Source organism: Sciurus vulgaris (assembly GCF_902686455.1).
Source record: "Sciurus vulgaris genome assembly, chromosome: 1".
Taxonomy (NCBI): Eukaryota; Metazoa; Chordata; class Mammalia; order Rodentia; family Sciuridae; genus Sciurus; species Sciurus vulgaris.
This window is the reverse complement of record NC_136461.1, coordinates 77794305-77938483: the sequence shown is the minus strand read 5'-3', so window position 1 is coordinate 77938483 and position 144179 is coordinate 77794305. Positions and strand designations below refer to the sequence as shown.

At 38.2% G+C, this 144179-nt stretch overlaps 1 long non-coding RNA gene across 1 annotated transcript; it reads right to left on the bottom strand.

Moving 5' to 3' along the window:
• Positions 1 to 34853: 34853 nt before the first annotated feature.
• LOC306668280 lies at positions 34854 to 143888 on the bottom strand. Its single transcript, XR_013765812.1, has 5 exons — positions 142107 to 143888; positions 117163 to 117238; positions 87084 to 89509; positions 40277 to 40389; positions 34854 to 38970 (listed from the first exon to the last, which is right to left on the bottom strand). It is a non-coding gene; the product is annotated as an uncharacterized lncRNA (long non-coding RNA).
• Positions 143889 to 144179: the final 291 nt, after the last annotated feature.

The window sequence follows — 144179 nt, the reverse complement described above, 5'->3', positions numbered from 1 at the left end:
ATAAAGCATAGACAAAAAGACTTTAAAAATGAACAGAGCACAAATGATCTATCGGAGGATACCAAAAATAGAGTATACCAAGTAACAGGTAAGTGAAATATCAGAAGGTGGGTGATGGACAAAAAAAAAAAAAAAAAAAAAAAAAAATGAAGATATAATGGCTAAAGTTTTTCCAAATTCAATAACTCTGAACTCACAGTCCAAGAAATTCAACCAACATCACAATGAATAATCATAAAGAAAAGCACATGAAGTCACAACATAGTTATATTGTCCAACAACAGTGAGAAAGAAAAAAATCTTACAAGTATTCAGAGGAAAAATAGATACATTAAAAACATCAAAAGAAAATAATATTTGACTTCTTGTCGGAAATGCATTAAAGGCAGAAGACAATAGACGGACATCTTTAAAGTACTGAAAGAAAAATTGGCAACCAATAATTTTACATCCAGTGAAAATAACTAAGAAAATGAAGGCAAAGACTTTTTCAGACACATAAGACAGAAAATTCATTGTCAAAAGACCATCACTATAAGAAATATTAAATACCTTCAGGAAGAAGATAAATGATACCAAATGGAAATTTGAACATACACTAAAGAAAGAAGAGAACTAACTAGGGTAAATATGAACATGTAGGTAATTTTAAAAGACATTTTCCCACTTTTAAATCTTTAAAATATAAAAACTGTTCAAAGAAAGATAACAATATATTGTGTTTGTAACAGACGAGAAATCAAAATGTATAAAGATAGGGGAATAGACTGCTATGTTTCATCAGTTATATGTGAAGTGATGTATTATTTAAAGCACATTATTGTAAGTTTAAAATGTATGTTATAGGCTAGGTGTGGTGGTGCACTCTTGTAATCCCAGTGGCTTAGGAGGTAGGAGAATCAGCAATTTAGCAAGGCCCTGAGAAACTTAGTGAGACCCGGTCTCAAAAATAAATAAATGAAACGCACTGGGGATGTGACTTAGTGGTTAAGCACTCCTGGGTTCAATCTCTAGTACCCACCCCGCAAATGTATGTTACAAATATCAAAACTATAACTAAAAAAGTAAAGATGTATTGTTTGTAAGGAAATAATGGGGATAAAGTGGAACTTGTTTTTTTAAAAATGCACCATCCAAAAGAAGACAGGAAAAGAAAGGAAAAAAGAAAAATGAAGACAAGATAAATGGAAAACAGCAAGTTGGTAGGTTCACATCTAGCAATATCAATAATTCAATCCCAGCAATTTGGGAGGCTGAGGCAGGAGGATCCCAAGTTCAAGATCAGCCTGGGCAAGTTAATGAGACTCTATCTCAAAATAAAAAGTTGTGGGGATGTAGCTCAGTGCTAGAGCACCCCGGGTCAATACCCAGTACCCGCCCCCAAAATGTCTAAAACTTCAAGTCACAGAGTGTTAGAGTGGATTTAAAAATAGGACTCGGTGGCAATTAGCAAGAATACAAGTAGCAATAAATATTGGCAAGAATGTGGGGAAAAGGGTATACACATATGTTGTTAGTGGGATTGTAAATTGGTGCAACCACTCTGGAAAGCAGTATGGAGATTCCTCAGAAAACTCGGAATGAAACCACCATTTAATCCAGCTACCTCACTCCTCAGTTCATATCCAAAGGGTTTAAAATCAGCATTCTGCAGTGACTCAGTCACTTCAATGTTTAGAGCAGCTTAATTCACAATAGCTAAGTTATGAAACCAACCCAGGAGCCCTTCAACAGATGAATGAATAAAGAAAATGCAGTACATATACACAATGGAGTATTACTCAGCCAAAAAGAAGAATGACTTTATGTCATTTGCCAGTAAATGAATGGATTTGGAGACTATCATGCTAAGTGAAATAAGTCAATCCCCAAAAGCCAAAGGTTGAATGTTTTCTCTAATATGTGGAAGCTAACCCACAATAAGTGTGGGGTTGGGAAAGGATAGAAGTGCAATGGAATAGAATTGAAGGGGGAATGAGGGGAAGGATGGGGGATGGGAAAAGGAAAGAGTGAAATGAATCTGACATAACTTTCTTCTGTATATATAATGAATATCCCATCATGTACATCCACAAGAAATTAATATTTAAAAAATGACTATGGGTAAATGTCAGAAAGATCAACAGAGGGAAGGAAGAGGGGGTGGGGAGAAGAAAAGGGAAGGAGAGGTACTGGGATCTGAAATTAGAACAAGATACATTCCATGCTTGTACAATTATGTCAAAATGGAATGTACTGTCATATATAACTAAAAAGAAACAATAAAAAAGACTCAAATACATACTGTTAATAAGAAAACTTCTTTCCACATAAAGACACAAATAGGTTAAAAATAAAGATGCTAGGAAATGATATACCAGGTGAACATTAGGGAAAAAGAGGAGCAGAGGAGGGAAGGAGAGAAGGAAGCTGGAGTAAATATTTTAGTATCAGACATAGTAAAGAAATAACAGAGGATATTTCATGATAAAGAGACCAATTCATCACGACAACAAAATAATCCGCTATACAGATTCAATGCAATCCCAATTAAAATCCCAATGACGTACCTTACAGAAATAGAGCAAGCAATCATGAAATTCATCTGGAAGAATAAGAAACCCAGAATAGCTAAAGCAATCCTTCGCAGGAAAAATGAAGCAGGGGGTATCGCAATACCCGAACTTCAACTTTATTACAAAGCAATAGTAACAAAGACGGCATGGTACTGGTACCAAAATAGACAGGTAGATCAATGGTACAGAATAGAGGACACGGACACAAACCCAAATAAATACAACTTTCTAATACTAGACAAAGGTGCCAAAAATATGCAATGGAGAAAAGATAGTCTCTTCAACAAATGGTGCTGGGAGAATTGGAAATCCATATGCAACAGAATGAAACTAAACCCATATCTCTCACCCTGCACAAAACTCAACTCAAAATGGATTAAGGACCTTGGAATCAGACCAGAGACTCTGCAGATTATAGAAGAAAAAGTAGGTCCCGATCTTCAACATGTCGGCCTAGGACCAGACTTCCTCAACAGGACTCCCATAGCACAAGAAATAAAAGCAAGAATCAATAACTGGGATAGATTCAAACTAAAAAGCTTTCTCTCAGCAAAGGAAACTATCAGTAATGTGAAGAAAGAGCCTACAGAGTGGGAGAATATCTTTGCCAATCATACTTCAGATAGAGCACTAATCTCCAGAATCTATAAAGAACTCAAAAAACTCTACACCAAGAATACAAATAATCCAATCGACAAATGGGCTAAGGAAATGAACAGACACTTCACAGAAGATGTACAAGCAATCAATAAACATATGAAAAAAATGTTCAACATCTCTAGTAATAAGAGAAATGCAAATCAAAACCACCCTAAGATTCCATCTCACCCCAATTAGAATGGCGATTATCAAAAATACAAGCAACAGGTGTTGGTGAGGATGTGGGGAGAAAGGTACACTCATACATTGCTGGTGGGGCTGCAAATTAGTGCAGCCACTCTGGAAAGCAGTGTGGAGATTCCTTAGAAAACTTGGAATGGACCCTCCATTTGACCCAGCTATCCCACTCCTTGGCCTATACCCAAAGGACTTAAAAATCAGCATACTACAGAGATACAGCCACATCAATCCTCATAGCTGCTCAATTCACAATAGCCAGACTATGGAACCAACCTAGATGCCCTTCAATTGACGAGTGGATAAAGAAACTGTGGTATATATACACAATGGAATATTACTCAGCCATAAAGAATGACAAAATTATGGCATTTGCAGGCAAATGGATGAAATTGGAGAATATCATGCTAAGTGAGATAAGCCAATCTCAAAAAGACAAGGGACGAATGATATCGCTAATAAGTGGAGGATGACACATAATGGGGGGGAGGGAAGGGTTAGTGTTAGGGTTAGAGTTAGGGTTAGGGAGGGGGGCAAGTATGGAGGAAGAAAGTACTGTATAGAGGGTAAAGAGGGATGGGAGGGGTGGGGGGAAGGGGAAAAAATAACAGAATGAATCAAACAACATTATTGTATGTGGATTTATGATTACACAAATGGTATGCCTTTGCGCCATGTACAAAGAGAGAGGCAACATGTATCCCATTTGTTTACAATAAAATTAAAAAAAAAATAATAATCCTAACTATATGTGTACCTAACAACAGAATTTCAAAACGTATGTGGCAACAACTGAGAGAACTGAAAACAGAAATAGACCTATAATTATAGTTGGAGAATTCAACACTTCTATGTCAGTGACAGAAAAAGTAAACAAATTCATTAAGGTTACAGATTTTGCAGAGTTAAAAAAGAATCTTCATTTTTCTTGACTATGCTTTGATGGATTACTCCCCCGTCACTACATACGACACTGTGTCAACTTCTTTTCCAGTCTGTTCAGCCCGCAGTGCAATGTAGCTAGCCTATAACCTTATTCCTTCTATGATTCAGTGAGAAACTTCCAAACATTTGGCTGTAGAAACACACAGGTAGCAAAGTAAATGTGGAAAAGAGTGTCTTTCTGTTCACCCGTTGAGTAATTTGGGCAATCAGAAAGCTTCATGCCCAACGCGCACTAACTGAGCCAGCTTGTCCTGAGCAGACGTGCATAAACCTGCACGCAGTTACGCATGCGCATTGCCTGGCGGCGTCAGGAACTAAGAGCATCATCCTTGACTGTCAGAAAATCTGGCTGGCAGATCCCACATTCCTGTACACATGCTCTTTCCTTTCAAGCCACAACAGCTCCAATTCTTCCCCACACTATGATAAACAAGCCAAAATCAAGTGACAGCTTTTCCCTCCCTAGTGTGCTGATAGCGCTCTCAATGCGAGTTAGTCAAGTGACCATGGGGTCCTCCCCATAACCTCCCCTCCCCCCCTCTCTCCCTTGTTCTCAGTCTCACTGTGATCTCTGGCTCTCTCTTACTCTTCCTGTACTGTCAAATAAAATCCTAATCTTACCTAAGTGATTACCTTGAAGCTTTGAATCGCTTTTCATACAATGTTTCTACTCATTAATTATTCAATCATGTAACCATGAAAGTTAAGACCGTCGGTGATCCTCCCACCTGGTGGACTGACTTTGACAGGCCACAGCTCAGGTGCTTGCCAGCTGCTGACTTGGGCAAACCTCTAGAGGTTTCTAGCAGTCTCCCAGGCGCTGCTTATCCTACAGTGTACACTTCCCCCATTCAGGGGAATCTAAAACAATTTCGCATGGGCAGAAATCGAAGTAAAAGACAGGAAGTGGAGATGGAGAGCAAAAAAATTAGGGTTTTGTATATTTTTAAGTCTCTGGCATTCCATAAGATTTTTCATCACAATTTGGCATTAAGGAAAATTTTCTTGAAGAAAAAGAAATTGTTTCCAGAGACACTTATTCACATACTCCCTGTGTCTTTCATATCTTTAAATAAAATATTCCCTTCTTGTCCCTCAGCCAGTCTCTAAATATTGTATTGTATTCCCCATCTAAAATGCATCATCCTAGTAAAAGGAGATGCAAATAAATGTGCTTCCTTTGGATATTTCATAATTTGTCAACTGTTTTCAAGTACTTCATCTGAGTCTGTGTTAACAGACTCAAGTTTGAGTGTCTGCAGCATATGGGACAGGATCCAACCAACGGCACAATGGGGAAATCGTGGGACATCTGAATTCCTCTAAATACAACCACAATGAATTCCCATAGCACAGTAGAACCTCTGGGAGTCATTTTTCTCACAACTCTGAACCACATCTTAGAGGGTATGAGTCTGTCCAGTTGTAATGTGTCAATGACAATAAGTAAAACTTTAATATCTATTAATTACACTAATTATTTTGTATATAAAGTTACTTATTATAGAATTACTAGTATGTAAAGTTACTTATAGAATTTAGCATGTGGACTGTGGAAATACCAAACTGTTAAGCAAAACAAATGCACAGATAACTTTACAAGTTGCATCAAAAAGTCCTTTTCTCTTGAAATCATGTATACATCAACTTTGGTCAAGCAAAATAATTAAGGTGACAGTTATATCACGGAAGCATTAGATTTATCCCTATCTGTGGGACTAACGCTGCATTTGGTGGAATGAGGGAAGTGTCATTTTGGTATGCCAGGGGTAGCAATAACATGGAAGGATAAGAAACAACAGCACTTTATCCCATTCACAATAACTTTTCTGTTTCTTTCAACAGAACTCAATTTTGTGTCATTTAGAGAAATTAGGAAGGAGGTGATGTTATTGGGTCTAGGTCTAGCCACTTGCTGCTGGAAAGCCGGTACTCAGGAGGCAAATATTTGTGGGAAGGAAATTCATTTTATTCAAGAGCCAACACCCTGGAAGATGAAGGAGATGAGGGACAATTGTTCTCAAAGTTCCATCTTGGGTAAGTCAGATGCAGAGGGCTTTTATAAGGAAGGGAAAGGGGGAGCAGGGCAGGGAGGCTGCTTGCTGTACTCTTCCTCACGCAGCACAATACCTTTCCTTCTTTTCTAGCTGTAACACTATTGCAATGGACCTTGACCTCCTGTGGCTAGTTTTTGTAGTTCTTCAGATGGACATATTTTTTTCCATAAGTTAAATCTCACAGCAATTTACATGCTTTGTGTTCATTGATGCACAGAAATAAAGACTAAGGAAGAGTGTTACACACTCTAATGTTATCTGAAGGTCACCAGATGTTCTGGGTTCTGTGACTCTAAAGATAGATTATTTAGCAGTTAACATCTTAATCATTTAGGTGGGATGCTCTACAGAATTTAGAATGCTGGGCAAAAGGAGGGGACATACTCTTGCAAAAGGCAGACTAAAGGGAAGTAACCCTGTGAAGGGCAAATAGAGGGGATATAATGTTACAAAGGGCAGCTTGCAAAGGAGCAGCCAGAGTTTCATTGGGGGACCCAGGTTTGTGGAATTTGATGCAAGGTCCTGTGCAACCTGTTCTCTGGCCTTTGTTGTGCTAGTATGCATCACCTCTCTAGAATGTGTTTCTTCTGTTAAAATAAGACTAGGGAAGTAGTCTTGACCCAACCATAAATGTGAACCTTTATATTTAGACCTCTATAGAAGTAGATACGAGTAAGTGTACTTGGGGGTAGAATCTGTTTTAGAGGGTGTGTCACGAAGGAAGGGATGGACTCTATCACAAAAGTGGAGAGCTGTTGTAAAAGAAAGAATTTAAACTTTATAGTTAAAAATCCAAGTTCAAATTTTAGTTCTATTTCTTACTGGCTGTGAGATGTTAGACAAGCAATTTAAGCTCTGCAAACTTTAGTTCAGTCATCTCTCAATTGAGATAATAAGGTTGTAGGGAGGGTTAGTTATGACAGTGGAGGTAAGGTTCTTGGCATCTAAAGTACACGTGTGACATAGTAGCAGCTAAGAACTCCCATCCCGAAGGTTGAGGACACCAGAGGCCAATGTAAGACCATTACAAACATATTAACCAAACATATTAACAAGACTTATTTTGTTCATTAATTTATTCATCCAATTACTCAAAAAACAATAACAAAATTGACAGATGAAGCCCTTTCACTGAGTTAGATACCCCACAGAGTTTTCCAATCCCTGACCTTTACCAGTTCAGAGTTTTGTCCAGTGAGGAGACATCCTAATAAACAGAAGTCACAAAATGTTTTACAGGGGTTTTAATATAAGCAAATCTCTTCTACTCACATCCTTCATACCCTTTTTGTTACCAGAGACCACTATCATGTGAAAACTTGAAGTCTAGTCCCAGAATCTGGTTTCCTTAGCCCTGGTATATGCTCCCTGTCACTGTGTGTGTAAGTAATTGCATGTGGCTTAGTTAGGCGCCCTGGATTCTGGGAGTTAGGGAAATTATGCATAGATCTGCCATTAACACTAATGGGGGGTTACACGCACAAATCCTCCACACACTGAGAAGAGAATAGACTCTTCTCATTCATACATAATAGATCTGTAGAAAAATTAGCATGTACGCTTTTAGGAGCTGAACTTGAAGATGTACCTTTTATGGGAAATATGTAAATAAGGAGAGAGGATACACTGAAGGACAAGTGCTGTAATGTGCTCCTTTTCTGATGCCTGAGCACCTTGTCAATTTTGCTGCTGCATAAAGTAGAACTAGGCTGCCTCTGCAGAGACTCCCCAGTGCATTCATCTTCCTGGTTCATTACCAAATTTCCCAGGACAGAGCTTACTTTGCCAAATCTGCCAGTCCCCCTGGGGACAGGGGAAGCCAGGCAGCAAGATTCTTAAGTCAGCAAGCAAGTACTAATGTGAACATTTTCCACAGAAGCATTTTTTTTAGATGCTTTTGTTAAATTGCTTTATAATTTAAGCTGTTTTAGGAACGAGGAAATACGGTATTCATTGTAGAAGTATCAAACCTCTAAGTCAGGGAGTCACCCTGAAGGCCACAGTAATCTGAAAAAGGCGGGCAGACTGGTTTTGTCTGTGAAAGGAAGAGAATATCTTGCCTGCGCCTTCCATTTTTCTTCCTCTGTCTACAAAGAAAGGAAATTCCCTGTTCCCAGCTTCTGTATCAACCCCTTCTGAACTCCTCCCCACCAGCATAGTTGCTAACCAGAGAGTGTGAGGCCACACTTCACTCATGGGCAATGTCATAGAGAAAGGTGATTTACATCCAGAGGATAAGGGTACCCTACCAGAGCCAGGCCAGGCCAAAGCCACCCCTTTCACCCTGTCATCTAGCACCTCCCTGCTGCTCCCATCCAGAATTCTCTCCCTTGCTCCCTGTGCTCATGGGTATTGTTCTCAAGGCAGGTTCCTCTGCAGGTCCAGCCTTCCCCCTACCTATCTACTGTAGATCCCTGGCTATGTGGAATTAGAGTTGACTCTGTAAGCAGCTGGGGTGGGTAAGAGACTGCAATGGGAACCTTGGTTAATTGGAGAGTCCTGGGTACTTACCACGGATGCCCCTGCATTTTTTTTTTTTTTTTTTTTTTTTTTTTTTGGCACTAGGGATTAAACCTAACTGCACTTTATCTAAGCTACATTCCCAGCCCTTTTAATTTTTTTTTTATTTGAGACAACTAAGTTGCTGAGACTAGCCTCAAACTTGCCATCCTCTGTCTTAGCCTCTTGACTTGCTGGAATTATAGTCACGTGCCATAGCACCACACCAGCAGATGCCCTGCATTTAAAGGCTAACTATGCTGGGATGGTGATGCACATCTCTAATCTCAGTGGCTCTGGAGGCTGAGGCAGGAGAATTCCAGATTCAAAGTCAGGCTTGGTAATTTAGTTAGGCCCTAAGAAACTTAGTAAGACCCTATCTCAAAATAAAAAATAAAACGTGCTGAGGATGTGGCTGAGTAGTTAAGTGCTCCTGGATTCAACCCCTGGTAAGTAAATAAGTAAATAAAGAAATAAATACATACATAAATAAAAATGATGATGAGAGTTGTGGCAAGGACTTTCCTAGATTCCAATGGAAACCATTGAACTCCTTATCTTACATCTGTACCTTCCTGAGTATGCCCCAGATGGAAAGCTGTGAGGAACCACAACCGGCTCTCAATGCATAGTAGTCAAAAGCACTAATCATTAATATAGCCCCTCATTCATTCATTCATCCATCAATACAGACATGCCTTTCTAATTTCAGATACTGACTAAGCCTGGAAGCACTCCCAGAAAAATGCTCTGTACCTTTACTTTGGGAAATGTGCAATCTACTGGAGGAGAAAAGGAGATCTCTAGATAGAGTAGGAAATGTTATGATAGAGTAAGCCTGGGTGAAATGAGGGCATGAAAATAGAGGCATTAACCCAGACTTTGAGGCTGTTTTACCATCTTTCACTGAGTAAAACTCTTGAGACATATTGAAAGAGAAACAACAAAAACCAGGACCAATCATTGTTATAAAACATTCAAAGTGTGCTTGAATCAGGGAGATTTAACTTCTAGAATCTGTCCTAGAATTGAGAAATTCTTTGGTGGGGTGGGGGAAGAGTATTTATTTTAAAGTGTTGCATCAAACCCAGGACTTTTATTAATTAGTTTATTTCCTTCTTCTACAAATGTCCTTAAAGTTTTGGTTACTAATACAGTGATTTCCCAGGCAGCCCAGTCAATGAAGAGAGTAAATTGAGTCAACTGTCTGACCCACAGTCTGAATCTGAAGGTGTATAAAGGGTGGAACATTCATGTTAAATTCAGGAAACTGCATCAGTTAAGCACGGAATGATCTGGAGAGTCCTAGCCAAAAACTGGGAAGACATCAGGCACTTGAAACTGAGGCCCTGAAAAAAGGATGGTAGAAGAAATGTCTGAATGTGTTGCTTTATCTGACTCAGGGCCACTGTGACCTGAAAGCACTGTGACCTACACCACACCCTATTCCGTAGATCTCCCCAGAGCAGACATTGTAGCAAGGATAGGTCAAGAAACACCACAGACATGGGTAGATCTTCCCTATGGAGTTTAGGATTTATCATTACCAAGACCCTACAGAATTTCCCATGTTAACTCAAGCCCCTGCCATGCCACCCCCATGCTCTACCTGACAAAGGGAAAGCAGTCATAAGATTCCATAGAAATGCCCTCAGCCTGCAAAGTGAAGCAGCACATGTAGTTGCACAAAGCACCCTCTACACATGGAGTCCAGAGAGTCTCAGTCTTATACTGCCCTGGAAATCATAGCCCTGGAGGGATTTGGGGCACAGGTTTCTGATTCATTGTACTTCCAAATATGGAATGACCCAAATCCTTTTCAGAATCATTTTAGCTTTCCTGAAAATGGAATGGAATGGAGAGGAGTAAAAGAGACAAGAGGCAAACCTCAAAGCAACTACTGCAATTCGAATAAAACTAGAAATGTGATGCAAGCAAAAATCCATCCTTCCATTAAGCAAAGAAAAGAATTTAAGTGTTGTCATAATCAAAGTGTGGTCCTTTCAGGCATATAACATGGGGAATGTCACTTTTGTAAGGATATCATATCGAAGACTTGAATTATATCATTTTATGTAGCTTAATATCTCAAACTGTTTTTGTTACTATCAATTTTTATCCTGAATGACAGCATTTGGAAGGAGAGAGTTAAAGTTAAAAAAAAAAAAAAAAAAAAAAAAAAACTGAGAAAGATTGAACTGGCATTGCACATGCAAATGAATGCATTATGGTAGTGGGGCCTTTTTTCCACTGAATAAATTTACATTTACATCAGTTAGATCTGATGTAATTCTGCAACCAACGAAACTTAAATATATACATATTTTGTCATGAAAGCCCTCACAGCTGTAACCTTTTGATTAAGATCTATTGTAAAACTAAGAATAAATTTCAGTCAACCAATTTTGGATTTGACAACTTTTATTACTCATTTTGCCCAGAAGTATGCTTTTAACTGGTATTTTCCCAATAATCAGTAGAAGTCTCCTCCTGTTTTCTTATAAATTCCCCAGATTTTGAAACAATTCTCACCCTCTACGCATGGAGTCCAGAGAGTCTCATCATAAACAGATGGAAATTTATAAACTCCCACCATAAAGAATGAATAATATACATTGTCTGCTCTTGGTCAAGGACACGTGTGTGTGTGTGTGTGTGTGTGTGTGTGTGTGTGTGTGTGTTAGTTCCATGGTTACTATTTACATTTCTCACTGAACCAAAAATCAATCACAAAATTAAAGGAGTGGGGAAAAGGGCCAAGTAATAACTTCCTTTGGCTTCCGAAGCCATGCGGCTCCTATGTCTCTTGCTTATGTTAATATTGCAGCATCAGCAACCACAGCCCCAGATATTTGACTCGGTCACCTAAGGAGGCCTCACCAATTAATATGCACATAAAACAGTGCAGAAACAGGCAACCACAGCAGTCCCAACGCTCTAAGTGATCTTTCGATGTAAATACAATTTTTCTCATCGCAGTCATTTCACAGGGCAAATTAGTGAAGCTGAGATTAGGAAGCTTTGCATAGTGGAGCTGTGACAAGATTATGAAAGAGTACCCAGCCACCAAGTTATCAAACTTAAGGAAAAGATATAACTTAAAGAACTGGTAATAACAACCTTTTGTTGAGCAACTGCTTCAGATTCTTAGCTGAAATCAATGTCCCCAACAACCTTAGGAAGTAGGCATGAGAATCTTCATTTCACAGATGAGAAAACTAAAGGACAGAGAAGAAAATCTCATGTCTAAATCCCACAGTTTGTAAATGGCAGCTGCTTACGAATCCAAGAGCCTGACCCTACAGGCCGAGCCCGTCTCACAATGCAGCCATACCTACAGGAAATTAGAAAAGAGATGGATATTCTCTGCAAAAATCAAAGGACTATTTACTACTAAGAAAGAACAATGGCTGTGATGGAAAGAAGTCCCTAACAAGTCCACCAAAATCACCTTTAAAGATAACCAAAATCATAATGATTTTATTACCATAGATCTAATGATGTTTTGGTATTTACAAGAATTTTTGCCTTGGATAAGTAACATCTCATGATTTAATTACTAATTTTTATAAAGTAGCTAATGGTTACTACCTAATTTTGTATTGTATTTTCTGTCTAAAAAAAATGCTTCTCTACACATTGTTTCTTCTGGTGCATACAGGAGGATTAAGTACGAATCATGGCATGGAACTAACTGGATATTCCAAAAGAAGCTACACCAGTAGTTCTCAAACTTATTAATAAGTATTAGAATCAGCTTTCACTCATTAAAATACAGATTCAAAGGTCTCTGTCCTCCAAAAACTTAACCTATGGATTCAGAGTGAAGGGATCTAGGAATCTGTATTTATATAAGGCATCTAGTAATTCAGATAAATGGGAATAGGAAGGGATCTCAGTATCATACCCTGATATACATCAGAAGGATCAGAGTGAACCTGACCAGTATCCTGTACTGTGTGTGAGGAGGGGAGGGTCTTCTACTGCCACTCTAAAAATATGACCACTTTCCTTAGTTTAAAGCTATTTCCATCACAGGAGACTTCATGTAGTAAAGGAAGGGTGCATGGCTACCTTCATCCTCAAATTATATACGCCCACCTCTGCTCCTCCAGTTTTATTCCCAGTTCCCACTCAATCTTATTCTTACTTTCCTAATCTTCTTTCCCACTTTTCAGGCCTTCAGAGACCTCAGTGGAACCCCACACATTAAAAACAGCCTTGCCAACAATAAACATATTTTAAATACTCGGCACCACGTTGGAATCGATCTCCAGTGCTCAGGCATGTACCCGGTAGTTCAGCCAGTTTCTTAAAAATCACGACAGTGTGAAATTAGGAAATTTCACCTCTTTGTGTACCAGGGTCACATTAGGAACTCACCACAAGTCCAACATTGTTTAATCTATTTTCTAGTTTGGGATCCAGGATGAAAAATTTGCACCTCAAAATGCACATACTCAGCTCCAAGTTCCTCCAATCGGAAGGAAATCTCCTCACAGCAGATCTTGGGAATAGCCCTCAGCATAGTGGCTACTAGTTTCTGCTTTTTTATCTCCGTGTCTGTGGGCCCCATTTAAGCAAGAGTTCTTCGAGTGCAGGACTGTGCTGTATTTCCCAGACCTAGCTCACTGTCAGGCACATTACAGATGCTCAATGATATTTTTAAGTAAAATTAACATCAAATAAATTAACCACAAAATGAACTCAAAGTGGTTAAGACCCAGGATTTAGACAGGAAACTGCAACTCCTAGAACAAAACATAAGGTCAATACTCTAGCATATAGGTGCAGGCAATGGACTTTCTCTATAGGACCCCTAGAGCTCAGAAAATAATGCCAAGAATTAATAAATAGGATGGCATCAAATCAAAAAGCTTCTACCCAGAAAAGGAAACAAGTAAGAATGTAAAGAGAGAATTTACAGAATGGGAGAAAAATCTTTGCTACCTATGCTTCCAACAGAGGATTCATATACAAAATATGTAAACTCAAGAAACACCAAATAAAACCCAATTAATAAATAGAAAAATGAACTAAACATATACTTCTCAAAAAGAAAAATACAAATAACCAACAAATATATGAAAAAATGTTCAACATCATTAACAATTAGGGAAATGCAAATAAAAACTGAGTTTTTTTTTTTTTTTTTGAATGGCAGCCATCAAAAACACAAATAATAAGTGCTGAAGAGGATGTGGAGAAAAAGGAGCACTTTTACACTGGTGGTGAGATTGTAAATTAGTACAACCATGAGGAAAATCAATGTGGCGATTCCCCAAAAGACCAGGAATGAAACCACCATATAACTGAGCTATTCCATTTCTCTGTATTTATCCTAAAACATTAAAGTCAGCACACTCTAGGGTGTACCCATGTTTGCAGCAGCACAAGGCACAATAGCCAAACTATGGAAGCAGCCTAGGTGTCTATCAACAGATAAATGGATAAAGAAAATGTGGTACATATACACAATGGATTTTTGTTCGGCCATAAAGAAAAATGAAGTTAATGTTATTTGCTGGAAACTGGATGAAATTTGAGGCCATTATGTTAAGTGAAATAAGCCAAACTCAGAAGGTCAAAGGTCATATATTTTCTCTCATATGTGGAAACTACAGAGGAAAAAAGAAAAGAAAGGTGGGGAGGGGTGATCTCATAAAAATTGAAGAGAGATCAGTAGAGTAGAGGAAAGGGAATAGGGGGAGGGAAAAGGGGAATACTAGGGAATGATATTGGTCAAATTATACTGTTATGTTTTATGCATGTAGGAATATGTAACAACAAAAACCACCATTGTGTACAACTATAATGCCCCAACAAAAATATGGAAAAAGTTAAAAGGCTTGATAACTAACCAAAATAAAATAAAATGCAAAAAAAAAAAAAAAAAAATATATATATATATATATATATATATAAGAAATCAACCAAGTAACAAACTGTTGATGGAGGCAGCACATCATTGAGGACTGTCTTTGAGTTCCTGCTCTTGTCTCTCTCCCTTCCTTTACAGAACAGGAACCAGATGTACTTTTTCTCCTAAATACACTTATCTAATGAAATATATTGACCAGACAAGAAGTATTCTTGAACTTGAGTTAGGTTCTTTATACTAATGGCAGTTATGCTTCTATGTGTTGTTTGTGTACCCTTTGATTATTTTTAGAAGGAAATACCATCCTTCCAGTCTGTGGAAAGACTTCACCCCAACACACAAGAAAGAATGCAGGAGGAACATGAACTCCTTGCTCTGTCCGTGATGGGTATGATTTACTGTTGCTTTCCTTTAGCTCGTGAAGGCCTATGCAGGGGCAGCTGCAGGGGCATGATGTAGGGTCATTATTGCACTCTTGGGCAGCACTTGGTGTTTTCCAGGTGTTCTGCAATTATTTACCATCCCTGTGGCACCTCCAGAAGAGGAGGTCAGCATGATCATCCTGGCTTAGCAGGAGAGGGATTTAAAACCCAGAAGGGTAAGAGGCAGGCAGTGCTGAGTCCGTGCTAGCGACATCTCCCTCCAGGGTTGCAGAATCCATTTGTTTATGAAAGGCCAGGCTTTTTAAAGCCTCTACAGAATTCCAGGTAGGAAAGACTTGGGGACAAGCCAGAAGGAGGCAATTCAATCTAGTTATTTCTTGAGAAAAGGTGAATGGAAATTGAACCTCGGAATGTACCCTCTGGGGATCCACAAACTCTCCAGTGGGAAGAAACTAACAGCAATATTTAAGCCACATGGATAAGTCTTTCACAAAGTACTTACAAGGTTAATTACCAGAGCTGTTAGTGGCGTGTGGCACCCATGCCCACTGGAAAGGCAGGAAAGCAGTTTCTAAGATGCCAGCTCCTACAGGAACCAGCTCATTTTCAGTTGCCATGTTTTGTGTTCTGGAAGGTAACGGGCAGGGCACAAAATATGCTTACTTAGAGCAGTATCTTGAAACATGGAACAGTGAATTCTACTTTGCTAAGACCTCCCGCTCGTCAACACACACAATTACAAAATTTTAACCTACAGAATTCACAAGAGAAGTAGCCAGGATGAGTTTTGACTTTGCAAACTCAAAACCTAAGCGAATGTGTTAGCCTGTTTGGACTGCTGTAACAAAGCACTGTAGACAGAGTAGTTTACAAACAACCATTCTGGAGCCTGGAAATCTAAGATCAGGGTGCCACCGTGGTTGAGTTCTTTTGAGTTCTTCCAGGGTGACTAATGATCTCTCATTGTATCCTCATATAGCAGGATGAAGGCAAGAGAACTTTTTGGAGTCTCTTGCATAAAGGCACTAATCCCACTCATGAGGGTTCCACCCCATAAAGTAATTACCTCCCAAAGGCTCCCATCTCCCTACACCACTGCATTGGAGTTAAGATTTCACATAAGTGTGGGGGAATACAAGCATTCAGCCCATTGCATCAAGGTTGTCGTCTCCATCTCTGCTGTAAAAGTGACAGAGTAGAGGTAGAGAGATGAAGGTTAGAGAAAGCCTCATACGTAGTGGTTCAGACTGCAGGACTGACAGCAGCTCCAAGTGTTTTCCAAGGACTGGAAGAATCAGCAGCATCAAGAAATTTGTTAGAAATGCTACCCCAATGTACTGATGGGGCTGCAATCCAGGAAGCTGTGTTTTACTAATTGTACTAGGCAATCCTTAGGTGTGTGAAGAATGAGAAGCAATGGTCCTTGGGGTCAGATGGCCTGGATTTGCAATCCTGCTCTATCACTACTCTTGGGCTATGTGACCTCTGCAAGTCTCCATGTTTTTCTTTACTATCTGTGTCTGTTGATAGTGTCTACTTCATAGGGTTGATGAAAAGTGAGGATTACACAGGATAATGTGTGTAAAGCACTTAGGTCAGCATCTAGAAAGCAATAAGCCTATTATGGATTGGATCTTAAATGCTCCCAAAGTCCCATGTGGTATAGGCTTGCTCACCAGCCTACTCACCAGCACTACTGGGAGGTAGCGGAACCTTAGGAGGTGGAGCCTAGTGGAAGATAGGTCATTGGGGCATGTGCATTAAGGGAACATTGGGGGCTGGGGATTTAGAACAGCTGGTAGAGTGCTTGCCTCGCATGTGAAAGGCCCTGGGTTCAATCCCAGCACCACAAAAATAAAAAAATAAAAAAAAAAAAAAGAAAGGGGATATTGGGACCCTCAACAACTTTCTTTTTCTCTCTTTGCTTCCCAGTCACCAAGGTGAACAGACCACCTCTGCCATGTTCTTCTGCCATGATATACTATACTGCCACTTGTCCAAAACAACAGGGCCAAGTGATCATGGACTGAAACTGTGAGCCAAAATAAGCCTTTCCTTCTTTAAGTTGATTTTCTCAAGTATTTTGTCACAGAAATGGAAAGCTAACACAAAACCCTTACTAAAGGTACACAGAAAAATTATAGAATGTCTCTTCCCAAACCTCTAATCCCATCTTCTACCCAAAGTCTTCACTACCAACTACCTTCCAAGGTTAATTCTTGGTCCAAAGTCATCTCTCACAACGAAACTCTTGGATCCTGCCTAAGCCATTCATAACCCTTCATTTATGGGCCATGAGCAAACCACAGGCATTATTCTTGAGTCCTCCCTAGGACCTCTTCACTTCTCTATGACTCTGCAATCAGGTATGGATTCTGGTAGTCTTGGCATAAGGCGAGAGGAGGGAACTTGATGTGTTTTCCCAAGATGACAGAAACTTCCACAGAATCATTATGTAGTCTGAAGGTATTTGTGAAAAGAGTGGACTTGAACGCACTTCTCAGATTTGCTTCTTAATAAACGTTTGTTAAATAAATGCATAAATTCCATTCAACATTGCAAATACAGTAACAGGCTATGGTGGCAGGATGCTGGATTAGATTTTTTTTTTTTCCTTCAGTTTATTGCTGAGTTTTATGTATGACTCATTTAGCCATTTAGAGGTGTCAGGGCCGTTTGGCTTATTGTAGCTTCCTGCCAGTTTACATGGATGTTTAGCAGACTACTTTCCTCATTAAATTATCACAATTTTAATACAATTAAAAAAATACTTAGATTTATTCCTAAAACTTAGATTCATTCCTAAAAAAAGGCAATACACAAAGCTAAGCCACAATAAAGGTGCGAGGGGTTAGAAGAGAAATTCAGTAGATTAAATAAAGGGAAATGAAAAGAAGGAAGGGGGATATGAATAGGAAAGACAGCAGAATAAATCTAACATAATTTTCCTATGTACACATATGAAATTACCTAAGTGAACCCCACTATCATGCCCACCCATAAGAATAGGGTCCTAATTAGAATAGATATATCCTATGCTTGTATAATTTTATCAAAATGAATTCTACTATTATGTATAACTAAGAAGAACCAATAAAATAAAAAATTTTTAAAGAAGAAAAAACAATACACAAAACCAACATTAATATAGCCATGGATTCTTTAGCCGAAAAAAGAGTGAAAATCAAACCTTAAGACTAATGAGGAAAATCAAACCTTAAGACTAGTGATCATGTTTGTTGATGGTGAGCCTGTGGTGTGTGTGTGTGTGTGTGTGTGTGTTTACAAAATAAGGCCTCCAAGAAGGGGTGGAAACAAACTCGACTAGTACACGAAAAAAAGATACACACACAGATCTAGAAGTATAGGCATAGATATACAAGATAGAACCAGATCTCTTTCCCCTATCCCTGCAAAGTTCTGGGAGTACTTGACACTAGTGCTTCTCAAACTATCTGTGGTGAAAGACAAGTTTCTTTTCCTTTGGTTTTTGCTTTTTCATTTCCCATCTATCATGGCCCAATACTGTAAGTGCTTCAAAATGAATTATTTAAAAAGTAAAGTAACAATACACAAAAATACATGGCACTACCCTTTCAGACAGTTCTTCCCCAAGCTTGCCCTTGCACCAAAGGAGTGCATGAGACACTGAACCATATCTAAAATTCCAAGACTAGCAAGTGAGCAAAGGATATGATCTGTTCACCCAAAATAGTGAGTGGCAGTGATAACAGAAATATAATGGCTTTCTTCACCCCTCAGCACCTGCCAGGTGATCCCAGACTTGGGAATAACCCACTGAGGTCAAAGATGGAGACACATGGAGGACTACACAGGCAGGTGCTAAAAGCAAACCTCCTACTTCTTTCCAGTTTCCATATTTTCTGGGGGAAAGTGTAACATATATTCACATATACCTAGTAGGGATGGAAATTTAGCAAGGCTTCTTATGCATATTTGTTATTTATTTTGTCTTTCAATTATACTTATTTCTCTAAATTTGTACAGTGTGTTTCAGTCAGGCTTTTTGCTGCTGTGACTAAAAAATCTGATCAGAACAATTGTAGAGGAGGAAAAGTTTATATGGGGACTCACAGTTTTAGAGGTCTCAGTCCGCAGACAGCGGCTCCATTCCTTAGGGCTTGATGTGAGGCTGAAAATCATGGCAGAGGAGAGTGGTGGAGGGAAGTGGCTCACATGATGATCGGGAAGCAGAGAGAGACTCCACTTGCCAGATACAAAATATACACCCCAAAGGCAGCCACACCCTACCTGCCTTCAGTTCCCACTCAGTTAATCCCATCAGGGGATTAATACACTGATTGGGTTAAGGCTTTCATAACATAATCATTTCTCCTCTAAACCTTCTTGCATTGTCTCCCACATGAACTTTTGGGGGACACCTCACATCCAAACCGAAACACAGTGCTTTCATGAAGTGAGGCCTAAAGAAACTGCCTTGCTATAAAGTGTGAATTCCTGAGTGGCAAGGGCAAGGACATGGCTACAGAAGGTAGCAACAATCTCTAGGCCCTCTTGGTGGTAATAATAGGGGGGATTTGGAACCCATGGATGCCCTGACTTTTCTTCTTCCTGCCATTTGCTGTCCCACTCCTTTGCCTCAACCTATGCTTCCCTACCTCTTAATGGTCACATTTAATTCCTTAGGTGGACACTACTCACTGCCTACCATAATCCATTGTCTTTCCTGTGGGGGGTTATTGTCTCCATTTGTGGCCTGGGGCTTTTTGTGTGCTGACTCTCCTTTTTCCAAATATATCTATTAAAAACTATAACTTATCAGTAGGAAGTAAATAAATATGGCAGTTATGATAATAATGCCATTTGTTTTAGAAGTCTCCTTTGAGCCAGGATTAGTGACACACACCTGAAGTCCCAGCAACTTGGGAGGCTTCGCAAGACTGAGGCCAACCTCAGCAATTTAACAAGACCCTAAGCAACTTAGTGAGACCCTGTCTCAACATAAAAATTAAAAAGGGCTGGGGATGTAGCTCAGTGGTCGTTTTAGTCAGCTATTTCGCTGCTTTGACTAAAAGACTCAACAAGAACAATTGTAGAGGAGGAAAATTTTATCTGGGGACTCATGGATTCAGAGGTCTCAGTCCATGGACAGCAGGGCTTCATTTCTTGTGCCTCTAGGTGAGACAAAACATCATGGTAAAAGAGTGTGGCAGAGGGAAACAGCTCACATGGTGATCAGGAAGCAGAGAGAGAGGTCTCCACTTGCCAGATGCAAATATATACCCCGAAGCCACACCCACAATTCCCACCTCCTGTCACACTCTCGCTTTAGTTACCTCTGTTAATCCCTACCAGAGGATTAATCACTGACTGGGTTAAGACTCTCCTCTGAACCTTTTTGCATTGTCTCACATGTTAGCTTTTGGGGACACCTCTTATCCAAACCATAACAGTGGCAAAGCTCTCCTAGATTCAATCCCCAGGACCGAAAAAAAAAAAAAAAGAAGTCTGCTATGATTTGATATCTCAGATTCCACAGAGAAGCTCAGAGCCCACAGAGGTATAAATACATTTTGCAAAACTCTTCACATGCTCTAAATCATGAGCTTCAATCCTGAGCTTGACCTTTTACAGCTGTAACAACCTCGGCCATTCCCTTTGTCAGGACACATGATGTAGTCCCTTTGAGCTTTGGTCTTGACTTTCTTTGTGACTGAGTTGTTGGGCTCTCAGTGCATGAACAGGCATAGACTTCCAAGGCAGGCAGGACAATGTTCAAGTCTTGAGCAGGTGCATGACTTAGGGCAAGTTACTTAGAGTTATGGAGACCTAGTTTACTCATCTATGAGACAGAAATGATAGTGCCTGGCCCAAAAGGTTATTGTGAGGATTAAATTAGATGGTAATTGAAGTGCCTACATAGCAGACACTAAATAAAACTTAGCTATTGTAGTCTGGCCTTGTGGACAGGATCCAGGGCACGTCCTTAAAGGGGTAACAAGCAACATTTGAAGAAACTGAGTTTTAAATCAAGTATGAATGATCATTATAGTTGGTTCATAGAAGCCTGCTCATTCATTCAGGACATGTATATTCAGGACCTGCTTAGTGCTGCTGACTACATTAAGTTAATAAGGCAGAATACCCTAATGAGGAACTGATACATATTGGAAAAAGCAGACACATAAAATAAGAATAATTCTTGTATCATTTTTTTTTGCTAGGGTATGTACTGATGCTATGTGGAGTCTCTGGGAAACATGATTACTTGTAAAAATCTACCTGAGGTAATGGCCCCTGAGTACTGGCCTGCATTTGAAGCAGCTCCAAGGACAAGTGAAGGAGGGGAGAGGGGGGGAGCATGGCTTCCCTGGATCCTTGTCTAAAAGAGCACCCCAAACCCCAAAGACCCAGGGTCAGAGAATGGCTGCCAACAGTAGCTGCTATGGCAGACTCACCAACACACATCAGGAAGGTGACCAACCAGACACAAAAACAATCCTTCCATTAAGTTACCACATCTTCCTGCAGGGGTGTGTGGCTCCAGGTGGCAGCTCTGGCAGGGGCCCAGGCCACTGCATTTCCTTTTGCATTTGTTTATAAAACTGAAGGGGGAGAAACCAGCATCAATCTCAAATCAATCTCCTCCATCTGAAAGATTTGCACATCCGGTCCATCATTGCCAAGCAAAACCTTCTGCGTATTCTCTTGAACAAAGAGCACCTGTGCAGGGCCAAATAACATGTCACCAACACATGACAATGGAGACGGAGTAACAGGCTCCCTGGGAGCTGTTTTCTTTCTTTCTTTTCTCTTCTTTCTTTTCATTTTTTAAAAATACTTTTAAGAGGCAGCAGAAAAGGCTCTCCTTTAGAGAAGATTGCCTGGTTTGAGGGAGGGTTAAATAAACAAATGATAACAACACCAATCAACCCTCTTTGCTTACAGCCTGCAGAGTCAATCTGCCTCCTGGCTGTGGAGCTACCAACCAGCAAAGGCAAACTAATTAGACACAGACAAACACTTAGGCAATCACACCTTGTGAATGTAAGCGTCTTCCTGTCATTTGGCAAGTCTCTCAGCTGCCTCTGAGCGTGAGACAACAAATCCCCTGCAAACAAGTTCCTCGCTCTCCCTGTTAGTGAGACCTAACGGATCACAATGGCTAGAGGTGAAAGGTGGCAGTCTCGTCAGGTAATGACATCTCTCCAACAGCCCATATTAAAACAGCGGCACTTGTTTAGACTAGCCTATTTGCACCTACCTACAGAGGGCCTTTTTAATGTAATTATTAGCCTCTGCCGCCCTGCTTAGGATTTGAAAATATCGTTCATTTTCATCTTGCTTCAGCTACCGCTGCTATCTCCTATCCCGTCTCAGTCACCTCATCTTCCCACAACTAAGTGTAGAAACAAGCATGAGCTAGAAGAGCTGAATTAACAAGAACAAGTTGGCAGGTGAGCTATGTGACAAAAAAAAAAAAAAAAAACTAAGAGAGTTGACAATATATTCTAATCACTACCTGTCTGAGGAAATCTTGAAAAAAGTTAAATGACTTTTTTTAGACCAAAAAGCTATCGCAATAATTGACCAAACCTATAGATGCAAAGGAAGAAGGTTGAAATTGAATAACAGTATGTGGCCAGTAAAAAACTGTTGGTTGCTTTAAGAAAATAGAAGGCAGCTACAATCTATTGACGGGGTGGCTAGGAGTTCTGATAACTGCTCATCATAGTGCAGAATTTGACCTTTGACATGTTAAGTAGCTGGAAGGGATGGCTCCCCCCGACCTCTCTCTGTATTATACAAACAAATGCATCACCATGTAAAAGTTTGGCTGATACATTATAGACCTGTAGGTCAAAGACCAGAATTTCTAAGTCCCCCAAATGATTTCCATCTCTGTTTATAAGGATTCAGGTCATATTGGGGGCAGAGCAGTGAGGGTGTTTTATCCACCCACTATTAATTGTTAAATATCTGTGGTTGCTTGGAGCTGTGCTCACTTTAAAATGATGCAGTTGACTTTCTGTCGAGATGGTTTTCAGTTTTATTCCTCAAACCTTATTGGTGCTCTAGTTGCACTATAGTTATGGCCATCACTTATACATAGTTACAAACAGGGAGATTTTTTTAAAAGACATCAGCTTACATTGTCACTAAGGAAAGATTCTGTACAAACACAATGTATAAACTGGGCAAGGTGGTGCCCACCTGTAATCCCAGTGACTCAGGAGGCTGAGGCAGGAGGATTGCAAGTTTGAGGCCAGTCTTGGCAACTTGGTGAGACCGTGTCTCAAACTCAAAAAGCAAAAGGGATGGGTATGTAGCACAGTGGTAAAGCTCCCCTGGGTTCAATCCCACGGGGGAAAAAAAGGGCAAGTACATCTTCCTAATTTATTTATTTTCCCTTTGTCTCTTCTCTATTATCTTCTTTCTCTCCTCTTCCCCTACCCCTCCTACCAGTGGAAGAGGGATGCTATAGAAGTCAGTTTCTGAGACAGCTTTGAGAAGAGTAATCAGGACCACAGAGACCCTAGGAATACAAAGTAGTATGGAAGAAATCTCCAGGGGAGGGGTAAAAGACTACCAATGAAGACAGTAACTAGAAAGATTTTCTATTCTACATTTATTGACCTATGACTTTATGCCAATGTATGCTAGAATGGAGCCAGAAGAAAAATGTGAAATGGTCCCTGCTTCAATCTACTCAAGAAAAGGGAACTAATGGCAATTGTGAGAGGATTCCACCCTTAACCTTCTGATTCCACATCAGCTGCTGAGCAGTGCCGTGGCCACGTGTTAACACAAATTCAGCATTACCACGAGATTACTGCTCACAACTGAAAATGAGGACACAAATTCACATTCAAAACAGCAAATGAGAGGAGGTCAGAGGGAAATGACTGTTATTTCTGGTAAATGACACAATTTTAACAAAAGCCTTTAGAGAGGAAAATAGAAGAGATAAAATCGGAGTTTTGCTCTATTCTCACTAGCTCTCTTCCCTAAGCAGAAGACAGAGAACTTCAGTACCACATGGTGGCACAGAGCAGCACCTGTGACAGTCACTACCCCCAACTTTTGATAAAAGTCATCGAGAAGACTCACAAAAAGGACAAAAATTGACAACAGCCCTGGAACCCAAACATGACAGGTAATCTTAAGCCATAATCTAGGGGAAGTTTCCACTACCTGCAAGTGTAAGTGGGAATAGGTTGAAAACCCACTTTGAGATACACACACGCCATTCTCAGAATTCAAACTATATTGAGGACCTTGAAAATGATAAAGAACTTTGATTCAGTCTGCTCCCAACCCAACCCCAGAATTCACTAAGAAAGGTGCAGTAACCAGTGGAACTGTCTGTAGTTTCCAGAATATTGCTGATCCAGCAGCTCCTGCCTTGGCACCTCTTTTACAATAAGGGACCTGAGCAAATAAGTGACAGTACTTGGGGATATAGAGTCTCCTGCAGAAGGATATTTTAAGCAAGGGAGGATTCAGAAAGAGTTTGGAGGCAATGCATGCAAAAGGGTAGTTCCTGTTAGAATCCACCAGGTCACACTTTGGCCTCCTTCTCACTCTCCGGCTCAGTCTGCAACCCCAGTGCTCCATACAGAGTATCAGGGGTGAGCACATCGGACTCCCTGGCTCTCTGTCCAGTTAGTCCTAATAGTCAGAGGTTACCTGCACTTGAGGGAAGGGACCACATCATGATCCCCCTATCATGCAGCAAATGTCTCACCTGGATAGGTCCCCCTATACCTAGAAAATGATGAAAGGAAAAACTCTGGTGGCTATGAGAAATCCTAGACCTAAAGAGTTATGTTTCAAAAAATTCAGATCATACCTCCAAAATTTTTCGACAGGAAAATAAAGAAAATATGTGCTTGTCTTTCATGAAACAAAGGATAGAATACTATACTTCATAGTATAGAATACAATGGGTCAAAAGCAGGGCTGAAAGGGGAAATAGAGAAAGAATGTACTTCTAAAATATGCAAGACCCAAAATGTAATAGTTAAACATAAAGTCTACGTAAAAGTCAGAAATTGAACATTTTTCCACTATTCTTTTCCTCTGTATTCTGGAGAGTTTTCTCAACTGACTTCTCCAAATTACTGTTTAGGAATAAAATGGCAAAAATGGCAAAGACAACAGATATAGAATACCAGCTTAGATATATCCCAAAATTTCTTTAAAATTTTACGGATCAGTAGGTAGGTGAGAAGAACCCTGCAGAGAGAGAGAGATGTAGTGGCCATGACTCCCATTATAATATTAATAGAGATTTTTGCAGTCAATATAATCTACTTCTACTATTATTAAAGGTTTCTCATGTGCCTGTTTTAGAGTAGATTCTAATCATGCCATGACTTTTAAAGCGTTAAGAAGAACAACTTCAAAGAAGCAAATAAAGGCATGCTGTTCATCTACAACTACAAATTTTTTTTATTTAAAAAAAAAAAAAAAAAAGAAGAACAACTTATAGGACTGGGGCTGAGGCTCAGTGGTAGAGCACTTGCCTAGCACATGTGAGGCACTGTGTTCAATCAGCACCACATAAAAATAAATAAATAAAATAAAATAAAGGTTTTTTAAAAAGATGCTTAAAAAGAGGACAACTTATAAAACAATTAAATATAAAAAAATTACACACATGTTAATATGGAACATAAATTTCTTCATTAAACACATATTGAATAGATTTTCAACCTGTGTTTGCTAATGTTACATGTCAACCTAGATAGACTATAGCAATCAGTCATGTGGTAAAAAGCAGTCTAGATGTTGCTGCAGAGGTATGTTTTAGATGTAATTAGTATTTACATCAGTAGTCTTTTGTGGATTATTCACCACAGTGTGGGTAGGCTTTATTCAAATGGTTGAAGGCCTGAAGAGAAAGAATTGAGGCCTCCTAGAGAAGTAGGAAGTCTCACTTAAGACTCTAAGTGAAACTTTCCTGACTGTAAGAAGCCCTGCCTGGGTTCCCAGCCTATGGTCCTGTGGAATTCAGAATCAAGACACCAACCTGATCTCCTGAGTTTCCAGCCTGCGAGCCTGCCCTGCTTATCCTATATAACCAGTGTATATTCTATTGAGTCTATTTCTCTGGAGAACCCCCTGATTATGTCCTACTATGTAGAAGGCCCTATTTTTATATGCTACCACATGAGGTACACAAATAATAATACCTACATCCCCACTTTCACGAATATATGCCTCTTTCAATACAAATTCTCTCAATCCTCCATGAGCCCAGCACTATGCTATAAAACAATTAATGCAAATATAAATAAAATATAAAATAAAATATATATATAAAATACACTGCAAATATAAATAAAAACATCATGGTCTTTAAGAAATTCACAACCTAGTTGAGAATCTGACATGCACACACTACAAATCTATATGGCATTGTGGAGAAAGTGTTAGCAAAGGGGCAAAGAGTTTCAAGGGGTGTCCACAGAAAGGCAAAAGCTTCTGCCAGAAGGAATTGGGGAAGGTGCTCACACCATCAAATTGTGCCAGTCACTTGAACTATTGGAAAGTTCCATTATAGGGGTCAGAGACCACAAGTCACTCACAAAGGCCCAGAAAGCCACATACTGGAGGAAGAGATGCTGAGTTTTGTGAGGCTATGTATAGCCTCCAGGCAGAAGTTCCCCCAACATTCCTAAAATGGGCAGCCAAGACCAGGGTTATGAGAGTAACAGAGATAATATCCCAGGGTACACAAGCTTCAGTCCCTGATTTACTCTTTAATTATGATGAGCAGCCACCCCACTCTATCCAGGAGGTCCTGCTCTAGCATCTCTTGGTCTTTGTAAGCATCAGACAACCAAGGAAAAGGGCAGGGTGACTTCAGGAACATTTTCAGAGCAAGTTCCTAGGGCTTATGGGGTCAGTTTCAATCAGCTCTTTGGCCATACTACCTAACTCTGAATTTATGGTTATGACTAAGAATATGATAAGGGCAGAAAAGAAAATTATGTCCATTGCATATTGCTTCAAGGAATCAGAGAAGCACAATACCTCTTAGAAGTGTTTCCATCAAAAAAGCCACTCAAAAGTGCCAGTACCTAGGTGGGGGTTACAAATTCAGATGGCTTTGAAGCCCAGTTGAATCAGCTGTGTAAATCAGGAGGGGTCACAGTCATACAGAGTGACAGGGGTTGGTGAAAATTCTCAGGTGCATCTGCAACCAGATCTGGCTCTTTTTCCTATCAATATCTGCCCATGGCTTTAAAGGGTTAAGCTTGACTATCTCTAAGATGCAGGTATATAGAACAATACATTTCTAAAAGACTCTAAAATACTAAAATCTGATAAATCTCTAACTATGAAAGAGGAACTAGATGCCAGCGTATCCCTCATATTTTTAACTTTCCTCTTCTGAGTAGAGCAGCAGGAACTATCAGTGGCAACTGCTTGACCCAATTGATACTATGATTTCTGCAGGAAAAGGTGGTCCAAACTAGGAAGATGGATACATGTGGGATCCAGGGCTCCATATGGCCCCTCAGTCAGGGGTACCATTAGAGTACATCAAATGCATTCCCTTCTCTCAAAGAGCTGGCTGGGGGCCTTCTCGTTCCATCTGACCACCTGTCCCCTCTTCCTTCTCTGTCACAAAGACTCCTTCCTCCCCTCATACCAGACCAGTGCCTGCACTCTCAGCTTTTGTCAGTAATTATGGAGGTGGAGGAGTCCAGAGACACCAGGAGCTGCCAGCTTGATCAAGGCTTGGCACCCTTCAGCTCTCTTTAAGACTGGAGAGAAGTCAGCTGTCTCTCTGAGACAGGGTTTTAAGAGAGTTACTGGTTCTGAATACAAAGGTCATTAAGGAGTTTCAGTCTTCAAAGAGACATGAGGCTGCACCAAGATGGAAGAAGCCAGGCCCATAACTGTGTGAGCAGGGTTTCTGGATTCTCCAGGCTCATTGGAACCGTTTGCCATGCAAGGCAGGGCGCCCTGTGTTTGGCTCGTGTTCAGATGGAAATATTTTGCATTCATTTGTAGACTCATGTGTTTATGGGAAAAAATCTTTTTATAAAAAGAAAGTAACTCAGGAATGGGGAGCTGAGTGTAGACAGAAAAGACCAAAAAAAAAAAAAAAAAACAAAAAACACCACCTTCCTTCTGGCTTTACTAGAATCATCACGGCGTTTGAAACAGCTTTCTTCAGCATTAACCTGAGTGTCCAAACTGAAGACTGTCACATTCTGCTTTTCTATCATGACTCCTCTCTTATTTCCATTCATTATCTCTTCCCAGTAGAGTGCTCTGAATAAACCTGTCACCCTTCAAGCCAGCCTTTCCCCATAGCACAGTGGCGATGGCAGCCTCCATATTCACAAGGAGTCAGGGCAGAACCTGTGTGACACAGAGGGAGACCCGTTTCTGTCTGGGTTGAAAAGTGCAATCCACTACCTTTGTTTCTGAGATAGTTCAGCATAAGAAGAAGACAAACTTAACCATAAGACATAATCATCTTTAGACTTCTAAAAACATCTACTTGCTTACAAATATACTCAGCACAGGTCTATCCAGACTCACAGAGTAAGTGCTCAGCAAATACTATTGGTTAATTAATTGATCAAGTCTCCTCCTTAGCCCCATGTCCAGAAGGGCTCCCTGTGGTTCTCCTTAAAGGCTTTACAGCCGCCTGAGAATACCCTGCTGCAGAAACCCTGCTTGGAGGTGAAATCACGCAGAGAAGAAGAAACACCCACACAGCAAGGTGCCTAAGGAAGGCAGGACTCCAAAATGTCTGGAGGCACTTGAAAGCCCAATTTCACTTTTATTCAGTAACTTCACTTTTTTTTTTTAAAAGATGAATCATTGAAGCAAAAAGAGAACTTCAACTTAACCTGAACTGACCAAAAGCCCCTCCTAGGCTGTGGAATATAAGAGACCTCGCTGAAGACCTAGGAGTTTGGCTTTCACATTTTATGGTTTCCAACTTGCATTACCAGCTTTACATTGTCACCAATCTAGGGTTGTGTTCAGTGACACTTTCAGTTCACCCTTCAGTTTTCCAGAGAATCATGGTCACTTTGGGATTGAGTTATTTGTCTGTGTTATATGGTGGCAACAGGGAAAAATGAAAAGAAGTAACTGCTAATGAAATATGATTAGGGCTAAAAACTTCTACTTTTAGAGATTGACATTTTCTTTCAACTAGAATCTTGGCCCTTCCCTATCTGCCAGATGAATCTCAAATTGCTGACAACTTAACTGCCAAGACCCTTCTCAAATGCAGAGTCCTCCGTAGTCTTTCTTGATTCCACCAGATATGACTTCTCTTCAACTCTGCGTCAGATCTAATCCTGGCCCTGTACACTCTCAGCAGTCAATTTAAACTCCATGTGAACCAATTTGCCCATCTGTAAAAAGAAGAGAATTACACAATCTACCTCAAAGGGCATGAGAATTAAAAAAAAAAAAAATCAATCTATGAAAAGTACAGACGTGTGTAAACAATTGAAGCTAAATGCAATTATTGGCTGTTAAACTATGAACTCTAATAGAGTTTTATTTCTCAAAAAACTCTGCCTTACTTTCTTAATCATATGTGATCTAACCTCTTCTCACTTTTCCTCCAGGTTTAGAGAATTCATTCATTTCTTCCAGCCAGGAGAGATTCAGATGAGTTCAGGCTAAGTTGAATCTCTCCACATTAGAACAAGATGCTTGGGAGCAGGACAATGCCTCTTCTCTTTGTGACTGGGTCATATACACTCCTGGTAAATAAGAAATTAGACACACAAGATTTACCTAGTACCTTGTATGTGCTAAGCTCTGAGAATACACTTGTTGATTTTTTTGTTGACAATATTTTATACAAAGAGAAAAATCCAAGTGTCTATATCAAACTGTATCTCTCTATCAGTATGTAAAGTATGTATCTTTGAAAGCATCCACACACAACAGAGAAACAAGACATAACACGAAGTCAAATTTTGCCTTCCAGTAACCTGCCAAGACTAAAAAAGTCTGACAGCACACAGAAACTTTTCCCCAACATGCACAGCTGTCATTGGCACTTCTCCACCTTCCCAGCAACACAGAAATGCTGCAGTGGATGCCAGAAACATCGACGACCAGAGCAAGGACAGTGCCCTGCCTGTAGTTAGCAGTTACTATATTTATTCTCACTCTGACCTGCTGTCAGCCTCATTCCTTTCAGACCCATGGCTATATTGTGAGATGTGATTGCAAGTCTTCATCATTTGGCTCACGATATCCATTTTCGAAATGTTCTCTTGTGAATGCAAGGTAATTCTAACAGTTTTTTTTAATGTTCCCAGATACTCTCTGGAGTCAGCAGAAACCTCTCCTCCCTCCCTTTCTGCTTTTATCTTTTAAACTATTTCCCCTAACAACCCCTTTGATCAGTCTCTTCTTCCCAATTTCCTACCCTGGTACTCGGTCATTTTAAGCTGCTCTTATTGGTCTCTAAAGAAACAAATCTGAACTTCTCTGGGTGAACATCCAGGGAGAAATTAGGATTGTGATTGGTGTAACAGAGAGGTTCTAGCAGGTACAGAATATTCAACGAGATGGGACTCAGAAGCAATGGGATGAGGAAGAAGGATAGAGAGGAAGGACTGTTTAGAGAGCTGGATCAGAGGATCCACCAAGAGCCATAGAAGTGTCTTGGACTAGCAACAGTGAAGAACCAGTAAGAAAACAATGTTGCTGGAGATTGGTGAGAGCTGGAGCCATCTGGCCAGCTGGAACCATAGTCAGAGAGGATGCAGCCTCTACCAGGTGGGGAGGAAGTGGGTATTGCAGACAAGGGGTCAGCTGCCTGGAGCCCACTGAAGGGAAAGAAAGGGCAGCCAATGAACCTCACAGGGGAGGTGGGGAAGAACAAGCACAATGTATATATGTGAAAGGGCATGCCTCCAAACCCAGAAATGAAATTACGACCCATCACGCTGTACTCAGCCAAACTTCATCAACACAACCTCCCAGAGCAGTCTCAGGAACTTACTATCTGTTGGATTCCAACTCATCTTTATTAGTGTTTCTGGAAAAGAGGTCATTTTAATTTCTAAAGATGGAAAGTAGCATAACCTTATTTGTAAATGTGATTCAGATGTTCCCAAGATTCATGCTACATCACTCTCATGGTTATAGAATATATTAAGGAGAAATTTTTTTCTTTTCCAATTAATAATAGTTGGAATAAAAACAGCAATTAATGTGGTATCTATAGATCATGCTTCCCTTTTTTTAAGTGGGTGATTTTCTGCGTTCCAATTTCTAGATGTAAAACAGTGGTCTCAACCCTGGCCACTTGTCGGCATCAACTTCAGAACTTGTATCCAGTACAGAATCCCACGACCTGCCCCAGAGAGTCTCAATTGAGAATCATTAATTTAAAAATATGGACATATGATTAGGAAGCTGTACATAGAGATTTTTATCCAGGCCTCTTTGATCTATCAATAAAGTTTAACATCATTCTGTGTTATGTTTTTAAAAGATCTCCCATGTTAGTCTCAAGATAATTTATTAGTTGGAGGTATGTACCCAAGGGAAATAGAAATTAACTTTCACATAATTTCATGGTCTTAAAAAGAAATGGATTTATTTCAAATTGAGGCTTTTCACAGACAGAATTAAAATTAGTTTGTGGCTAAGGGCTAGGGCTGTGGCATTTCTGAAAATTAAAATGATCAATCTAAAACTTACCTCTGTAGCCTTCCAAGTGCAGCTCAAATCCCTCCAGAAAATGACCAACATGAAGCATAAGGAAAGGCGGAAAGCTTCATCCCTCAGTTTCTCCACCAAGAAGCAACCCTGTGCCCACTGAATGAGCAAAATATTTTGTTCATACACCCTATTTTGTTTTTCTTTGAGTATTTGCTTGCTTATTAACTTAAATTTTCACCTTTTTATTTTTCAAACTTTGTGTGCATGCCATGTATGAACACTTTGAGCTTAAGAATTGTTTATTTTTGCATCATTACCCATTGTGCTAATCTATTGTAGTTATTTATTCAATGTTGAACTAATACCTAATTTTTTTAAAAAAATTACTTCCTTCAAATGAGCTGAGTAAAAAAGAATGCAACTATATAGATGAAGTCATTTATTGACTTACACCTTTCCTCATCATTCCAACCCATCCACTCTCAATTCTAGGACCAAACCAGAAATGAAAATCTAGATCCTAGATCTAACAATTTCATGCTCAATTTAAATTTAAAGGTGTCATGCATTTAAGATCCAGGATTTCTGAGAATGTTCTTTTTCAGGCAAATGTTCAGATCTATTTAGTGGGATTTCCATTACTTTGTATGATGTTTTGATTTTCTACTATTATTGAACCTCCCTGCAGGTCCTTCTGATGAATTACAAACATCCCCCACTTTTTTTTTATTCTATATTATTTTTAATGAAAGTTTAAAGCCACCAGCCACCTACAAGATGGAGAAGATGGAGGATATTGTTTGAAAAAAAAAAAAAAAAAAAACTGCAGACTTTACTTGATAGCCAGGAATGTCAATAAAAGATGTGTCTGGAAACATCACCCTTGCAATCATGCACATGACGAAAAAGGACCGGAACTGATGAATTTTAAAACAACTAGGCAAAAACCCAAGGCCTGTCACACCAGCTGGTCATCCTTGCCTCAGCCATTAAAAGTAGCCTTTTTTATGTGGCTAACAACAGAAATGTCGGTCAATCAGACACAGCTGTAGGTCTGGGCTTGGAGCCCACACTCAACCTTGCCTCCTCCCTTTTTACCCCCAGGCTAGGACAGAATGAAAGGGTCAGGATTGGCAGTGGGCACAGAGAAAGGGAAAACCAAGATGCTTAAATTCAGATGAAAGATTGATTGCTGCAGCATCTCAGGCCTTAGCCCATTAGGTAAAGTTTAACCCCTGCAAAGCAGGTCACTTGGCAAAAATGGATGGAAAATACAAACTTCAGGTTGAAAGACGGTGCAGAGGCAAGGGGAGATGCTCTGCTGCATATGGTGTTCCATTAATAGGTATCACACTCCATAATGGGAACATTTTTATACAAATGTGTTCTTTGGAATTCAGCCAAGAGCAGGGCACCCTAGTGAAATCACAATGCACAGCTAATGAGCTATTTTTGGTGAATTTGGCACTAGAGACTAATAGAACCAATTTATCCCCAAAATGTTAAATCATTTAGCGCTTCTTTGGAGGTGCTAAGTGCATCTAGAACTTTTCGGGGCTGTCAATAAAAATTAGATACTACTCAAAGGCCTTCAGTCTTGGCTTGCAATCCTTTATCCTCAGATTAGCGAGCTGCTGGGCACCTGAGGAGATTCTGAGCAAAGCCTGCTAGCTCGGGGAGTGAGTGGATGGACTGAGACGCAAATGCACTCCCCTGACTAACTGCAGAGTGAGTGTTCTCTGTCAGCATGCTGTCAACTCAAAGCTCCTCTGCCATCGCTGGCATCATCTCACTCCTCCACCGACACACTGGCATCCAGTAAACCCCCTTCTGGCACCACTATTTGCCCAGGATCATAAGGGATAAATATTGACTCCTGCCTTTCATTGATCATTTTCCTGCATATTTCACTAGCCTTCAGGCCTGCACTCCTGGATTTTTTAAATTGTGAGTCAAAACTCCCTTTTACCAGCCTCCCTCACCACCAACCATCCTGCATATTGGTGCAAGATGAATCTTCATTAACTAACACTCTCAAAAAGTTACCCTCTTACTTGGAAACTTTCAATGGCTCCCTGATACCTGCCACATCAAGTCTGAGCTCAGCCATCTGACTGTCAAAGCCCTTTATAAGATGACCCCATTCAACCAAGATAGCCTTATTTTCCACGAGTTGTCTTATCCTGCTTGACTCAGGAGAATCATTAACCATCACTGAATAAATAAATCCCTGCTACTGCTCACCCTGGAGCCCACTACAAAGAGTGAGTAAGTTACACTGAGCTACCAATGTGAGAAACAATAAAATCCAGAAGTAAAGCTTGCACTTTAAAGCATCTGCCCTTGTGAATTACAATTTAGAGCTCAGGTTAACAAATGCTATTTGTTTTCTTGGTCGATGGCCCGCCCACCCCAGCCCCACAGAAAGCCTCCCTCCTCATAAATCCAAAACTGGTGCAAATCCACCAAACTATTGTTTATGCTGCAGTAACAAATAAATCAATATCATTGAAATGGTTGATTGCCCCACACATGTCCTTCACCATCCTCAGACTGTTCTGCTGTTCTAGGAACATCTGCATTCCCTCTGCCTCTGTGCTGTTGCATCTGAATTGCTCCTTTTCTTGGCATGCTCCCTCCCCTCTACTCCATCCATTCAAATCCCATTCTGTAAGGCCAGTTCTTGCCCCACCTTCTCAGGTACACCTGCACTAAATGGCCTCACCTCCAGGACATTATTCTCCATACAGTGTGTACAGTACTACTCATTACTGAAGTTCATATACTATCCAGTACTAACAGCAGATCATCTCACGGGGGTTTCTTTTGCTTCCTCAAGGAAAAGGGTCATAATTTAGACTTAACATTCTACACAATGCAAATACCTTTTGACTGGTCAATCAATTCATGCCTTAATACTGTTCCTATAGTGCCTAAAATGGTGCTGAGCATATGGCAAGGCCTTAAAAGGCTATTTAATCAATAATCAGACACACTGTTAAGCAGGGTTTTTGTTTTTATTTTATTTTGAATTGCTTTGTTTGTAGTGCTGGGAATTGAACCCAGGACCTCACACATGCTAGACAAGTGCTCTATGATGGAGTTACATCCCAAGCTGTCTTCATTTTTATTTTATTTTTAATTTTGAAACATGATCCAGGTTGCTGAGGTTGGCCTCAAACTTGCAATCCTCCTGCCTCAGCCTCCAGATTAGCTGGGAGAGGTGTGTGCCAGCATGCCCAGCTGTGAAGCAGTTTTTAATGTACTCCAGGTGTTAGATTGGAATATTCTCTATCATTCTAACTACTGTACTAGAGAAGACTAACCATCCTTCGTAAATGTGTGCTCCCTGTTATATTATATAGACTTGTCCCTGAGAAGCAATTTTCTTGCAACTAAGTGAAGCAACCAATGGAATGTGAACCAAGTTCTCTTCTGAGTGAAGGCAACTGAAAAGCAGTGTAGCTTCTCCACCTTTCTTCTCCTTGCTGAAAAGATGCCACCAGGATGCAGATCTCTTGATGCTTTAGAGGATGGTGGAGCCAAAAGCTGGAAGGAACCGGTACCCTGAATCGCCCTGTGGAGGAGCCTTCCTGCCAGTCAGCATCCCCTGCTTTGCACTTTACATATGTGTTACTGTGGTTAGCTACCGAAAATCTGAGGTGATCACTTACCTACCTCTGAAAGAGTAAAATTGCCACTGAGAGGAAGAGCAGTTCAAGATAAGAAGCAATTAAACTCTCATGCATTAATACATGATGAATTATCAAACTGAAGCCTAATTGGCTTCCAGTGTGAGCCTCTGTACATTTAATGAGGAATTCAAGCATGTTCCAACAGTCCTAAGAAAATGATTTTATTGTAAATTCTCACATATCCAAGCCCACTGCTACAAGGATTTTGTGAAGTGGTCTTAATTTTCTATCTCCAGCCCAACTACTTCCTAAACTAGAGAGCTATATAAATAATTGCCAGTAGGTATTTCCAGCCAGCTGTTCCCCAGGTCCTTCAAATGCAAGACCCCTTGGTGCCAATCTCATCTTCCTCTTCCACTCATTCCCACCATGTTATTCCTCCTGAAAGTCCTCAGTTAGGGCACTAACACTATCGGAAAATGAGTCTTGACTGCCACAAACTTGGCGCTCTCTCCTCCTCTGCTCCTTCTGCAGTTTGCCTGCTTCTTCCCGTAGCAACTGTGTGCTCTAAGAATTTGTCTATGCATCTACTTTTCACTAGATCATAAACTTCTTAAGGCATGTACCAAATCTTTTTATCTGTGTAGTCACAACACTGAAAATATTTGCTCGAAGAAAGAATAAATGATTGTAAACCTAAATATGAGAGCTCAACAATGCTATACAACTTTTCAAGGAACACATAGAAAATCTTCATAACATCAGATTTGGTAAAGATTTCTTAAATATGGTACCAAAAGCATGATCCAGAAAAGAAGAAATTGATAAACTATATAAATATTAAAAACTTTGGACTTTAAAAAGACACTATCAATAAAATAAAAAGATAAGACAGAGTAGGAGACAATATTTGCAAATTGAGTTTCTGATAGAAACTGTATGCAAGATATATTTTTTAAACTCCTACATCTCAATAATAAAAGGACAATGTAAAAATTGGCAAAAGATTTAAATAGACATTTAATCAAAGAAGATATGAAAATAACCAGTAAGCACATGAAAATATGTTCAACATTATTAGTCATGAGAGAAATGAAAATAAGAACCTCAACGAAATACCACTTCACTCTCACTAGAAAACCTGTTAAAAAAAAGACAAACAATAAAAAGCATTGGCATGAATATGGGAAAACTGAATTCCTCAAAATATTATTGGTGGGAATGTCAAAAAATGCAGCTACTTTGGATCACAGTTCAGCAATTTCCAAAAGTTAAGCCTAAATTTATTATCTGACCCAACAATTGTACTCCTAAGTGTCTGAGGAAAATAAAAACATAATCTACACAGAAAGGGTGAAAATGTGTGTCTACACAGAGACTTCTCTGACAATGTTCATAGTAGCATTATCCATACCTAAAAAGTATGAATAATCAATCCAAGTGAGCATCAACTGATGAATGGATAAACAATACTGGATTGTGGTGATGGTTGTGTAACCTGTCAATTTGCAAGGCATCATTGAATTGTACATTTTACATGGGTAAAATTGATGATATGCAAATTATAGCTGAATGAAGTTTTTAAATAAAAATAGCTTTATATCTGTACATATGTAGCAAATACCACCATAATTACAACATGTATTTATGCACCAACCATGTACCAAGCATCTTACACATATATACATGTAATCCTCACAGTAATGCTGTTAGGCAGGTATACCTATTTTCCTATTTTGCACATAAAACTGAGGCACATAGAGGTCAGGTAACTTGTCTAGAACCTCATTATCTGCAAAATGGTAGCTCTGCAGATACTGGGAAGGAATGAAATTTTCAAATCACTGTAATTGCTAGATCAAAAAGATGTTTCATTTTATTCATATACTTATGGAAAAAAAACAATGGTTGGACAATTTATTCATTTTCCTTCTAGAAACAAATTAATAAAATATTTAATCTGAAATGATATAAAATGCTCATAAATATCATTCAATTATTCTTTCTAGTCATTTCCACTGTGGCATTTCTGTTAACATACTACGATGTAAAGGTAAGATTTTATGTAAGTACATTGTGTACTAACAAATGCAAGCCTGCTAAGACTCAGTCTCCTTCAGTGTATGCATACAAGTCCTTTTGAACATAGGAGGTAGAAGATGCCAATGCTTCCAAGTTAGCCAAAGTAAAACTCCCCACTTCCCTTCAACAATAACCAGCCTTGCATACCTGTATCTGCATCAGCAGTCATCTCTCCAGAGTCCTCTGTATTGTCCTTTTGCTCTTAAACATTCCTATACATGCCTTAGCATAGGCTGTGTATGATGGTACAGAAAGTATCCATGGATGCCCAAGTTTATGCTTCATGTAAGTAGGAAAAAAATTCATAAAGGTCAAAAAAAATCTGTTGGCAATGTTTAGGCCCAACTGTACTATAAGTAATAATTTTTCTGTCCATTTTGCAAATGCACAAGAAAAAAATTTGAAAGCCTGAGAAAACCCTATGTTTTAATCTGGATAGCAGTAAGATAAGTGTTGTCTCTTACTGAATAGCACACTATCAAATCACTGAAGTCAACCAAAGTTAATTCACATGAGTAATGTAAATTTGAGTGGGAAAATAGGTCTATGTATTTGCCTTTCAAAAAATGAGATACCCTTTCACTTCAGCTACAGCTGATTGAAATGTTTAAATTCTGACATAACTGATGGTAATCTGACTTTTGCAAGCATCCCCTACAAAAATAAATTTCTTTCCCTCTTCCACCCTCTTTTTTCCCATTTTATTCTCCAGATTAAGAGTATTAGCTCCTTTTTACTGAGACTGAATCAATAATCTCATTTCTTCATTACAAATCTGAAGACAATTGCAGCAAATGAAAAATGGAGTTTGACCTGCTGATGCTTAATTATTGATGTGGTCTTTTAAAAACATATTTGGTTCTCTGAAATGGTTTCTTAGAACTGTGCACCATTCCTCATTGGTTCCCTATTCTGTTTGTTCTTGGCCTCTGCGTTCCTTTTCGATTTTCTGCAGGTTAGCAAGTGCTGCATCGTCTGCTTTTGAAATGTGTCTTTAGGCATGCTTTTGTTTGACAAGGAATGCCAAGACTGAGCTGACAAAGTCTGTTTGAAAATCTTTTTCCAGGTATACAAGATCAGTGAGCCTGTTCAATGTATACTGTGATTAGAATTTTCCTTCAGATATTTATATCAACATCTCAGTTTTAGGGAGAGATGTTTTCTGAGCCTACCTGTCAGAAAGAAACTTATAAAAGGTAAGGAACTCTATCATTTATATATTCAAATGTAGAAATACGTTTGTGGTAAAGAGTTGACATCCTCCCTTGAATGACTTGAAAGAAAGGAGACAGGTTCCAAGTACAAAGTTACTACTCCTCCCAGGGGTGGGGACATCCATCTTCCTAGGAGTTCTGGTCCTCAGATGAGGGATTTCAGGTTTAACTCGGAAAGATTTATGAAGTTTTAATCGTAAAAGTTCATCTCCTGCATGTTTTCTTTCTGAGGGTAGAAGAAATGGAGTAACGGTGAGAAAATAGAGCTACTAAAGGAAAATGTGTCTCTATAAACCTATATATTAAAAATAGAACATACAACCTGCCAGTAAGAGCTTATACGTATGCAGACTTTTTTCAAATAAGAGCTTCAGAGTTCAATTCAGTTCACCAAATATTCATCAAATCTCCAGATGTATTTAAAAGTGCAATACATTTTACCTAAGACCTTACAAAAAGAGAATATATTCTTTCAAAATAAAAAATCTATTTTAAAATGCTGCTCCCTTGTGGGAAGTGAAGCTTAGCGTATTACTAGAAAAGGGTGCCACCCTGGCCACCAGTCAGTGACTGGATACCAGAAGTCAGACTTGTACTAACTTGCTATAAGAAGAGTTTGCAAAGGATAAAAAATACATTAGAGTTGAGGGTCATATCAGCTTTTGAGATAAAATCGTTCTTAAGTATTTTGGTGTATGCCCATGAAGAAAATTTACTTTCCAACTTGGTTTATCACATAACTCAATCTATTGATTAAAGCAAGACCCACAACTTGTATACCTGAAAGCACTTCGTTAGCCTTCCCAATTGGCCAGAATATACAAACAGAAATTCTGGTTTTGCTTACATATTTCCATAATTTAGAGTTTAGGTTAACTAATTCAGACTAACCTTATCCCCAGTTATAGAAGTTAACATTATATAGGACTGCCTTGATCTCCTGTTAAAGATTGTATTTTATTAGTTACTTCACTAGTAAAAAATTTACTGATAACTGCAAATAACACAATCCTGAACTCAAGAAGTTACAGTTCGATGAAAGAGAAGAAGAATCAGAGATGTTCTTAACAAGTCTAAAGATGACAAAAGCATGTAAAGGTCCCAATGTGTAAATAATAATATCAGCTAATTTAAATGCTTTAAAGAATAAGACTAAGTGAATAAACAGAGTTAAATAAAGTTTGAGATTTACATATAGCTTTCTTTTTAGAAAGCATTTTAGACAATAATATTTTCATGTTATGTAATCCTTTTTTTTTCCCCCTGGGGCAACACTGACATAACCATGTTCTTTTTTCAATATATTCTTCTATCAAAAATAGGAAGTTCTTACACTGCCCAATTCCACCACTAAAATGTATAAATGTGAGCTGCTTTTTCATTGAAAAGCACTGAGTATCTGTCAACCTTTCTTGTTCTTGTTTGCAAGTGCTAAATATTGATGATAATATACATCAATCTCACTTTCTACATCCAGCACAGGAGAGCAAGTGGACAGTGAATGGAAGGATGTACACAGAGCCATTCCTTACAAAGCATCATGCTTCACTGAAGTCCGAAGGATGGGGCCCCACTCCAATGTCTGTCCCAGAATGTACTGATTCTCTGTGCTGATTTCATCTTAACCTGGGTGCTTTCTCCATACCTAAAAAAGAAAGAGAGAGGAAAGATGTGCCTATTACATGGCTAAGTAGCTCATTTTCAAGTAAATAATGAGTACCAAACCACTGAATAGCCAGTCCTGAAAACCCCCCACAGCCACTGAAGACCAAACACAGAAAAAAGAGTGTGTTTTTCTGTCTCTTCATCATTTGGCTTCCTTGGTGCCTATGCTTCAATCTCTTGTATACAAAAGAACTAAAGTCACTCCAGATACTTGGACTGTCATTTTTTAAAAAGGTGCAAGATCATCCCTGTTACGTGGGCCAGAGAAAGTGTCAGAACCTGTACTCGTGAAGGAGAAAGAAAAAACGAAATGTCATTTTAAGATGGAGGAGATCTACAGCCCATTCATTTCATTTCGTTTCTGCTAGCTTTAACTGGATGCATTATACAGAATCTCTTGTTTTTCTGTAGAAATTCCAGAGTTGTCTATGAATCCCCAAGATAAGAATATCTGATATACTTGGGGAGGTGTTACTATACTCACAAATTCAAATGATAAAAACAAATAGGGTTTTGCAAAACATGTATAAAGCCAGCATACATGTTAATGCTTATGGTCTACCAGCTTAGGAGAGAGGGCCCCGGAGAGAACACTTCAGAATTCCATAACACACCTACTTCAGGGCTCGTTTCAGGAATGAAGAGTAGATAATCATTTGTTTTGGATGCACAGGAGGTGAGCAGGGAATTTGAAAGGTGAGGGAGGGAATGTTCTTATTGGGGATAAAATGGAAATTATTTACTCTAGCAATCCTCATTATCCTGTTGATTTCCATCCTACTGACACTAAGAGGTCCTCTTATCTCCCACACACTCCCCCTCTGCTCTTACAATTCTCTATTCCCTTTGATTTCATGACAAAAATTTGCAAGTCTGAAACTTATATTTCACCTGAAATGTTAATATTCAAACTCTATGTATTAAAAAGGAGGAATGGGGAAGGCCCCCACTTTCAAATCCACAGCCAGCCCTTTAGGATGAGAGAAGTTTGACAAGCAAGATTGCATGTCCGCTTGCCAATGCATCATCAGCACCTACCTACTGTTGCTTTCATTGGCTTTTTTTCTAGGGGAGACATTTCATGCAAAATTCTAAATTCACGTCAAGACAGATTGAAAAAGAACATTTTTTTAGAAGAGTGCCTGATGTGCAAAAAATAATGAAGCCTAATTGCTTTCTTTCTCTATTTTTTTTTTCTTCGTAAGCTAGAAATACATTTGCTTGTGGTCTTTTGTTGTGGTGAATAGAACTTCCTGAAAAGGAAGACCAGAAATATTCTCAGGGCATGGGGAGGAAAATCCATTAAAGAGTTTAATTCTGCTAAAATAAGATCCCTAGCTGCCCAGTGCCTGAGGCAACTTACATGAAGGGTGCAATTTGAAAACTTGACTAAGTAAATAGGCTCCATGGCTGTCCTCAGTATGGTAGTGCCCTGCCCAGTGGCCATAACTGTCTAAAACCCTACCTCTAATGCAGCTTCCAAATCATCAATACCACACTTCAGAGCAAACTTGAAAGAGTTAGACCCATTAGAATCCCAGTTCAGCAAATGTATTACTCATGACATTTGGTTTCTTTATTGGTGAAATGAATTTTAAATACTGATTTAAAATTTTATCTTACACAGTTGTCCTTCAAAAAAAAAAAAAAAAAAAAACTCTATAAAGTACTCAGTGCAATGCCGAACATACAATAATCACTCAATAATTATTATTTTCCTTTTCCCAAAAATGTATCCCTGCCTAGAATTTATTCTCCCTTAAACATAGTAGAGGAAAAAACACTAAGTAAGAGAAAATCCTGCAAGTAAGCAACTTGTTATGAGCCTACAATCCCTGAACAAAAACAAAATATAAACACCTTTTTTTTTCAAATATGTATGCTGTACTAATTACATTCAAAGTACTTGCCTTCAATAATTTATCCCAAAGGGGGATTATACTTGTTGATACAGGCCCTGGGTCTAAATCAACATGTCAACATGACTTTGATTAGTTTCTAATTTGTGTAGTTTGGGAAAGAATCTAAAGAAGTCCCCAAGAAAATCCTTGAGGGAAATTATAGGGGCCTTTTACTCTGTCACAGGGTACTCTTGCTCAGATGTCTCATGGACCACTGCAAAGGAGACTATGTAACTAGGGTCTGATGGTCCCCAGCTGCCTTGGTTTGGGTAATCATAACAAACAAGGTATGTATGACCACAGGATAAGCTCCTTAGGAAATAGAGCTTGTCCCCAGTCACAGAAGCTGACCATGTTCTTTCCCATCCTAGAGATGAAGTGAAAACCAAATTGTTCAGGATATTAGTAAGATTCCACAGAGCCTCCACAACTGCCTCCACTGTCCTCCAGAACTCAGGACTTTCTCCAGGGTCAGACCACACTGACCACAGACCATGAAAACAAACCAAAGCACAAGATCTCCCTAAAACAAAGGTAACTTTACTCTGCCATATAGAACACCCAAAATCCCACTGAAAGACACTCACCCTCAACCCAATCAGTCCTATAAATGGACCATGGTTTATGCTGAAGCCCTGAAACCTACTCTGAAGTTCATGGCCTACCAAAAGATAATATAAAAGAAAAAAAAATCACATAACACATTTATGTAACTTGAGTTGTTCTATCAAAATGGAAAACTAAAATGCTTTGTATCAATTTCTAGTAACAGATAAGACAAAAATAATTTTGGTAGTTCTCACTCTTCCAGCAAAACAGAGTAAAAACCCTGGTCTGATTTCAATCTCATTATCAAAGGACCATTCACCTAATATAAAAAAACAGCTCTTCATCAATTTATCATTAATAAAAACATTACTACCTAATGTAAGAAAACTGCTTTACCCCAGGGATTCTATTAATGGGAAGCTGAAGCCAGATAACAAGCAGGTGGGCTGCAGGAGGGAACTCAATAGTCATGCTCAGTATTCCCTGGCAAAGGACATTGTACAATGGCCTTCAATGACTGATGACTTCCTGGCATCCTCAACAAGGACAGAGGCTGAGGTACAAAAGTTTAACTTTCCCAAGAGCACCATCTTGGTTTTTATTATTATTTTTAGGAATCCATGCTTGTTTTTAATACACATTCCCCAGTGGCTCTTGGTTCCTACCCAGCCTTCTCACCCCCTTTTTATGAATATTCAGATTTGCAGTTTGGGAATGATACTTCCTGGAATAATAAAGCAATGTAAATGAACACATTTTTCAAAGGCTATGATGCTGCTATTAGCTCCTTATTAGGTCACCCAGCAACAATACCTAACACAAAATACTTTTCTAAACTCTCTATTGCTATTAACTAATTTAATCCCCTCAATAATTCTGATAAGCATGCTTATTATTTTTCCCATTTTACAGAAGTGAAAAGGGAGGCACAAACAGGTCTGATAATTTGCTCTAGATAACAGAGTTAACACATACATGGTAGAGCCAGGATCTGAAATCAGGAATTCTAGTCTTGGAGTCCATGGTCTTAAGCAGTAGACCATAATGCCAGTCAATCCACTAATAATAAAATAAGAGTGGGCAAATTCATACATGAATTGAAACTCAGAGATAACCAATACATAACCAAGCAATTGGGCTGGGAAATATGGGTGCTGCAACTACACTGTGAACACTGGAGTCAGGTTCATCCTAGGCAGGCTTTATCGCATATTAGTGTGATAAACTGAATGCTTACACCACTCCTCTCCCCAAATTCACAGGTTGAAATCCAAACCCTGGAGGTGACAGCCTTGGTTGCTGTGATAATTACCATTATCAACATTATTATATTGTTATTCATTATACATGCAGCTTTCCATTGTGGGTGAACATTTGCAGGTAACCATCCTTCTTCCATCTCTCCAGGCACCCGACTGCTTTCAAAAGCCCACACATATGAAATGACTAATGGGGATTAGGGGTATCACTGCAGCTAAGGATCACAGCAAAGCTAAGGAGCTCACAGGGACCAAACCCCTCAACCTTGGCTTCATTATCAAGCTTCTCTAGCTGAACTAACTCAGCCCACGCCAGTCAGGCATTCCCTTGCAAATACAAATCATTACCCAATAACCCACAGACACAGAAGACTGTCCACAGCAGAGGCAGCTGTGGGTCAGAGCAGCCAAGCCCTGAGGCCTGGAAGAAAGGGAGAAAATGCAACAGCATTAATTATATAAACAGTTACTTGGAAAAAGCTTTAAGCAAGTGTTTTAGATTCTTCTTTAATTAGGATAAATAATTACTTCACTTTCATCTTTCTGTGAGCTCCCAAACTCTCCCATGTCTGTCTTCAAATACCAACTAGAAACACACAAAGGTCAGGGGAATAAACTAACTGTGTACACTTTTAAAGCCACTTTATCTTTCTGGATCCTGGCTTCACCATCTGTACAATGAGGGGATAGGACAAGGTAAGTCTCAAAGGTCACTTCCAGCAGATTTTCCACAACTCTGTGAGTGTATTGGGGCTGACATTGGCTACATCACATCACTCTTCTCACATGTTTCACTAGGGAGCAGCATAACATTCAAAAATACTAACTGAATTTGTTTATTGAAATTTAAAAACTGTTTTATAAATAAAAAACAACAAGACATCCAACAATTCTCTAAATATGCCTGTCTTCTACTATGAAAGAAAAAAACCCAAAAAAAGAGGAGCTTAAGTGAAGATAATCTTGGAAGTGACCAAGTTACCTCTTTTCATTAGACTTTCTGTGTAGCTCCAGAACTAGAATCAATGAATTGATATTTCCAGGAGAGAAACACTGAAATTTCTCCAAATGGTTTTGTTAGGAAGTCTTCCTATTTCTTTCAGTGATGCTTATAATCATATGAGATGTTTATTTCCATTTTTGAATGATCACCTTAGATGAAAAATTATTAAAAGTTTAAAAATTATTAAAGTTAGTTAAGAAATAATTTTTCATCTAAGGTACACATAGATTTTCAATAAATATTGGTTAAATAATAAAAAAGAAAGTTAATGATCAAGGAGTTTAAAACTGTCTTTCCCAGAGAAGCTTGCAATCTAGTTGAAGAGTCAAAATTAACATCACTGAAATAAATGTTATATAATCATATATAAAACTTTGCACCGGGCTGGGGTTGTAGCTCAGTGGTAGAGCGCTTGCCTAGCATGCATGGGGCCCTGGGTTCCACCCCAGCACCACATAAAAATAAAATAAAGGTATTGTGTTCACCTATAACTGAAAAACAAAGTATTAAAAAAAAAAAAAAAAAAAAACCTTGCATGTAGTTAGTATTATGTTGGGGAACACATTCCACTTGACGGCAATTAAGCCTAAAGTGGTGGTTTAGAACACCAAAACCTATCCCCAATCTACCTGATTACAGCCTTTCTCCAAAATACCAACAGATTTCTTAAAGTCTCCAAAATTCACTCTCATCTTTGCCCTTTGGCTCAAGATTTTTTTACTACCTGGACCATCCTTCCTGCTTCTTCAGAGCATCAAGATCCTCACGTCACCAGAAACCCTGTATCACTCACTTCTCACTGAGTAGTACATCTACTCATTGCATTCCATTCATTAAGCAAACAGCCTCAATATGTATAGGCTGAGCTAAACTTTGAGGATGCAAAAAAAAGAGACATATTTCCTGTCCTCAAGAGGTTTAAAGTTCACTGGAAACCAAACATTGTTTACTAACATGATTACTTTTTTTTAACATCCAACTATTTTTTTATTGGTTCATAATTGTTAACATGATCACTTTTAATGCAGAATGTTATGGAGGAACCTCTGACATTGGAAGCTAACAGTCTGCAGACAAAGGAGGGTGGTAGTTAATACTCTTAGGGAGGGAGAGCTTCCTGGGGGTGTCACCACAGCAGTCTTGAGGAGATGAGGAAAATGAGCCAGGTAAAAGAGGAAAGACCTTTTTAAGTGAAGTAGCATAACCTCAGGTTACAGGAGGAGAAAGTAGCAGGCAACTAAGAAGAGGTGAGAGCTGAGCATGAGCCAAATAAAGGAAGAAAATGCTGTGTGGAAAGGCCATATCTCATCTTCACACTAATGGAATCTTTTGAAAGATAGTAAGCAGGGGAATGACCTGATCATATTTTTCTTTAATAATGTTAATTGAAGCAAGGGTGGACTGAAAGGGAGGCCAGACCCTAGGCAGAGGTATGTTAGGAAGCAATTTTAGTGAACTAGGTGTGGAGTGCACAAGGCAGTCTCACTGGGGAAGAAGGGAAGGGACAGGAGGTGGAGCTATAGGATTTGTAAGACTGTTAGGGGGTCAGAGTGGTTAGGGAGTCCAGGATGCCTCCTAGGAGTCTAAATGGAATAACTAAGTGGCATTGCCTGAGATAGAAACACAGTAGCAGGAGCAGGGACAAACAGTTACATCAGGGACTATGAAGAAGAGAAACTGAGAAAGGCACCACTACCCATCCCCATCTGCTTCCAAAAAACAGAAGAAACCAAAATGTTCTCTATCCTGAGGCAGAGAGACTGGAGTCACCCACTTGTCCCCAGTCACCTTCCTCCCGGAGAGGGGAACAAAGATTTTTGTGAATCCTAGTGTGTCAGGAGTTTGTCTGCTGGTGAATATTTCCAAATTTGAATGCTACCCTTTTTTTCTATCTAATTGAAGATACTTTGAAAGGTGACCTTTTCTATAAATCTGCTGACCATCACCAACACTGATTTTGACTATACCTTTGCTCCTTCTAATGTGGTCTCTACTTTGTCCAAGGGAGATGGAGCAGCTGGTTTACCAGGAAGGAATTTGTTTTTTTAATGGATAAAGTTTCCACTTTTCTTTTCCCTGAAGTTTGCTTCAACCAAACCACTTTACTCTGCTATTTAAATTTTGAAATAAAGGGAAATTTTAACTGGAACAAAAGAAAGAAAAGGAATGTTCCCTGGACTGGAAAGTGCTTGAAGTCTTGAGGAAGCACTGCAAGAAATATTCACTTTTCAATGCACCTGTTTTGTTCACTCTAAAACAACTGTAAGCCCCCTGAAGGCAAAGAGTCAGACTGTGAGTGTATCCTGGTCCCACACAGCAACTGGCTGAGTGCCTCACATAGAGAACCTGCACAATAACTTTTTAGGGGAATAAGGACTCATAAATTGTTCATTTATATGTACGCTTTGGTAGCTCTTGGAGTCTGTTCCATACAATTTAGTACAATTAATTACTGTCCTACTCTTTGGTTATTTCGTGGGTGCTGTCCTCAGAATTGCAAGTAGGCAGTGAGCTTCCTAAAGACAGGAAAGCAGACTCAGACCTGGCCCTGTGTTGTGGGCTGGCCAAATGCTGTGCTCAATAAAGCTTGTCATTCACATGTGTTGTTCTGGCTAAAAATGAATCTATTCTGTTATGTTACATGTTTTTAAATTTTTTAAAATGTGTTCTAATTAGTTATACATGACAGTAGAATGCATTTTGACACACTGTACACAAATGGAGCACAACTTCTTATTCCTCTGGCTATACATGGTGCAGAGTCACACCAGTAGCATAATCATACATATATAAGGTAATAATGTCTGTCTCATTCTACAGTCCTTCCACCCTCAGACCCACTTCCCTCCCCTCGCTCTCCTCTGCCCAATCCAAAGTTCCTCCATTCTTCCGTACCCACCCACCCCCTTTATGGATCAGCATCTGCTTATCAGAGAAAACATTTGGTACATGGTATTTTGGGGATTGACTTATTTCACTGAGCATGATATTCTCCAATTCTATCCATTTATTGGCAAATGTCATAATTTTATTCTTCTTTAAGGCTAAGTAATATTCCATTGTGTGTATATACCACAATTTCTTTATCCATTCATCTCTTGAAGGGCATCTAGGTTGGTTCCATAGTTTAGCTATTGTGAATTGAGCTGCTATAAACATTGATGTGGCTGTATCACTGTAGGATGCTGATTTGAAGTCCTTTGGGTACCAAGGAGTGGGATAACTGGGTCAAATGGTGGGTCCATTCCAAGTGTTCTGAGGAATCTCCCTACTGCTTTCCAGAGTGTTTATACTAATTTGCAGTTCCACCAGCAATGTATGAGTGTGCCTTTTCCCCCACACCCTTGCCAACATTTATTGTTGCTCATATTCTTGATAATTGCCATTCTGACTGGAGAGAGATGAAATCTTAGAATAGTTTTGATTTGCATTTCTCTAATTGTTAGAGATGTTGGACATTTTTTCATATATTTGTTGATTGATTGTATTTCTTGTGTGAAGTGTCTATTCAGTTCCTTAGCCCATTTATTGATTGGGTTATTTGGTTTTTTTGGTGTTAAGTTTTTTGAGGTCTTAATATATTTTGGAGATTAGTGTTCTATCTGAGGTGCATTGGTAAAGATTTTTACCAATTTTGTAGGCTCTTTCTTCACATTATTGATTGCTTCCTTTGCTGAGAAGAAGTTTTTTAGTTTAAATCTATCCCATTTATTGATTCTTGATCATACGTCTTGTACTTTAGGAGTCTTGTTAGGAAATCAGGTTCTAAGCCAACATGATAAAGATTTGGGCCTACTTTTTCTTCCGTTAGGCACAGGGTTTCTGTTCTAGTGCCTAAGTCTTTGATCCACTTTGAGTTGCATTTTAGGCGGGATGAGAGATAGAAGTTTAATTTCATTTTGCTACAAATAGATTTCCAGTTTCTGTGCTAAGCAACATCATTCCAAATGGAGAAAAAATTAAAGCATTCCCTCTGAAACCATAATAAGACAGGGATACCCTCTTTCACCACTTATATTCAACATAGTCCTTGAGACTTTAGCCAGTTCAATTAGACAGATGAAAGAAATTAAAGGGATACAAATAGGAAAAGAAGAACTCAAACTATCACTATTTGCTATGACATGAATCTATATTTAAGAGATCAAAAAATTCCACCACTAGAACTAATAAAAGAATTCAGCAATGTAGCAGGATATAAAATCAATACTCATAAATCAAATGCATCTCTATACATCAGTGATGAATCCTCTGAAAGAGAAATTAGAAAACTACCCCATGTACAACAGCCTCAAAAAAATAAAATACTTGGGAATCAATCTAACAAAAGAGGTGAAAGACCTCTACAATGAGAACTACAGAACACTAAAGAAAGAATTTGAAGAAGACCTTAGAAGATAGAAAGATCTTCCATGCTCTTGGATAGGCAGAAATAATATTATCAAAATGGACACACTTCCAAAAGCATTATACAGATTTAATGTAATTCCTATTAAAATCCCGGTGACATTCTTCATAGAACTTAAAAAAGCAGAGATGAAATTCATTTGGAAAAATAAGAGACCCAGAATAACCAAAGCAATCCTTAGCAAGAAGAGTGAGCAAGAGACGGCATCACAATACCAAACCTTAAACTATACTACAGAGCCATGTAACAAAAACAGCATGATATTGGCACCAAATAGACAGGTAGACCAATGGAGGAGAATAGAAGACACAGAAACAAACCCACATAAATACAGTTATCTCAAACTAGACAAAGGAGTCAAAAACATACACTGGAGAAAAGATAGCCTCTTAACAAATGTTATACCCTCTGAAAGCAAAATTACCATCTCAGATTAAGCAGGATTAAAATAAGTAGTCCAAAGCATACCCTGAACAATGCAAGTTCCTGTATGTAAACTATTTTGAATAATTTATTGCAGAGTTTTCGCTGAATTGATTTCAGCAAGCTGCACTTGGGGCTTCACTGTGAACTTCAGTTGGTCAAGTTCACATGCAGACTTAAAAGCAGCATCAGTGATATGGTTTGTTTCTTGTGAATTAAATCATCAAAGGCTTTCAATGTAATGTGGAGAGTTGCACTCACCGAACAGGAGAGATGAAAAGAGAGAAAAAGGCAGAAAAGAATGAGAATGTATTCGAGGAGGAAGAGTAGTGGCTATGCTATTACAAGAAATCTACACCAATGAGCTCAAGCTCAAACAGAGCAGAAGGGCACCGCACAGCTTCTATATGGTTTCACAAAGATCCTTCCATTCTAAAAGAATTGCAGCAAATCTTCCTAGAAAAGTATCACAATAGAATAACTAGGTTTCTTTAAATAATCCCACATTGACTCAAGACTGCAGAATGATCCTAATCTCCATCCTTGCTGAAAGCAAGGGTTGTCATGCTGCATTGTCAAACACAGATAGCTGTAAGTGTTCCCCTTCTAAGAGTCCACAGATGTCACCCTGAAACCAGGTGTCAATCAAGAAATCATAGCCCAGAGAGGTAAGCAAGAAGTCTCCAAAAAAATAAAAATAAAAATAAAAATTTTTTATTCTGTTTTATTTTTTTAATTCATTTTTATTGTAAACAAATGGGATACATTTTGTTTCTCTGTTTGTACATGAAGTAGAGGCATACCATTTGTGTAATCATACATTTACCTAGAGTAATAGTTTTTGATTCATTTTGTTATTTTTTTCCTCCCCCCCACTCCTCCCACCCCTCTTATCCCTCTATAGAGTCCCTCCTCCTCCTTTCTTGCCCCCTTCTCACCCCCTATATGTGTCATCATCTACTTATCAGTGAGATCATTTGTTGGAATGGATAATTTATTTTTTAATTTAAAATGAGCAGAGATGCTCAGGAAGCAAGGGTCAATATCTAGAGAAGCCTGAGAGAAGTTTTAGCACAGACAGCCTCATGCACACTCAGAGTGATCCTGGTCTGGGCCCTCGAAAACCACATTATTAAATACATATGAGTGAAGAAGAAAAAAAGTCTTAATTCCTCCTGTCTTCCTAGAGATGCAGGCATACTGATAAGCTACTTTCCCCTGCACGAGTGCAGAATGCCAATCCAACAACTGGACATTAGAAAATCTGGCTCATCAGAAGAGCATGGAGTAAGCTCATGGGGAGTCCTCACCAGTAAAGTGGCCCTTAAATGTTGGTATCATTCTACACCATTGATAAATAACTGCTGCCCCAAGCCCTCAAGGATCCCAGGCTATCATGGTCTTTCTTCCCAGGACAAGACAGACTTCTCCACTAAAGGGTTAGTAGGTCTCAAGTCTGTGCTACAAGGACCTCCCATCAAGACAATCCAGCATCTATGGTACCTTGTCACCCTAGAAGAGAACAAGTCAAAGGATAAGAAGGTTGTCAAGTGAGCATGGAATCAATTGAGCACCAGCCTGACTAGAAATGGGCCAAGATGGCCTTATCTATGGAGGCACAGGTTGGACTGGTTTCTGGCTTCCTTTAAATATTTTTTATCTTTGGCTAATTATATCATAAACCTATAATGCATGTGAGTGTGTTCTCTTTCCTCCAAACTGTAAGGCCCTATATTCATCCTTCAGACTGCCATGGCTCACGGAGCTCTAAGCTAGATAAATTAAAACAAATTCACACCGAGACACAATTGCAGCACAACTGTGTAATATCAAAGCTAAGGAGAAAAATCTTAAAATGTATCAAAGAAGAAAAGACAGAACACTTACAAGGAAATGACAATTGGTTCTTCAGAAGGCTTGAGTAACAGTAGATGCCAGAAGACATAAATATTTTCAGAATGCTAAGGGAAAATTATTCCTAACACACAATGCTATCAGACTAGCTGAAATAGTTTTAAGAGTAGTTTACTATTTATAGCCCCTCTTTGAAATATACATCACCATGCAGAAGAAACAGCATTGAGTAAAGACGCTGATACATTTTCAGTATACTTCAATAAGAATTGACCATAAATAAAAATGATGATGACTAAAATTTGGGGGATTAAATTCATGGTGAAACTAAAATTTTAAACAATAATATGGAAAAAAACAAAAGGGAATTTCACATTAAAATCATTGTAAGGTCAGTTTATTCATATGGGCTTTGGGAGGGGCATTTTGCTACATTAAGCATACATACTAACCATTCAAAGAATAACCAGTGAAAAACAGAACTGGAATGTATATCCACACTACAGAATGGAAAAGAGGAGAAAAATAAAGGTAATAGGTTCAATGAAAAAGAAGATAGGAAAAGGAGGAGGAGGAAGCATAATAATTTTTAAAACATGAAATAAAATAGTAAAAAATAGTCTAATATATCAGTAATCACCAAAAAAGTAAATGGATTACAATTACCTATATGATAACCTATATATTAAAGTTGGAAATTTTCAAATGGAACATTAAAAGCAAAAGAAAATAAATTTCAATCACTATATGATATTTACAAGAGACAAAGTAAAATATAATGATGCAAAAAAGTTGAAAATTGTGACTGGGGGTTTAGCCCAGTGGTAGAATGCCTGCCTAGCATGCATGAGGCATTGTGTTAAATCCCCAGCACCAAAAAGAAAAAAAAAAAAAATCAAAGTAAAAGAAAATATACTCAGCAAATATTAGCTAAAATAAATCCATTGTGGAAATATTAATAAGTCACAAAGCAAATTCAAGGAATACTACAGTGATAGGAAAACTATAAAAGCCACTGGAGGGGCAGAGTGTGAGGAACAGTGTTCAGGTCATCTGAGAGCATAGGGTAGGTTCAGGGTCCAGACCAGGTATTGGCAGTCGAGACCAACCAGTCAGGACCAATTGAACAATTAATAAATTGTTCCAATAAGACCTACAGAGAAACCCAAAACCAACAAGTAGAATCTATGTGATTTTTTTTAAGCATGCAGAACATTATGAAAACTGACTTATCTTCACACCCTATGAATCAAGTACTATTATATTCTCAGTTTACACATGGAAAACCTGGAGCACAGGGGCTAAGTAACTTGTTCATGGTCATGCAAATCAGATGGGTGCAGAGCTGGGACAGGGATGGAGACATTCTGATCCCAGAGTCCAACTTTTAACCATAAGCTTGACTAATAGGGGTCAGAACAAAACAATGAATAAAATAGGAAACTGAGAAATAAAAAATGTTCAACAAATCCAAAGTTTTTCTTCTGAGTGGACAAAATTACACATTGTTGGTGAGACCAATCCAAAAATTAAGAATAAAGAAGTCATACATTAATCATGATAGAAATGTAACTACAGAATGGAGATTCTAAAATAAATAAGAAAACACTATCAACAACGTGTGCCACTATGTTTAAAACTTAGATGAAATGTAAAATTTTCTGAAAAGATTTAACTTCCCAAAACTGACATTAAAAGTTCAAAACTAAGCCAGTAGCAATTAAAGAGATTGACTTGGGAAACTCTACTACTTCTCCCCTAAAAGACCCTAGGTCTGTTAATTTTACAGATAACTCTTAAGAAACCATCATCCACTATTATTTCTTTTTTTTTTTTTTAGTTAAATTTTTAACTGACACATAAAAATTGCATATATTAATGGAGCAGTATGATATTTTGATAATGTGTACATTATATAATGTTTTAATCAGGTTACACATCTCTCTCTGCACACCTTTGTCATTTCTATATGGTGAAAACATTCACATTCCTTTCTTCTAGCTTTTTGAAATGTAAAGTACATTATCTATATTCCATTATCTAAATCTTATGCTAGTCTTTCATAGAATGGGAAAAGAAGATGAACTTTATTAATAAGATCCAAATAAACTTAAACACACATAGTGGGATGGATGCAATATTACCCTTTATATTGTTCTGTACTATGTAAATATTTCATATTAAAAAGAAGGTATGGGCAATATATGGTTGTTATGGTTTGGATGTAAAATGTCCCCCAAAAGCTCATGTATGAAACAATGCAAGAAGGTTCAGAGGAGAAATGATTGGGTTACAAGAGTCCTAACCCAGTCAGTGAATTAATCCCCTGATAGGGATTAACTGAGTGGTAACTGAAGTGGTAGGGTGTGGCTGGAGGAAGTGGTTCATTAGGGGTGTGGCTTTGGGTATGTATTTGAATCTGGCAGTGGAGTCTCTCTCTCTGCTTCCTGATCATGATGCAAGCTGCTTCCCTTCACCACACTCCTGCCATGATGTTCAGGCCACATTGAGCCCCGGGTAATGGAGCCTGCTGCCTATGGATTCAGACCTCTGAAACCATAAGCCCCTAAATTAACCTTTCCTGTACTACAGTTGTTCTGGCAGGTCCTTTAGCAGCAGTCGTGAAAAAGCTGACTAAAACAATGGACCTCACTCTTCATACCTTTGATTTCAAATTTTATATTCTTTGATTCAAGATTGAGTCAGTCATTTCAGAATCAATAACCTTTAATTATGTTTTCCTTTTAGTCTTAAGTACATGCTTTTTAGGGATATCTCCAACACACCAGGCCAACCTCTCTCAACAATTTTGTCAGTGTAGAGGTGACCTTCTTCCACAGATCCCCTTCTTTTAAAGAGTGAATTGCTATTCTCTTCTGGATGGTTTCTGAGCCTGTGACAATTTGAACATGCTGCCATTTCAAGTTTCTGGTTGAAATTCATGAATTCCTACATAAGAGCATTTTCGAGGACCATGACATCAGTCTTGCTTCCATAGGGGAATTATACTTAGGAACAGGTCACCCTTATTCTTTCCCCATACAAGCATTCATGTTCAAATTTCTGGACCGAGAGACATCATCTTAGGGAAGAATTAACCAGTACAACATTCTGTAGAATGTGGGACTGAGAGGGCCTGGGCTTGGAAAGACCACACACAGGTCGAGAAGTTTCAGCAGAAGTTATAATAGAAACACCACCTTCCCAGGAAGAACTTCACTACCTTCTGTTCTATGAGGCTCCTAGAAGAAACTGGGGAAGTCATAGCACAAATTTCTAACCTTTTCATTAATTTGGAGAGAATAAATTATATCTCAAGAAATACATGAGAAGGTTAACAAAAGTAAAGTTGAACTGCAGTGAATAATAGTAGAAAGACATCTAATTGGAGTCTGGTAATGAGGAATAAGAATTCAACATAAAACTCGGCATAAAAAGATCTTAATTTATATATTATAGTATAATGGCTTACACACTATCTTTGAGTCAGCTGAGGCTAGATACTCTTGGAGGCAAACTATGAATCTGTAGATGAGTATTTTTAATTGTCACTCAGATTCTCACTCCTAATCTTGATAATGAATGATTTTATACTATCCTTCAGCAGTATCCTCCAAATCAAATGATACTGAAGAATAATAACTTTCAGTTTTTTTCTACTGAGGACCCACAAAGGGCAAGGAGAATTATATTTTAAATTTATCCAAATTTTCATTTTAGATTCTCTATTTAAAGGAAATATGATATGAATACTTTGGGGAAGGGAACTTCTTTTGCAGAAAGAAGTTTATAGTTCATCTGTTTTTTATATAGAAAGACATGATTGCTTCATAATTATCCTTTTCTGTTCAAATTAGTATAATAGATGATGCCAACTATATTGATTTTATGCCATAGTTCATGTCACACTGATCTGTAGTATGTCATATATTATAAAATAAATTACACTGTAATATTACCATTATCCTCCAGGACAGCAGTAGGTGTCCACTTTTCCATGTTAATTGTGTTTGTTTGGTTTTTTTCCCTATATTTTCCACAAGATGAATTGTTTTTGTGATCACTGATTATTTTTCCAAACTGAATTGTCTGCCTTCTTCTTTATAGTGTGCTACTTTACTTTCTTCTCCACTGTTAATGTCTTAACATTGTACCAGAACTGCCTTGATGATCATCCATTGATTTTGGTGTTGTTTTGCTAGAGTATTACGACTTCTTTCAGTGTTTACATGTAAAATATGCTTATCCCACATCAAAACACTGGATATTTTCTATTTGTTCATTTTATCCTTCAACAGCTATTTGTTTTATGTTCACTGTGCACTAGGTTCTGGAAATGCAAACCCTAAGTAAAATTTACTTGAGGCATTCATTCTCTTGCTCATCCAACAATTCCTTCACCTGGCTAATTCTTACTCAGCCTTCAAGTTTAATGCTACTCAGATGGAGAAGGTCGATGACAGGAAACAAAAAAACTGGATTTGGCACCAGGGAGATCACTAGGGACTTTAACAAGATCATATTCAGTGAAGTAGGAAAAGGGGTTCAGAACCCAGACCACAAGTGGAGTGAAGAAGCAGAGTCAATGGGGACAGCCTATTCCAGAATAAAAGAAAAGAGAAGGAAGCAGATATGGCAGCAAATGGAGGGGAAAAGATCATCAGATAGAAAGTTTGTTTTTAGTTTGGGGAAAGTTGAATAAGCTTATAAACTTAAAGACAAAAAGCTAAAAAGGAGAAACTGGGGATACAGGAAAGAATGAAGATAATCTATAAAGGTAAGTTCAGAGAGACGTGCTGAGTTGTGGGCATAGCTGGAAGATTCTGTGTGGGCAGGAGGAACTTCTCTTTGCCTGAGTGTTATGCAAAGTAGCAATATGAGAGCAATTAAAATCTGGAAGTGGAGTGTAAAGAAGGAAGGATAAAAGAAATGCATCTTACTTTCATTGAGAAAAAAAAAATGGAATGGAATCATTTCCTAAGAGAAGTTAAAGTGGAGGTAAGGAGTTTGAGAAGAATGGTAACTATTCAGAACCACTGCCAGGGTGCAGGTATGCAAGATGTGCAGAGTGCTTTCCTTTTGTCCTTCCAGTTCCTTCTCCATACTTTTCCACTTCATTCTATGACCCAAGAGGCCAAGAGTTACAGATTGAACCAACCAATTTCCTAACTCTTTGACTTTGGGTTGATTTAAATCACCAAAAGAGAGAAGAGTTTGGGACTTGTATTCCCTTGGGCATCTTTCTGCCTTGCTGTGAATGGCCAGTAGCATACGTCCTCTTCTGAGGGCCATAGTTCCCATTAGAGACTTCCCCTTGAAGCCACTTGTCCTAGTGAATTACCCATCTTCTGCAGGCTTGGAGGGAGGAGCGACTTGCCCTTTACAGCTGGCACTAGTTTCCCTTAATTCTACCCATGCCTCGGGCAAAAGAAGTCCTTTCATTAAAACTCTCCTCACCTCACATTGAAGTGTGCCATTTATGTCCTGCCTAGGATACCATGGATAAAGAATGCAAGAGGAAGCTAAGTGTAAGCAAATAAGAAGATTGTTTTGGGCACAGATGAGATTAGGAACTAAAAGTCTGTCTAAGTTGTTTGATCTGGTTAATCTTACTGCCCATAAGCAGAAGCAGATGAAGAAGATGGTGAGATTCATTAAAGTTTTTGACAAAAGAACACATGTGCCAAAGACAAACGAGGGGAATCAAGTACGCTAGTTAATAGGACATAAGAATGACTGTCATTGCTAGGGATGATTTACATTTTTTCATATATTCGTTAATTGTATTTCTTCTTCAGTGAAATGTCTATTCAGTTCCTTAGCCCATTTATTAATTTTTTTTTGGTATTAAGTTTTTTGAGTTCTTTATATGTCCTGTAGATTAATGCTCACAGGTGTGTGTGTTAAAGATTTTCTCCCACTCTGTAGGCTCTCTCTTCACATTATTGTTTTCTTCGCTGTGAAGTCTTTTTAGTTTGAATTCATCCCATTTATTGATACTTGATCTTTACTTCTTGTGCTTTAGAACTCTTGTTAAGGAAGTCAGTTTCTAAACCGACATGGTAGATCAAATCAAAACAACTCTAAGATTTCATCTCACTCCAGTCAGAATGGCAATTATCAAAAACACGAGCAACAGTAAGTGTTGGCAAGGGTGTAGGGGAAAAGGCACACTCATACATTGCTGGTGGGACTAAAAACTGGTGCAACCACTATAGAAAACAGTATGGAGATTCCTCAGAAAACTTGGAATGGACCCACCATTTGACCCAGTTATCCTACGTATCAGTTTATACCCAAAGGACTTCAAATCAGTACACTACAGTGACATAGCCACATCAGTGTTTATAGCAGCTCAATTTACAATAGCTAAACTATGGAACCAGCTAGATGCCCTTCAAGAGATGAACGGATAAACAAATTGTGGTATATACACACAATGAAATATTACCCAGCCTTAAAAAAGAATGAAATTATGACATTTGCCAGTAAATGGATGGAACTAGAGAATATTATGCTAAGTGAAATAAGCCAATCCCCCAAAACCAAAAGCCAAATGTTTTCTCTGATATGAGGATGCTAATTCTCAATAAGGGACAGGGAGAATAGAGGTACTTTGGACTAGACAGAGGAGAGAGAAGGTAGGGGATAGGATATGGGGGTAGGGATGATAGTAGAATAAATCAGATATTTTTGCCCTATGTGCATATATGATCACATGACCTGTGTAACTGTACATCATGTACAATCAGAAGAATGAGAAGTTACATTCCATTTATGTATGATGTGTCAGAATGTATTCTACTGTCATGTATAACTAATCAGAACAAATAAAAAATGTCTTAGATTTAGGACTTATGCTTTCCATGTGCAGTCAGTTTAAGAAAAATACCCTTTTTTGCTGGTTTCTCAAGTCTTCAGAGCTGAATCTTAGTCTCTCTTGAATTTACCTATATATTTCAATGAATTTTCAGAAAATAAGAATATATACTGTTATTGTTTGGAGATGAAGTGTCCCCCAAAACTCCTGTGTTAATGTAAGAATGTTGAGAGGCCAAATGCTTAGATTATGAAAACTGTAACTTAATCATCTCATCCTACTTGGAATGGACTGAATGGTTACTATAGGCAGGTGGAGGATGCGGGTCAGTGGGGACATGCCTTGAGGATTATATATTTTGTCCCTAACTTCTTTCTTCTCTCCCTACCCCTTCTTCCTGGCTACCACAAAGTGAGTACCTTTCCTCTGCCCACACTTCTGTCATGATATTCCACCTCAACTCTAGCCCAGAGTAATGGAGCCAAGCAACGATGGACTAAAACCTCTGAAACCATGAACCAAAATAAACTTTTTCTCCTTCAAGTTTTCTTGTCAGATATTTTGGTCACAGCAAGGAAAAAAATGACTAACATACGTAACATAAACACTTCATGTCATTCCAGATCTGAGAATGCATTGGACCATCTAAACCTTCTACTACTGTAGAGAGGTAGCCACATTATCTTTTAGGGCATGCAATTATGCATAATAGTTGATTTCATCCACTTGTCCAGCCCTCTATCCTCCTGTGCTATTATTTATACTTCAAGGTCTGTTTCTAATTTCCCTTCCCTGGGCAGCCTTCCCTGACCAGGAAAGCTGTATCTTCCCTGAAGAAACCCATTCCTTAGAGATGCTGTCTGGCTGGTCTTGGATTATCACTTGACTTTACCATTATCTTCCCTGAGGCCAAAATCTTATAATTTTGTGAACTCACCCCAGTTCCTCACAGCACCTATACATAGCAAAAGACAAGTAAATGTTGGATTGACTGATTATTTACTCAGGATATGGGAATTGATAAAAGATTTTATTAGAAGAAAATTATTTAATTTCATTTGTTCCTATACTTTAGACACATTCAGAGACCATGAGAACACAGGGCAGGAAGACCATAATAGTGTCCTATTTAATAGCATGGATATAGCTTCTGAACCTTCTCTATAACCCCTCAGTCTATTCCCTGTGCTGGAAGCCCTGGGAATGCTGAGGGGCTCATCAGACCCGTTCTTAAGTCACCTAAGAACAATGATCAGTTCATTCAGTGTTCCCAAGACAGAGTGGCCCAGAAATTCCTGGAAAATCAGATCAAGCAAATAATTAAGTCTGTAATTCTGTCAGTTTAGAGACCTAAGACAATGAGCTCCCAGCAGGGTATGTTCTGGTCTGAAAGTATGTCTGAATTAGTAGTTTTTGTACCTTGAAAGTAACAGCAGCTTCTCCAAAGTGAACTTACATCATTTAACAGGCTTTCCATGACAAACACTATTAAAACAATTCTCTTTGAACCTTGCATTTCATTTTTAAAAGACTGGTAGAAGTCTTGAAAACTCTATCACCTTGAAAATAAGCTCATCACTCATTAATCGATTTCCAAACCCAGTTAGGGACTCGGGTTAAGCACGGTGTTACAGTGAAACTGTGGCTAGATTGAGGGAGAGCCCCCTTCTTTACCATAATCGGAAGAGTCTCTGCTAGGGAAGATGAGCACCTGGTTCTAACTGTAATCTGTCTTCCTCACATGAATGCTTCGTTCAGTCCCTACAGGACCAGGCCATCACAACCTTCTGTGATAGTCTCTACATGCAGATCACTGCTGAAGGCTTGTCAAACAAACAGTCCCTTTCCCTGCCTGCAGCAGGAAGTTTTGGCTTCTTTGCATGTGAGAGCTCTTGTTCAAAGTCAGGATGATGACTACTGAATGTTAAATTAGGCTATTGTGAATTTGGTGTTAGTAATTCCAATTTGTCTTATTTAACTAAAGTCTGACTTGCCTCAATATTTACCCTTTAAAGGAATAAAATCCCCTTCCTGCTAATAGAGGACAACAGTAGATGAACACTTTGAAAATGCATATATCTGACCGTTTTATAGACCTGAACATATCATAAAATGGAAAGATGCTCAGAGTGGTGAAAAAAGGAAGGAATGAGAGAGAGAAAGATGGGGGAAGGAAGGAGGGAGGAAGGGGAAAGAAAGAAATCTGACGTTACTCCTCTGCTTGAAAACTTCCCATGTTCCCATGGCTCTTAGGACCACATCCAAAGTCTTTCGTCGTGCCTAAGAATCCTGGAAACTCTGACTTCTGCCATTCCTCCAGCCTAATTCTGCTACCCTACCCTCTCTGTTTACTGTACTCAAGCCACACTGGCTTTGGGGCCTTTGAACCAGGTGAGGGGCTTCCCGTAGGCTCTTCCCTGTTGCCAGCTGCCTCCCCACCTCCAGGCTCCACCTGAGTCACTCGTGCTCTTTCCCTAGGTCTCAGTCGCAAGGTTGCTCTCACAGGTGGGTCTCTCCTGACCTCAGACAAAGTTCATGGTACCCTCTCACCCCATTGTGTTCCCTCTTAATATACCTGTCATAAACCGCATTGTCTTTGTAGATCTCAACCTTAATCATAATTTCATATTTCTAGACTAGACTGTAGGCTCCAAAAGTACGGAGACCCCATTTCACTTCTTCATTCTGTATTCCCAGCACTCAGCCTTAGTACTTGATGCATAATAGGGTTGGCATGACGGAAGGAAAGAAGAGACGTGTGAATAGGGCTCTGCATAGTTGTGGCTACCCAGAAGCCCAGCTCTCGGTTGTTGGTTTCTTTGATGAGATTTTCTCCAAAGTGGGAGGACTGATAATCTCACTGGAAGGAATAAACTGCAGTGAAGTTGAGGGTTTCTCCATCAACTCCCCGCTTCTAGGTTTTAAAGTCTCAAAAGTGGATCACTTAGTTTCAGTTTTTGGACCATATTTTGTCACAGTTGATCTACAGATCTAAACTTTAAAACATCTTGAATAAAGAAAAGGCCAGCACTGACAAAGCTGTGTCTACCACGAGACATAAAAGGGGAATTGAAATAGTAAGGAAGCCAACATGACTGAAGACCATTAAGACGGAAGACAGGTGGCAGGCAGGACAGAAGTGAGGGTATCCCTGGAACTGGAGTGATTTGAATGGGGACTGATTGCTGGGGAATGAGAGGCGGCTGTGTGAGGCACGGGTAGGGCAGAATATCAATGAGGAAGCACTTAAGCATAGGTGATTAATGAGATTTGGGGGGTGGCTTAGCGTGACAGAGGAAAACAGTGGTGAAATAAAGAACATTAGTGGGTTCTACTGAGGTAGTAAAATAGCAGTTTGTTAGTTTGAAGTTAAAAAAAATAAAGAATAAAAGAAAAACTGGAAACAAATGAAGTGCACCCCTCACCCACCCCACATCATTCATCTGTGTGGAGTAAAACAAGCTGTCTTCCCTCCTCCTTCAAGGAGGCATCTGACGAGATTGGGCACGTTCAGGGTGTATGGATAATGAATGAATAAAGAAACTGTGATATATATACACAATGGAATACTACTCAGCAATAAAGAAGAATAAAATTATGGCATTGGTTGGTAAATGGATGGAGTTGGAGAATATCATGCTAAGTAAAATAAGTCAATCCCAAAAAATCAAAGGCCAAATGTTTTCTCTGGTAAGTGGATGATGATACATAAACAGGGGACTGTAAGAGAAGAATGGAGGAACTTTGGTTTATAGGGAAATGGGGTGGGAGGGGTAGAGGGAAGGAAAGATAGTGAACTGAGACACACATTATTACCCTATGTACATGTATGATTACACAAATGATGTGAATTAAAAAAAAAATATATATATATATATATATAAATTTTGAGACAGGGATCTTGTTAAGTTGCTCAGGGCTTCACTAAGTTGCTGAAGTTGGCTTCAAACTTGTGATCCTCCTCCCTCAATGTCCCGAGCTGCTGGGATTACAAACATGCACCACCACATCGGGCATTATTATTGTTTTTTTTTTGAGGCTATTGTGAATAGGATTCTTTTCCTAATTTATTTCTCAGCAGGTTCATTATTGGTGTATAGTAAAACTATTGATTTTTGTATGTTGATTTTGTAACCCACTACTTTGCTGAATTTGTTTATTAGCTCTAGCAGTCTTCTTGTGGAACTTTTTGAATCTTTTAGGTATATGATCATATCTACAAACAGTGATAACTTGATTTCTTCCTTTCCTATTTTATCCCTTTTATTTCCTTCTCTTGCATAAATGTTTTGGCTAGAATTCTTAGTACTCTATTGAATAGGAGTGGTGAGAGTGAACATCCTTATCATGGTCCAGATATTAAAGGAAATGCTTTCAGTATCATAGTAATTCACTATTATTGTCAACATGAATTTAAATGGACATTTGTTTTTCAACCACATACAAAAGTAAAATAGCCACATATAGATTGTACATGTGTATAATGACCTATATAACCACATATAAACACAATCCTGATGTACATGATAATCCTCGTTTCTTTGTAGTGTTACCATATATAAATGTATCCCTTAAATATTGCTTAGTTTTGCCAACTTCTGAAGTTTGTTTAAATTGAATTATATTACATGCATACTTTGTTGACTTCTTCCTTTCATCTAAAAGGATATTTAAGAGTTTCAAAATAAAGGAGGCATCTGTCAGTAAATGCCACCCTCCTAACCTCATCTACCAAGGGTTGGGGTGGGGGCTAATGAAAATGGAGGAGCAGTGAGTCAGTCACTCCCACATCCTCCAGGCTCCAAAGAGGAGGGATGAGCCCAGTGGCAGCCAGATGTCTGCAAGAGCCACACCCTGGGCCCCACTGGGGTCTCCTTGCAAGCCTCAGGTCGAGGCTTGACAATCCTTGACCTAGTATTACATGTTTTGAAACTTCCACCTGTACCCTATAAATAGGTACAATTATGATGTCCCAATTAAAAAACAACATTTAAAACAAAAAGCCCTAAATGATATGTTTCAGCTCATCGTGTGGTAAAGAATTAGAGGACATGATGCAGTTTCATCTTAGGTTAACTTCTAATGTTAACTCCTAAGACTAACTTTGTCCTTGAAAGTTCCTTAAAACTGCCCCATAAAATTACAATGATTTTGTTTTATGTGTACAACCTGGTTACAAAAATTTTATTTACACCTAAATCTGAAAATTGTAAGGGAAATTTACACACAAATGATTATTAATTAATAATCTTTCTAACAGTCTTTCTAGCAAGATTACTTTGGTTTAAGGCCCAGTTTCATCACTTCCTGGCCTTAGGCAAGAGAAGTTAAGCTTCTCTATGCTTCAGGTTTTTTCATCTACACAATGTTGACCGTATTATCTATGTCATTGGTTTGTAGTTGTAATCAGTTAATATATGTAAAGCCCCTCAGTCAGGAACAATGTAAAGATTGCATTAATGTCAATAGTCAATATATATGAGAGACCTGCATTGCAATCACAGCTTTCTTTGGTGAATATCTGTTAAGCACCTACTATATAACCAGGCACTATTCTTGGTTTTGGCATAAAGATTTTATTTCTTAATGCTTACATTCTAGTGGCTTCATCAAATACTATATGATCTTGGACAAAGTTCCTCATATGTTGTCACGTATTCATAAGTGTATAGCATAATAATTGACACATACTTAAGTGTAGCTATGTCTAGTGGCTATAATTACAAAAACTAAGCTATTATTAGAAAACACAAACACTAAGTTTGTGTTTTTTCTGAATTCAATAAGGAGGTACCCATCCATTAGGTAGAGCCATTTTTCACTCTGCCCTGGGACACATTTTCCTAATTCCAGGCTCCACATTAACCAAATAACTTATTCTCCATATCCATCAGTTTGGTCTCCCAAAACAAGACAAGGACAACTCCTCCCCTGAGTTAGTTTGATTGGAGAAGGAATTTGAAGCAATTTCTCTCCCCTCCCCCCTCTCTTTTCTCTCTCCTCACCTCTCCTCTCTTTTCTTTTCTTTTCTTTTTTCTTCTCTTCTCTTCTCTTCTCTTCTCTATTCTTCTCTTCTCTCTCCCTCTCTCTCTCTCTAAGCATATGGTCCTTTATAGAGAGAATACAGATTCTCAAGATATGAGCAAAATTAATGGATGCATAAACACTGCTTCCCATTCTCCATTGAAAGAGAAGAAAAGAGAGGATCCTTAATCAAAGCAAAGAATAAAAGGTTTTCCATTATCCTAAGTAGAGGAACTTAAGAAAGGATGTTGGAGTTATTCTATCCAGAACTGACATGTACAGGCATATAGTTTGTGAATGAACAAAGGATTCTCGCTAAAGAGGTAAGTGAGATTACATCTAGCTTTAGTAGTATTACAACTATTTGGTTAAAGATGTGTCTCTGTAGTTACTCAAAGGTACCTTATGCTTATCACTTCATGTTCCTATCAGCTACGTTGACCCAGAACTTTGCCTAATTTTCAGAAAAAGTATGACACGCACACTGGTAGCCGTGGCTTCAACAAGTTGAGTGGTCCAAGAAACCAGAGTCTATCCATAGAAGAGGTGGGAGGAAGAAATGTCCTTCCATGGGCTTCAGGAAGAGCAACAGTAGCCATGTGGATAGCATCTATGTATATGGCCTCAGGCTGCCCAGAGCAACAACTGACCCCTCCATTTATCACCTGTATTGAATGTGATCTTCATTCATTTAGAGAAGTCTATGCATTCAGGCCCATAAGTGATCCACCAATCCTTTCAAGATCATGTCTAGAACTTAAACAAAATAATCCACTTGCTTTATCCAGTCCTACATTAAGACCAGCACATATGAACCAATTAGATAATCTGGTAACCCAAAGAAATCAAGTCTTATCATCATGTAGCACTCAGATGGAGAGTCCAGATATCAAAAAGGGACTGCTCCGAGTACACAGCACATCTCCCCCCTCCTCACCTCTCTGAGGTGGCTCTAAGTTCCTGTTCTCACCACCAGCTGATTGCCCTTCCATGGTGATTCTTTAAACTCAACCCCTTTCTCCTGTTCAAAGATCATTGCATTTTATTTGGGTCTCCACAATAACAAGGCATCATGTTTTACCTCAAACTTGTTAGGATACTTCTATAATTTATGCCGCTTTAATTTATCTTCCTTGGGTCTAAGTTTTCTCTTCCATCAAAGAGACTTAATATGCCCCATCCCACTTTCCCAGAGGAATGAAATTAGATCATCAATAAGACAAAGCCTCATCACTGGAAGATGAAGAAGAAACTTTTGTTTCCTTTCAGGGAGTATCTTCTTTTATACAACTGTGTTCCTTAGAAGTTTTTTATGAACAAGATCCAGATTTAAAAGTCCTAGGGATGCTCACCACTTAAACAAGTATCATGGTAGGAAACTGTTAAAGGAAGGCAAATCTAACAAATGATCACCCTAACTCATCTGAGCTTTCACACTGGGCTAACTTAGATGGTGACCATAACGATGACAATAAGCATCGTGATGCAACTGTAATTTATTCAACAGTTTATGGGTTTTCAAGTCACTTTCACACACCTCTTATCTGAGGCTCTTAGTGGTCAGGTATTATTATGCCCAATTATAGATGAAGAAGCTGAGGGACAGTGAGGTTAATGATTTGTCCAAGGTTACGCAGATAATGGACCTGTGCTGAAGGCTCAGACAGTCTCAAAGCTCTTACCCTTGACCTCTACAAAACAGCTCAAGGACCAAAAAAACTAGGAATCATCTGTGGCCTGCAGAAATGCAAATAATTTTCTCTAAGGCATTCGTGGCCTCAAAACCTTGAAATTCTAAAGCCAAAGTGTCCAACTCATAAAAATTCTAATGAATAGAAGAGATTGCTGACATCTTCAGAGCAGAAAAAGAAGTAAGTGCAGTATCACCATGATAAAAACGTGATTAAATATTAGTTGTACCAACGAGACACCATCATCAAATTTTGCATTAACAGTTACAATTTAGTAGTAGACTTATTATCTACATTATGCTTACTACATCCTACCAGAATCTTTGTAGTTTTGCACTAAACATAAAAAAGACCTTAATTCAGCTTTAAGAGGATGGAAAGCAGAAGAATAAATGGTATCACCTGTATACCTGGTGGGGAAAAGGCCTTCTGTGACCTCAGTTCTCAAACTTCAGTTTTTGAGCACATTTTAGGCAAGGGTAAATTTCCTAATAATGAGATTCTAGATAAAACTCCTATGTAAGTTTGAGTCCTCACACCCCACCCCGCCATAAAACACACCAAAAAAATTATGTGTGAAGGCAGGCAGTGCAGGCAGTCCACTGCCAGGAAGAAAATATCCTAGTGAGAGTTGATTCAAGAGCCCCTAGAATCTGAAAGATGCCTAGAACATTTATTTATTGATTGGATAGGGCCACCTTCCAGTTCATACAAAATCAGCCTTAAATGGTTGCTCCCTTCTTCCTTTGATTCCTCCTCCTTTTCCCTTTTCTGATCTTCTATCTTTCCCTAGTGTTCTAGTGCAATCTTGGTTCTGCATCCCTTAGTCTGGGTCTTTCCTACCTGGAATAATGAAAAGTGGTAGAAAGAAGGAGTACAGAGGACAAGATAAAAACCTTCTGAATATACCTAAAGGCAGTATACTCTTCCAAAGCCATCTTTTAAATATATTTTCATCACCTGGTTAATATTTTTTATTCCTTCTCTCCTCCCATAATGGTCTCTCTCCCAGAGGAAACAAATATTTAAAAGTAGATATACCTTATTGTGTCCTTGACTAAGAATAAACATAACTGGTCATTTTTAATTTGATGACTGTTACTTGTAAAGTCCTCATCAATATCCATTTTATGTTTATTTGCTAGATTTGATAGCTGACATAAGAGCCAGATGTGGTGAAGTCTGTAGTTTGAATTGGTTTGTAATTGCTCTGTTCTGAACTTTCTATGCAATGAAAACTCATAGAAGAACCAGAGGCCTTTCAAACTATGACTCTGTAGAGTTACATAACATATAACAAACTTGCATTTTTAATCCTTTGATATTAATTTGGCCAATTACATTTCAAAGGATTCTGCAACATCCCCAAATATGGTACATATCTTCAAAAATCTGAAATGAAAAGGGAGCATAATATGTGTATGGTGCACAGTCATGGGTTCTGAGTTCACACATTGTTGGCAAGAATGGATTCATTTTTCATCCATTCATCCAAACAATGTTTTTTGTACATATTGGATATTGAACAGCATGCAAAGTCTGGGGATATGTCAGTGACGGGGACAAGACAGACCAAGTTCTTGCTCTTGAAATTCTCCTGCTTTAGAGTTAGGGTTAGGGAGGGGGGCAAGTATGGAGGAAGGAACTACTGTATAGAGGGTAAAGAGGGGTGGGAGGGGTGGGGGAAGTGAAAAAAATAACAGAATGAATCAAACAACATTACTCTATGTAAATTTATGATTACACAAATGGAATGCCTCTACGCCATGTACAGAGAAACAACATGTATCCCATTTGTTTACAATAAAAATAAATAAATAAATGAAATGTTAAAAAAAAAAAAAGAAATTCTCCTGCTTTAGTGGGAAGAGAGAAAGGAAATAAATGAACAAACTAAAATAATTAAAAATATTTTTAAGGTGTAGGAAAGAAAGCAATGGATGGCCGAGCAGAGAATTCAAGGGGTAGGATATAATCACTTTAGAGAGGAGAACTTCTCTAGATAGTGCAAAGTAAGTTGAACCCTGAAAAGTGACACGTTCTCATTCATGCAGAACTGGGGAAAGGATATTTCAGAAAAGGGAGAGTGCTGAGGAGGAGGAGTGCCACTGAGGAGTGGCAGTGTGGTATGTGCATAGCATCAAAAGGAAACCAGTGTACTGGAGTGTTCTCAGAGAAAGGAACTGCGGGCTGGATTATGCAGGCAGTGAAGGTCATAGTAAGGAACATTTATCTTATTCTGAGGGGAACCAGAAGCTGCTAGAGGTTTAAATAGAGAATGACATGATACAGAGAAGAGGTAGGGAGGATTCAAGGAAAATTCCCCGTCTCTGGCTTGGCGAATAGTGATACCATATGCACTGGGAAAATGAAAATCGCTTCGTTTATTCCCTCTAGTGAAGACCCATGTATAATGATGTTCTTGTACCTATGAGGCCCTACAAGATTATTCCTTTTCTTTCTAATAAACTAGCTGTAAAGAGGGGTTTTGTGCCCATTGGCATTTTAGAGGGCCAAGAATATATTTGAGTTGATCCCATAGTCCCAAAGGAAGGCAGAGAACTGTCTCATCAGCTCACACTTGGTTCTCCCATCCCAGCTAGCATGTTAAATGCAGCGACCAACACCACTGAAGTTTAATGGTTGAAGAGAATTTTAAAACTGCACAACATTAAATCACATTTTTCCAGGTTGGTAGACCTTAGGCACCAAACCTTGGGCATGAGTTGTATTATTTGGTGGATTAAGCTGAATACATGTGCTGTCCTCTAGCATCAAGTTCTTCAAAGAAAACCCAAAGTAGGGACACCTATCCAGTGGGGAGAGGAAACTGACTGGGAAAGGGCACAAAGAGCTGAACATAACGTCTGCCCCCTGACAAACTGGCTTCTCCACTAAAACGTACTGTCAAAGACTCCTCCAGTCAGTTAAGCTCAAAGTCATTAACTTAAGGACAATGGTTCAGAGACAGACTCACCTCTGCAGAGCAGAGTGCCACCTGAAGGTTGTCAGTTTATGGGAGACTGTGAGGTTGCCATTTAAAGGGTTAAAATAGCTCAGGGGCAGATGCCATTTGTACATTTCCACAGGATGCAGTCTCCTCTCTTTTTCTCCATGTAGCTCTAGTGAAAACTCAAACAAGTTTGAGTCATTGACCATATGTTCTTCTCCAACTTACATCCCCAATATGCTCATGCCAGGGAAATTCTGGTTATGAAAACTTTTAGGGAAAGCCTGAGAGGATAAAGACATTGCAAAAGAATAATTCCATACCTAAAAGAGAACTGAAAAGGAATGAAATAATTGATTAACCTCCAGCATTGATGAAAATGCTAGCTCCCTCTTACTGGTTAATAAAATACCATGGAGGCATAACTTCTGGGCAAATGCAAAACACTTTAGTAAGAGACACATAAAAGGGGGTCCAGGGCTTTGCACTCCTTTATGGAAGAAATGTATTTTAGGGTATTAAATGTAAGACAGTTACAAATAAGAGTAAAAACAGCAGAAATGTTAAAATTAAAAACTAAAACTTAGACTTAGGAGGATGAATTTATTTTCTAATTAAATGCTATGATGTATAGTATGAATCATGTATTTCCTAAAGATTAACAGTCAACATTATCACAATCAAATATTGATTCTGAATATGCTTAAGTATTTAATGTTGATCAGAAGTTGCAAAAAATGATTCAACTTATGGATTAGCATCTTCCCACTTCTATAACGATTGACATATATAAGAGTATTAGGAAGGAATGTCAAGTACTTCACTAATAATTTTTCAAAGTCTTAGAGAAGTAGCATTTTTTTGTGAGAAGTATCATTTTGACTGACCCCCCAGGAGGATTAAAATATCATAAAAATAGATTCAAAATCTATAATTAATTCTTTCCCCGCCCCTGGCAGATGCCTTTGTTAGGACTGGGGATGTACCTCAGTTTGATTACTTGCCTAGCAATGAGGAGACCCTCAGTTCAATCCCCAGCATACCAAAAAAAATCCGTTGTTTAAAAAAAAAGCAGTTTTTCTTAATTCTTTTTTTCCTTAGACTAGGGATTGTCCCAGTTCCTTCCCTTTTCTCTGCCTTTGCTTCCTCTCATATTCCACTGGCCATGAAGGAATTGTGGAAAAACTACATTTCCAGCCATCAAGTCATCTTCAATAAAAGGAAACTCACAAATTAGGTCAGTTGAACTTGTCTGCACTCCTGATGTTGTTCTTGGAGGTAGGAATTTTCCCTTTCTGCCATTCTTTTTCTACCTGCATGCCCACAGGATTCTATCTTTATTGATGAGACTCAACAAGTCTGCAGAATATGTCTGTGAGCATGGCTTGATTGTGATGGACTTTTTCTGGAATACAGTGTGGTCTTGCTGTCTTCCTGGTCAAGAATTTATTTCAGAAAAGTTTCCACATTATCTATAAATCTTTCATGATTTCATTGGTAGTATTCTATCCTCCATAAACATTAATTGCATATATATATGTTCCTGTCTGTCATTCTTCTGTCACCTTTTTTTTTCAATTTTTTTTTTGTGGCAAAATACACCTATCATTAATTTACCATCTTAACCATTTATTTCAGTGGTATTAAATACTTCATAAAGTTGACAATATCACCACCATTCATTTCCGTAATTCTTTTCATCTTATACTAAAACAATTCTATACCCACTTTAATCAGTAATTCCCCACTTTCCCCCAGTTTTCCCTATTGCTTTCTAGCACTTGAAAATCACCCCTCTAGATTCTGTGTCCTATAATTTTAAACCACTCTATATCATATAAGTACAATTATAGAATACCTATCCTTTTTTGGTCTGACTTCTTTAACTTATAATATTCTACAGATTTGTCAAGTCTCACTGATAGAGGCTATAAGATACAATCCTATAGAGATATAGGTAGAAAAAGAACTTTCCCTTCCTGTCTCCAAGAACAACGTAGGGAGTGCAGACAAGTTCAACTGAGCTAATTTGTGACTTTCTGTTTCTTCAAAATGCCTTGATGGTTAAATCTAGATTTTCACTCCTCCTTACATCCTAAAGGTTCATCCAGGTTGCTGCATGTGTTAGAATTTTCTTTCTCTTTTTATCTCTGAATAATATTTCATTATATGTACATGCCACATTGATAGATATTTGGATTGCTTCTATTTAGCTACTGTGAATAAAGCTGATATGAATAAATACACAAATATCTCTTCAAGACACTGCTCTTAATTCTTTAGTTTCATATCCAGAATTGGAATTGCTGGATCACATGATATTCTATTTTTAGTTTTTTTAGGAACTGCCATATTGTTTTCCCACAGCAGCTGTATCTTTTACATTCCCACTAATAGTCTACACATGTACTAATTTTTCTACATCCTCAACAACCCTTATTTTCAAAGTTTTTTTTAAATATATAATTGCTATCCTAATGGGTATGAGGTGGTAACTCACTGTGGTATTGATTTGTACTTCCCTAATGATTAGTGATGTTAGACATCTTTTCATGTGCTTATTGGCCATTTGTATATTTCTTTGGAGAAATGTCTATTCAAGTCCTTTGCCCATTTTCTTAATTGAGTTGTTAAATTTTTTGTTTTTGAGTTTTAGAGTTCTCTGTATATTAAGAGAAAAATAAAAGTTTTATCAGACATACGATGTGAAAATATTTCCCCATTTTTTTACTCTATTGATAGTGCCTTTTGATGTGTAAAAATTTTAAACTTTTATGATGTCTGTTTATTTATTTTTCTTTCCTTCTGTTACCTGTGCCCTCGGTGTCTTATTCAAGAAGTCATTGCCAATCTAATGTTGTGAAGTTTTTACCCTGTGTTTCTGAGAGTTTTTTTCAGGAACAATGCAAGTACAACTACTTTCACCACTACTATTCAACATAGTACTAGAAGTTCTAGCCAGAGCAATTAGGCAAGAAAAGAAAAGAGAAATGAAAAAGGGGGAGGGGAGTGGGGGCAGAAGAAAAGACATCCAAATTGGAACACAGGAAGTAAAATTATCTGTTTGTAGATAATAATATATGATGAAAAAATTCTAAGGATTCCACAAGTTTCCATGAACAATTCTCCCAGAATTTTTCCTTTCTTTCAATTCTCTCTCTGGTCAATTCCATGCATTCTCAAGTCTTAAACTATGCACTGCATGCTGTATCCTCAAATGCTTCTCCTATATTCTGATCCTCCCTTCTGAAATTTATACTCCATTTCCAGTCTGTTTGATACCTCCACCTGCATAAACCAGAGGCATCTCACTTTATATGCTTCTTCCTAGCTTCTGATGGTTGCCAATAAAACTTGGTATTCCTGGGTTTGTAGCTGCAGTCACTCTAATCTCTGTCTCTGTCATAACATAACCTTCTCTCAGTATTAATCTCCCTCTTCCTTCTCTTATAAATAGACTTTCCATTGGATATAGTGCTACCCTAGTCCAGCATGACTTCATCTCAATTTGATTATATCTACAAATAAGGTCGCATTCACAGGTAAGAGGCTTTAAAATTTGAATGCATCTTTTAGGAGAACACAACTAATCAACTACACTGTGACAAAATACATTTTGGGACTGTTGGTTAAAGCCAAACCAGATAAGTTTTATTACTATAGAACTTCTCAGAGTCTTTAACAAAATAGTTTGAATAATACTTTGAATCTCCCTTAGGAGTTGTTGTTTGGAGTTTTTCTCAAGCTTATGTGACCACAAAACACTATCTTCATGGAGCCCTTCAAAAGATTTCCAAGAGCAGCCTTTGTATGTGCTGTACCCATGCTTCTGATTTTCACGTGCATGTGAATCATCTGGGGCTGATATAAAAATTAGAATTCTCATTCAGCAAGTCTGGGATGGAATTCTAAGATTCTTCATTTTTTATTTAAATTAATATTAATTTTAAAAGTTACATGTAAATTAACTTTTTATAGGTGCATAAAAACCGTGCCTATTTATGAAGTACCATGTTTCAAGAAAGTCTGCATTTTTCACAAGCTTCCTGGAGCTGCTGACACTAGTGGTCTCAAATGTACTCAGAAATAATCCCCTAAGACAAAAATCTTTATTTCTACTAATTATGGTTCTTTTCCTAAATGTTCTCTCTTGGTTAATGACATCATCATTATCTACCCAGTAACTCATCCAGAAACTTTGGCCTCAAATTCCTTTTTCCCTCACTCTTCCTCCTCCTCCCTCTAATACAACTCATGGCTGAGTCCTATTTGTCTGTTGAAGCCAGGACAGCATCTCCATTCCCATTATCTTAGCTAAGGAGTTCAGTGTCTTTCTGTGAGCTGTCAGGAGCCTCCTAACTCATCTTATTTCCTTGCAATTGTGTTCCTCTCAACTGTGGCCAGATGCAGACTTAAAACTCAGGTCAGTATTTCATGTTAAAATTTACATTGGCATACCACTACCCACAGAATAAGATCTTGACTTCTCAGCATTGAGAACAGTTCAACTTCAGTATATTTTCTAGCCTTGCACCCACTACCAATCCATGATATAACATATGCTGTGGTCACATTAGGCTGCCCACTCCACCCTGAAAACACTATGCATTGTTCTCATCTCTGAGTTTGTCAAAGTTCCACTCTGACCTCAATATTTTTCCTCTACCTTCCCCGCATGGTTGAAATTGTTCCCCAGTAAGAACTGATTTTACTTCTTCGTGTTCCCACAGCATTTTGTTGATAACTTTGTTTACATACCTTTAATACATCCTACACTGTTTATATACCTATACTAATACTGTCCTATTTATACACCTCTTTCTTATGTATCCTCCTTAAGAGTGGCAATTATTCACAATACATAATACGTATTTAAAAACTCCAACACATTTTTTATGAGTGCGTAGGCAATGAATATATTAGTCATAAGAGAGGCAAATGTCTTTGAATTCTTTCAAAGTATAGAGAACAGAAAACATGAATAAAAATATGGATTACTAGAAGACAATCTCAGGCAAAGCAAATCAGAATTTTGAGGACAAGGGACCCCAGAATCTAATTTTCAGCAAAAAAGAAATTCAGGTAATATTTAGCAGGCTAAGTATCAGAACCACTGTCTAAAAATTTAAAAGTAGATAGCTCATTGGTACCGTACTTGTGTTACTGGTGGGTTTTAAATATTTGAGATGGAATTCTCCTGGTCAAAGTTGATGTGTTAACTCTTCATTTCTGTGACCAAAAGACCTACTAAGAAAAACTTAGAAGAGAAAATTTTATTTTGGTCTCACAGTTTCAAAGGCCATGTTTGACCAACTTCACTGTTATGGGCCTGAGGTGAGACAGAATATCATGGCATAAGTTGTAGCAGAAGAAAACCACTCAGCTCATGGCAACTGGGAAAAAAAGAGAAAAAAAAGAGGAGCCAGGGACAAGATATAGTCCCCAAGGGCATGCCCCCAGTGACTTATTTCCTTCAGGCATACCCCCACCTGCCTATGGTTACCACTCAGTAGTTCATTCAAATTATCATCCATCAAATGGATTAGTCCACTGACGAACTTACAGATCTCATAATCCAATGTTATACCTGTGAACATTGCTACATTGCCTAACACAGGAGCTCTTCAGTAGACATTTTAGATCTAAACTGTAACAGTTGAAAGCCCTAAAAGCAATGAAAAAAAAATTAAGAAAGCATATTTGGCATCCATAAAAAACAAAAATAATATAAAAAAGGTTTGGTAAGTCTTCTGAGCAAAAACACTTGCTATTTAGCCTATGATGATTCTTTTTTAACATTTTCTGGCCAATGACAGTTTAAAGTATGCACATGCTAATTATTTCAGTAAAGCTAGGCTAGTCCAGTTGTCACATTTATCTGAGGTAGAATTTTTTTTGGCATTCTATTTTTTTCTATGCAGTCCTTAAAACCAACTGACTCCTAAATCACAGTTGAAATCACCAGCTCTTTGATATTGAGATCCATGCAAAACTGCAGGCTATCCTGATGAATATAAGAGCTAAATGAAAGTTAAATTTGTCACATTCTTCACCATGCTGCACACTTTCAGAGTTTCATAAAATTAAAAAAAAAATCCACATAATTAGTTTAGCTTTACGAGAAAAAAAAATTGAATGACAAGGTCAGGCTCCTGACCTTTCAGTAAATTAGAGAAGATTGCCATAAATTGCACAATATAATGAAACACCAATTTGCATATTTGCTGCTATATTAAAAGGGATCAGTTTTAGCTCGCAAAGCAGAACAAACAAAAACATGCATTTTAATAACTCAAATTACTCCCGGAAGTGACCCTCAGCAGAAAGCCTGATTATCACTACTTAATTAGAAGCCTTGGAAATCTAAATCCTCCCTTTAAATCCTATTCTGGGTACAGTGAAAGATGAAGCCATGAGTTTTGTCTAAGATTCAATATTTACTCTTTACTAATATGTTTGCTGGAGAGACTTCCCAAGCATTATAAAGACATGCGAGAAAAAATTTAATATTCAAAGAAAGAGTGCACAAAACCTGTGTTGGCTTGCAGGTGCAAAGCAATTAACAAGCTGGCATTTACAGTACTTTTAATTAATTAATTAAAAATGCAAAGCTGACTTTCATTTCTTTAAATGTTTGAACATTTTATCCATCAATAATAAAGCACTACATGCTGCTGGGTGACAACATCTGGTAAATGAAAGAAGTTAGTCCAGTGTGGAAGTTAGTGAAGAGGGATTTGGAATGTGTGATTGCATCACCTCCTCTTGTCCCCTCCTCCCCCACTGGTATATTACTAAACTTAGTGTCAAATGAGAGGGGAAATGGTCTGTTGCCTACTCTGGATCATAAACTCCAAGTGACAATATTTGATGTGACATGTTAACCTTGAATGGGAATGAAAACAACAAGGCTTATTACAATTATGCTCACCATTAAGGACTTGCTGTTCTGTTTCCTTAGGGAGCAGAGTTGTTTGGAATTGAAGCTATGTACCTCCATCTTGCTTATAAAGGTTAAAAACATAATTAGCAGAGGGAATTTCAATAATTTGCAAAAGAAGTGGGTGATGGCTTCTAATGTAATGCTGCTGTGACTAATTTTACAGCTGGACGCTGCTCAAACAATGACTTCACTATTCCCTGCAAACACATTTTTGGTCAGTACATATTTTAAAAACAACACCATTAATGTACTTAATTAAAACATAAATACTACAGTGCTACCTCGGTAGGCATTCACTCAGCTGGAACTAACTGTATTTGCTTAATCTACAATTTTAAATGTATTAGCAAAAATAAATGTTGGTGAATGTAAGAGCCTGATTACATATCTTGGGTAAATTGGTGATAATGAGTCAAGAGACTTTGTGTTCATTCACATATATTAGAATAAGAATCATTATGAAATTAAAGCTAAGATTAATCCTGCTAATGACACCACAGAGCATCTGGGAATAAGATAACCCAGATGTCAGATTCACTGTGCTACTGTGCTGCTATTTGATAGAGTAACCCTTGAAGTGTTCTTCTAAGGCAGATAGCAGCTACCCCCCCCCAACCAGTCCCAGCACTTGAAATGCAAATGAGTGACAAGATAGTCTAATAATGAGAGCAGATTCTAGCAGTAAAGAAAATGAATAAATTAAAAAAAAAAAAAAAACCACTCTGCACCACTGATAAGAACAAGCAGCAGGCACCCTGATGTCCTCAATTAGGGTGGATGACATCTGCTGAGCATTTCTCTCTAATAAAGCCCTCACTCGGTATTCCAAAGCACACGATTCTAACACTGTTAACATTTTAATGTCCTGGGCGTGCGTGGTAACATTAATTACAAGATGATTTGGATGACTTCTGAATCTCTTTTATGTCTTAGGCAGAAGAGAACACAGCATTGCAGCTTTGATATCATAAATAAAATGGGGACGCCTGCCAAGCATGAAAGGTATCCTGAAGTCACTCGCATCTGTTAGGTTATCCTGAACCTCTGTAGCCAGGCAGAGAGAATCCTCTGGGCATTTACAGAGGGTCAGCAGCTATGCATTTTAGGGGGAAGCTATGTGGCTCTCAAGGAGCTTTTTCCCTTATGCTAAAGGTGAAAATTTTTGTTGCTGTTTTTAATTCCTAATGAGCTTAAAGTCCAATTAATATTTTTCTAAGCACAGTTTGCCTTCCTAATAGTTATTTTCATGAGCTTTGGCAAATGTCACCAGGGCTTTCTTGTTTGTTGGCTGGGAGACAAGGACAGTTTCTCCCCTTAGTCAACAGAACTGACACACAGTCTTGGCACTATGGGGGACTCTACATGGAGAGTGGGGTGGGGGTGACATAAGACAAAAGAAATTTGTTGGGTCTCCTAGCACATATCCGACAATCTATAACCATCATCCACAAAAAAAAAAAAAAAATGATATTATGAAACTGGGGCACAGAGAATTGTATAACATGCTGGTGAGTTATTAAGCCTCTAGTAAGACAAGGCAGGATTTGAACCCCTGTCTCACTGAGCTCAAAAATCCATGACCCCACTCTTCTTCTCTGTAACACCTGTGGCAGTCACGGGAGCTGCTCACAAGTGATCTGGGGCTCATCTTTTGGGGCATATGATAAGATTTTTGTTTCTTTGCCCTCCCTTAAGTGAGCCCAGTCATGTAAACTTGTTTGACCAATAAAATGCAAACTGAAGCTTTAAAAGAAACTGTGGTTCCCTGGTCCCCTATGTGGAATAATGGGTGTCATTCTCAGTCTGGACCTGAGGATGACTTTGAGCACAGCCCACAGTCCTAATAATGGATCTGGAGAGTGAGAAAGAAATAAACCTTTGTTATTTACACCTCCAAGATTCTGAGGAGGTTGGTTAGTGCCGCACAACCTGGCCCATCCTGACGAGTACAACGCTATATAATGCCAACAACCAAGTACAAACACGTAAAACCCCCAACTGGCCCCAGGTATGGATGAAGCATGGGAGAAATAAAAGCCAGGGAAGATGTGACTCAAAAGGTGGTCCAAGAACTCTTAGACTCAGAAAATTGCAACTTAATTAACCCTGGTGGGCACCACTGACATCATAACATGTGTGAATGGCTCCCCCTAGAGTCTTGCAGTGCCACTGCAGGATCATATGCAGTGGCCTTGTCATTTCTAGCCCTACCGGTCTGAAAATCTGGTTCCCTGCTTATTTTACAGATTAGGCTAGATTTGCAGAGTGTGCTGGTTATAGAATTCATAGCAGCAGTCAATGAGTATACACACAACTAGCCCACAAAAAGCTCAAAATATCAGGAACATTTCGTCAGCAAATTTATTAGGGTACTTGGCCATGCATCAGAATTACTTCCAGATATGACAGATCATTGTTGCTCTATCCATGTGAAATGATGTTCTATAGTCATTAAAAAGATGTCTTAAACAAACGTGAAAAGAACAAGACGAAATGCCCTTTTGGCTTTTCATAATTAACTGACTGGTACTGATTTGTAAAAGGAAACTTAAGAAGAAAAGAAAAAATGAGACATAGCAATGAGAAAATATACAGTAACCTTTAGAATCCATTCCCCTTTCTCTCTTGCATCTCTTTCCTAGCTCTGTTTGAACTCAGTGAAAAACTGTAATTCTCTAATGCCAACTCTCCCTATTCAAAGAAACATAGTTTGATAGAATCACAGCTGAGCTGCAGGATCAAAGTCCCCCGCACAATCAAAAGTCCCCCAGGATATCCCCCAAGTATGCAGAGCCAGTGATCTGGACAAGCACCTACAGAATGAAAACAGTTAACAAAACTTCCTTGGACAGGTCCAGAAGGGCTCTCAAGCAGACTGACTACACATAGCTATAGCGTCCCTACCTCTCTACCCCTGTGACATTTCCCAATGACTGGGATTGCCCAGGGAGCATTAGAGAGGATGCTCAGTGAGCAAATCAGCCCACTATTTGGCAACCCATTTCTGCCCACAGGAATGCTGATTCATACATAAGAGTGGGAACATCTAAGAAAGTTCAAACATTGATAAGGAGAGGGCAAACCCTCCAAAAGCAGGGGTGAAAAGAAGCTTAGTTGCTTCCAATTAAATCCATGATCACTTCCAACCCAGGAATTCCCCAGTGAGGACCAAATCACAAAGTTTATGCTCTGGAAAATGTGATAGCTGATGCAAACAATCTTGAGGTTTTATTCCACTGTAACTTTGCATGGTCATCCTCCAAGACACAACTCAAGAGTGTGCAAGAAGCCCTCTTGGACCCACTCACCCAGAGGTGGGCTGCCCTCTTTTACTCTGCTTCTCTCAAATTACTGAATTCACTCTAGTGTTGTGACTTCACACATCTGCCTCCTCTGCTGGACACACAGGCCCTGGGGATAGAGATGGTACTGGCCTCCCCAGCCCCTGGTAGGGTGGTAAGCACAAGGGAAGCTTTATATCCTTCCTTACTGAAAGTGACTTGAATATCGATAGTGGGAGGTAGAGCCCAGAGGCTGTGCCATCTTGGAAGATAAATATTACCCTGTGTTTTCCTTCCAGGTGCTTAAGAACTGGTTCAACTCTCTCTTCTGACAAACATATAATATTTTATCTCTCCCTTTCCTGAGGCTTTGGCATCACCTTTATACCTTCCCAGATTCTTTTTTAGTTTCTTAATAAGGTGTCCTTAGATAAGCCTCATCCAATTAGCATTATTTTGTGCCCAGCTGTGACAAGATAACTGAAAAATCAATGAAAACAAAGACTGAATGGCCTGAGTTCTCATGACTGAGTGGGCTCCTAGGTGTCTTTTACACAGAGTAATTTATGGAAACATCCGTTAAATACAGACATTTCCATCTGTTTCACCTTCACTCTTGAGGGAAAATGGAATAGAAAGATGTTCAGTCGGTTTTCCGTCTAATGTTTTTAACCTCTTCCTCTCAATATTTGGAACACTGAGTCCCACATCTTTGAAAAATATCTCAGGGGCAGGAGATGAAAACAACAACTAATATATTGTTTGTCAACCTGATGCTGGATTCTGTGCTCAGGATTTCAAAGGCTTAGTGAACTTAGTCTGTTGAGGAAGAAGACATAAAAGTTATTTAAGAAATAAGTGCTAAGTAGAGATACAATCACCACTGGGGCAGAAGGATGTGGGGGACCAATTGAGGGGTACTTGCACTTGGTTGTAAGGGAAGGTGGGAGAAGGAAGACCAGGAAGACAATGAACAAAAACCAAAGGCAAGAGAGTAAAGGGGTATTTTGAGAGCTCTGACAAAGGAACAGCGAGAGCAGAGATAAGGTGGGAAACAAACGTGAAAGGGTACAAGGGAGCCAGGTCCTATGGATACTGGGCAACAGGCTGAAAAGTTTGACTTTACTGACAATGGGGAGCCCATGATGTTTGGAAAAATGGGTGACATAATTCCACCCAGGTTCTGAAAGAATATTTTCAAAGATATTGAGGAGAGAGGGACTAATAGAGGGATCATTTGGAATGTTTTGCAGAAGGTCTAAATCAATAAATTTGTGAAGTTTTATTTATTTTTTCTAATCAGAAGGAGAACAAGTGAATTTTTAGGTAATAATTTCTCTCAAAATGAAAGTGCTATGTTGGATCAAATATAGTTGGAAAATTTGGAATTTGAAAGAGAATTTCAGCCCTTTAGCTTTAAAAATATTATAAACACTGGGCTTCTTTTTAAGAACATGCTCAGTGCTGACAGATGATGGGGCCCCACAGTCAAGCATGGGAGAGAGGAGAGAGGTAAAAAAAAAAAATTATATATATATAATAAAAAATTTATAATTTTATAAAAAATCATAAATTATGTTATATATAATATATATAATTATATATATAAAATCTGTATTATATATATGTGTGTGTGCCATCACTGAGGTTTGTACATAAAATGTATTTGAGAAAAGGAAGGATGAATAGGGAGACTCAGATAGTTTCACAAAGGCAAACTGAGATGGGAGATGGGTTGTGAAGTATAAATAGAAGTTCATCAGCCAAAGTGGAAAAGAAAACCATTCTTGATTAAAAAAAAAAAAAAAAAAAAAAAACTGTGGCAATGAAGGTCTAGTTCAGAAAGATAAGGACTATCTTCTCAGCATCATCCTGAGGTTTAAGAATAATTTCCACAACATCAATATTTCCTTTAATTAGCATTCACGAACCTGATATTCATGAATTTATCTTTCACCTGTTTAAGAAGTTATCTCTTATTTTCACTTCCTGGAATTGAAAATTCACTGTTTTACCTTCTCATTCAACTGAAATTTATTTTATTTCTATTTCATGGAATGGGCCAACTAGTCCTATTTTTTCAGGATGTGTTCATGAAAAAACATGAGTTTGTGTCAGTCCTACTCCTTTGAATTGTAGAATGCTAATCTTTTTGTCTATACTAATTTCCTCGCCCCAGCTTCAGGGTCATCCGGACCAATTTAGGCTTACTCCACCCACCCTAGCCATCTAGAAACTTATTTAATGAAATATGAACATCTCTCCACACCAAGCATAGCACCCACAACTCTGCTACTCCAGGTAAGTTTCTAGATATTGCTTGTTATAAGTCTAATGGTGTATCAGGATATTTTAATCTGTATGTTAGCTTGTGTTCCAGAAATGACATATCATGTAGAGAATTCAATCCAAGAGTTCTAGAGAAAAGTGGCCCCAAAGGACCATATTAAATGTGGCATCACAAACCTGAGCGGTTAATTATTTGACCTGCTCCCCTTGTGCCCAGTGTTATTTCCTGATATTTCTCTAACTCTTCTTGGCAAACAGCTGTGCAGTAACTCTTATTTAACCACAGTTCTTTACTGTCTCTCTTCTTTCCTTCTTTGGGTAAGAGAGTTCCTTTAATGAAAGTGAACGCCTCAGAGGGAACCTCAATCCTTCTGCCTCCCTCCACTGCTGCACTTAATGCTGTGTGTTTAACACCACCTTGGGGATTACACTTAAATCCTGGGAAATCTTTATGTAGCAACACACTGGCAACAGGAAACTCTCCCTCCCCTGAGATCTCAGGGACAGGAGAAGAGCCAGAGCGCTGGGCTGCCTGAGAGAGGTGGACATCAGGCTGAGGAACTAGCACAGAGTGATGTGGAGATGGCCCACACCCAAAGCCCCACGCCCAGCACCCAACTTACAGACCAGCACTGCTGCCCCTCCAACGACCAGATTTCTACTAAGAAATGAATAGACATGATCTCAGAGAGGTACAGGTGATCTTCTCAGCCATTTATTTTCATCCCTGCCTGCAGTCAAGATCTGATTGATACAATCCAGAGAAGGAATTTTGACAATTTTTTCAGATCCTTTCTGTACCTGAGATTCATCACCACCACCAGTCACTCAGTCCAGGATTTAATAAATTTTACTGGGGACTTCTTCATTGTCTCTAACCAGATTTTGTGTTGCTAAAGCAAAACCCTAGTCCAGTTTTGCTCTTCCCTCATGGCAAAGGCAAGCAGGTGAAGTTTAGATAGAGTTAAGGAAAGAATTTCACAGGCACTGTTTTCTTTGTATAAAATGTGTATGTCTTTAAGAAAGCATTAATCCCAGAAGCAACCCTGGAAAACATTGTTTAATGTTAATTACCACTTCGATCAAACCTCAAAGAATGAAAGTACATTCTTTATTCTACAAAAATTTGCTTGGCATTGACTCCGCACCCAAACAATTCTGGACCTGACGTTATCATCGTTGCATGCTAGATGACCAAGTTCTTGATAAGGTTTTTTTTAAAATACAGTATTAAATTTTATTACAAATGGATCACTGACTATTGGCAAGGATACTTCGGAGTACAAAACAAATATTTTAAAAAATAAAAATAGAAGTCTTGTTTTATAGTTACACTTTTAATAAAAAGTAGTGAACACTGGCTGCAGGGATTAATCATGCCAAATAAGGAGAATTTTTATAATGCAGTGAAACAAAAGATTTGTTTGCTATACTCTTCCGAGCTAGAAATCCAGCCGATGGTTTGTATGTACTCCGACTCTGCTTTTGTAAGAAAGTTCAAGGACATAAACAAGTGATAAACCAAATAAATATTTTTCCTTCAAAAATCCATTTCACATTTTACCACCTGAAATACCAGGCTTAATAAAAGGCAGTTTTGATCTGAAAGAACAAAAACAAAGCAATGCTGGAATATACGTGATGGATTCAGTCCACTTGAGTATGGTGGGGATGGCAAATATGATGTTCCACAGTAACATCATTTTATTGCCCCAGGTGCAGAGTGAAAGCAGTACTTCACACCACTTCATGACAGAGAGGTTACAATCTCCCAGACTTCCTGTTCCGTGTCAGAGTCTGAGGGGTCCTTCCAACTTCCCTTTTGAAGTTGGGTCTATATTGGTCTCCATTTCTTGCCAAATGCATGAAAGAACTCTTCATGTATGAGCAAATTACTTGGTTTACTTAGAAGTATAATAAAAAAGGAAAGTTGTCCTTAGGACAACTCAGAAATACATACAACTTAAGGAAAGTTGAAAAATCCATGAACATTACATTTTCACATTAAAGAAGCTGATATAAAGGAATTAAACGTTGCAAATTTTTTGCATTGGTTTTGGACAATTCAGTATTTTCTCTCACTTGGGAAAGCCATGAGCGTGGGAATGCCGCCAGCCTTACTGCATAACAACTGTGGCTAACCTAAGATATCATGTCCTATTTTGATACCACAACCTTGGTAGAATTTGATACAGAGCTAATCTAAGGCAAATTGATTGCATTAGCTTTTTATTATAAATGAGAATTTGAATTTTTAGACTAACTTGCTTATTTCTCATCACAGTGGTAATAGAGTCCACCCTACCCATAGATCAGTGATTTCCTCCCTGGTGCTGACCATAAAGCTGTGGCTGGTGCAGTAACTCTTATTTAACCACAGTTGGTTCTTTACTGTCTCTCTTCTTTCCTTCTTTGGTAAGAGAGCTTCCTTAATACAAGTGAGCATCTCAGAGGAAACCTCAATCCCTCTGCCTCCCTCTGCTGCTGTGCTTAATGCTATACATTTAACATCATTTGGGGAGTACAAGAGCATGTCCTCATTTCCACCATCCATTCTCCTAAAGTTTATAGAACATCAGCTCTATGTCAATATTGTGGTGGACATAAAGATAAATAATAAGCATTTGTCCTCAAGCCAAAGTTTAATATTAAACCCCAAGAAGATGAGGTGACTTCCAAGGTTATAAATGCACAGCCACAACGGGGGTGCTGAGCACTGATTCAGTATCCTCAAAAGGAACACCACCTTTCCATCTTCTTAATCCTGTGTGTCAGGTGACTTACACAGTGAGGGTTTCCAGTGCAGGCCTGTTAATCACTGTCACGCAGCTATTCTTAAACCCCAGAAAACCAAAGGCAGCAGAAAGATACAACAAGGAGGCTGGGTAGGTTTTGCTGACCTCAGGAATTTCAGTGGATGATGGTCCATCTCAGCATGGTCAGTGAGGTTTATTTTTCTCAAGCATGGTCATTCGCCACCCATCCCTCTCCAGGATTACCATTCCAGATCATGTGGTTTTTAAGACCAAAATCTACTCAAAACCAAATGTAGACACTCTGGAGAATAATAAGGTTATTATCTATCTGAGGCCATTAGTTGGTTCTGATCTTGACTTTTTTCAAAAGACTAATTTTAGGGTCAGAGCTGCCCCTCAGTGGCAGAGCATTTGCCTGGCATGCTCAAGACCTTGGGTTTGATCCCCAGTACAGAAAAAAAAAATCTGTTACCATGATAGCATAACATCAGTCCACTTTCCAATTCTTTGAAAACCATTGGAAACAGTGTTCTTTTATAATAGTTGCTTTTCGGATGGGAAAAAACAATATGGGACACTTAAACCAAGGAATGGAGACTTGCCCTGCTGCCACCAGCATCTCTGCCTGCTGGTATTTAGAGCAACAAAAGACAAGCAATTTTTTTTTAACTTAGATGTTGTCTCAGATAATTGGTCCTGGGTTGTCAGAAAGGGTATTCTAAACCTACAGCTATTACATTTTGTAGTACAGACCCAGCTCTTAACTGATTCATAAATAATAATCGCAGGCACCAAGCAGCTACATTCATTTACCTTGGTTCACATTTCATCACAGTTCACCTTGGAGGTTATGATACACCAGGACTCAGGATTGCTAAAGCTGAGCATGCCTCAGCTGTTTGAGGTTTTGGTTTTTGTTTCACAATAAAGTCAGGAATCTAGCTAAATCTATTTTACAATTTTTCCAGATTAGCATTATAATATGGAGTACAACTTTGGACCCTTGATCACACATTTGTTTTGACATTAAAACAGAATAAAAAAAAAAACTCTTTTCTGAGTTGAAATCTTGACCTACCTACAAATACTCTCTTGGCTGCTCATCTAAAGCAGAGCTAGTCCTTCTCTCCAGGCAGCCTTGCTTGTTCCACTTCCACAGGGAATCTCAACCTTAGCCCTTGCTTAATTGTCTGTTAAAAGAGACATAACTATTTACGTGGCACCATATACCAGCTGTGCTGCAGATACTTTTCAGGGAGGACATCTTAGCGAATCCTCAGCTGAAAGGAATGACATTTGGAAGCCTTTCCTGGAGGAAAGAGTTGATCCACCTCTCCAGGATCTCTAAATTCTACTACTGGGTTAAGCCGGGTCACAGAGAACTGGGTACTTGGGCAGCATTTGTTTCTTTTGACTGCAGCAAAATGTTTTTACTGTAATTGCATTTTGGCAAGAAGTAACTGGGGTCTATTTTCAGGGAGTGAATTTAGGCAGTATGGATGTCTTTGAAAACAAAGAATCGGGAAACATTTAGGTAATAAAATCTTTTGGCATTTGATTGAAGAGAGACTATGAAGAAAAAGAGAATAAAGACCAGATTTCTGATATTGATGATCTGATAAATGATGTCACATTTAAAGTTAATGGATGGGCACCATCTGGGGAGGTACAGAATTTGAGGTGCATGTAAAATATCCAAGTATTAATATCCATATGCATTTGAATAAATGGGTTAGAAGTCAGAAAAGAAATCAGTTCCAGAGTAGTGGGCTAAGAGAAAATCTGAGCAACATCAATGGTTCAAGAAGAGGATTCAAGGAGACTACTTACACAAGAAAATTGAATGATACATCAACCACATTAATATTTGTAAATAAGGAACCATTTACCCTGAATGGCATGAAATTGATAATGTAATCATTAGAACTGGACATAAGAGAGCTCAGCAATTTCATTAGCATTAGGAATAAATAAATGATTTAAGTCTGGCAGTATTAACATCAAATATATGTATTTTATTGACTTATACCTCAACAAGAATATTTCAAAGAAGAGGGAAAAAACTAGATTGTTTCATCAAAAGAAAACTGATTTCAAATTGGGCACCTACTATTCAAGGAAAAATATTTGCATGAATATACAACAAATTATTAATAGTAAGTATCTTTCAGGCCCATGGGTTAGAAGACACATCCTTTTTCTTGTAGATTTTTATAGTATTTGAGGTTTTTTGGATGATTAAGCATTTTTAAACAGAAAAAAAAATTGACTAAAAGAAAACAAACTGTATACCTACATACATTTCTAATAATTGTTTGCCCTTTCTCTGCTGCTTTCCTCAATCTTCAGCTCCAGTTTAAGGGCAGCTTTTTTCTCTTTACCTATCTGTGTCTGTTTGACCCGTAAATGAGAAGAATCTCGGGTTTAGGGGAAACACTGTGACACCCCCGCCCCCCAGTGTAAGAAACTAGAGCACAGCCTGTCCTTTGGCGGACTTCTGCTTCTCTACAGGGGATTACTCACCAGAAATGGGAAGCAGCCTCCTGCTGAATGCGCTCGCTGTCACCCACAAGCAGCCGGGGCCCTCAGTGCCCTCTAGCCAAGTAGAAATGGAGCTTTTTGTCGATTTCAGCAGCCTCCTCCTCTCCTGCTCAGTCTCTCCTGAGGCCATTCCTTCCTGCAGAGCTCTAAACTTGCAGTTCTGCAGAGACTGTACCTGGGACTGAAAGGTCAGCCACCTAGATCAAGAGGGCTTCTGCCCCTTGTCCTACAGGGCTGTTAGTTTCACATTTGCAGATAGAAACTTGCCCCCTGTTGCTCACACTGATGTACCTAATGGTTTCCTGGCATGCCAAGGTTCACAGCCATCTGCTCTACTGGCAACATGCCCACATTGAAGGTGGTGTGCCATGATCAAATGGGGGGGTGGGGGGCATGGATAGCAACCAAGGAGAGGTTTCAAGAGTAAGCCCAGCGAATGCTAGGATGCTTATTTGCAAGAAGACCTCCTGGTAGCTAACAAAGCCAAATGAGGAACACATGGCTGCATTACAAGGCAGCACATCTACGGGCAATTATTGGCACAGTATCTTTAAGCCCAGTTTTAATTCTGAATCCCCTCTTCTAATTGGTCACCAGATGTGGTGTTTTGAATGTAGAGAAGGTAAATCCTTGTTGACAGAACTTCTTCTGGGTGACCACGCATAGGAGAAGATAGCACCATTTATGGGGGAGCCCTCTCTGAAATGTGTAGGTAGCAGTTTATTAAGCTGTCACCAGGGCTGTCCAAGCCCCATAGCTGAGAAATGTGCCTTTCCATGGGCTTCCTAGGTGTGCTTGCATATATGTAATTACATGAGACATACTTATACCGAAAATTATGTGTTGCTTACCTGAAATTCTAATTTAGCTGATATCTTGTGTTTTTCTTTGCTAAATCTGGTAATGCTACTCTTAGATCAAGCTGAAAATAAGGCACAAGGAAGTAAATTGAAGAGATTTGGAATGAGTGTAGGACAGTCAACAGAATCAGAGGCTTGAAAAAATCACCCCTCATCTGAAAACACCCTCTTACCTGCACCTAAAGTGCCTTGGATTGTTGGAGGGCATTAATAGTTGATACTTGCTTTAAATGCCAGTAGTGTCTCTCAAGTTCTTCCTTCTATCATCCATTTACACACACACACCTCCAGCCAAACCGTTATCCATACTGGAAGCCGCAATTCCACATGCAGCTTACTCCCCACAGCTACCTAAAATGGTCTCCTTCCTCATTTGTACTCATTTATGTGAGACAAGGATGGCAAGGGAAAAGAGCAGTCATCTCGCTTTTAGAGGCAGTTCAACCTCTACTTACTAATTGCAAGTCCTTGGGCAAGTCTTTCCACCATATCTTAGATGGCAATTCCAAGTTTTTCTTTTCTCATCTTCAAAGCCTGAGTCATGATCCTGCTGCACAGAGTTATTGTAAGACTCAAAATGATAATATAGTAAAGTGAATTACCTGGCACATGGTAATTACTCAAAACTAATAAGTTATTGTTACTACTATTGTTGATGTCATCATTATTGTCATTCAAGGCCAGCTCACAAGCAAAGAGATGCAGGAGTTGACTGCCCAGTTTTGAATCTTAGGTCATTCTCTCTCTCGTGTAAGGTGTATAACCTTAGGCAAGTTATTCTGTATAACTATGCCTCAATGATCTCAGATATAAAATAGGCATGCATGCCCCATCTGGCAAATAGGAAGTGCCACATAAGGGTTAACAATTATTATTGTCTTCTATGAAGTGTCCCCAGCCTACTCCATACCAGGATGGTGCAATTGCTCTCTGACTTTCTGTAGCATATTACCAGCTCCATACACAGTACATCTTGTTTTCCCTACTCTGCCCAGAACCTTGTAGGAGCTCACTGAGCAATGATGAAGTTCATGAGGAGAAAGTAAGCAGTTTACCTCTATTTACCCCACCCACTGCACACCAGCACTGTGGCAGCTGCAACACATATGCTCTTTCATTTAGTGTCCTAGCAGCCTGAGAAATAACTTTGTTTTCTGCTTTACAGATAAGGAAACTCAAGCTTCAAGAGGTTCTGTTGCCCCCCCCCCCCCCCCCAGTTTATGCAGACTGTAAGATATTTCATGATTCATCTTTGGACAACATGATTCTGCAACCAGCACCCAAGGCTACCATGCTGTTGGTTGTGGACAACAACTTAAATCAGCTAAGCCTTGGCTTCTTCAGCTGGGAAGCAGAGATGACAACAGCACCTCTTAGAATTGCAGTGAGGATTAACCAGGGGGAGTGGTGTGCAGGGCCTTGCCCAATACCTGGTATGCATTCACTCCATACTTGGCCAGTGTTGGGTGTTAATAATAGTATTGATATCACAGACTCACTCCAAAGTCCACATTCTTTCCAGCTCTGCAATGCCAGCCAAGCATAAACCTGAAGAACACAAAGAAAACAAAAGCCTCTAACACCAGGACTGGCTCAATAGGAAGGAACATTTTAGGTTTTCCATGTGGTTTCCTAAAGGAGGCTTCACCCTTCAACTACAGCTTCGGTAGCACATTTCTGTCTAAAGAGTTTGTGAGCCCACACGCAAGGGCCCAGGTCTCTTGAGGTGAGGACGCCACAGGACCATGAGGAGTGAGAACCAATTCAGAATCCTGGCATCTTCTTCCCCCAGGTGTGGGCTCCAGCTCTCCAAGGAGTCTGGCCAAATCCTGAGCTGCCTTCTGTGGCGCCACGTGTCTCCCATGTGGACCAGAGCATTGCGTTTGACATAACAGTTACCTGTTTCTTTCCACAGAAAGGACCACGACAGCATGGGCTGTGACCCATTTTCCCTTCATGTGCTCTTCAGCCATTTACCGACTTTTTCCAACTTGAGTTGTTTAAATCCCTTACATAGGTTAATAATAGTTACTCATGGAGCTAAAGACCAAAATGAAGTGACATTATGCAAAAGCTAGGTTCATCGTAAGCACTCAATATTTTATTTATAAGTATGTTCATTGATACACTAATAAGTGATGGTTCTAAAAACTTTACCATCGAAAGTTCATTTGATACTCATAATAAGCCTATGGAGGTGGGCATCAATTTTAGCCCCATTTTACAGACAAGGAAACGGGGTTATAGAGAGGCTGAACAACTTTCCCAGGGTGACACAGCCAGTTAGTGACAGCTAAGATTTGAACCTAGGCAAATTTCATACTTTCAATTACTACTCCAAGTATAAGTCCTCCCCATGCCCATTACTGACTTTTCTCTTAGATCTTTTAGGAAAAAATTATGGTTCCAATAGTCTTTCCCCAAAGTGAAATGTTGCAAGTCCAAATCACTACTCCCATATGGTGATAACAAGGATAGTCATAGAGAAGAATGTTAAAGTCTTCAGTAAAGCCCTTGATGATGCAGCTCCTGCCTAATTCTTCACTGTTTAAAATTCCACAGAATCCCTTTGCTCCAAACAAATGCAACTACTTTTTTCTTTCTTTCTTTCTTTCTTTTTTTTTTTTTTTTTTTTTTTTACTGTGATTGCTCAATATTTCCAATTCTGCAATCCTGTCTCCTCTTCTATTGGCTCACACATGCTTCTCTGTGTCTGAAACTTCTTTCTCTGGCCTGCCTCATTTTCTATCTCTTCCTTCTAACTCCTATCAGTTCTTTCATGCATTCTTTTATCAGGAAGGTCTTCCCTGATCCTTAGAGATTAGATGACCATTTACCATGCTTCCCCATAGTATACAGGCAATTTTTGTCACACTGGGCCACAATAATCGGTCACTTTCTTTGTTACTGTACTTGAATATGAGCAGGGACTGTCTCCTACTCATTGCCCTATTTCCAGTAGCTGGCACTGTGTCTGTCATGGAGCAGGACTCTATATACGTTTATTCCATGAACAAAAAAGGTTTGGAAAGTCTCTATCTGCCCTCCAAGTTCTGTTTCTCTTACTTCATCCACAGACATATAGTATCTGTATGGAGAGGCAGAAAAAGCAGTTGGAAGGATCAAAATTAGACAGAGAAGAAATGGTATGAAAATGGATCATTTTGGTTAACCAGTTCCTTGAATTCTCTGAGATTGCCAAAAACCATTCATTAGAAGTATATAAATCTGAATGGAAAGTTAGCATTTGGTCAGTTACCTATACGTAAGAGTTGTTATTCACCAAATCTAATTGGTTAGATTATTTCCAGTTGATCTTTTATAAAAGAGAGACAATGCTCTTTACTAGTTAGAGGATTTCATTCTAATTCTTAAAAAAAATGTAAATATTAACCTCAAATATGTTCTGAATACCGAATAAAATGGGATTGGCCCTGGAGCAACTGGATAAACTGTTTAAATTATACATTTTTTTGCAAAAGTATGCTAATTAGTCAAGCCCTTGGAAACATATAAAATGAAATGGAAGTGGTCAAAATCTCCCAAATTGATCTCTTAACATGAAGAAGAAATTGGGCGGGCTCTGGTAGTTATTATTGAATATGGGCAGGAAGGTTGAAGATAAAAATGAAAAAATTCTGCTTGTGCACCTCATACAGTAGCATTTCTGCTTTCATATTTTCTCTGACCTTTCTGAGAAAAATATTTATTCCTAAATTGCCTTATCTAACAATCACAATGTTCAAGAAATTTAGTTCTGCATACGGTCATTAGAAACCCAGTTTAACACCTTGAGTCTTTTTAAAGCTACTTTTTGATAATTCATCTAAATATAAAATAGAATAGGAAAAATTCCTTTTTCAATGCTATAAGGAGCCAAATATGATTATCACCTACACCTATAAAATATGTCACAACTAGAATAAATTTATACCAAGACTCAAAAATACAAATCAATGGCACAATATATGCATAAGTGAGCATGCACCTATGTATGTATGTTTGCAGATACAAATTTCTGCTGAGACTATTTGAGCAGTTTCTTTGATCAATAAGTCATAGTGCAAAAAAGAAAGACTATTTAAATGATTATTTAAGATAATGCCATTTTCTTCAACATTGGTTTCTGTATCACTGTTCCTATTAACAAATGGTGAGATGTAGTTGGTAATTAGCTGTCATATACAGTTTCCATAAAGAAATGAATATCCCAGATACTATCATTTGGATTTTAAATATCCCCCAAAGGTGCATGTATTAAAGATTGGTCCCCATCTTGGTGCTCTCAGGAGGTAGACTCGTAAGAGACAGAAGATCTTTCAGTCACTGGAGGCATGCCTTTGAAGGGGATATTGGGACCCCAACCTCTTTCCCTTTATTTTCACTTCCCACTCATGAGGTGAATGGTTTTGCTGTGGTAAACGCTCCCTCCACAATGTGCTGATGGCCAAGTGGAGGCCTAAAAGCAATATGTCCAGCAATCATGGACTGGAACCTCCAAAACCATGAGCCAAAATAAAACTTATCTCTTTACAGGTTTATTATCCCAGGTATTCGTAACAGTAGCATAAAACTGATTAACACAACAGATAGCGCCACTAAACATTCAACTTTGTATTAGAAAATAAGAGGTTTTACTCCCCAACAACACCATCAAAATAATGATGAGTATCAAGAAATTCCTCTTCTTGTCCCCTCGAATCAAGGATGAGACTATCTTTTGAGGTCCTAAACCTCACTCCATGGGCCAGTATCTGAGCATGTTCTCAGGAGGGGAAACTATTGTTATTCACAAGGCCCAGATCAGAGAAAGAGCATCTTCCACAAGGGTGAGCCTCTACCAGCTGCTCTTGCAGGCATTGGCAACACTTCTGCAGGCCATGCTGAAAAATCAGAATTCCAAGTGAAACAACATTGACGAGACTAACTGGGAAATAGATGCCACTGGAAAGGTTAAAAAAACAGAGGGCTGCTAAAGCAGTAACACCTCTCATGTTTTATTCGGTTATAATAATAAATAATTTAATATAATAATTTATGTGCATTTAAAAGCCTAGGTAATCGAAGGTCTAGGGTAAGCATGCCTTTCACAAACCTGATATGAAACCTATCTAAAAACAATTCATATTTATTAGTGGAATGAATCCCTAAAATTCTTTTCTAAAGGCTTATCAAACTAAATCGGGTCCCAGCCCAACAAATCGAATTAGAAACCCATGTACGACTGCTAACTGAGTTATTAAAGTGATCTGCATGGATATTCCCAGTTTGCCTGGAAACCTGTTTGGACATTGGTCAAATGCTGCCCTCTAGTGAGAAAATTCTAAAAAACTACCACAGGCCCTGGGCTTACAGCCTTCTTCACGACTTTCAAAGACACCTGGAGACAATCAGGTAGAAAACAGTTGTTCTGGATTAAGATATTCATTTCATTTTTACCTTGTTGATAATACCTATATTTTCTTTCTAAAATTATGTTATAAAAGGTAAAATATTGTGTAATATTTACTCATAGAACATTTAGATATTTTTAGACTCTTACATTTGATAATCTAATGATATTAATTAATATTGAAATTTGACATGTCTATTTCTTTTGGCTAGTGGTACACCTAAATATAAACCCCAACCCACTTACTACCTTCCTGTAGTTACCACCCAGTACTTTCAAATTATTAGTCCATCAAATGGATTAACCCACTGATTCAATTGCAGTTCTTAGAGTCTAATAATTTCACCTCTGAACATTTCTTCATTGTCACACACATGAGTTTTGGGGGACCCTCATAACTAAATCATTACAGGCAATGATGTATATCTCCACTCCATCAAATGAAAAAAACAGACAAAGTGGTGGATATTCCAGAATGTTTGTGATCATAAGCAACAATTTACTTCTAGAAATTTACTTTGCTGTAAAAATCAAGAATGATAATATTCTTACTACAAGAGTATGAAAATAGATATAGAAAACATAACTATTCACTTCTTAGCATAAGTAAAAAGGGAAGGTCTGTACTTTCAAACCTCTTCACAGAATTTTAATTCATTTTCCTCATTTAACAGTGACAGGGTCAAGAGCAGTGGCACTTGCCTATATTCTCAGTGACTGGGAGACTGAGGAAGGAGGATCACTCGTTCAAAGCCAGACTCAGCAAAAGTGAGGTGCTAAGCAACTCAGTGAGACCCTGTCTCTAAATAAAATACAAAATAGGGCTGGGCATGTGGCTCAGTGGTCCAGTGCCCCTGAGTTCAATCCCCAGTACCCCACACCCTGCCCCTCCCAAAAAAAACACAGTGACGGGTATTTAGCATTTTTTAAATTGTATGCTACACTTTATAAATCCTGATGGTGCACATTTCTTCCCAGACCAATCTTCCAGTTAGAATATTTATTCGTGTCTTACAACTTTTAATGAACCCTAAAGACTGCCTACTCTAACTCCATACTTTGCTAGTCACATGGGATGTAATGGTGAAAAACATGGATCCAGTTCTAAATGTATGTACCCTACAGCAGGGACTGCCAAGTGAAGAAGACAGAGCATACAATCAGGTAATTATGAAATATTGTCACAAATGGATAAGATGGGAATAAATATGGGGCACTCTAAGAGAACATAGGAGGGACACCTTATCTAATGGGAAGGCAAGTACACTTGGATCCCCAAGGGAGTAGAGTTGGAGCTTCCCCAGGGCCCTACAGCCTCTGAAATCCCCTGAAGGTGATCCTAGCCAGAAAGATCAATTTCCTTCCACAGAAGTAATTCCACCAAGACTATGATATTGTGCATTCATCAAAATATCATTTGTGATTAGATACTCAGTGATGGAGGTTCCAAATGCAGCACCAACCACACAGATACTTTAATTAAACTCCATAAAGTAAAATATTCCTATTTTAGTATTTTAACAGAAACTTTTGTTCTCTTTTCTGAATTTTAAACACATCTACAGAACATTATGCCCCCTCTTTTTCTGAGAAATAGAAGCCAAAATTACATCATTTTGTAATTACATGGTCCTCATGTGCTCTGATGTAACTGCTAGCACCCTATGTGATCTTGAGCAAGTCATGCATTTATGGCATAAGATTCTTTCAGCTGGAATGTTCTGTAAGTCTATGAGCAGCACCATGCATAAAATGTACCCTTCATTCTAAAGAATTACATTCATTGGTAACTATTCGACAACTTTCAACTTCTCAGCCTCTAATCACCTTTATAGTATGTAGGAGAAAAATTCCTGCCTGAGAAAGATTTAATCTTATCCTTTCTCATCAAAATTTTAGTCGTTGAAAAGGAAATGGAAATTGAAGTTGCAGGGGAGATCTACTAAAGTCCTGGTTCTGTATAAAATGTCAGCAATATTTCAAGAATATATTTCTATAAGGAAAATTAGTTGGGAAAAATTGTTATGTGAAAGAGTTTTTCATTCCTTTTAACATGTTCCCTAAACTTAAACATGCATGAGGAAAAATTCATTGGGATTTTTGTTGTGTATTAAAACATCCGTTTTATGGACAGTTATTTCTTGACAAATGCATTGAAATTAACTTGAGTATAAAAAAGAATTTTAAAACAGAGCCACCCAGGATGGAAATACAGGCTATTTCCAACCCAAACTGTGTAATTAGGCTCAGTTACAACTTTTAAATGTCACCCCAAGCTTTAAGGAGTGGAAAGTTGTGTAAAGTCACTCCAAGATCCTTACGGGAAGAATCAGGAAACCTGGTTTCTATTTGAGAGCATAACAAACCTTAGCTGACTCACTTAGCCTCTCTGTGTTTGAATTCCCTCATTTTTCCTGACTCACATGTCCTGAGTTTATATACAGATCCCATAAGCTAATTTTGAGGATTGAACATTGACAATTATAGTAAATTGGCAACAACCTAAATACCTATCAATAAAGAAGAAGACAAATAAGATCTGAGACTCTAATATAATGAAATACCACATAAAAAATAAAAATAAGAGCCTGGAGATAGAGATATATATTCTATGATACATAGATATGTATATATAAACAGATAAATCTCAAAAAAACTATAACATAGAATGAAAACTACAAGATACAGGATGATATTGTCATTGAACTACTTACATTTTTTAAAAGTACCCAAAATAATACTAAATGTTGCTTAAGGATTGCATATATATATTATATGCTATGTATAATGTATGTTACATATGTGATAGGTATTATATATAGTATACATAAATTTCACATGTACAGTATAAAATTTTTAAGAACTGGACAGTGGTTGTCCCTTAGTGGAGGGAAAGAAATGAAACTCAAGATTAAGGGGATTTCAGCTAATTATGTAATTGTTGTAAGATTGGAAGTGAGCATGACAAAGAGTTAACCATTTGTTGTGAGTAATAGGGATGAGGGTGTACTCCCCTCATTCATTGGGAATTTCTTTTTTAAGAAAACTTTTAGGTTTCATTTTTTATTTTTTAAATTAAAAAAATAGAGCTGGTGCATTGTCTAGCTCCTTTCAATCTTTGTTTTATGATTTTTACCTGCTGGTCAACATATGAGATCATCTGACTACAGGATCAGTCTATATTGAACAAGGATGAAGGCAAGAATCTACATGAACAGATAGATCATGGAGTGTAAATACAGAGATGAATTCTACTGAATGAAATTTTTCTTAAGTGCCCAATTTTGATTCCAAACAATTTGAGCATTTTTTAAAACTTAACACCAAAGATTCTTTTTGGTCTCTGTCTTAAAATCTTCAAATTATATCAGAACTTTCATACTCTTTAAAGAGGAGGGGTTCAGTCAAACCCCTGTTCATGTTGTTATCAGCCCAAGATGTTTTTCCCAGGACTCCTGTCCAAATATTTAAGAAATAAACAAATCCATCATTTCAAATTTCAGATTCATGATCCTTCAGAATCAAGCAGGAAAATGTGGAATTTGATTTATTCGTGAGAAGCGATTTAAAATATAAGCAAATTGTTCACAGAAACTGAAAAATAAATAGTTGTTAAGTATATTTAACTTACCTCAATTCATAATAGGAAAAATGCAATTTAAAATTATACTGAAGACAAAATGGAATGAAGGGAAGGAAGGAGGGAAGGGATAGGGAAAGACAGTGAAATGAATCTTACCTGACTTTCCTATGTACACATATGAATATGCCACAGTGAATCTCACCATCATGGACACCCACAAGACACTAATTTAAAAAAAAAAACTGTAAGTAAATAGCAGGAAGATAAGTAGAGGGAAGGGAATGGGGGAGGGAGGGAGGGAGAAGGGGAGAGAAAGGGGAAGACTAGGGACTGAATTAGAACAAATTATATTCCATGCTTTTATAATTATGTCTAAATGAATCCTATTGTCTTCTAACCAAGAAGAACCAATGAAGAAAATTTTTTAAATTATAGTAAAGTATCTTCTTTTTAACCTATCAGATTAATAAATATAATTAAGTTTGAAAAGGCCACTTACTGGATGATTGGGGTGTAGGAAATCAAGCACCCTCATCCAATATTGAAGTAAATGTAAATTGATAATAACCCTTATGCAAGATAATTACAAATGTATGTTCCCTTTGATCAGTAATTATATTTCTAGGAATTTATCCTATGGATATTTTTGCATATAACATGTATAAGGCTATTCTTGCTACAGATTTTTAATTGCAAAATATTGGAAATACCTTAAATTTCCATCCATTAAAGGCTACCTAATTATAATACAATTATAAAATGGAATATAGTTCTGCCCTTCCAAAAAAGGATGAGGAAACTCTCATGGTTTGATATGGAAAATCTTCAAAGTCAAATATTAAGAGAAAGAACCAGTGTGGGAGAACACTATGATTTATTTGGAAGGAAAGGGCAATATGGGCATCAGATATTTCTGAAAGGAGAGACTAGAAAATTATAGTTGCAGTGATTCTGAGGAAGACAGGGTAAGGTATCTGGAGGATAGCATGGAAAGGTAGATTTTCTTCCATATGCTTTATTTTCAATTTTGAAACTGTGTCTGTGCACACACACACACCTTCCTTTTGAAAATTAAATTAAAATTTAAATGACTACTAATTTTAGTTATAATGGTGGGAGATCTTTTAAAGATGTCCATATTTTAACAGGTGGCTTTGGTAAATGTATAGAGGAACAACTCTGTCACCACGCCCCCTACAAATTTTTTTTTAAAAAGAAAGAAAGAAAAAGATATGGGGTGGGGCAGTGGGGATGGGAAGATGGTAGAATGAAACAGACATTATTACCCTATATACATGAATGATTACACTACTCATGTGACTCAGCACCATGTACAGCCAGAAAGAAATGACAAATTATGCTCAATTTATTTACAATGTGTCAAAATGCATTCTACTGTCATGCACAAACAATTAGAACAAATTTTTAAAAATCAATTTAAAAAGAAGACTACATCCCAAGGAAGATACAGGAGGAAAAAGATTCCTCCAAGCACAGAATAAGATTGTCAGTTCTAACAATGTATTTCACCTGAAGCCTCCACATCAAAACCAACCCAAATTTTCCTAAAACCAAGACCAATGTAATATGCTGGGCCAAATGAAACCCCCCATTCAACTTTGTAACAAAACTTAAAAATCCAATGGTTTATTTTCCTACCTGAGTCTCAATTTGTGAAATTCAGCAGGTATAATATAAAACAACAGAATTTATTTTCTCTTTTGAAAAAGCAAAAATTTATCTTCTTAGCTCAAAAACATATCAACCTCTGTAATGTAGAACCAACAGCTAAATCTAAACAACATGAGTCACACATCTCAAGTAAGTGAAATCCAGCATATTCAAAGCATAAGCCTTATAACTGGGTGTCATGAAGCAACAGGGATTGGAACGTGATCATAAGCAGCCCTGAGGGAAGCTGCTTACCTTAGCAGATAGTTACCACTAATTTGCATCTGATTATTGGTTTATGCTTTATTTTAAACCCATTAGCAAAAAGAGTACTATGAAGTTAAAATTTTACAAGAAGACACCTTAAACTGGAAACCTCAAAGTAAATATTTCTGGCTTTCAGCGATATTTGACTACACTTTTAAAGAAAGGAATCAATAGCTTTGAAATGTCTAATTATTCTGCCTTTTTTATTGTCGCAATGTTCAGTTTCTTCAGATACATTGCCACCCATCAATATATCATGGTCGGCTACAGGAGATCCAATGATTATGAGTGCAGCTTCTTGGTTCCGGAGGGCCTCCCAGCCTCTCTACACAGGAGCTGCTCAGCTACTTCTACTCTGGGAAGCCATTTGACAATCTCTTGCTGGGTGGGAGCATTTGGGTTTTTCTTATGCTCTCAAGAGCAGTCAGTTTCCATTTCCCTTATGACGAAATTTTCTTACTGAAATTCCAGGCCAAAAAATAAATAAATAAATAACCAAAAAACAAAAAGACCTTCTCCAGAGATTTCCTGGGAAGCTAGATGCAGAAAGGGAATACTCTGTGGATTAATCACATGGACCTGACAGAATGGACATTTACAGGAAAAACAAAAAATTTTATCAACTGGCCTCAGTGTCATAGAATTAAATATATGTAAAAGAAGAAGACAGAAAAAAGGAAATATCTCAATTTATAGTCAGTGAACATGCTTCTACAAACAACAATATATAAGATCTGGAAATACCAGGACAGTTTCCCACACAGACTTCCCTTTAAAAGATATGAAGAGACTTCTTTAAAACATCTGCCAAACAGACACCCACACATCTTGAGAGGTACCTATGGAGCTGGCTTTGCTGTAAGCTTTTAGTGCTTTTAGTTGGGATGAAAACGCTGCTTCATTTGGACTGTTTTCTTTCTCCTTCAGGACTTTAAGAATGAGTTTCACAACTAACCTTTGCCAGGAGCTCCCGCCCCACGGCTTCCTCACGTGTACCTCATCATTTCCCCAACTGATGCGGCTGGCAGCCGGGAGCTGCCTATGATAATAACTGTGACACTCGCTTTTCTTCTTCTGAAGTTGTGGATTCGTTAAAAAAAAGAAAGCACTGCATCTTGCTAGTGAGTGGGTTGATCCCACTCCCACACTGAATGTTTCTATTACTTGTTATATTTACACACACACACACACACACACACACACACCCCTACACCCTCTGCAAATTCTATGAATTTGCTGTCTACCCATGGGTGACAACCCAAACCAACACCCATACATCAACTGCTACTCAAAGAATGTGCTTTAAAAGTACAATCTGCACTTAAGAAGTCCCTTCATCATGTTTATTGGCTGCATTCGTAGCTTTCATTTTCCTTTTTAGAAAATTCCCCCCCTCTCTCACTTATTGTTTTCCTTTCTGATCTTCATTTTTTGAAACAAACTAGAGCTCTGTACAAAATTGTATTCTAAACCTGTGCTCCTCCTTTGCTACATGCCTAGGTTAAAAATGGCCAAACTGACTTTTAATTTGGTTAAGCAAAAGAAAATAAATAAATAAACTGTCCCCAGGTTAAGACCCTGCATTCCAAGTTTCAGCCCAGAGTGAATTTGTATGGCCAAGTTATAAACCCCTGAAAATAGGAAACTAATGCCACTAGGATTTAAAATAATAGAAAATGTTTCACATAATATAAATCCATAAGCAGTGTATTATATTTAAGTCTTAATATCTACATACTTGGATTATCTTATATCTTGACAATCACACAAAGTAATCTCACTCTCTCTCCCCCTTCCTTTGACTCTGGCTTTCATTCCTATGTATTAACAATGCTCTAGGCCATAAAATACTGTATTAATATTAGTTTGTCACAGCAGACTAAATTTAGAACAACTCATTAATATGAGAGAGTTAAAGGCAGTCAGCCAAGAGTACCAGGGACTGTAAGCTCTTAAGGCTATAAGTTATGCAGATATGCCACTTGAACTGGAGAGCCAGCCATTCTTTTTGTTACTAATAAGAGATTCTATTAGTTCTAAGCTGATTCTAATTCTAATTAAGAAATGTGAGAAAAGGCAATTTTGCCATTGTAGGTATAGTTGATGTGCAACTGGAATAAGTCTTAGATCATCCCACTCGGCTTCCTGGTCATATGAGATTAGTGGCATATGCAAGGAATAAATATTCCTTCAGTTATCTACAAAAAAAAAAAAAAACAACTTTGCTGTGTATTTGCGATGGTGTAATCATAATCGATATTCCTGGAAGAAGTCTAGTAATCAGTGCTTTTTCAAAGCATATCTTTTGTGGCTCAGAATCACTCCAGTTGTACAAAAAGTTTTGACTTTTTACAAATAAAAAACCTTTCAAATGGATACTTCTGGACCTGTTATGCCTTTCTTTGGGCTTGTCAAATATTAATTTTTTTTAAATTTAGTCCCTTGCTAAGCTACAAATATTCATGTTTAACACCAAGTAGCAGTTCAGGGGCTGACGACTTGGTATGTACCTTTTGAATGATGCATAGAAAGCAGCAGTTAGCACAAAGAAAAAGCCACCAGATTGGTCTCAGGGAAACCCAGTGTCTGAATTTTTCATGATTCCTCTAGCACTTAAAGAATAAAAAAAAAAAAAAAAAAAACTGGCTACTAGTGTGGGGAGACCAACATCAGGAAGGTCAGAGCCTGGAAACGTGCAAGAGAATCTGGTCTTGCCTGGGGAAAGTGAAAAGGGATTTAAGCTGCTTAGGAGAATTACAAGGAAAAAAAATTGAAAGAAAAAATTTTGCTTGGTTTGGATATTTCATAAACACCAGAGTAGCAAAACAAAATTGGTAAAAAAAAAAAAAAAGTCCAGTCGTAAATCTCGAGGGTTTTTTGGGTTTGTTTTTTTTTTTGTTTCGTTTTGTTTTTGTTTTTTTTTTTTTTCCTTCTGAGGAAACTAAAAACTTACCTTCTCTTTTGGGTTACGGGGCTTATTGTTAAACTTCCTCCAATCAGGCCTTTTCTGGCATACTTGCTCACTCCTATGGGTTCTCCCTCCCTAGGAAACCAGTGAAGAGGGGAAAGTAGTAGTATTCAATATTTTGTTTCCCTGGATATGTTTGCAAACATCTCCATGGAGGTCCAGGGCAAGTGGGGCAGATGACATCTTAATTACATAGATGGCCAGTGACTCAAGACTGAAAGATGTTCCTCCTTTGATGAACTCTTCTGTGTTTTATAATGATTTATAGAAAATCTAAATTGAATCCAGCAAAACAAATGAGTAACGCCTATGGAAGAAAAAAAAAAAAATTACAGTGTTTAAGCAAACTGATGACTTCACCTGTCACCGTCTCATTAAGCTCTTAATGAGTTCTTTTCTATTCTTGGTCACATCTGATTTTTTTTTAATATAAGTCCCTTTGAACAGCTGGGAGTAAGAATTGCCTTTGATCACTGAATTCTTCTGAATTTTCAGTCAAAACGAGGCCATTTTCATTCTGACTTGGGGTATTTTTATGAGTTTATTTCCCCCAAGTACATTCCTGGGCATAGCTTTCCAGGCTAAGAAGAGCCTGAACAATTAATGTATACATTTTTACATAAATGTTTATAAATTTAACAAAGGGAGAGAGCTTTGCCACAAGAAGCCTCCGCTCTTTTGAAGGCGGTTTTCTAATGATGACCCTTGGCGTGTTGGACCACATGGGATTCCTCTGAGAAGAGTCGGATGAAAATTAGTCTATTCTCATTTCAAACAGAATTTTGCTGAAGTCCTGATCAGAGCATCAGCATGGAGTCCGGGGAGACAACACGCGCTACTTGATTCACTCCGCAGCCTCCCTCTCCTGGTAATTGTTGCAGGAACGCAGAGTGACAAGGCTCTGGGATGTGAGCGGTCTGGATGTACTCCGGCTGTTACGCTCTGTTTAAAGATTTAAACCATCAGGGTATGATAAGGCTTTTTGATGTTCATTGAACACGGAGCTTGGGTACAGAAGAAGGGGAAAGGGCTTCACCAGAAGGCAATCATCTTTCAGAGCCACAGTAAGACAGGGAGAGGTGGGGAAATCTCAGCCTCGGCGTAGACACGGAACAAAGGGAGATGAAAGGGGCAGGGTGAGGACGGGGCCAGCTCTGGCTGTGAGGCAGAACTCGCAGCCTCAGAGTTCCATGCCTTCAAATGCAGCGAAAACATTTAGTGTTCCTCTTTCATTAAAACACACTCCAGGTTGGGGGGGGGGGGGGGTTGGGGGGGATAATGCCAGGTGTAAATTTGGGTGACTTCAGTTGACCCTGGATTGAAAAGAGCCTCCCATGGCTTATTTTGAAATGACTTAATGAGTATTTACTTGGACACAGATGAATGTCATTTCCAGGGCTCACCACCACACACCTGGAAGAAGACCTTCACTATAAAGTAGTTTTTAAGATCCTCACCGAGTTTTCTTCCCCCAAAGGTAGAGGCTGAATATTTGTCTTGAAGAACATTAATGATCAGGAATGAAAGGGGGAAAAGTGCCCTTACAGGACCCAACCCAATCTCTTCATATTCTCTTCTTTGGCAAAATATCAGCTTTTTACCCTGTCCAAGGCCGTATCAGGCTATGTTAACAATCCTGCACTTTGTATTAATTAGACAGGAAACAAGACTTCATCTTTGTCTCCCCAGCCACAAGGACAGGGTCTGCAACATAAACCAAAGTCTTCACAAATATTTGTTGAGTGAATGAATGACCCCAGGAAATAAGGATGGATACCAATTTATTTTCTATAGCTCCATCCAAAGTTTCAGAGAAATGCTGCATAAAAAAAGCAAAAGGCTGTGTCTACTCCCCACTTGCCTCCCGTACTAGCAAATAGCATGGCCAGGCGTAGCTGAAGAGAGCTGGTACTTTGGAACCAGATACACTTAGAAGTGAAGGCTACTTAGCCACTTACCATAGGCCTCTGGGCGACTTATTTCCCTTTCCTAAGCTTTATATTCCCCATCTGCAGAATGGATATTTAAAAAGAACTCCCTCTCTAGTGTGAGAAAATCCATGAAAAGTGTCTAACAGAGTGTTTGGCAAACAGTAAAACTTTCCAAAACAATAACTATTGCTGTTAGCAATATTGCTGTGATTAGTATTGCCTCCAAAACATTTTCAGACGTGGAGGCATCAGGAGGGAATTTTAGAAATATATAGTCATTGACACAATTTGAAATTGAGTCCCCATAATGATGTCTTATAACCTTCCGGCCTCCTCTGGTCTGACAACATGCTGCTGTTCCCAGCCCATGTAATTGTTCTCTAATTAGAGGTAGACCTTCCTTCTCTTCATTATCAGCAATGCAACTTGACCTGGGTTTGAGAAACCAAGGGTACAGGCAAAGTGGGACCTGCCTGTTTTAACCTGGTAAATGATAAGACAGTTAAATAGAATTTACAGTGCTGTGCCCATTTCCTCACAGATTTCGGTTCAGTTCAGTACAGCATAAAGAGCAGGCAAAGAGAAGATGAAGAGCAAAACCCAAGCCCATCCCACAAAGGCCATAGCCTCCTCTGCCAAGGGTGCATCTCCAGGGGGCTTCATCTCAGGAGAAGCTACCAAACACCAGTTGCTAAAATTTAATCATATCTACTAGAAATCAGGCCCTCTCATGTACTCCTCAAAATGACTCTATAAGTATAGTTTATGGATTAAAAATTGAGATATAAAATAAGAAAAATGAAATGTACTGCCATTTAGTAACCTACTGCCCTAGACAAGGACACTAGGCTGTCTGAGACTACGTCTCCCTCAACTTCTCTGGGTCTCAAAGTTCTCATCCACATCCTTGGTCGGGGTAGTAGAATGGCGTTTCACTCTGGCATTACAGTCTATGATTCATGCCAAGAGGGTTGAGTTGTCCACCACCCATCCCTCTACTGACACTCTGATCTCTGTGAAAACTGCAAACCTTCAAGAATATTCTTCCTCTTCAATTTCTCCCAGCCTTCCCACCTCCAGCACTGGCAATGGGAGTATGTCAGCCATTACCATTACTGAAAGAGTCCATTTTAGCACAGCTCAAATTCAGGGAACACAATGGCCAAATAACTTGCCCCACGATTGAAAGGTAAGGGAATTACTGTTTCCTTTTCTCTAACCCGCTAACACAGAGAAAGTCAAACCTCTAAAAACAAATTGATTGATGATATAATTTAATATCTTCATAAGATTTCTAGTAGCAGAATCAATCTGCTGCTAGCACAACTGTCCGAGGCAGAGAAAAAGAAAGATTGCACCAGTTGCTTTTCTTTTATTGCACTTCCGGGTGCTCTAAGAAAAAACTCTCTCCAGAAAATCAATAAGGCAGATTGTGCCCAGCAGTCCCCCATTACAGAATTAAATCCATATGCCAACACAAAACAATGGAGAGACCCAACTAGCAAGGGATCCATTTGCTTTGTTTGACTTTGGCTGCCAGGGAATGAGACCACAAGACTGGATGTAATTTAATGCAAACCTTGGCCTATCCTGGTCATGCATATGACTGACCCTCAGGGCGCGACCATCAATTTTCTATTAAAGATCAGAGATTTGACATATCAAAGTCAACATCTAGCTGAATAACTGCAGTAACTTGATAATAATTCTTTTGTGGATTTCACAGTGGCTTTTCAGTAAAGTATCAGAAAGGTAGCCGATTTCAATCCTGACCTAGCAAGATCTGAATATGAAATAAAGGATTTCAGCTTGATCTCCCCATGATGTGAGGATGAATGTTCTGGTAAATGTTAACTTAGTGCTCTGAATAGCTCAGTAATAGATGGGTTTAGGCAGTAATAGGTTTAAAATGTCAACTTATTGAATAATAATTTCATGTTGTACAAATACTATGTGTAAGAAGGGATTTGTTTTGCAAATTTTGAAATAAATGAATGGATTTATAGTGTCCTTGACTGTTTCATTGTTCTGGTCAGAATCTTACAGATGAATCAAAATTAGTTTGCACTTCTCCTGGTCTTGTTGTTTTCCTGCATTTGTCTCTATGTAGTTTTCATAATTACTGGGCCTCCCTGAATTCTGGTCCTTAATTGAGCTCTTCCCTATTTTGGTCCCCAAAGTCAGCCTGATAGCATTATTTTCTAGTAAAAATAAAAACTCAATTATCCTTCCCTATAAAATGTTTCATGACACTAGTAGCATAAAAACCTTTCACCAACCCAGCTATAAAATGCTCAACTGTTCAAAACATAAGAATCAGAAAAAAAAAAATTCTGTTTTCATAACTGAACTCAGCCCTTCAGTCCAATTATAAGATGACAGCTCTATAAATCCTGGTGGAACACAAGTGTGGGTAAAACCAAATTGTGATTGGGACACTGAGGACCTGGGACAAACACCTCCACGACAGGCTGTGGAAAAGTTCCCCAGATTGTGCAACCAGACCCCTCCCACACATAACACACTTCCAACCATCCTGTGTGGAGCAAATACATTTGCTGAGGGAAAAGGGAGATGCCAACAAGCCTTGTAGATGAGCTCTCTAAAGTCTTCAGCCTGATTATTCAGTCCCTGAGCTCCCTCCTGCTTCCCAAAAGAATTAGGCGAAACCAAAGGAGCCCATGCTTGCCCACCAGCATGGCAATCTTAGTAGCCGTGGGTTTAATGAATGAAGTATGTCTTGATTTTCCACAAACCAAAACTCCTTTCATTGGTTTATAGTTGCTCACACCTGGGTAAGAGCTGGACAATCTTTGAGTTTCATAATAAAGTACATCTCTCTCTGCACTGTAACAACAATGAGGCGATGTCCTGGTCTGGGTTCCTGCAGAAGCAGATCTAAGGCAATGATGTGGTGCTAGTAGTATATTTGGAAGAAGAAGAAAACACTGATAAAAGAGTAAAACAGAGGGGAAAAAAAGACATCCAGTAAAGTTGCATTTATCAAGCTAATTATAACCTATGGTATGTGGAACTTAGTCCCACTGGGGATATCCAGATCCAGAATAGAACACAAACTTTAAGACTATCCCATTTAGGAGTTAGTGAGTGAAAGTATTCACACAACTCTCCTAATGGTCATTGATTGAGGCTGGTCCTAAGGGATATTAATTCCTTGGCATTTCTAACCTATTTTTCACGCAGGCAGAGGACTTCAGGAGCCATAGAAAGCCCTCAGAAAAAAATGTGATGCTGAAAGTTGGAAGCCAGGCGCCATGCATTGAAGTGGGCAAAGAGAGATGGGGACTGACTAACAGCCTTTGCCATAGGCCCTAGCCTTCTACTAATTTTTGAAACTTTCTAACTAGTTTTTAAGTTATCAAAGTATACACAACAAGTAAAACAGCAACAGATATAAACAGTATGGAAAAGCACAAATATTTTTTTTTTACTCAGAACTAATCACTTTCTAGTTTCTTGTGACTATATAAAACCTGGGCATAAAAACATATACACACATATATTGGTTGGACATCCTTTTACTGCCACACAAATGAAGTCATAATTGACATGATTTTCTAATGCTTTCTTGTTTTACATAATATATCATGGACATCTTCACATATCAATACTTGCATATTTGTCTCAAACTCTTTAAAGGATACTAGTTGGAACATATCATAATTCCTTTATCCTATTACTGCTTATAACATTTAAGTATTTTTCCAACCTTTTTGCTGTGACAAACAATGCTGCAACATTGTCTACAACATAGATATAGGACACGCAGACAACTTTGAATATCATAGATAAATATATGTATACATAGGAAATACATATAATTCTACTAGTAGAAATATTCATAGAATATGCACGTTTTAAAATTTCATTAATCATGCCAAAAGTAAATTCTAAACTACACTGCTCCAATTTATATTTCTACTAACAGTGCACAAGCGCACCAACCTATTTTCCTATAACTGAGCCAGCTTTGGAAATGGTCAATCCTTAATCTTAGGCAAATTAATAGGTTAAAGTGGTACATCATTGTCGTGTGTGTGTGTGTGTGTGTGTGTGTGTGTGTGTGTGTGTGGTTTTATAATCAGTGATGTTATTCAGCCACATTTCTTTGTGTCTTCACATCTAACTTTCTAATGCACTGTATCTCAGAAATATTTTTCTGTATTTCAAATGCACTCTTATAAAAGCAAATGCTTTCTCAATTTGTGTATTGTCTTTTATTGTTGTTTATAACTTTTTCTCTGCTCTGTAAAAATATTCAACATCTATGTTGTAAAATTTACCAATTTTCAATGATTTCTGTAGTTTATATCATCCTTAGACTTCTCTTTATTCAGAAGTATTACAAATTTCTAATTTTTATAGAATATTTATAGTATTGTTTATTTTAGGTCTTCAAATTATCTAGTCTGGTTTAAGATATGAAGTAGAAATTTAACTAGAAAAAATTTTTTTTCAAATGGTTGCTCACTTGCCTACAACCAAATCTTTTAAAAGTTACTCAATTTTCCAACATTTATTTGAAATATCTTTTTTTAATCAATAATCAATTCCCATATGGATATAATTCTATTTCTGAATTACCTACTCTATTTCAAATGTTATAGATTTGAAATACAGTTTATTATCTGGCAAGGCTTGTCCTCTCTCTTTAATCTCCTGAATTTTTTCATGTTTATTCTTCCAAAAATTATAGTATCACTCTGTCAAGATTAAAATGAAGATCCAGGTACGGCAGCACATGCCTGTAATCCGAGCAACTTGGGAGAATTGTCAATTCAAAGCCAGCTTCAGAAACTTAGCAGGGCCCTAAGCAACTCGATGAGACCCTGTCTCTAAATAAAATATAGGCTGAGGATGTGACTCAGTGATTAAGCACCCCTAGGTTCAGTCCCCAGTACCCTCCCCCTCCAAAAAAGATTGAAATAAAGTTGATATTTTTATGAGAATTACTTGAAACTTTAGGTTAATTTAGGAAAAACTGGCATGCTTACAATATTTATTCTCCATATTCAAGATCAAAATATATTTTGCCATTTATAAGTCTTGTTTCGTGTCCCTCAACAAAGTTTATTTGGCTAAATTGTGGTTTTGTACTTCAGAGGTTGAGAGTTAAGAGTTAATTCTTCATTGTAACAAACTGGTATCATGTTCTCCCTCAAGGAGGCTTACCTGAAGTTCTCCTCATATTTGTCCTGCATCTTATTTGTCAAATTTATTTCTAAGTCATCACATTTGTATCTTTGGCAAATGAAATGTCTTATCCCATCTTATTTTCTAACTTGTTATATTTCTGTGATAGTTATTGTTGAGTTTTTTCATTAATTACATACTGGCAATCTACTGGATTCTCTTGTTGTCTCTAAAGGTTTTTCCCCCTGTTGCTTTTCTTGGATTTTCCTGGTATATAATTATATCAAGAAGAAATAATGATTTTTCCTGTTATATTTATCTATTAATCTTTTTCTTTTCTTATTGCATGGTCTACTGCTTCTTAAACAATGTTAAGCAATAATAGTGATTATTGGAAACTTGTTCCAAACTTTAATAAGAATGATTCTAGCATTTTATTACTGGAAACAATACTGGATTTTAAATTTAAACATCTTTTTATCCTGTTAAGGGAGGATACATCTATTTTTACCATAAAAATAGTTTAATTCAGGCATAGATGTTTAATTTTTCAAATTTTATTTCACAATTTACTGAGAATCTTTTTTATTTATGTGACAAGTTATGTCAAAAGATTACCTAATAAAAAACTATTTTTGCATTCTTAAAATGAATTTATTTAATTGTATTCTCTTGTTGCTTTGGATTCATTTGCCATAATTTACTTAGGAGGGTGTTTTGTTTTTAATCCATTAGAAAAGTTTATGCATTTTTTTTCTTTTTATGCTAACATATATTAAAAGCACTGTTATGCTTTCAGCCTATCCTGAAAACTAGCAGAGGGGTTAATTCTTGTTTTGAAAGTCAGTCTCAAACCAGTGAAGGATTTTCTGAGACCACATGATTTCCCTTGGCATGACCCCAAGAATGAATATGGGCTTAATTTGTTTTTTGAATATGTATTAAACACCCACATATATGGTGAAATTGTAGGCATGGAAAACTGGTTCTAAAAATTACTGTGCAAGGCAAAAAAAATCCAACATGTTACTGGATCAAATGTTGAAAAGGACTTTTGGGTTGTCTTTAAACTAAGGTCCAAAGAGGAACACCACACATATTTATACATCTAATGCAAAATCAATGTATATCCTGGAAAGACTTACCACAGGATGGAAAAACTGCCACTGTGACCCACTCCAAGCTTATAAGAAAATTCATACTATTTTAAAGGAAGATTAAGAGAGTCATTGAAGTTTGAAACAACAGAGTGAGCAGTACTGCAGCACTTACTTAATATTCCTCAGGGGTGACCCTTCTTAAGCCAAGTAAGGAAAGAGCAATAAGAAAATCCCTTTTAGAGAATAGAGATTGGCTTCCAGAATAGACAGCTGGTACATTAGACTCCAGCCAAGATGCTGAGCCACAAAGACTCTCTGGTGCCCTTGAGTCAGAGCTGTGTCTGGGACAATTCTTTGGGGATGTTGGTTATGCCCTAGGGTGCTGGCGTTATGTGTAAAGATTGAAAACTTAATGTAGACTAAAGTGACAACAGAAGAAAAGACAGACGTGAGTGGCTTATCCTTCCAGATCTTGGGGCAGAGAAGGGGGAAAGGATATTAAATTTTCCCCTAACATAAGGGTATCTCCAATAAGCTATCCTGAAACTTCTCCACCCATGAGGGTTACTGGCCAGGACAAGGTAACACCAGCAGAAAAGGGCCTACGCTTTACACCCTATCCCAGGGTCCAAGAGTTCTAAGAGCTTACCTAGAGAACAAATCTCCAGTGCTGAGGTCATTACCAGGCCAAAGATAGGTCCCACAAGGGTATCCAAGGAACCCACAGACATTTTCCAGAATCAAAGAGCCAATCTTCAGCTCCCTGACACATGGTAGGTGCCACAGCTAGATTTTATGGCCACCTTTCAAGTTTGGCACTGTCACTTTACCTCTTGTCTCTTTTTTTCTTGTCCTAGCAGAAGAAGAACTTAGAAGCATAAAGAAAGGGGTAGGAAGAGTAGAAGAACAAGGCTGACTAAAGGTGAAAGAATAAAACACCACATACCTTTCCCTGTGGTTTACAGGTTTTTAGATAGAAACCAAGCTTTGTGGCAACTGGAAGAGGGCAGAGGTTTGGAACTGGATGAGAGAATGAAGTTGCAGTTTGAACTAAAAGGGAAATTTTGATACTAAAAGTGAGACAGCTGTAAAGCCAAAGATGAAAAGCTATAGGATATATCCAAGCTATGGTCAAGGTGAGAGAGAGAGGCCTATCAGTCCATATTTGAAGACAGAGGTGAGACAGTCACCTGGCATAGTCAAAATTACTCACGGAAATCTCTCAAAAAGGGGTTACATCAGAGACTAACACTCCATTTTTCATTATTTCCAACAGAGAAATTTTTCTCCCAGCACTGCCACAGATTGCAGCTATTTTAGAACACAGAGGAAGTCATCGGCCAAGTTTAAGAGCCATGTTGTAGAGCCATATAAAATATCTATCTTTAACATGAGAATCAGAGTCAGCACATCAATATGCTCACAACAGAAGAGGATCAGGAAAACTAAGTTTGTGTGAGAAGAGGGAGGGGCAGGTGACTCTCTCTCCGCTAATTCAGGGCCAAGGGCCTATTAAATGCCTTAGGGACTGGCATCATTTCCTTGCCCTAGTCAAATCTTTCTCCCTCTTTCCCTCTTTCCTCTTCTACTCTACCCAACTACATACATCTAGATAGGTGTGACTTCACTCTGGAAGACCCAAAGATTCGTAAGACATACTTCTTAAGGAGTTCTCAGAGGTGACAGGTAAAAACAAATATGTAACAGGGCCCTTAGTAAAAAGTAAGAGTAAGATCTTGTAGTGGCACAAGGAATGTAGTCATCTTCACACTGAAGAAGATAGGAGACTTCCCAAGAAAAGTGAAATGGTCCAGGCCCACTATCCTTAACAGGCAATGCTGGCATCCCAGAGATGCATCTCTTCCAAGTTGAACTTAAAAACACTTCTTAAAATTGACAGCAACAAAAATAATATCTTTTATTTACAAAAATCTGACAGTAGTTTCTTAAGCCCTCTCAAGGAACCAGATGAGAAAATTCTAAGAAAGGTGGAGTCTTTACAAAAGTATTCAAGTTGACAAGTTTTGTAACCCAGACTAGACCCATGTTATCTGATGCCTGCTTTGGCATTCCACACCTTATACCCTCTGAAACAGACAACCATTGGTAAAACTTTTAAAAACTCATTGCTCCTAGAATATTGTATTGGCACTAAATACAAATAGGTATGACATAACTATAAATAGGTTTCTGAAAAGATTTGCAAAATATCAAGAATTACAGGATCTGGGGACATAGCTCAGGGTGGAGCCCTTGCCTGATATGCGTGAAGCCCTGAGTTTGAGTCCACACACCACAAAAACAAAATAACAACAAAAGAATTTCAATTCTAAAGACTTAAGTCTAAGAAGACTTAAGTCTGTGGGAATTACAGATTTTTATTGATAACTTCATTCTGAGCACCATGAACCAAGATGAGATGCACCTAGCAATTCCTTTGCTCTCATGGGCAGATGTTCCTCCAACCACCCCAGATCTGACTTGGATCTGAACTATATCAGCCTGAGAGAAGCTTTTCAGCATAAGCGCAGTTAGTAGCCTCTTGGCTATAATGCAGGGGAAAATGGAGAAAGACAACCTTTTGCTTCCCAGCTGGTCATTAGTACAAACAGGATCAGAAACCAGATCTTCTGATTCTCCATCAATCATTGTACCTATTATACCTAAGTTCAGACTCCTTGGTATGGCATGTAAGGGTCCCCATTGATTGACCTCAGTTGTCTTTTCTGACAAACTAAATAATAAATTATAATTTTTGGCTTCCACATCATGTGTCATTCTCTTCTCACCATCTGTATTCCTTTTCCTCCTTATTGCATATAACTATTAATTATAACTAATTAATATTTATTGTCTGATAAAACTGCTGATCTCAATTAATAAAACAGTTTTTTTTTTTTTTTTTTTGTACCAGCGATTGAACCCAGGGGCACTTGACCACTGAGCCCCATCCTCAGACCTTTTTATGTTTTATTTTGAGACAGGGTCTCACTAATTTGCTTAGGGCCTTGCTAAATTGCTGAGGATGGCTTTGAACTCATGATCCTCCTGCCTTAGCCTCCTGCCTTAGCCTCCCGAGTTCCTGGGATTACAGCACGCACCACTGCAGCCAGCTCAAATGACAGCTTTTTAATGAACACTTTTCAATAGATTCTAGAATGGACCTTCTTTCTACTATACTCTGGCATTTTTTACTTCTTTCAAAGGTCCTACCACATTTTTCTTTGTGTCATAATCGAGTGCCAGGAGATTGTAAACTCCTTGAAGTCCTTGTCTTTACCCCAGTACTATGACAAAGCCTTCTACGAACAGTTTTTGTCTCAGGAACACATTGCAATGGAATAGAATAGGCTACTTTGGAATTAAAAAAAAAAAAAAAAAAAAAAAAAAAAAATTCATTGGTTTTATTTAACAAAGATTCATCAGAATCTCACATTAAATGTCCAGTGGAAGTTACAAGGAACAGAGGGGGCCACCATAATCTCTCAGGAATCAGGCCAATGGAGTTTCTATCTCAATACAAGCTTCTGTGATCTCTCCAGCAAAAGATGGGAATGTGGAGAATTGAGCACTGCCTCTTAAATCTTCCACCCAGAGGTAACCATGACCCTTCCCACTACATTGCATTGGCCAAACAAGTCATATGATCAAGCTTACTTTTAGGACAGAATGAAAAAGTATAATCCTACAGTGCAGTTGGAAGAAGGAAAATGAGAATGATGAACATCTTAATGTGTTTTTACCACCATATGCACCATGCTATATTTCACCCTGGACATTGATCTATTTGTCACCTGTGCTCAGGACACTCTGCCCACATTGTTCCTTCATTTGAATTGCTTCCTCCCAGTCAGAGCTCCTCCTTCCCACTTAGAGCTCCTCTCTGTCTACCCTAGCCTATAATTCACCACCACTAGCAAATCTGCATAAAGTTCCCCTCAATATGTCCCAATTAATCTTTTTCTTTTGGGAGGGGGTACCAGGGATTGAACTCAGGGGCACTCAACCACTAAGCCACATCCCCTGCCCTATTTTGTATTTTATTTAGAGACGGGATCTCACCAAGTTGCTTAGCGCCTCACTATTGCTGAGGCTGACTTCGAACTCATGATCCTCCTGCCTCAGCCTCCAGAGCCTCTGGGATTACAGGCATGGGCCACCATACCTGGTCCAATTAATCTTCTAGCCATAAGAGATCATGGTCACACTGGATTGCAGTTTGGCTTTTTACTTGACTCTTTCCCACTAGACCAGGGATTGGCAAACTATGGTTCAATTGCTAAATCCAGACAGATATCAGTTTTTTGTAAATAAAGTTTTTTTTGGAATATAGGTATGATCATTCACTTATATATTGTTACTGGCTCTTTTAAGGTACAACAGAATCCAGTTGTTGTAACAGGCTCTCTGGACCCCAAAGGGATCCATATTTACTATCTGATCCTTTAAAAAAAAGTTTGTCAACTCATGAGCTATACCATAAACCCCTTGAGAACGAGAGTTCACAGCACATAGAAGAGTAATTGGTTCATACCAGGCATTCAATAAATGTATGTTGAATAAATGAAGAGAAAACACATGAGTGTTTATTGGATTAAAAATATCTTTAAGAAAAATGGACAAAAAACAGGTGACAGATGGCATCAGACCTATCTTTGGCAAGACAAACTCTTTCAGATTTCCTGTTCTAGCTACAGATAATGTCACTTTTATAAAAATGAGTAAACCTGGAAATCAACATTAATCTTCTGTCACAGCAACAAGAATTTTCCATAGCCTAGTTAGAACAAATTAAGCAACTCTGACACTTATGAAATGTTTAAAAACTACAAAATTATTTAATCACATCCATTTACTCTGTAGAATATTTCATTCTCTTTGATTAACAAATCTGACTTAAATGAGGTGCTGGACCTTTTCACTCCGTATTGTAGAACCTTCAAAAGTACCACAACTGGTACAGACTGCCTCCAAGCTGGGTATATGCACTCAGAGCTTCCAGAAGTAAAAATACACAAGATCAGGGCCCTAGTGATTTTACGGCACCAAAAAAAAAAAAAAAAAAACTTAAAATACAGGCAAACCTGGGAAGTACAGCATCCCAGCTTGTTTATAACAGCAATTTCAGCTAGCACAGATCTACAATTTATTTGCAAACAGATTAATTAATGTTTCAGCAGCTGTTTGCAGCCAGTCTGTGATCTCACAGAGCACAGATGACACTTTTTCTTCTTCTATTCCACAGGGGCAGTTTCAGCAATGCTCAGATTAGGTTTTTATTCTATTAGCCCACATGATAAAATAAGTTGAGTCCTGAAGCAGCCAAGATGGCTTTACAAGATCCCCAGGCCACCAAGTCTCTGGTGATTCCCCCATGCCACCTTTCTTGGTCTGTCCTTTAATTATGGCCCCAAAATGCCAGTTTGCAAACAGATCTGCAAGATGAAAACCTGACGTTTTAAAAATTGTTTTTCCCTTCTACTTTTAGGTCCCTCCGGGTTGGTATTCAGCAATGTGTACCACTGGGTGCAATAAAAGCAAATGCTTGAATATTTTTCAGTAACCTGACAGAGAATAAACAAATGGAAGAACAAATGCTAAAGAGCCTGCAAGTAATGCACCGTATAAGCTGGGTAGATAGCTCCTGACAAAGCGAGGCAGCTCTTCTGATTGTATTTCTCTCCTTGAAGGAAAAAGAAACAGAAGACAAGACAAAATCCCCAAAGCCTCACTAGGCTAAATTTCCTTACTCTTCTTTGAACAGACTACACAGATTTTGTTGACTAATTGAGATCAATCCCAGTTGTAAATCGCCTAGCTATCCTACAGCTTTAATTAAGCTACCAGAGGGAGCTGTTTATCAATTAACACTTGTTACAAATTATTAGTAATTATATGGACTTTGTGTATATTCTATAGCCTGCAAGACCAAAACTGCATTTCCCAGTTGTTAGGGAAGCAAATTGAATAGTTAATGGGCTATTTGGATGAAGGCTCCAGTCATCACTGTAATTACAGAACTCCTTCTTTGGCAGGAAGATTTAAGGTAGGTTCCAGCACTAGCAGCAGTCATCGAATAAACATCATAAACAATAAGTGCTACTTTCACTAGGGCTTAGCCAGACCATATTAACTGGTGGGTGTTCTAATATGGACTTCAGGTCTGTATTTACTTTTTATGTAATAAACATAATGAAAGTGGGAATATTAGGGGAAAGTTGATAATGTATTCAAGCATTAAAGCTACCTCTTGCGGTATGCACTACGTTCTGTGATAATTTTAATTGGCTTAATTGAGATGCACAAACCTGATTAATGTTTAATTCCTTTATATTAAAAAAAAGAGTCAAGTAGTTCGACATTTCTTCAATTATGTTAGATCTTTCTAGACTTCAAAGGAATGTTACATTAGACAGCTAGATACGGGGCGAGCTGATTAAAGAATAAAGACTGCTCATTATAATCTAAGAGTACAAAATTGGTTTGTGTAGCCTTTGAAAGTCAAAATTATGAGCTAAAACTTGAGCTACAGTAATTAACCCAATTTATAGTCATTTTTGCTTATCTATTTGCTTATGATTAGTAATTTAAAACGATCCATGGGATTGATTTACAGATCTAAAGCCCATTCTGGGACCCAAAATGTTTTGTCCATGATTTTTTTTAAATATTGGAGGAATATATTTAGTAGCATTAGTAAATATCTATCAATCAATGAAAAACAGGAGCATAAAAAGGATTTGATAGTCAATTACATTATTCTAGATGCATAAAATATTAAAATATTTGTATAATATAATCTATTTGGAAAAATTTTAGTTTAACTTGCATCTTCTGTGGCTCTGTAGAAAAATGAAATTGATGAAAAATAAAATCTTGAAGGGATCAATTCTATATTACCCATAATATATAAGATTTTTTAAAAGGTATACAGATGGAGGGGTTGGGGTTGTAGCTCAATGGTAGAGCACTTGCCTGGAATGTGTGAGGCACTGGGTTTGATCCTCAGCATCACATGAAAATAAATACATAAAATAAAGGTATTTATGTCCATCTACAACTAAAAAATATATATTAATTTTAAAAAAAGGAATACCGATGGAATTGTAAGATATGCAGAGGCAATTTTACTTACAAGGAGTCACCCCTCTCACACATGTGCGCTTTCCAAAGTGCTCAAGATTCACTGCAGGGGGCAGGATCATGACAGACTTCGGTAAAAGATGGGACAGGAACCAGGAGAGAATGAGGGCACATTAGAGATCTATCTATTAGAAATGAACACTCAAATTGATTAGCACACTTGCTAATTTTTAAACACTTCCAAGATCTCATTGATACATGAATATGAAACATACATTTGATAAGAGACACATAAAAAGCTGAACAGACAAAATAGGGCAGAGAGAAAGCTCCATCAGGACTTCATCCAGCAGAATCTGGGGCTTTATGTATGACTCTAGGCCATTTATCGTATGAGTGAATGTGCGTGTAACAGCATTTCTCAGAGTAAGTTTCAGGGAACATAAATTCATCTAGATGCTCCATAAAAAGGGAAGTCCATGGACAAGAAACTCTGGGAACCTTTATACTATATGCTCTTTTTAAAGAGTCATAAAAACCATATTACATGTTCTACATATTTCATTAAAAAACAATTCCTTCATTGAATACCAGCTAATATTAGCCAACATTCTCTTATTTTTCCTAGAGCATTGTTGATTACATCAGTCCAAATAAATGAACTTTTCCAATTTTACCTGCCTCATTGGAGGAATCAGTTCACATGCCCTAGCAGAGACATGGACATACCTTCATAACTTTCTGAAGACAGCATTGAAGATCAGTAAGGCTTTCCTTCTATTGTTTCTGCCCACTTGCATTGGTCTATATATTGTGTGTGTGTGTGTGTGTGTGTGTGTGTGTGTGTGTGTGTGTGTAAAATATGTGTTAGAGTTTGCAATTTTAAAAGAGATGAAGAAAATGTGTCCCAAAATTGGGGAGAAAATGATAAGCCATTTTAAACTTGATAAAAATATGAGACATGGAATTTTTTTAAAGTACTATCCAAACTCAAAGTAAAAATTTATTCCCCATTGCCATAATTACATATAGATAGGTGAGTATTCATGTATGCAGGTATGTGAGTGTGTTCCCTAGCTGCATCTGCTAAAACTAGAAGTAATGATATCTTTGTGCTGATGAGCACACATAGCATTCAGATCTTGGCTTCTTTCTACATGCCATTCTCCACCAGAGGAAATTAGGGTTCCAAGATGAAATGACTGGTTCCAGTACTGTGGTGGGATATGTACAAGATGACTCTAGAACATCTTTCTATACCAGAGAAGAAGGAAGAATTCAGAGACTGATGGGGATATGTCAGACAGAAATCAACTTCAAAGAACTCTCCACTAGAAAAATTTGGGTCATTCTAAGTATAAATCATAGTAACAAATTACAACTCTTAGAATATGATAAAATTCTGTGAACGTATACAGTTAGAAAGAAAAGGAAAGAAGGAAGAAAAGAGGGAAGGAGAAAAGAAAGAAGGAAGAGAAAAAAGAAATCTAGCCTTTCCTTAAAGTAAAATACCAACTAATAAATCAAAAGCAATCATGAAATTCAAAATCACCATTTGACAATCACCATAGTAATAACTGTTTGAAACAAGAATCATTATGGATATATACCTTGATGAGAAATAAGATATTTGCATCTGTCCGTGAAATACTTAATAATTACCAAAGGTGACTTTCTAGTGGAGAAATATGCCGTCTACCATACTGCCCAAGTGATCAAAGCTAACATGACCATTAAGGAGACATATTGACATCATATGCCTCCTGATGTGGGGCACTGAGTGGGACACAACATCACTTCTGTGATTTCTCTGCCAAAATGTACAGTCTGAATCTAATCATGAGGAAATATTAGACAAATGCAAACTGAGGGACTTTCTAAAAAATGACTAGCCTATATTCTTCAAAGATGTCAAGGTCATGACAGACAAAGAAAAACTAAGGGACTGTCCCAGATTAAAGAAGACTAAAAGACATAACAACTAAATGTAATCCAGAGGCATTGTATATTGGATCTTACACAGGATTTTTTTTTTTCCTTTTGCCCTAAAGGACATTAAGAATAATTGGCAAAATTCAAGTAAGGTTTGTAGATTAACTAATAATTAACACTGTATCCAAGCTGGGGATGTAGTTCAGTAGAGGGTTCACCTAGCATAGATGAGGCTCTGGGTTCAATCCTTGGTAACACACACACACACACACACACACACAAACCACTGTATCCATATTAATTTCCTGATTATGATTGTTACACTGTAGTTTTGGAAGATAGAGTCATTGTTTTTAAGAAATATACATTAAATACAGGGGTAAAGTTGCATGTCTGTGACTTATTATCAATGACTCAGAAAAAATACATTTTTATATGTGTACATATGTGTCTGGAAAGAGAATATTAAGACATTGGTAAAAATGTTAACATTTGAGGAATCTAGAGGAAAGACATAAGGATGTACTATTTTTGCAATTTTCTATAAATCTGAAATTACTTCAAAATTAAAAAGAAAAGAGAAAGTTTATGGGCTAGGAAGAAAATACACTGGGAAGAAGCCTTGATGTGTCTGTGCTTAGCTAGTTATACACAGGCCTTTCCAACTAGATTCTCCTGCTATGTGTTGCCAACTATTCATTTGAAGGCAGTCAAGTTGTGTGGTTCCTCGAGCCATCTTCCTCTGCCCTTCCACCTGTGCTCCTGCCCACAAGACCTGAGCCCTAGAAACAACTCCACACCTTCTTCAAAGATGACTTGGTTAGAGGTCTGTACAGTACACCATGTGATAGCAGTGGCACATGGCAAACCCCAGGTGCTACCCCTGGAAGAAGGTAAATGGGTGGTTCAAAACTGCAAGTAATCATAGACCAAAGATCTCAGAGTCACTGCTAGAGAGAAGAAGCGGGGAAATCTTTGAGTCTTTTGGTCTTTCATACCAAAAATTACTCTCCCTTACAAAAACCCATCATGTTGTACAATGTGCCCCATCACAGCAATCACAGGTTGGGGAAAGAAAACTGCCACAAAGAAAACAAGATGCCAACTGTATGGAGTAGCTAAGAAAATGAATGAAAAAAATAAAGAAAGAGAAGAAAAGTTTTAACACTGGGATCCCTGAATGTTCAGCAAAACAAACACTATTGAACAAATTATAAGATATAGTACAGTCTTTGGGGATTGAACAATCCTCAGCCCCTTCTTTCCCAGATATATCTTCAGATACTGGATTCATTTTATGCACACACACACACACACACACACACACACGTATATATTTATATAAATATATTTTATATATAGAGAGAGATGCACTTTTTATTTTGTTTTATTTTGAAATAATTTCAGATTTAAAGAAAAATTACAGAAATAATATTCATATATAGCCTATATGTATATGTTATACACACATAAATATGTTCATTGAGAATGAAGACTTTTTGAGGCATCAATCCTTGATAGGTACTCTCAAGATTTAAGGCTTATTATGTATTTTTCTGCATATGAAATCTATCTCTCTGAGAATGGTTACTAGACAAAAGGAAAAAAGTTGCTTATGAAGAAAAGTAGATATTCCCTGAATTAAGAAAATAATTTAATAAAAGAATAATGTTTTGGTGTTGTTTTTTTTTTTTTTTTTTTTTTTTTAATTTCTGCAAAGGCCTCAAGGAAAATGCAACAAAGATTAGAATGGGGTGAGTCCAAATCAAATTAGATTTCCTTGGGTGGCAGATGGGCCCATAGCACATCTGGAAGAAGAAAGTCATTCCTAAAATATGGTTCCTCACTCTGTTCTGTTGCTAGGTCATTGTAAGACCTTGAAGAAGTCTATTAAACACTCTGGGCTTCAATTTCTCTGCCTGCTAAGTGGAGAACTGTGTGTGAAGGGCAAAGAGAGAGAAAGGGAGATCAGTTTGAGGTCTAAAGCTATAACCCAGGCCATGACTAATAGCTTGGGTCGGGATGGTGACCCAATGTCAAATAAGGGAGTTGAAACAAACAGTCTGTGCATTTATCTTTAGGAACTTCTAACTGACTCAAGCTGAGGGGGAACTCAAGAATATGCCTTTGGTATAACCAAATTTTAAAAAATCTTTTTAAAAGAATGTGTCTTTGTAACTCAAGTCTGTTATTATCAGTCTGACTCATCCACCCAATATCAGACAATAAATTTTATTGACTATGTACTAGGTACCAAGACCTGTGCTCAGTGCTAGGAACTGTACAGAGTTATATAAGAAGCAGTATCACTGCACTTAGAAGCTCATAGCCTCATGGAATATAGAGACAAGCAAATCAGCAATTGCAGCACAGTGCAGTAAGACATAAGAGTGGGAAGCTAAGGAGCATCACAAATAAAGTTCAAGTTGGGGGCTGGGGTTGTGGCTCACTGGTACAGTATTTGCCTAGCATGTGGGAGGCACTGGGTTCAATTCTCAGAACCACATATAAATAAATGAATAAAATAAAGGTGTATCAACATCTAAAAAATATGTTTTTAAAAAAAGGTCCAAATTGTTTAGTCATAGCAGGATCAGAGAAAACTTATTAGAAGAGGCGACATTTAAGCTGAGATCCAAAGAACAAAAATGAATTACTCAATTAAAAGAAATCAGGCAGTGTGGAGGGAAGGCATAATTTTTGAGCAGAGAGAATAGCAGGTATGGAGGCTTAGAAACAAGAGATGGTAACTGGATGACACTGGTCTAGAGTACAGCAGAGCATGCAAGGGATGGTGAGTAGTCAGGGGCCTTATAGCCCCTGTTAAGAAGTTTGGTCTATATCCTAAAGGCAATGGGAGAACCTGAAAAGTTTTAGCAGAAGAGGAACAGATATTCATTCACTTAAATAATTACTGAGCATCTACTACTTGCCAAAGACTGTTCTAAAGGCTGGAGAAATAACAACATATATGCACAGTTGGTCTGGCTACTGAGTGGAGAACTGGGTATAGAGAAGCAAGAAGGGAGGGGAGACCCGTAGGAATGTATTGCTACAATCCAGGTGAGGACTTGGGCCAGGGTGGTGACCTTGGAGGTGAAGGAAATGTAGACTTGGGAGGCATTGGCTCTCCTAGTCAAAAGTTTCACTGCTGTGTTTAACAATAGGAAAAGAAACTTTTGGTGATCAGTAGCATTTAGCATGCTACACACTTCTTCTTTGAGGAGGCCAGACTCTGGAAAGCCTCCTAGTGAAGCATTAAATTATTGCTTTGACATCGAGCATTTCATCAAGTACTTTACCAGATTTGCCCATAATTACCTACACAAAAAGTACACATGAAATTAGAAAGAGAATCACTCTTCCAGCCTACTCTGCTTCATCCATGGACAAAAGTAAATATGACTCAGAAAATATCGGCTAAACATAACCTTTTTCTAAGTCACCAGAAATATTGTTGGCAGCTGCTGGTGACAACTTATTTCATTACATCCTAATGATGTAAACTGCTCCCTCAGGATGATTTAGCTTACAGCAGACAAAATGCTTATTGCTTCTTTACTCATGTAGAACACAAATGATTGCTGTGAAACTCAAACCGGATATGCAGAATTGTAAGCTAACCTCACAGACCAGTAGCCTCTATGAAAAATAAAGTTGGTTTAATAGAAATACATGTCACTGCCCAAATTACTGCCATGTATTCTACATGTGCAGTCTATGAACCCAGGTTTCCTTATAAAGCCTGGAATTCAGGAGCCAAGTGCATTTCTTGGCATAGTTCCAACCCTTCTCCAGCCAGAGCTTAGTCATCAATAGACTCCAGCTAAAGTCACCATGACTAACTCCTGGGAGACACACCTGCATGAAAACCGTATACCACCTCCAACTGGAGCCAGTGGCTTTAAAGCAGTGGTTTCTAAATATCTTCCAAGTACCAGGTGTTTCTGAATTTTCTGGAGTGGTCATCAGAGACATGGACTTTCAGGACCTCCTGAGACCTGAGTGTGCACTTCTGGGAGGGTGACCGGGGAATCTGTAAATTTAACCATCTCCCAGGGGAACACCAACTTTGTCAGATTCTTTCAGAGGTAACCTGAGTGGAACAAGGCACTGAAAGCTCATCACTCAACATTTCTCATCACACAGAAACACACGCAGCTTGCTGGTGGGCACGGACCAGAGCACCATGCTACCCTTATCACCTCCAGTTGCAACACTGGCCCTGCTCTCCTCTCCATGATGTCCTCTTCTTTTGGTTCTATCTGCAAGACCTTGGGCAAGTTATTTAGCCTTTCTGAGCCTTGGTTTCCTCAACTGCAAAATAGGGATAGTATCACAAATGACTAGGTTGTTTTAAGAATTAAATAAATTAATAGATTTAAGTACCAGATACACTCCATGTAATCAATTAGAGTTACCTTTCTAAAATTTTTTCTGGTCATACTCAGATCTAACTTCTCATTTCCTTTGGAAAACTCTACCTTTGTTTTCCCCTCTAAGCAAAATATATTTCCTTCTGACCCTCCCCCAAGTGTACCTCTTCAGGTTCTGCACTGTACCTCCAGCTGGCAGGCTCCAATCCAGCCCAGGCTGGCCTCCCTAGAGCTGCCCCAGTGCTATGGGATGCCTGTGCTTCTGGATTCCTCCTCAGAGTGCCATCCTGCACGAGAGAACCTGAGTGGTCTGGAACTCAAGATCAGTCTGCACAAGTTAACCAAGCTGCCATGGGCTGGGGGCAAGTGACAGTCTTTATTTGTCCCCAGGAAAAAGGAACTCCTGAGTCTGTCACCTTGCCTGCACAGCACAAGTGTGGTCGTGATAATAACAAGTACCACTGATTAATCCCCCAAACTGGGTCAAGCTCTGTTAAGGCTTCCTTCAAGAGACGCAGGAGATAGGTACTAATCTTCCCATTGACCTTTAAGAATACTGAACCTTGGAGAAATTGCAGCACTTGGCCAGTACCACAAGAGGTAGCACCCAGGGTTCCCAAACTTGCAGCATGACTCCAGCATTCCTCTATTTACCGTTACACTAGGAACTCCCAGAGATCTTGGAATCATAAGTACCAACAGGAGTAAAATCAGAAAGTATCTAGCAGTCAACATGGAGAACTTGCAGCCTCAAATCAGTGGCAATCCAAATCAGACCTCCTTACTTTCAGGAGACACTGTTCTGTGGGATATAATTAAAAAACCACCACTTAGAAGTGGATGATTTTGGGTAAGGTTACCTAAATTTGCTAAGCCCCATTTCTCTTCACTGGCAAAATTGGGAAAATAACACCTGTTTCTCATGGTTGTGTATGAAGATTAAATAATACAACAAATTGTATAAATGCCTTAAAGTGGTATACTAATATTAGCAATTATAATTATTCATTCATTCCACTGATACATATGTATTCAACACTCACTGTGTTCAAGGCACTGGACCTGCAAATGGGAAGTAGACAAGGTCCCTGCCTCTCAGCATAGAGTCTAGAGTCTAGTTAAAAGGCAATCACAGAATAAGTGGTGAGTGCTAAAACAGAGGGTACATTACACAATGGAGACATGTGGGGAAAACACCTAGTCCTAACTTGGCCCTACAGAGGGCTTCTGGGTGAAAAGGAAAACTGAGTCAAGCGTTGGAATTTACCAAGGAAAAAAAGTGGGAGGAGATGACAAGAAGATAAAGGAGAGTCAAAGGTGTCCACTAGGATTTGGGTTGAATAGCAGTTCATTTTCCTGGTATAAGAAACATTGAAAAGAATGCATGTTTGAAAGAAGCAATAATAAATTCTGTTTTGAATGTGATGCGCCTAAGGTGCCTGGGGATAGCCAGGCAGAGCTGTCCAATAGGCACCTGGATAAAAGGACCTGGAGCTCGAGAGACTGATTTTGCATAAAGCTACAGATTTGGAAGTCATTATCATGTAGATAATACTTGAAAGCATAAAAGGGTTATATAAAGTAAAAAGAAAAGAGTCTTGCACAGGTGGAAAAAGATGAGGCTGCAAAAGGCTTTGGATTCTATTCTTTCCTGCTTTCACTTGGACCATATTCCATCAAATATCCTGCCCTCTGTTACTTGCTTCTTTAACCTCTGTTTTTCTACTTATTTGTTTTCTTGGGCATTTAAATAAATCTATCATCAAAAACATAAGTAACTTTTGCATTCTCCATAATTTTCCCCAGTTACAGTCTTGTTGATTTCCTTTCCTTCAGAGCTGAAAATGTTAAAAATCTGTGCTTGGGATCTCCATTTCCTCATTCACCATTCACTTCTTCACCTGCTCTCGTCTCTCTGCTGAAGCTCTCCCATCAAGGTCCTTAGTAGACTATTTTTTGCTAAGTCCAAAAGATCTATCTTGGCTTTTATCTCACCTGACTTCTCCCAGGTTTTACAGGTTGAAAATGTCAATTCTCCCTCTTGCTGAAATGTGCTCTTCCTTTGTCTCCCTTAACTTCACACTTTCTTTACTTTACCTTCCACTCTCTATTGCTATTCCCCAGAATTCTTTTTTAGGGCCTTTTGTACAAATATATCCACTTTCCTTCCTCCAACCTGGTATTTTTAATCCATAATCAAGTTATTAGCCTAGGAGAGACAGAAGGTCAATTCTTTCATTTTAGCAGGATAGAAAAATTGGATAACTATGACTGTCAATATTTATTTTTTTAGGTTTCATAGTAGAAAGCAAAAATAGTACCAGGCCCACACAACTGTAATTCTAGCCACGCAGGAGGCTGAAGCAGGAAGATCTCAAGTTTGAGTCAGCCTCAGCAACTTACTGAGACCCTGTCTCATAATAAAAAATATGAAGGGCTAGGAGTATGACTCAGTGGTAAATGCCCCTGGATTATTCCATCCTTGGTACCAGAGAGGAGGGAGGGAGAGAAGGAGGGAGGGAGGGGGAAAGAGAGAGAGAGAGAAAGACAGAGAGAGAGAGAGAACCAGTCTGACAGCTTATTTTTCCTCAAAAAAGTAACAGGCAAGGTCACCTACTGAACTTGTAGTAGAAGATGGTAGAGTTCAAAATATTAGGAACAAGAAGAAGTTTTTAAGTAGTCATCACAGAGAGTTGGAAAGAGTATCAAGTAGGGAACAATAGAAGGAATCCTGGGAAATGCTGAGGTCCTAGTTAAAGTTTGGAATGATGATTTTTAAATGTCCCCAATTTGCCTATTATTGCCTCTAGCAGTCTAAATATAAGCCTAAAAGGCCACAAATGGTACCATCCAAGGTAGTATTTTCCAAATGAACCCTCAAAAGGACAATAAAGAAGTAAAAGAATAAAGGATAACAGCAAGAGACCTGCCAGAGTATTGTTGCATGCAGGTCTGTGCTGAGACAAGTTTGAAGAGGAGGCATCTGAGAGGGAAAGTCTCAGTAAGTTTGCAGGAACCACTGTAGCTTCCATAACTGAACACACAAACTGGGGAGACCAGTGGGTTTGGTCAGAGTGAGGTCACAGACTTCATCGTATCACAGTTGGTAGTCTGGAGAACGTCAAAGTCCATGATATGGCCACAGTAGGAAGCTGAATACAGGTGATTGTCATTGGAAATAAAAGGTTAGTTTGTGCAGAGGGGCCCAATTAAGATGTCACTTCTGTGACTTCATCGTCTCAGAAGTACTTCAGCCTTCTTCTGTGCTCCTTCCCAAGACCACTACTTGCATTGCCCTTATTTCACTGTATTCTTATTATCTTGGTCTCTGTTTCCCTCTACCTAATCGTGAACTCTTCAGGGATAAGTGTCAGCTTACTCTTCCCACCCATCAGAGCACACGCAGGTCAGTGAGCACACAATGTTAAGTGAATGAATGCTTCCTAATAACACTTCTAATGAGACTTCATATCACAAGGTTTTTTCTTCAGTTTGAAGAATATTTCACTGCTGTTATTCATCCATAAACAAGCAGAAGTATGCATTGTATTTCTTGTCTATACGTAATTCTTTCTCAATGATAAAACATTTTTTCTTTTTTTCTAAAGAAATTATTTTCTAAAACTTTAGAGATGAATCCCCGATCATTGTTTTCCCATCCAATAGTATTTATTACTTTTCCTTACATCAGAACCATACCAAGGGTTTGGTTACTATAGAAATTAAATCTTCAAATAGATCCTTCCCTGATATAGAATCATTATTTCATTCCATGAATGATTTATTAGTTGCTGTCCATATGTCATGCAGTCCTATAACAAGGCTCTGGGGAGAGAATGACGAACAAAACAATTGCTTCCTTCAGTCAGACCTACAGACAGGTGAGAAAGCAAGAGGAAGACTCAGCAACAACTGTATCAGTCAGAATACGTCACAGTAACCAACAACTCTGTTGGTTAAACAGCAACAAAGGTATACATCTCACACGGACAAAGTCTGTTGCATGGTTTGGTAACTCTGCATGGTAGCCGCCCCCACGTGATAATTTATGGTTGCACCTCTGTGCCCACACATACTTCCAGAGTTGCCAAGGCAAAGGAAGAGAGAGAGGGATTTGAGCAGAGAAATAATGTACATGGATTCTGCTTACAGTCATCAGCTAAATCAAACCAGGTGGCCACACCTACATTCGGGAAGGTAAGAAGACTCAGTCCTCCAGTATGCAAAGAAACAGATCCATCTACACAGTGATAATGCCCAGCACAGTGACAGTGCAAGAAGACAGACAGGATGGCATTGTGGCGAAGTATCATCAATCACATAGAAGGGGAGTCAAGGAGGGCTCTGGGTCTAATATGAGACCCAACAGATGAGTAGAATTCAATAAATTAAATAGATGCTTAAAGGTGAGAGTCCTCATCAGAGAGAGAGTTTAAGAAAAGGGGAAATTTACCCCACCTGGTTCCCATTGGTACTACCAAGGTCACAACCAACAACATGGGTATAAAGGGTGAGGCAAATACTCCCAAAATATGAACAGTTATTATGTGTCAAACAAAAGTGACATAAAATTAAAACAGTAAATAAATAGTAAAATAAGGCATGAGAGCTCTAAGAATCAGTTGTAAGTATATATATATATACACACACACACAAATGCAAACACACACATATATGTGTAAGCAAAGATATATATTAACATATATCAGGGGCTGGAGATGTAGCTCAATGGTAGAGTACTTGCTAAGAAGACCAAGACCACCAAGTCCCAGGGTTCAATACCCAGCACAGCTAAAAAAAAAAAAAAAAAAAAAAAAAAAAGGAAAAAAAAAATACACACACACATATATACATACGAATATGTATTCATATACATGTCTACATATACATACATGTGCATGTGCAAAGAATGGAGAGGTACAAATAGATATCCCTGGAGTTTAATGGCCGTGCCTGCCTGAACTGCTTGCTCTCTAAGGGAAAGAACACCCTGATGTGCTGAAGAATTCTAAAGATTCAGGATCAAGCTCCTTGGAGTCCATTTAAAGGAACAAAGTTATTTTTCTAGCAACTCGGTCCAAGAGAGAGAAGTGACAGGTTGATTATGTATCCTGACCTATTCTCCTAACATTCCCACCCTCAGAGCATTTCTCTATTGTATTATTGTACCTATACTCCATGGGTACTGTGAGCATCAAACTTGAAGCTTTTAGCTAAACAGTTGTTTAGCACACAATAAGATCTTGATTAAGTTCACTTACCACACTTTAGCCCAAAATGAATTAAACATTCTTCTTAAGCCTCATACTTTCAAACTTCCCTAATTAGTAAAAAACTTCACCCCCATTTTACAGATGAGAAAACTGAATTATCATGTAAAATCCCTGAGGATACACAGGTAGTAGTAGTGGGAATAGCATAAACCTAGGACTATTAATTAAAACCCTGATTAAACTGTGTTTAACTAAATTACTGCCGACAGAAGTAGAATTGCCACATTCATTTAGAAAGAAGATGTTATGATGTTTGACTGAAATTTTCTTCATACAAGTACATACCTATTAAGCAAGTACAAACCACTAGCCCATCATAAAGCCCAATCAGCACTGTCTGTAGTGATGGTGACCCTCTGGCACAGACATCAAAAAGGCACGGCTAAAGTCTTCCAGTTTCATTTCTTTCTCATACTTTATAACCCCTCCAAATTTTCTTAGTTGGCTGGAAGCAACACAACTCTCAGAATCACATATCTTTTTCGCTCATCTTGAACACACTTGTTAGTGCAAATTAGAACTTGTTAAAGATTAATTCTTAAAGCATCCTCAAGCTTTCTTTTCCAACAAAGGAAACATCAATTATAGGCTCACACATAAACTTTGCCCCTTTCTTGAATACTTGCTGCCCTTTATAAATCTTAGATTTCTTCCCCTTGAGTATTCGTTCAAAGGAGAGATTTTATTGCCTCCAGGGGTTGTTAAACTGATTGCAATACTGCCTATTTAGAGCAGTTCAGTGGGAATTAAGCTGGTTCAATGCTGTCAGACCTAGAATATAGCTGTCAAATAGCATTACAAGTAAAACACCCTTGATAAGAAATAATGACCAAATGTCAATCTGTTTTTCACTACCCTTACTACAGACTTATCTTGCCACACAAAAAAAGCAATGTTTTACACTTTAGAGTAATAGGACATTTCTGATATTTCTGTCAAAATTCTAGTTGTGTTCTCACTGATAAAAATGTAGTTTTAAATGTAATCTGGGCTCAAAAATTGATGGAAGCAATTTTATTTTTCCTCAATTATTTGGCAATCCATTTCAAAACTAACAAATTTTATTAATGTCTATTCAGGATTGCCTTGAAATATTTTTAAGTTTTATTATTCATTCATTCAGCTAACATGTGTTGAGCCCTATGAGTTTGGTATTGTGCTAGACATCAGGGTACAAATATATGGTGTCTCGTGAGCTATTTTAAGGAAGAAAAAGTTCTTCATTAAAAGTTTGGTGAAACAGCAACAAAGATATTCTTGGTCAAAGACAAATAGCATGACCACAGTCAAATGAAACTAATTTTCTCAAGTTGAGGTAAAAAAGAAAACTGGCTGAGGGAATGCTGTTATACTTGTAAGACAAATTAGAAAGGCAGATATTATTCAAATTTCAGAGGCTTATGTGTTTGAATGTAATTTTAAATGCAATGGGGGATCCATTAAAGGTAGTGGAAAGAGTAGTGGAATGATATGTATAGAAAAAATGGATATAGGGAAAGGGAATAATATTTGAGAAACTAAAATGTTTTTCATAGCACTAGGACATTGTGATTTTCTTCTAAGGAACTGATATAAAAGCCCTTTTCAGTAAAAGAAAATGATTTAATTTGGTATGATTTACTAGTAAGCTGATATTCTTCTTGGCTAAAAATAATTTTGTCACCACATATCCATGGATCTGTATACATTGTTTCTTTTTTCTATTTGTTCTCATAGGTGTACCATGTGGTTTACTATAAAACAGCTTCCTACATGTTCCTTCTTTGTTATTCTATTTCCAAAAAAGGTGAGTCTTCATGGTTATTTGTTCCATGTAAACTCTTTTGAAGACTTCTTGAGCTCTTAAAAAAATAATTCTATTAGAATTTTTTGGAACTGCATAAACCATATAAAGAGCAGAAATTTGGTGTTTTTATAATAGGTAATCCTATAGCTCCATTTCTTCTTATCTTTTTGAATCTCTTAAAAGAATTTAAAATTTTCCTCTTTAAAGATCACATACATTGCCAGGCACAGTGGTGCACCCCTGTAATCCCAGCGACTTGGGAGGCTGAGGTAGGAGGTTCAAGATTTCAAAGCCAGCCTCTGCAAAATTAAGGCGCTAAGCAACTCAGTGAGATTCTGTCTCTAAATAAAACACAAAATAGGGCTGGGGATGTGGCTTAGTGGTCTAGTGCCCCTGAGTTCAATCCGTGGCACAAAAAAAAAAAAAAAAAAGACAAATCCTATACATCCTATATTAGTTAATTCCTAGACCTATCATAGTTTTTGTTACTATTGTGAATATCTTTGTTTCAATCATTTTATAACTGGTTATTTTTGTAACTTGATTTTGTGTCACTTGTATTATTGAACTTTCATATCAACTCTAATTGCTAAAATCCCTGCATGATTTTTTGTGTTGATAATTATATCATATACAAATGATGGGGGTTTATGTCTCTGCCCTTCCAGCTTCCTTTTTCTTGTTATATCAACTAGATCTCCAAGACAATGTTGAGTCACCATTAAAACAGTAATAAAGGGCATTCTTGTATGTTCCCGAATTTTAAAAGGAATATTATATCTTGGTTGCTGGTGAAACATCGAAAAGATTTTTGAAATATGGTCTTTGCTGTGTCATATCCTTTCTGTTGTCAATTTTCAGAGGGAGGTTAGGATAAATATATATTAAGCTGCATCAAATTTTTTTCCTGCAAGGAAGTTATCATGTGATTTTTCTCCTTTAGTCTTTTAATGTAGTACTTTATTCTGATAGATTTCAAATACTAAATCTTTGCATTTCAAAGATAATCTCTATTTGGTTTTAATGTATCATTTCATAGTCTGTCAGGTTTTTGTTAGTCCGTTTTTCAGTTAGAATTTTCTTCATAGTTAAATCATGTTCCTAAGTAAAAAGGATCTATAATTTTCCTCCTGTACAATTATAATTATTCCTTTATCCATTTTACTCCATGGTGTGTCAAATTTTTTTATTTCTATATCTTCTCAATTTATTGTTCTTTTTATCAGTATGCAATGTCCCTCTTCAATTCTGTTTACATTTTTTCACCTTAAATTCAATTACTTAAGTAGTGTTTTCACCAAGTTCTCTTCAATATTACAACTTAGTACATCTCCTGCCCCCTGTGGGGACACTGACTGATTCAGAAATTTCTTTGCCAGTCTTCCATATCTCTTAACATTTTTTATACTTTCTCATTATCCTTCTTAATGCCTTCCAAAAGAATTTCTTGTACTAATCATAAAATTCACTAATTCATTCTTTGTCTATGTTCATTCTACTACTCAATTTATTAATTCTTATTTTGGCAATTATAATTTTATACGCAGGGTTTGCACTATGTTCTTACTGCTTCATGGCTCCAATAGAATCCTATCTATTTAAGGATACTTATTATGCATATTTTAAGTCCTTATTCTATTAGTTTCATTTTTGTGCTTCACCTGGTATATATTTTTCAGTTTATTTTCTATCACAGTGTAATCTTCTGTTCTGGTATTTTCTTCATGTTCCCATAGGAAACCAACCCTCTAGAGACCACTGGCCAGCACTGTGTACCTGAAAGAGAAGAGCTAAAGCCTAGACCTAACTTGCTCCCCTTTTTATGAATTTAGAGAGTTAAAGAGGGGGAAATTGCCTTCTAGTGGAATGTCTGGCATTGTAATCTAGGTTTGACTATGTCCCACTGGCATTTCATGCATCAGAAAACTATGCCTCACAGAGAACTGCTACCCCGGGTTTCAGTGTGAGTAGGGGTAAGGCAGTGTAAAGACTTCTAGTTTTTATCTGCTTGTGGCCCCCTCACCTGACTCAGCACAACCCTCATGTTACTCCCCTTCTCCTACCAGTGGTGGGCTGCTCTGCAATTTTTCTGATAACAGACAGTGTAGGTCGTGACCTATTCAGGACAAGGTGGAGATGGGAAGAAAAATAATTTTTCTTGTCTACTCTCTATACTTGACATACAGCCCTCCTCTGCTTTGGGCCACCATTGCTTTCCTATAAAGGGCTCATCAACCTTCTTTGTCCTTAGGGATTTGTCACAAATTTTATGTCCTTGTAGATTTAACAACTTTCATATTTTTCCTCTTTCTTTGTTGTTGTTGTTTGTTGTTCCTTGTTATGCTGGGGATCCAACCTCGCACCTGCTAAGCAGGTGCTCTACAACTGCTGTATACTCCTGGCCCCTTCATGCTTCTGTCACGGTTTCTTTTAGAGACAATGTCATGTTACATTCCTTAAGCTGGCCTTGAACTCCTGCACTCAAGGGATGCCCCTGCCTCAGCTTCCCAAGTAGCTGGGACCAAAAGTGGACATCACCACACCCAGCAAGCTATCTTTGGCATTTGGTGCTGGGGATGGAATCCAGGCCTCTCACATGCTAGACAAGTGCTTTACCACTGAGCTACATCCTCAGCCCCTTTGTAGGGTTGTTGTGAGAATGAAATGAGTTAATAAATGTAAAGGGAATTTCTGACACTTATTGAGTGCTTATTATATTCCAGACGTTAATAATAATTCACATTTATGCACAATTTTAACAGAAACAATACCATACTTCAAAGCATGCAGGGATCAAGGAAGATTTATGACATACTTTCAAATAGGATGAAACCCTATCCAACGCTCAAATTAGAGCCTTCTTCCTTTGGCTAAAGCATTCAATTCTAATAAAATGCAACTGACCCTGAGAAGGACAGCAGTCATTTATGCCTTAGTGTGAAGGAGTTTAGTCAGTTCTTTCTCCTAAATGAGGAAAGGAATCATGAGGGCAGAGTAACCATTGGAGAGAATAGGTAAGGTAAGGAGATAACTGAAAAGCCCTCTAATCTCTTCACATTCAAAAGTCATTGAAATAATATTTAATTAAATTGTGTAATTACAAGGAAGCAGATTTAGAAACAAGTACAGTGGCCCACCAGAAGCACACACCTCACAAAGGAGCAGATGAACATGGGAATGATAGAGAACAGCCACCTAACAGGAGCAGCCAGCCAGCAAGAGCATCATAGCAGTCAGGAGAACTGTGGGAGATGTGTGGGGGTTGCTCAAGAGCTTCAGCTGTACTTCACAATTGGGATTAGGGTTGTGTGTAACTCTGTACCACTATCAAAATCTACCTCTTCTAATTCAGAAATACAAAATAAAACAAAATTTGAAGAAGAAAATGCCATCGCATTTTTGAGCTATATGCTGTGTACATTTAATGAGTTAATTTCTGAGTACCATTAGGTGCTTTATGTTTATTATCTTACTTGGTCCTCACTGTAATGCTGATATAAGTACTATTACTCCATTTTACAAATGAGGAAACTGGGGCACAGACAGGTAAAGTAATTTCCTAAAGAACAGCTATGAAGAGGTGGGCTCAGAACTCAAAGCCACCCACACTCCAAAGCTTAAGCTACTTCTTGTTGTATTTGCTGGATTTTGCATGGGTTACTATGAAATATTGCCAACCACACTATGTACTAGACATTAATTAAAATTTTGTTGAGACTAAATGGCCCTATGGTGGCTCAGGAAATATGAACATGAATTCCTGAGGAAATGTGAATCTAGTAAAGAGTAAAGCAAAGGAAGATTACCTGAGTTCAGAAGCTAATTCTACTTCTAATGGTGTGTACACCTCAGAAAACTATTTCAATGTCTTTCACTTCAGATTCCTACAGGTAAAATGGGATGAGAGTTGCTCCTAAATGTGATCGTTGCACAGAAACTTGGTAAATGCATCAACAGCATAGTGCCAGGAAAAGTGTTGTCACTTTAAGTCATAAAAACTGCCTTAATTCACAAATCAGAAAGTCCAGTCCACACTAGAAGTTTAACTTTAATCTGATTTAATGTTAAATCATCTCTGGGGAGAGTTGTGCCCAAGGCTGGCAGCGTTTAGTGGGGAAGAGTCTCCTCCTCTCCCTACCCTATACTCTCTCTCCAGCCCTCGGCATGTCTGCTCTCCCAGTGGTTGCTGACCAGGTTAATGACCCTGCCAAAGGCAAAGAAAGCGGGATGGAGGAGGGGCAGAGGGGGACAGAAAATTATTATTTTGACTGATTCACTTCTGGGTCAGCTTCTTGCTTTGGGGGTCTGATGGGTACTTAAAGATGACTAACAACTGTATGGGTTCTTTAGAGTCTCCCTCCAAAAGACTTAGGAATATTTGACTGCTCTTCATCTGACAGAAAAAGTAATGCATCTTACTCTGGCTGGCCACCTCCTTTTCCTCTGGTCTCCTACCTCCCCTCCTGACAGCAACCTTGGGAAGGATTTTAAATGACTCCAGTCACCCACATGGTTCACGTTCACTCCAAGAAAATTCTCCCCAGCTAACTGTGCAAGTGATCCCTGGCTTCTGCCATAGAGAAATGACCAATCCATTGCTTTGCCTTTGACAAGTGCCAGGCAAGATTCAGGAAGCAGCTATGCTCCCAACAGCCAGGGTCCCTTAGGAACCTCTCTTGACTTGAAGGGAGAGGGACTCTCCGCACGCCCCCTATGGGAACAGCGCTCAGTCCAGCATTCCCAAGAGAAATCCTCATCACATCTCTCATCCCCCCAACCTTTTTTTTTTTTTTTAAACTGGGGATTGAACCCAGGGGTGCTTAACCACTAAGCCACATCCCCAGCCCTTTTTAATATTTTATTAGTTTTTTATATTTTATCAGAGACAAGGTCTCAATGAATTGCTTAGAGCCTCACTGTTACTGAGGCTGGCTTTGAACTCGTGATTCTCCTCCCTCAGGCTCCTGAGTTATTTCATCTCCCCTTTTTGACCCCTTAACACCCACCACGTGTTTGGAAATTTTTAAGAGTCAAGAAGCTCATGAAAATTGGCATCTTTGAATGGCACCTCACTTTGGAATTTCATATTTATTGCAACTTAATGTTTCAGTCAAAACTATCAATTTAATATTTTATTGTATTATTTATCATTTGTATGAAATATGAAACAACTCTCAAACTGGGATAAGTGCTATAATGCAAATACAAGCAAATTGATATGGTAAAATAGAAGAAAAATGAACAAATTTTATCCAGAACTGGGAATAGAAGCCACAATGGAAGGCTTCACTTGGGTGATGACATTTGAGTTGAGCCTTCCAGGATCCACTTGTTCACGTAAACATTTACTAAGTACCTGTTAGAGTCTCAGCAGTATTCTAGGTGCTTGACACATCCAGTGAACAAAACAAAGAACCCTGGTCTCATGGGATTTACATTCTAGGAGGAAGAGGGAAGACTAGAGAGCAAACATAATAAATTATATAACTTGTTAGAAAGTGATAAATGGTATATATATATTTTTTAAAAAGTAGGGCAGGAAAGAAAATTTCATGAAACAGAAAAGATGAAGAACATTCAAATGGAAAAAACAGTATGAACAGAGGCCTGCAAGTTTAAGGGGAATGCATAATCAAAGAACCTATGATAGTGTGTGGTGACCAGAGGAGAGAGCAGTGTTAAAGTGTGAAGGCAGGAGTGGAGGTGCAGCTCAGGGCAGAGTGTTTGCCTAACATTCAGGAGGCTCTAGGTTTGATCCCCAGCACCACACACAAAAATTAAAATTTCTTAAGACACTGTGCTGAAAATGCTTTGATACCTATTCACCAACACCCAAAATATAAAAATTATCAAACACCTATTGCACAGGAGGCTTACAGGTATGATAACATACAAGGTAGATAGCCTATTCTCCATTAACAAAGCAAACCAGAAAAGGGAAAAGTCAACCCCTCATCCCTCATAGGGCCCAGCATGGCTCTGGCACACTGAAGGGCAACACTATGACCCACCACTCAGAGGTCAGCAATGACATCGCATCACCTGGCATAGCAAATGAAACACTAGAAACAAGAGACCTTGCTTCATGGGCAGTCTAGACAGTAGGAAAGACAGGTAAAATTACAGACTGCAAAGAACTGAAGGTCCTGCAGTAGTAAGTTAGGTTAGAAATCAAAGAAGTCTAACTTACTGTGGCTTCATTGCATACCCTATTCCAGGTCAACCTGATTTTAGGAAACTCAGCCAATAGTAGTAAAAAGAACTATAGTCAACATGACTATATGACTATCTTTAACTGTAATGGATGGGTTTATTTTTTGGTTTGTTTTGGTATTGGGGATCAAGCCTTGTGTGCTTGCCTTGTGTATTGTAGGCTACAGCCCCATCCCCATAATTTTTGTCCTTTAAATACAAACCTGAGTTTTCAGGATGGAATTAATGCTCAGGCTAAAAATTCCTCATTGCAGTTCATACCCCAGCCTTCTCCAGTGAAATAGCATCAGACTACCACCAGTAAACAAATTCTTAACTCCTTTCTTTAAAAGAGATTACCATAATCAGCTTGGAGACAGGGGCCCTCTAAGTAGAGCTTCAATCCATACACTGTGCCCAAATACAGCAACTTAGGAAAGAAATTATTTTCTTCAACTTTAAAAGGGAACTATAGCTTCCTTAACCTGAAAAAAAAAAAAAAAAAAAAGATACCTAGAAATGGGGAGGGTGGTCTTCTGAAATTTTGGTCTGATCATTTGAAAAGTGAGACTCTGCTGCCCCCTGCTGTTCATTATATAAACTGCATTTGGTGGAACTTCAAATAACTAAATCATTACAGTAAAATCCTCAACCCTGCCCTCCAACACACACACACACACACACACACACACACACTCCAAAACAAAACCCACTGATGTTATTCTAACTTAGGGGTTCCAAAATTATCTTCTACTATCTGAACCTCATTATCTATCACCAGGACCCATCAAGGCTTCATTCAACACACAGAATGAAGGCACTATGAATCTATCTCCCAGTATCTGCTCCTATCAGTGCTCTTCCAGGAATACATCTGTGACTTCAGTCATCACTTCCCCACTGACAGGATATCTCCAACCCTCATCACCCAAGTCTTGTTCATACCTTGATACTCAGCAAAGTCTTTAAACTCATTTTTAAAATGACCAAAACCAAACTCAGAGTTTCCCTCATTAACCAGCCTACATGAGCACTGCCTTCAGGGAACTTGACTTATTTTAAAGGTGTTACTAATAATCTCAAATCACTCAATTAAAAAAAAAATTATTTGTGAGCTTTTATTTTTCTTTTTACCGAATTTCTGTATCAAGTAAGTTTCAGGCATCATCTTATTCTATATCTTTTAAATCTACTACCTCCTCTCCATTGTGGCCCAGGTATAGGTCTTTACTGGTCCCTTGCTATTTGTCTGGAATGTTACACTAGCCTTCAAACTACAATTGCTTCTTCAAACAGCTGTCTTCACTCCAGTGCATTTCATAATTGTTGGCAGATTTATCTTCCTGAAGTATGCCTCTGTATATGTCAGTCTGTCTCCCTCCTGCCTCAAAATAAAATCTAAACCCCTCAGTCTGGCACCAATTCTACTACTGTATTTAACTGACCCAAACTGCAACCTCATGAAGCACATGCTCTTCCCTAGAGTCAGTTAGTGATTTTCTTCTGCACCTTGTTCCTGCTGATACTTCCTCCTTGAATGTTTTTGCTTCACCACTCCCACTATCCTGTTTTTTTGTCCAAATCACATGCATTTTTTAGGTCATAGGTCAAATAGCATTTCTTCCACAAAACCCTCCCTAATTCCTTCAACTGGAATAAATCTTTCTCTAACATCTAATCACACTCTGTTTGTTCCTTTCTTTATTTCAAATCAGTAAACAGGGGTTGAGGAGATAGCTCAGTTGGTAGAGTGCTTGCCTTGTAAGCATAAGGCCCTGTGTTCAATCCCCACCACCACCAAAAAAAAAAAAAAAAGAGACATTCAAATCAGTAAACATATATTGAGTTCCTGTTGTGTGTAGGAATATACCAGGTCTGGACATACTGGACAAATAAATAAATAAAAAGGCATGATCCCTATCTTATATCTAACAATCTAATTTGTGTCACTTTTCAACTTGTACCATCAGCCTTCCACATCCATGCATTCTGCATTCACATATTCAATGTCCATGAATTAAAAATATTTGGAAAAAAATTTACTTGTATACTGAACATGTACCAATCTTTTAGGCATTATTGCCTAAACAATATAGTACAACAGCTATTTACATTGTATTCGATATTATAAGCAATCTAGAGATGATTTAAAGTATATGGGACTTAGAGTTAGGGTTAGGGAGGGGGGCAAGTATGGAGGAAGGAAGCACTGTATAGAGGGTAAAGAGGGGTGGGAGGGGTGGGGGGAAGGGAAAAAATAACAGAATGAATCAAACAACATTACTCTATGTAAATGTATGATTACACAAATGGTATGCCTTTACGCCATGTACAAACAGAGAAACAACATGTATCCCATTTGTTTACAATAAAAAAAATAAAAATAAAAATAAAAAAAATAAAAAATAAAAAATAAAAAATAAAAAAATAAAATAAAGTATATGGGAAAATGTGAATATATGCAAGTACTATGCCATTTTAATTCTCAGATTTTAATGTTCTCTGGAACCAATCCCCCATGGACACCAAGGGTTGACTGTATTTTCTTTATGCATAAATCATACTTTTCCTTCTATTTATTTATTTTTATATTTTGGCACTGAATATTGAACCCAAGGACTGGGGATGTAGCTTTACCACTGAGCTACACCCTCAGTCTTTTTTATTTTTTGAAACAGGACCTTGCTAATCCCTGAGGCTGACCTTGACCTTAAGATCCTCCTGCCTCAGCCTCTCAAGTTGCTGGGATTACAGGTCTGCACCACTCCACTCCAACTGTACTTTTCCTTCTAAACGGAACATTTCATTTCAAAATTTCATAAATGCACTATGAAATTTTGCACTTATGTACATTTAATTCATTTTTGTGCTCCATAATTCACAACGGATCCAATGCTGAATTAAAAGGCAAATATACTGGTCAGACACAGTGGTGCATGCCTATAATCCCAGCAACTCAGGAGACTGGGGCAGGAGGATTGCAAGATGGATGCCAGCCTCAGCAATGTAGCAACTCTTGTCAACTTAGCAAGACCCTGTCTCAAAATTTAAAAAAAAAAAAAAAAAAAAAGTACTGGGATGTAGCTCAATGGTAAAACACCTCTGGGTTCAATCCCCAGTACCAAAAAGAAAAACAGTACACTGTTTTCATGGGGTTGGAGTTCTAGTGAAGGAGGCAGATGGTAAACAAAATTTCAAACAGAGGTAAGTGGTAACACAGTAGTGGGACAGAGAGTGATTGTGAGATGTGCTCTCTGAGGAAGCTGCAGTTTAACCTTGGTGAATGATAAAAGAGAATCAGTCATGCAAAGGTTAAGAACATTCTGGGCAGAAAAAACAATAAACACAATGGCTGTGAGGCAGAAGCAAATGCAATGTATCAGAGGAACAGAAAGAAAGCCAGTGTTCCTGAGGCATGAGTAAGGGGAGGCACAGCAGGAGATGAGGTTAGAAAGGCAGTGGTAGGATCACATTTGATAGTGCTGCATGATACCAAATCTAAACTCACGGGAAGTTTTTAGAGATGTCATGCAGTGAGGGGGCCTCAGTGTCTGTCAGTGATCACCTGCATTGTGAGCAAATATTGATGAGCATATGCGGGACACTTCCTGGTATTATGCGGAAAGCAGGTGTATGTGGAGTGGTATCTTTTCAAAGAAACTGGAGAGTAAAATTAATGAGCAGTAGACATAAGAATAAGAATTTGACCTATTTTTGCTACTATATTCACAGAAAATACTTAGAGACAGCTGACTGATCCTAATGAAATGTAGGGATACATTTTTAACTGAAGCAAGGAAGCCTTTCAATATTTCCTTTTTTCTCACTCAGAATCTTCTGCTTTCCTAGAATGTTGTTTCTCTGGATTCCTGGGATGTATCTTGTTGGGAAGAAAAAACAATTGAAACCAGAGCAATTCCTCCTCATTCTTCTTAATGATTATACTGGAATCATTGCGGAAGCAGTGGGGGTCTCTGAAGCAGAAGGGAAACCCATGAAGTCTACAGGGCATTTTTTTCTTAAGTGTTGTGTATCTAGAGACAGTCTGGTTCGGATATCAGTTTTATCTGACAAATTTGGGTATGTAAGTCATTCCTAAAATTGTAATTGCCTCTTTAAGATTCCAAAGGACAAGAATTTACAAGGCAAAATACAATGGCTACACACATTCTTTAAGGTCTGTACATTTATATCTAAGAGAAAAATAAATTATAACATTTATTCATCCTACAAATTCACTGTGCAAGAATCACATGATATGTACAATTCAAATATATTAAATCAGTCATATTCCTAATATTACATATCAAACCCAGGGTCTCAGGAAAACATTGCTTGATTGAAATTCCAAATTGGAAAAAGAATAAGATACAGATCTTTTTAGAAATCAGTGGCCTACTGTAGAGTACAGAAATTTCTATAGCATTTTTGTGCATGCACTGATAAATCAAGGTGTGGAGTCTTGGGGAGTTATTGGTGAATACAGGGAGAGGAGATCAAGAAAACCCAGGAATGCTTCCCAGTACAGCTGAATCTAAGCATTTTTTTTTTTTTTTTTTTTTTTTTTTTTTTTTTTTTTTTGGTTTTGGTTTGTTTTAGGTAAACCCTAAAACCTTTAGAGCTGAAATTTCACACCAAACTTCCAATAACTAGGAGTGACTTTACCTCCCAGGGAATTTTGGCAATGTCTAGAAATATTTTTGATTGTCATAACTGGCTATATGCTTCTAGACTCTATGAAGTAGGGGCTGGCGATGTTGCTAAACATCCAATAATGCACAGTACAGCTTCTTACAGCAAAGATTTATCCAGTCTAAAATATCAAGTGTGGGGGCTGGGGAGATAGCTCAGCTGGTAGAGTGCTTGCCTCGCAAGCACAAAGCCTTGAGTTCGATCCCTGGTACTGCAAAAAAATAAAATATCAAGTCTGTCAAGAATTCCTAACCCAGAATGAAAGAATTATGAAGTACCATACAAATATAAACACAAATACATTGTTTAGGAACGAATTTCTCTAATGAAATTAACATGATCACAGTAATTATTTAATTAGCCGCCTCAACCATGTCAATCAAATACCAATAAAATAAATTAAAATTTTGTGATTACTATGAAAAACATGTTTCATTTTATGTACAGTTCAAATACATTAATCATCATATTCCTAACATTATATATCAAACCCAGGATCTCAGAAAAACATTGCTCCATTAGAATTTCAAAATGAAAAATATCATACTTAAACAGAAATTGTGAGTTTTTTATAGCATTCAGCTTCTAGTATAGAAAAGGCTTAGCCCATTCTTTTTGAGTTTAAAATTACATTATATAGTCATATGGTCAGCATCCTGTAGCTGGATACATTTGTTCCCTATAGGAAGTTTGTAACTTGTAAAAGGAGTTTTATGCAGAATACAAATTGGGAGTAGTACATGACTACCTCTTGAGGACACTGAGTTGTGCAAACAACATCACTTTATCTGACGTAGTGGCTTTCCATTGGTCTATCTGTTCACCCCGGGACTGTCTGGAATTATAGATCAGGGACATCACTGTCGTACCCCAGCTGCTGCAGAAAGCTACTGGAAGAAAAAGAGATTTATGAGTATTTTGGTTATACTGAACCAAGGATACAGGAGCTATACAACAGGGAGCCTGGTAGCTCTAAATTGTAGGCATTATGCAAAAAGAAAATGCAGAGTAGGGTGTCAAGGGAGTCCTCCAGTAGCAACAGGACATCTTTTGTAAACTCTCTGAAGAATAAATTTAACAGTTATTAAAGAATACCACCCTGTTGTTTCAGACACTGAACTTTATATCAGCCGAAGGGATACAAGGGATTTACAGAAAAACATCTGTCATTTAACAGTGACCTCAGCACTGACAACAATTCAAATCCCAGTTGAGTAGAGTGACTTAATCCTCTGGAGGTGGCTGATTTGGGAGCTCTAAGATTAGTAGCTTATTGATATAGTCTTGTCAGTTAAGGACCTTTGATACCAAAAGGAAAGAAATCATTAATTATGATGAATTCTGTTACATGAGACATTTACAAATTATTTCCCTTCAACTAAATTAAATCATCAGGTCTCAATTTTGTTAATTTCAACAAAAACCCTATAAAAACCTTAAAGAGAAATGGGTTAATGGTAATCTTCAAAATAAGTTATGAAAATCAAAACTAAGTCAAAATGGATATTGTAAAATTTTAATTGTCCGTATTAACTTTATGTAATAAAGTTACAAGTTTATGTAATAAAGTTACCAAGCCAATGTTTTTTTACTTTGATCTCTAATTAAAAATAAATAAGGTCTGAGCCAGACTTGTTGGCACATGCCTGTAATTCCAGCGGTTTGAGAGGCTGAGGCAGGAGGATCATGAGTCTAAGGCCAGCCTCGGCAACAGTGAGGCACTAAACCCACTGAGACCCTGTCTCTAGATAAAATACAAAAATAGGACTGAGGATGTGACTTAGTGGGTGAGTGTCCCTGAGTTCAATCCCCAGTACCCACTCCCAAAAAATAATAAATAAATAAATAAGTTCTGATGTTTAGGTAACAGGAGGAAAACTGGAGCTTAAGTGTTGAAAGCCAGCCAAGCACCTCAGACAGTACTAGGTGCTTATTACATTTAATCTCTAAAACAATCTTACAAAGAAAGTGACTATCTTCATTTATCAGTGACAAAACTGAGGCTTTTCTTTATTTAAATATTTTTCTTGAGGTGGGCAGAATGAAAAAACGGTACTGCTCGGGAATAGCAGGAAAGGAACATCTGCTGAATCCCAAGGCTAATAAATTATGTTACACTATGTTGCCATGAGAAATTACATTTTTTATGTCAGACACAAGAATACTACAATTCATCACTTGTGAGAGAAAGTATCAAGACTGTAAGTTGATCATGAGCTCCCTCCCGACCCAGTACCATACCCACACATCCGATTGTTTACTTGATAATACCATTTAAGTGTCCCACAGACAACACCAACTTATGCCCCCAAATTGAACTATCATCTTCTTCACCTAAACTTGGGTCTTCTTCCCATTGTTCTTTCCTGAAGGAACAGTGTCAACATCTATCTCATTGCAAAGAATAAGGAAATAATGCAAAAGATAAGGAAAAAAAAAAAACATTAGTATTATCTTGGTGGTTGGATTCTAGTTTTTATTTAATTCTTTAAATTTCTATTTATAAGACTTTTAAAAATATTTGCACTATAATATGACCTGTGATCATTTGCACTATAATATGACCTGTGATCATATCCTCATTGTTTTAAAAACTAAACAAATAAAAAAAATAACAAAAAAAAACAAATAAGAGTTGAAAAACAACCCATACCTTCCAATGCAACTTCCTTCCTCATTGGTAAATGCTATTTGTATATCCTTTCGGATTTTTTTTTTTTTTTGTCAACATATTTTTACACATTGCTGTACAAATAGATAGCTCGGAATTTATATATTTACATATATATAGCTTTTCCTAAGTGAAATTCTAATATAT